Source organism: Pelophylax lessonae, assembly GCF_965119305.1.
Source record: "Pelophylax lessonae genome assembly, chromosome: 2".
Taxonomy (NCBI): Eukaryota; Metazoa; Chordata; class Amphibia; order Anura; family Ranidae; genus Pelophylax; species Pelophylax lessonae.
This window is the reverse complement of record NC_138769.1, coordinates 400,109,108-400,218,802: the sequence shown is the minus strand read 5'-3', so window position 1 is coordinate 400,218,802 and position 109,695 is coordinate 400,109,108. Positions and strand designations below refer to the sequence as shown.

Here is a 109,695-nt window from a genome sequence, read left to right as displayed (position 1 = left end):
CGCCCATACCAGTTCTAAACTAAAAGATCTAGTTGGGGTCATCTCAAATATTGAGCAGGCAATCCTTTTGAGCTTTAAATGTCTATGTCTGCATCAGGCCAGACAAGCTGATAAGCTGCAAATGTGTGTAAGTATGTATGTTGGTGTTAGGTTTCCTCTATGTGTAATTTGATAAGAATAAAAGAATATGTAATAGACTATATAGAAAAAAAATGATTTATGTATTTTATGTTGGTGCATAGCTAAGAATGGTGAGTACTGCTGCTTTCTAATTCCAAATTAATTACGGAACTTACTCTTAGTTAAAAGAGAAGTATGGGTATCCATTTTTTTTCTTTTTATCATATTTACCTAGCTGTATGCATCGGTCCAATGCTGCATCTGTACCCTGCTGGCTCTAGCACTGAGAACTGAGCAATCTAACATCGGTAATCGCTCAGTTCTCACAGGAGCACTGGGCTGTGGAGGGGGTGGGAGTGCCTGACTCAGGCTCTCAGCGGCTTGCTGAGAGGCTGAGCCGGTGTCCTGCCGAAAACTCCAACCTGCCGAAATCTCCAGGCACGTTATTTCCGGTGAGTGTACACTGGAAATAATAGGAGATTTCGAGCACTTGGTGTTTTCACACAACACCGGCAGCCTATACATCCGAGTACATGGTATAATTAGTGCAGATTCTTACACCACCCGGTAGTTGTCACCACCTTGGAGGCGGCCGTGTTTTTGGTTACTACCGGGCAGTGTAAGAATCTGCACTAATTATACCATATACTCGGGTGTATAGCCTGCCGGTGTTGTGTGAAAACAACAAGTTCGGCAGGTTGGAGTTTTCGGCAGTACACCGGGTGCAAGTCCAGGCATGTGGGCGGATCCCAACTTCATTGTCGCAATCTTGCCTGAGCCTGGACCGGCTCTGTGACATGAGCAGACAACAGACTTAAGCCTGTTGTCTGCTGAAAACAGGTCACTGGAGTGATCCACAGGAGAAGTACAGTCACATGAGCTTTGACTGTACTTCTCCTTTAAAACCTTATATTCCATGTGAAACTGTTAATTTTTCCAGAATGTCTACGAGAAAGGTAGCGGTGCTTTGGATTAGACAGCATTGGCATTAAAACCATTCTCAGGTTTGGCCTTGCACACAAACAAAAAGTGCTGAAGTACACGTCAAGCGACTAAAAGGGTTGGACAATTTTTCAACCTTTTTTATGGATTCAACTTGTCTAACACATTCTGAATCTTTCTTCGTAAAAAAAAAAAAAAAAAAAAAAAAACATTATTAGGCTATACCAACTACCACAATTCTCTGTGGTTTGCCAAATGTAAGAATTCTGACAATTCCTTTTTGTGAACATACTACCTTATTTAATAGTTTAAAGTGCAATTTGTGCTAAATCCAGTAATCCATCATGTTTTTTTCATCCAACTATAGTAGACTGTCAGTCATTATTGCACTTAGCACATACTGTAATCACTGCAGTTTACTGCACATGTAATTTTTTTTTTCTTAAATTGTAGAAATTTAATTGACATGTCTGGTGCTTTATATATATGTCATGACGCACAAGGTCCTATCCAACTCTGTAAATGGTATATTTTCTAATCTGTGGGTATTGAATGCACCTTTTCATCTGAATTGGTTTCCATTTGTATTAATATACCTGTAGAAATAAAGCATTCTTACACACTGGTTGTGATTTTCTGCTACAGATCTATGCTATTCACGTTATGAATTAAATTTTAGCTGAATATTGTCACCGCAATAAACAATAGAAAAGGTCCCATCTTGCCTACTTTTAATCTATGGAAACAAGCCTATTAGGTTATCATTCAATAAGAAAACCCCACATTTCAACATAGAGGGTGCTCAGAAAAATGTATGAACTATTGGTGAAATAGCTGGATACCCTAGGCCTGGCTCCTCTACAGTTAAATGATACGTCCGCCCACTAAACCTTTTTTGAAGCTGCTCTGGTCCGATCCTAAGGTGAGCTGTCAGCGGCGGCTTCACTGCGGAGGCGGGTGCAGAGGACACATCCGACAACAGACGCCCCATAGTAAGTCAATAGGTGACGTCACTTCCCATTCATTTCACAGCGGTTGTCGACTGTGTCCTCTGCAGAGCTTCCACTGCTGGAGACCGGATCAGATTGGCTTAAAAAAAAGTATGTATACCGATTTCTTCTTTACAGGGTTAGATAGGTTAGTGTTAAATTGTGGATGTCTGTAGATGTAGAGATGTTAGTTTTAGGGTGGACTTATTCTTTAACAATTTAGATAAATACTTGGGTTACATAACCTTGATGATATCTTGCATATTTCTAGATCAAAATTAAATAATTAATAATTAAACACAAAAAAGTATGGAGTGAAGATACCTTATTCTAGAAACCACAACAGTTGTTTTAATTATACAGGATTTATATAGCACCAACAGCTTTACAAAATAAAGGGAGACAATACAGTTACAATACAAGAGGGTTAGGAGGGTCCCACTCATGAGAGCTTACAATCTATATGATATATGTATGTTTTACAGGTCACACTTGTTACAGTGCATACAATAAATGGTTTAACACAGTACACATTTCTTTTTATATGGCAAAATGTCATTGACAAAACTGCCATGCTGTTATTCCTACTATATGTAAAGTCAAACAGGACTGTTTATGAATAATTTTTTGGTTTGTTAGGCTAGGTTTACACTATTGTGGGTGCAGGAATGCAGGTAAATTGTACATATTCATGCACCCGCAGACACCCACAGCCAAAATACCCTACTCTGAAGCAGACTTGAGGGGTGCCATTAGTTTCTAACTCTTAATGGCACCCCTACACATCAGAAAACGCAGCACGTTTTGAGGTGAATGAAACTGCAAGGTGCTTTGGGTTCCATGTGGCTGTATTTTCAAAAAAGGGTAAGGGACTTTTTCCCTGCATTTCCCACTGGTACTCCCACACCACCTGCAATAGTGTGTGAACCTAGCCTAATATAGTATCTGAAGGGGAGTAGAAGAGGGGTACTGTATGTCTGTACCTTATACAATTTGTAAAACTTCAATTAAAACAATCTGATCAAAAACAATAGGCAAAAAGTCCAGCCCTGTGAGAGGGTACTGAAAACCTGTCTGACAACATGGTGGAATGTCCAAGCTACTCCTTTAAAGTGTTTTAAAGGAAACACAAAATTACTGGCAGCACTTCTTTTGTGACTCAGCAGTGAAGTTGTATTTCTGGTTATACCATCTCAAAACATATTGAGACTTTTCCAAAGTTTCCTGATGACGTCATATAGCCCCTTTTAATTTGGTTTATCGGTAGTATATAGCTCTAAAAACTTACATCAGTATTTTAACATACTGTAAGCAGTCCTCCTTCAAAATGACGGTGTGAGGTGTCATGCCTAAAGTGTGCCAGCAATGACCGCTAGAGTCATTGTGCCTTGCATGTGCCATGAGACATATTATGACCACCAAGACAGTTCATTTAAATACCTAAGTGTCTCTGTGAACCTTATCCTACTCTTCCTGCTTCCGTCTCCTCTACCTGACTTTATACTGTATTTCCCTTCCATCATTTATACCCTATTTACCTTTTTTCTCCAACTCTCCTTTTATGTCACCAACCCGTTGAACGCAATACTGTGTCACATTCAAATAAGTAGTGTGCTACTGCTATGCTTAGCTCACAAGGTAAGTCCACTAACCTTCAAAATAGGAGATCTCATTAGGATGTAGTACTTGTGTACTGTAAACTATAAACAATGCTGCGCTAAAGATAAAAATTGGGAAAAGTTAAGTTCAGCATGTGTTATAACACATAATATGTAGTAAAATTGCAAAATCCAGTACAAATATGTAAACTGTGTGCAATCAAAATAACAAAAGTGCATATGTGCAAAAGAGTGCAAAAAGTCTTTCAATGAAGTCCAATGATACTTTCACTTTTTCAATGAAAAAAGTTCATTAGTGCAAATAAAGTCGCAGAGACTGAATAAATCAAAGTGTCCAAATCAAACAATAAGATCAATAGATGAGGAAAGGAGTTCTGTGATCCAAAACAGGAAAAAGGAAAACCACCGCCAGTGCTTCAATCACCAAACGAAGAAAAATTGGGAGCGCTTACCAGAAATAATGGACTCTACTGTCAATGACAGAGAGTCGCATGAGCATTTAGGCATAGAAGCCTTGTTGAAACGACCCTGGATGTATGGTCCTTCTTCTATTAACTCAGGTGCTCAAAGAAAGAAAGAAGCTCCACATAGTGTAATAACATCCAGAAATAAGCATTTATTAAAGGTAAAACACTTACATTTTCCATATAAAAAACAAGCGTTGGATAAGATCACATGTGTCTCAAAGGGCGCAATATTGAGAGAAAAGCTCACTCCAACCCAACTGTATAAACTGTATACATCCATTTATTTCTGTAAGCGTCCAATTCCTACTATTCAGCTTTATTTCTGATGTATTGCACTCTAATTTTTGTCATCCACCCATCTTTTTCATGTGTTAGGCAGAGTATACTCCTGATCAGTGCTCACCATCGCTCAAGTTGACTTGTCCAATGCTAGAAATAGAAAAGCTTGCAACTCCGTAAATGCGGCAGGGTCAGATTTTCAGAATTAGGGGTATTTTGCTACCATAGACAGCAACTGACCAGCAGAGGCCTTTGGTAACCCTTTAATATGCTGTAATACAGCTGCACAAGTTGGTATGTATAAATGTACACAATAAAAAAAAACATGTTGCATAAAATTGCACTGCTATAAAACAGAAAAAAACAGCATTTTGGTGTGAACGTGACACATGTAAAAATGCAGGTAACTGCAAACAGTGTGTTTGCACACAGTCTCTAAGATACACATGCATGGACAGTTTCTTGTTCATAATTATATTATTCCCAGAGTTGTATATATTGGTATATACCTTTGTCACTCTCAAGTCATGCAGCAGTCTGACCTGATGTTATTGGGTGGTGTGTGGTGGAAACACATCACCCCTATGTGCTTCTCCAGTTGAGAAACCAGTTTAAAATATAAACGTTTCTCAACATTTTTGGAAATAATTATTTATTGCCCAGTGCTAAACTTATTAAGAGCCATGTATTGCTGATAAATAAATTTGAGGCTTTAGTATCACTTTAACATCAGATCCGCATAGAAGTAAACTGGTGACACTCCCAACATCTCTCCCCACCCTTGGGCTATGCTGCAGAGCATTAGTAAGGTTTCAATTACATTAAAGTATAACTAAACCCACAACAGTAAAATCAGTTTGTATATGCAGTAAAGCATGTTTGTTATACTTACTGTGGAATCTAAGGGGTTAATCCTCATTGTGTAAAAAGGCTGTTTGATCCTGTCTTCTCTGATCCTCCCCTTCTTCCACTGTCACCAATCCATCTCCTGATAAGACACATCCTTTGGAGTCACTCTGCACATGCTCAGTGTGTTGTGTATTGCTAGAGAGGTTTTTTTTTTTTCTTGGGAGAGTGCATTTGATCAGCACAGGGCCAATCAGCACTGTCCATACTGAGGGTCACGGGTCTTACAGCCTCATAGGACAATTAAAGAGAATGAAATTCCTCCTACAAGCTTTAACCAGACACTGATAGAATTCACAAGACTGCTGTATACTGCTAATTAAAAAAGGTACTTAGCAGTTTATATTTACTAAAATAATTGCATTTCCATGTTCTGTGTACTGTGGGAGACCAGATATAGTAATTGCAGGGTCCTGGGTTTAGTAACACTTTAACATTCGCATTGAATTATTTGTCAGAAGGAATTTGAAAGGTAGCTGGAAACAGGTTTGCCAACCTCCCATGGCATTTTTTACTGACAAAACATGGAAAATTTACTGACGAAGCATATTTTTTTACTAGCGACCTGAAAAATGACAGAACTCCTATTGAAATTTGAAAACTAAGACAATCAATATTTAACCACTTCCCGCCCGCCCTATAGGCAATTGACGGCGGGAAGGTGGTTGCATAATCCTGACCGGACGTCATATGACAGCGGCAGGATAATGCGCTCTGCGTGCCCACCGCATCTCCGATCTGACGTAGGCTCTTTACCATGTGACCAGCTCATAGTTGCCAACATTTGAAAAAAATTTCCAGGGACACTTTGCAGCATAGCTATCAATTACTTACCACACCCACTTCCCTGAAGCTCCGCCCACTCCACATAATTAATCTCCGCCTATTTATCAGATTATAGGGTCTACTTCATAAAGAGAGAATTACAGGAAATTGAAAAGGGAATTGAAAACTTGAGGCCAAAGTAGCAGAGTTGAAATAATTCTCCCATTCAGCTGCACTACTTCTGCCTAAAGTTTAAAATTCTCATCACAATTCCCTGCAATTCTAAAGTGTGAAATGTGCTCAGGTGTGACCGTACAAAAAATGGAATATGTAAATATAAATAAAGTACAAAGTGTAAATAAGTACGATTATACTTATACTATCTGGTATAATTAGGTTTTATTGTACTTATTTACACCTAACACTTTATTTAGATTTACATATTCCATTTTTTGTATGGTCACACCTGAGCACATTTCACACTTTATTCACCTGTCTTTGAATTCAGCCCTCTGTAGGGTGATAATTTTAATTTACATAAAAAAATGTGGCATCCTTTCCTTCCTAACACATTACCCAGTCCATACCAGTATAGATCCTAACACATTACCCAGTCCATACCAGTATAGATCCTAACACATTACCCAGTCCATACCAGTATAGATCCTAACACATTACCCAGTCCATACCAGTATAGATCCTAACACATTACCCAGTCCATATCATCCTAACACATTACCAAGTCCATACAAGTATAGATCCTAACACATTACCCAGTTCACACCAGTATAGATCCTAACACATTACCCAGTCCATACCATCCTAACACATACCAAGTCCATACCAGTATAGATATCCAGCATGAGATTTTTCCCATTGAGGAGTGAGGTCTGTTTTCATTTTTTTGAGCAATATATATATATATATATATATATATATATATGCACACACATACACGGATATGTACACACATTTATCTAGAGCTAGAAAACTATACATATATATATGTATCAATTAACAGGTGTATAAATTATATCTATAAAAAAACATTATTGATAGTAGTAATTAATGGAGTGTGAGGCCTCCAGCTTGTCGGAAGGTGCTCTGCCTTCCCCTGCTGGCGGATTTTGGAAAGTGCACCATGCTGACACCCTGCCTTCGGTGACACGTTAAATTTGCGACAGGCGAAAAGAGTGAGTGGGCACAGAGAGAGAGAGAGACAACCTGCTGCCAGAACTACAACTCCTAGCTGGGGTGAGAGCGACACTGTGTGGCACAAATTTTTTTTTTTTTTAAATGATTTATAATGTCCCTGATTAACAGGGACACTGTAAAATACCCGGGACAGGCTCCTATTTGCCGGGATTGTCCCGGGAAAAACGGGACAGTTGGCAGGTATGTCAGCTGTGTCCAATCACAGCTGGTCACATAGTACACAGGAAGAGCCGTTGATCGGCTTTAACTAGTTCATGCCTGACAGGCACGAGTAGAGGAGAGCCGATCTGCGGCTCTCCTGACAGGGTGGGGTCTGCACTGGTAATCAGAGCATTGTTAACCAGTGCAGACCCTTGGGGGGGGGGGAGGTGCCACTAGAACCACCAGGGATGCCCACCCATGACCCCAGGGATGGCCACCAGGGATGCCAATCAGGGCTCAGGGAGCCCACCAGTGCCCTCCCCATCAGTGCTGCCCACCAGTGCCCATCATTGCCATCTATCAGTGCCGCCCACCAGTGCCCATTATTGCCCACCAGTGCTGCCTATCACTGCCCATTAGTGCCCATCAGTGCCACCTATCAGTGCCCATCAGTGCCGCCTATCAGTGCCCACCAATGCTGCATATCAGTGCTACCTATCAGTGCCCATCAGTGCTGCCTATAAGTGCTGCCTATCATTGCCGCATATTAGTGCCACCCCATCGGTGCCACCCCATCAGTGCCTCCTCATCAGTGCCTGTCAGTGCGGCCTCATCAGTGCAGGAAAAAACATATCTATTTACAAAATTGTATAACATAAACAAAAATTTTTTTTTTTATTTTCAAATCTTTCGGTCTTTATTTATTTGTTTAGCAAAAAAGAAAAAACCTTGCGGTGATCAAATACCACCAAAAGAAAGCTCTATTTGTGGGGGAAAAAAATGACATAAATTTGGTTTAGGTACAGTGTTGCATGACCGCGCAATTGTCATTCAAAATGCAACAGCGCTAAAAGCTGAAAATTGGCCTGGGCAGGAATAGCGTGAAAGTGCCCGTTATTGAAGTGGTTAAACAGTATAAACACCATATAGAAACACTGACAATGCCCAAAACAAGTAATTTATCTAATTTACACTTACAAAAGTCAACGCAGACACATTATCAGCCCTTGATATTTACAGTTGTAAAAAAACAGATTTTTACAAACTGACTTTAAATTTACTGACGATTGACAACCCTGGCTGGGAGGTTTTATGTCACCTCCTCACCACCTCTTTTAACCTGTAAAAGCAAGCACCCCTACAATGGAGCAATGTGCATTGCACAGGCTGCAGGGTGGTTTTTTCGCAGCTCTATCGACTTGAATGGGATGCATTCAGCAGGCAGTACTGGAATTCAGAACATGGAATTTACAGCTCAGAATTTGGAATTCAGGACTCTGAACGCAAAGCTTAGAATTCGGAACTCAGAACTTGGAACCTCAGGATTCAGAACTTGGAATTTTAAACTCGGAAATGTGGAATTGGGAACTCTGATTTTAAAGCGTTAATAAACCCAGGGCCTTTCATTCACTATATCTGATCAACCACAGTACACAGAACATGGAAATGCAATTATTTTTGTAAATATAAACTGATAAATACATACACTATATCACCAAAATAATTGGGACTCCTGCCTTTCCACACATATGAACTTTAATGGCATCCAATTCTTAGTCCGTAGTGTTCAATATTAAGTTGGCCCACCCTTTGCATCTATAACAGCTTCAACTCTTCTGGGAAGGCTGTTCACAAGATTTAGGAGTGTGTCTATGGGAATGTTTGACCATTCTTCCAGAAGAGCATTTGTGAAGTCAGGCACTGATGTTGACTTGCAGTCTGCGCTCTAATGCCCCATACACACGTGCAGATTATCTGCAGACTTTTGTCTGCAGACTTACCTTTTCTATGTAGTGCAAGGGCCTGCCGGATTGCATACAAATTGAAAGTGTTTAGGTTTGACCTCATATTATATGGTTTCGGTAAGTCTGCAGACAAAAGTCTGCAGATAATCTGCACGTGTGTATGGGGCATAATTCATCTCTAAGATGTTCTATTGGGTTTAGGTCAGGACTCTGCAGGCCAGTCAAGTTCCTCCAGCCCAAACTCGCTCATCCATGTCTTTATGGACATTGCTTTGTGCACTAATGCGCAGTCATGTTGGAACAGGAAGGGACCATCTCCAAACTGTTTCCACAAAGTTAGAAGCATGAAATTGTCCAAAATGTCTTGGTAAGCTGACGTCTTAAGAGTTCCCTTCACTGGAAGTATGGGGCCAAGCCCAACCCCTGAAAAACAACCCCACACCATAATCCCCCCTTCACCAAATGATTTGGACCAGTGCACAAAGCAAGGTCCATAAAGGCATGGATGAACAATTTTGGGGTCGAGGAATTTGACCAGCTTGCACAGTCCTGACCTCAAGCCGACAAAACACCTTTGGGATGAATTAGAGCGGAGACTGTGAGCCAGACCTTCTCATCCAACATCAGTTCCTGACCTTACAAATGCACCTCTGGAAGAATGGTCAAACATTCCCATAGACACTCCTAAACCTTGTGGACAGCCTTCCCAGAAGAGTTGAAGCTGTTATAGCTGCAAAGGGTCTGTCAACTAAATATTGAACCCTACGGACCAAGACTGGGATGCCACTAAAGGAGAAGTCCAGCCTTATACTAAAATTGCTACATCGATAGACATCCACAATCTAACACTAACCTATCTAGCCCTGTAAAGAAGAAATCAGTTTACATACCTTTTCTGAAGCCGATCTGACCCGATCCCATGCTGAGCTGTCAGCCGCGGCTTCGCTGTATAGGTGGGTGCAGAGGAGGCAGCCAACAAATGAAGCCCCATAGTAACTCCATGGGTGATATCACTCCCTATTCATTAGACAGCCATTGTCGGCTGTGCTCTCTGCAGAGCTTCCTCCGCTGGAGACCAGAGCGGCTTCAGAAAAGATATATATACTGATTTCTTCTTTAAAGGATTAGATAGGTTATTGTTAGATAGTGGATGTCTGTTGATGTAGCGATTTTAGTGTTAGGCTGGACTTATCATTTAAGGTTCATGTGCGTGTAAAGGAAGGCATCCCAATACTTTTGGGAATATAGTGTATGTAGCAGTCTTGCGACTTTTATCAGTGTCTGGTAAAGCTTGTAGGAGGAGTTTTCATTCTTCTCTGATTGTCCTATGAAGGCTGCAAAACTCCTGACCCTCTGTCTGCACAGTGCTTGATCACACGCACCCTCCCAAGAAATAAACTCTCTAGCAATACACACCAAACTGAGAATGTGCAGAGTGTCCAAAGATTCTGTTCTATCAGCAAAAAGATTGGGAACTGTGGAAGAAAGGGATGATTAGAAAAGACAGGATCAAACAGCCATTTTACACAATTCAGAGGATTAACCCCTTAGTTTCCACAATGAGTATAACAAGCATGCTTTAGGCCCCTTTCACACTTGTACGACCTGAAAGTCGCGTGATTTTGACGCAATGCCTGTGTAATCTTGAGGTCTATGGACCTGAAGTTGCATCAAAGAAGTGCACGGACTACCTTGAATTGGCACAGATATGAATGGTACTCATTGGAAATCATTGGGGATGACTTGTCATGTCAAGGGGCCTTACTGCATATACAGACTGATTTTCCTGTTGTGGGTTTAGTAAGACTTTAACCACTTCTGGACCGGAAGGATTTGCCCCCTTAATGACCAGGCCATTTTTTGCAGTTCGGCAATGCACTTTAACAGACAATTTAATTGCTTAGTTGTGCGACACTGTACCGAATTAAAATTGATGTCCTTTTTTTCCCACAAATTGAGCTTTCTGCTGGTGGTATTTGATTACCTGTGCGATTCTTATTTTTTTGTGCTATACACAAAAAAAAAATAGCGACAACTCTGAAAAAAAAACAATATTTTTCACATTCTGCCATATAACATTCCCAAAAAAAATTATTTAAACATCAAAAATTCTCATCCTTTTAGGCCAATTTCTATTTTGCTACACGTTTATGTAATTTTTTAAGATTTTAAGATTTATGTAATTTTTATTTATTTATTTTTTACTAGTAATGGCGGCGATCAGCGATTTTTAGCGGGACTTCGACATTGCGTCGGACAGATCAGACCCCTAGCTGACATTATTGACACTTTTGGGGGGACCAGTGACATTATTACAGTAATCATTGCTAAAAATATACACTGTTACTGTATTAATGACATTGACAGGGAACGGGTTAACCTAGTGGGTGATCAAAGGGTTAAATGTGAGCCTAGGGGAGTGATTACTAACTGTGGGGGGAGGGGCTTGTGAAATGATCAGAGAGACCTGTGATCCTATATAGAAGGATCACAGGCGCTCTGTGATCATTTCAGAGAGAAGAACGGTCAGCTGTGTTTACAACAGCTGACCCTCCTCTCTTAGCGGGAGCGATCGGGGGTGCCCGGAGGCAATCGCGGCCCCCGTACATCGGCATCCCCACTGCCTAGTGGGGGCGGGAGCGTGCCGCCCCCCCAGCATCAAACGCGCGACCGACGTAGGGCTACGTGGGTTTGCGCAGGAAAGCAGGAAATGTACGGCAGGCGGTCCGGAAGCTGTTAAAAGGTTGTAAACCTTAAAAGAAAAACCCTGAAAGACAACGGCATAATAAGCTAGTATGCATTGCATACTAGCTCATTATGAAATACTTACCTTAGAACGATGTCCCTGCAGTGCTGCCCGCTCACTGGTGACACGGCCAACATGTTCAGTCGTCTTACTTCCGGGTTCGCGCCATCCGGAATGCAAACAGAAGGAGCAGTGCTACTACCCATACAGCTCACCAATAAATGAGCTCCTGGGTGCCCGATCCACAGCCATTTAATTGAGGGCATATATAGAAAGAAGATCCACACACCAGTAGTTGCTCTTAAAAATCTTCATCTTTATTCAGGAACCACAGAACACAACTGCTGATAAGATTAGTTGACGCGTTTCAGCCTGTAAGGCCTTAGGTCTAATGCCTTGTACACACGATCAGATAATCCGACGACTTATCGTTCGCATTTTGTTGCATGATACTAGTATTGAATTCACTATTGCGTACTAAACATATGATTTTTTCGTACGATTCTGGAAAAGCTTCCTGGTTGCATAGCTAGATAGTGCAAAACAAAAACAATGGCAGCCAGGCTTTTTCCGGGTTATTTTCGTGTTTCTGATAATGGGTGGTATTTGTCTATCGATTTTTAGCGGACGCATACTGTACTGATTAAACCATTTTCGTTCGCTAGGCTACGGTACGACAAAAGTTTTTGTGTTTGTCCCTTTGGATTTTGCTGGACCAAATGTCATGATCGGCTGTCAAAAGCTGTGTACTAACGATCAGATTATCGTGCGTTTAATTCGAAAGCGACTTTTTCGTACGATTATCTGATCGTGTGTACAAAGCATTAGTTGGGCTGAAACGCGTCAACTGATCTCATCAGCAGTTGTGTTCTGTGGTTCCTGAATAAAGATGAAGATTTTTTAGGAGCAACTACCGGTGTGCGGATCTTCTTTCTGCATTCGTGTCATCCGGCCATCTGATTGGCCGGAGCCGAAATGACGTCACTCCAGCGCTTGCGGGGGCGGGAATGGCCGCTCACGGCACAGGGCTCTGAAGGATTGGCACAAGCTGTCGTTCCTTCAGAGTGCATGCGCTGATGACATCTTCGGTTGCATGCAATGTATCTCCTAAACAGTGCACGTTTAGGAGATATTTACAGTATCTATAGGTTAGCCTTATTATAGGCTTACCTATGAGTACAAACACTACCTGGGGGGTTACAATTACTTTAAAGCGGAGTTCCACCTAAAACAAAAATAAAATACATTAAAATACATAAAAATACCCCCGGGACAGTCAGGGCTAGTGCATTCCACAATGGATAGCCTCTGATCTGTCCCGGGTTGCACTTACCTTTTAGAAGAAATACTTACCTTGAAAATGTATTGTCCAGCGCTGCCATCTCAGGTGTGGGCAGCTGAAGCCAGGTTGATCCTCTTCTGCATCCTCTTCCGTCTTCTTCTGTCCCACGATGCACTGCACCGGCCCCGCCGTCACTTCCGGTGCTTCAGCTTCATCCCTGCACAGCTTCTGGGCATGCCCAGAAGCTGTTTAGCAAGGTATGACGCGCCTGCACCGGAACTGACGTCGGGGCCGGTGCAGGTGCATTGATTCCTGGGAGCGATGACGTTCAGCTCCCAGGAATCATTGCAAAGCCAGGAAGTGATGACTTGCCGTGGCCGCCGAGGGGAGGAAGAGGAAGTAAGGTAAGTATATTATCTTCTAAACAAGGTAAGTAAAAAATAAAAGAAAATTGGGATTATCCATTTGTTTTTCAGGTGACCCAGAGCAAGAAGATGGACCGAAGATACATTTTAGGGTGGAACTCCACTTTAAGACTCAGGGAGGCAGTAAAAACATTTTACAGGTCCCCCAACTGCAATGGCAAACAGCCTAAAAAGTCTTGCATGCTAACTTTAAGTTTACCATTCAAATCACATAGAAAAACTGTGAACACAACCATCACTTCGGGTGCATGAGCCCTTTATTCTAAAATTAATCTTTGTAAAACAGTCACACTTGTTGTATCTTCTCTGCCCACACTTGCCTCAGGCAAGATGGCGCCACAATGCGGACACTCCGTCCTCCTCCAAGATGGCGGGCCCGGTAACTACTTCCGGGTGTATGTAGGAAGCGGAGCGGAGTGTTCGCGGAGGATGAGGAGCTCGGAGCGGGTGGTGGTGCTTCTGTGTGTACTGGGGCTGTCACAGGGTGAGAAGGAGGGGCAGCACAGGGAGAATACCATAGATGTGCCGTGCTGCACAAGTCATAGAACATCTTCCTGCAAACACCGTTCCATTGGAGCAGTCTTTTTCTATACCGTTCCATTGGAGTTATTTTAGTGTTTGGAAAGACAAATATTATTGTGTGGAGATAACGGCCAGCCATCATTACCTGCACTGTGCTGAATACAAACGTTCTTTTCCCAGGAGCTCTATGATTGGTTATTCTATGGTGGGAAGGGGGAGGAGAAAAAACTCACCCATACAAATAGGGTAATGTTATATGCCAGCTTTGTAAGTGTTTCTGTGATACATTAATAAAAAGTAGGTAGTTAGCTAGTCACCTGTTGGTTCCAGAGCCGTTGGCACGTGCCAAAATGTTAGTGCAAATCTTTGTCATCATGTTACACGTCGCAACCTTTCAATGGGGATTTCACCATTACCAATAAGGCCCCTTTCACACTTGTGCGACTTGTTCTGCGATTTGGGACTGCAAAGTCACATGACAAGTTGTAGGCCATGATTTCCAATAATTACCATTCATATCTGTGCGACTTCAAGTCGCAATGACTTCAAAGTAGTCCCTTCACTACTTAGGGCCGATTTGAATGCGTTTTGAGGTCCAAAGACATAGGCATTGCTTCAAGTCCAGTCAAAATCATGCGACTCTTTGGTTGCACGAGTGTGAAAGGGGTGTCGGCTATTTACGTACAGGCTGAATGAAAAACTCACAGATATGGCATCATCCCTTGTTGCTAGATCGCTCCCGGCCAATTCAGACCCCCTCATATGCGTTCTCTCCCCTGTCACAGTAGCTGTAGGCTAATGCCCCATACACACGTGCAGATTATCTGCAGACTTTTGTCTGCAGACTTACCTTTTCTATGTAGTGCAAGGGCCTGCCGGATTGCAATACAAATTGAAAGTGTTTAGGTTTGACCTCATATTATATGGTTTTGGTAAGTCTGCAGACAAAAGTCTGCAGATAATCTGCACGTGTGTATGGGGCATAAGAGATGCTGCAGCAGAGGGGATAGTCAACCATACATATCTCGCTCCTCTGAGGGTGGGGATTTGTAGTAACTGCTGAGAATCTTAGCAACAAGACAGGATGGGATGATGCCATCTCTGGGAGATTTTTGGCCAGGCTTCAGGAGGACCTGAAATGGCCTACACTTCTAGCAAGAGTATTCTTTCATTTTGGTCCGAGCTGCACAATTTTTTTATATCTACAGGTACCCCTCACCTGCATAAGCAGTTTTCCTTGGCAATTAAGCCTTTGCCCACTTTCCGACCACACTATAGCCGAATGGCGGCTACAGTGCGGTCCTCCAGTTCTGGGAGGGCATCTATTGGTGTCCTCTCAGAGCCGCGTGTGCTATGGCATGCACCTGGCGCACACTGGGATCATTGCGTCCTTCGTGTACAGTTGATCACAGATCAGGGTAAAGAGCCAATCACACGATCAACTGTGTCCAATCACAGCTGATCACGATGTAAACACACATTTCGGTTATCGGCATTTCCTGACAGCCTGAGGAGAGGAGAGGCGAGCTGGTAACCAGCAAGTGTGAAAGGGGACATCTACACTGATAATTAGGGCACTAATCATCAGTGTCCTGATTATCAGTGCTGCCTATCAGTGTCACATATAAGTACCCACCAGTGTCACCTAATTAATGCTGCCAATCAGTGCCTCCTTATCAGTGCCCTTCAGTGCTGCTTATTAATGCGCGTCAGTTCAGCCTTATCAGTACTCGCCAGTGTCGCCTCATCAGTGCTGCCTAATAATGCCGCCTATCAGTGTCGCATATCATTGCAGCTTTATCAGTACCCACCAGTATCACCTCAGTGCTGCCAATCAGTGCCTCCTTATTAGTGCCCTTCAGTGCTGCTTATTAATGCGCGTCAGTTCAGCCTTATCAGTACTCGCCAGTGTCGCCTCATCAGTGCTGCCTATTAGTGCCATCTATCAGTGCCACATATCAGTGTCACCTCATCAGTACCCACCAGTGTCACCTCATCAGTGCAACCTCATCAGCGCACATCAGGGAAGGAGAAAAATTACCCGTTTACAAAAAATTTTATAACAAACTAAAAAAAACTTTTTTTTTCTTTTCAAAATATTTGGTCTTTTTTCTTTTGTTTAGCAAATAAAAACCCAATGGTGATTAAATACCACCAAAAGTGTGAAAAAATAAGTGTTTCATATGGGTGTTGCATGACAGCGCAATTGTCATTCGAAGTGCAACAGTGCTGAAAATTGGCCTGGGGGGGGGGGGGGGGGAGTTGCAAGTGGGTTAAGCAGACCCAGCCACATAGTAAAAGTCCTTCAGGAAAGCACATATCTGTTAAAGACTGAAAACCTGACTCCTTTGCTGCCTGCAATGCTCAACGCTGCTCTGTTGCAGGGAAATGGTCCCTCAAAGTTCGAAAGAAGACCAACACATCCAAGAGTGCCTATGTCTGGGTCTTCCCTGGCTCTCCCTAGTTCTTCACTTTGACATCCATGTCACTACTGTATCCTGCAGTAATGTGAGGAACCTATGAGCAGCAGGGGACCACAGAGATCAGCACTCCAAAAGTTTCTCTGCAACTGAGCAGCATTGGGCAGCAGAATAGACAAGTATTCGGCCTCTTTCTTACAGGCATGTGCTTTCCTGAGGATCTTTTATATTGCATTGCCACCCCCTTCCTAGTCTTCTACTCACCTGTATACATTGCTGCCAGATCCAACATGGTGCAGCCTATGGAGTGCCACACAGACTGCAATCTCCTTTTCTATGAATGTGAGAAGAAAATGCCCTTCAATCCTGTGGAGATCGCTCTGACTTAGGAATGAATAAGATTTAATCCCACATATGGGAAAAATACTTGAGGTACTGTTTGGAGTTTGCTGTAGCACCCTATGGGTCACACAGCGAGGATATGGTAGGAATGTTAAGTAAGTATAAATTATTTTTGGGGGCATGATTTGACTTGGTATTATTTCCCTGTACAGTGGTGGTAAGAATAGGAGAGGAAGAAGCAGCAAAAGGAGACAATTCGTTTATGTGCTGGCAAGAAGCATGTTAAAGTGATCCTAATGGTACAAATATACATATATATTTTTTTCTTTTTAAATAACATGTTATATTTACCTGCTCTGTACAATGGTTTTGCAGAGAGCAGCCTCTATCCTCTTCTTTTTTCAGTCCCCTGCCGGCGCTGTTGTCCCCCTCCCTCCCAAGTGCCTCCATTAGCAAGCCTCTTGCTATGAGGGCACTCAAGCAGGCTCACTCTTGTGAATGGACATTGTTCATTCACACATGGAGCATGGTCCCCCCCCGTCTTCATTCACACATGGAGCATGGTCCCCCCGTCTTTCAGTGACTCACTGGCTGTCACTGACAGCAGCAGGAGCCATTGGCTTACGCTGCTGTGTGAGCCGATGAGGAGAGAGACCAAAGAGAGCCACTGCTCCTCATGCACTTTGTTGGATGTGTTTAGGGGGGGGCGGAGGAGCTGCGCCCAGGATTTTTACCTTATTGCGGAGAATGCATTAAGGTAAAAACATTCTGCCTTTAGAATCACTTTAATAGGAGAGAAAAGCTGATCATTTTGTAGCTTCTCCTTCATCATCCAGTCATAGTTAGGGAGCTGGGACATGACAGCCTGGGCTCAGAGGAAGTGTGTTGAATGATACTGGCTGTCTTTTAACCCAAAAGGCTGAGGATATCTAGTGATGGCAAAAAAGAACTACCACAAGGCTTCGCTCCAGAGTAAAGGTGAATATTGCAGCAAAAATAGATTTTTATTTGATTTTTAATGGCTTTTTTTACTCAAGTTCCGCTTTTATCGTTTCATATCCATAGCTAGATTTATTATAGTGACTTGATTGCTGGCAGACTCAAAGGAACCTGTACATGACCGGTACTAACATCCTGAGGATCTTAATTTTTTTATCTGTCAATATGTTGTTGAACTTTGAAGAGTTGTTGCTTTTTGTGGCTGTTTATATGATTTGCCATTGCAGGACAGGAACAACATGATTCAATGGTTAAACTTGATGGAGGAAAGTTCAAGATGGGAACAAACGCTCCTGATGGTAAAGATGGAGAGGGTCCAGCTAAGCAAGTCACGGTGAATCCATTTGCTATTGACAAATATCCAGTCACCAACAAGGATTTTAGGTTAGTTTTATCAATTTTTTTTTGTTTTCAGGTTTGCATATATTATTTAAAGAGCAATACACTAGCAATTAACAGTTTTTAAGGTGTTGCTTGGGTTAAAGGCTTGTCAAAAACTCTATGTGGATTATGGATCATGAATGCAACACAGTAGGCTTATAAGGTAGGCATACAATGAATTTATTAATTGAAATGTTTCCTACACACTCATGTAGCAGTCTGACTGTGTTTGGACAGAAAAAAGTCACAGCACACTGCTGTACCATACCATTATAGGGTTGGATTGGAAAGTCTTTGGATGATTCCTGATAAAACATGTTAAAGGATAAGTTTACTTGTGGAACATGTTGCACGTTCCACCTGTTATTAGGGTAGAACATTTCCCAGCATCTGCAACCTCTCCCCCCGCTCGTCCCCTTCACCCCGTAACAGCATGCCAGGATCTTCTCCCCATACCCGCTGTCAGTATTTAAAAACAGCGCTACCAGTTTCCTGTGAATAAATGCCTACAATTACTGCCAGCCATTGTGGCTGATGGCTTGTAGTTTTCAATGAGCTGCGAGGGCGCTGGCGATCGTCTGCGCAGTCTATTGATCTTTCTGCTCTCAGGTCACTGCATGCCCAAAGGAGCAGGCAGCTATCCTAAGAGTCTGCAGGAGCTGGACATTGCACCTGTAATCTGCTGATATGGGGTGGAATGCTCTACAGGCTCCTTAGAAAAAAAAATAATAAATGCACGTTTTTTTTTTACCTGCAAAAAATGTTTTTTTTTTTTAAAGGTGAACATATCCTTTATGCACTCAATTTGTCTGACATGTATTATCTTGTGAAAATATATGTTGGATGAAAAAGAGGTATTTGAGGGTCTGCCTGTTACAGATGGGATGGTCATGAGAAGCCCTTATGTATGGATTAAGATTCATGATAACATTTTATTATCCCTTTGTTTTTCCTAAGCCTTCTAGTAGACGTAGTAGAGCCTCCAGGTAGACGTAGTAGAGCTCTGACAGCCATAGTCACTTTTCTGAACAGTCTCTGTTTTATTTTAATATATTATAAAAATTTTTTAATGTAAAAACCATCCTGGCTAATGTTTGAAGTGCCACTCTTCCATCTTGTGTGCAAAAATGACACTTACACTCTTTCTCCATTTGGGTATGTTGTACATGTATGACAGTGCGACTTTTACATCAGCCTCAACACTTCAGGAAAAGGCCAGTCAACACTTGTGTTCTATTGTGAAGTTTAATCTAAAGATCAGCTGTATTGCAACTAATTTCTTGTTATAATATATTTAAATCCGCTATTTTAAGAAAAAGTCCCATCTGAGGCCCCATTTACATGTGTGATTAGGGCTAGGCAGTAGATTCTTCGGAATGGAATAACGGGTGTGCGCAAACAGTTGCGGCAATTCAATCTGTACAAATGAATAACAAGATGAAGGAAAACACATCTGTTTGTCTATTACCTGTGGGTAGGGACAAATGATTGCTTGTGGATACAAACTGTGTCCAGGGGTGATCATCTGTCGCTAGCAGCAGGTAATCTCTCCCACTGCAGTTACGTGTGGACAGATGTGGCTGCTGTCAGTCTGTCATTCATTTCCACAAGTTGAATGACAACAGTTGTGTAATTCCAGCCACAGGCATCTGCTGATTCTTGCCACATTGCATGTGTGAATAAAAAACCCTACTTTGTACACTCTTCTTCAATTGGTTTGTTATTATTATTATACAGGATTTTTTTTTTTTTAATTCTTTATTTATTCAATAAAACAGTCAAACACGAAAGCATACAACAAGGCAATAGTGGTCATGAGTGGAAAGAGTACATTCACAGAAAAAAAAAAAAAGAAAATATAACAGTGGTCCATTTTTACAGCAGAAACAGTATATCCAATATCGAGCAATGGTGTATACAGGATTTATATAGCGCCAACAGTTTGCGCATCGCTTTACAATGTGGGGGAAGACATTACAGTTACAGTACATTTCAATACAGGAGGAATCAGAGGGCCCTGCTCGTTAGGGCTTACAATCTAGAAGGGAATTAAACTTTCCCTGACTTTGGAGATAAGCTTCACCCAACTACCATCCCCATATGCTTTGAAAATGCCCTTGTTGCCGGTCACTTTCCTTGTTTCTTTAGTATACCCAAGCAATAACTGTTATAGGCTCCAGTGGAAGGGTGAATGTAACTATTCTTTAAATATGTAATGTTACCATATTAGTACATGGTACTAGTAAGTGTTTTCTTTTTTCCAGGGAATATGTACGAGCAACAAAATATAAGTCAGAAGCAGAATCATTTGGATGGAGTTTTGTCTTCGAAGATTTTGTGACAGAGGAACTAAAGAAAAAAGTTACTCAGAAGTTGCAGGTATTTTTTTGCATGTTTTGGACCAATCAGTATATTTAAATTTTTTGAAAACAAGAATAAAATCTAATTGCAGTCTCGTGAACCCTTTATTATAAATAACCAATCCAATTTTCACACAATTATAGTAAAAAAAAAAACGCATATATACCACCACTATTAAAAACAACCAATCTGTTAATAAAATATTAGTCAACTCAGGGCACGTCCAAATACAACTGCACACAATTGACAATATCAATATTAATCTTTTAATCAGCCAAAACTATTACAAAGTTAAATAGAGAATAATCCTTCTTTACAAAATTACAAGATGGATAATACCATTACTTCTGATCTCAATAGGACACCAAAGCAGGTATTTTAAACATCACTGTTTCTCACAATTAAAATTCCAGAAAGTACATCAATCAGATATAAATGCTGAGCTCAGACTGTGTGATACTTAAAGCCGAACTCCACCCAAAAGGGGAAGTTCCGCTTTAAGGACTCGCCCCCCGCTCCTCTTGCACAATTGGCACTTTTAAGGAGCGAGGGGGGGGGAGCAGGTACCTGTCAAAAAAATCGGCTCGGCAACGGGAGTTCTCCTCCCTCTCTGCCCCTGCAGTCTTCTGGGACACTAACAGGTCCCAGAGGACTGCATCCATCATTCAGGATATGCAGCGTGACTCATGCGTGCGCAGTGGGCACCTGGCTGTGAAGCCACAAGCTGTCACAGCCAAGTGCCCATAGTGAAGATGCCGCCGAGGGAGGACAGAGGGTGAAGACGGCTGGGGTGAGCTCACCGTTGAACCGTGGGACAGTTGAGTTGCTGTTTTTTAAAAGCAGCTACACTTTTTGTAGCTGCTGAATTTTATTTTTTTGATAGGTGCCTGGAGCTCCTCTTTAATGTTAAACATAGATTTTGTTGAAACATGCTGAAAGCCAATCTTAGATATGCCAAAATACTTTGAATACTGAAGTTGGGAGGCTAAATCAGTAGAAGTGGTCACTAAATGCTAAGGCTGTCCAAAAAAACTTGGAGGAGTAGGAAATCTAGAAGATACTCTCCATAAACTAGCAAGGTTGGCTTTGCAAAGCTAGCACATGAATGTGAATTTAAAGGGGGTACAAAAGCAGGTTTGACAAGACAACCATTTTCTGCCATAACAGCTTATGGCTCCTTGAACCCATAGGCATGATATCTTCACCTGATCTAGCTGAAAATGTCTGGATAGGATGACTTTCATTTCAAGCCTATAAGTGGTTAAGTTAATAGTTTAATCTTTTGACTGACAGTAGTTTTTCCAGTATATCATGGCTATTCTAGGTAGACGATAAAAAAAATGTTTTAGCAAGGGTCAAAGCAAGGTAATGGATATTTGTGAAAGTAATTCCTTAGGGCTCTTTCACACAGAGCGGACCGCATTGCGATCCGCTCCGGCACTTTTTTTTTTTTTTCACAGAGCAGATGACACTTGTGTCATCCGCTCCGTATGTCCGCATATCATCCCATCCGTTTGCGGATGATATACGGACATAATGTATGTCTATGGGCATTGCGGATGTCAGTGGATGACACCGCTGACATCCGATTTTGCATCCGTTCTGTTTTTTAAATGGAAAAAAAATAGGGTTCTGTTCCGCTCCAAAAAACGGAACAGAACTGAAAGGATGAAAATCGGATGTCAGTGGATGGTCATCCGATGACATCCGCAATGCCGTTGACATACATTATGTCCGTATATCATCCGCAAAAAATTGGATGATTTACGGACATGCGGAACGCCCGTGTGAGAGGGCCCTTAGAACTACAGAAAGAAAAGTGACACCCCTGTTCCTGATTCCCTCTTCCTTGTTCTCTACACTGGCCCTCGTGCTATTGACTGGCTAAAACCCTGATGTTGTCATGCTTGCTAGATCAATCAGAGAGGCCTTTCCCGGATTTCTATGTTTGAAAGCATGATTGCACCTAGAAGCATAGTTCTGGATTCAGGATGGAGGACATAAAAGAGAAGCAAAGTGTACAAAAATGGCCTTGTGTGTTGCAAGCATTAGTCTCATCCAGTGTTTCTATGTCAGCTGCAGAATATAGTGCTGTAAACCTAAATTTTACATGATACTGTTCATTTCGTAAGCTCCTGATATCTATTGAATTTTAGTTTAAAATGTTGGTGCTTTTTCATTATAAAAAGCTTAAATTATTTATCATTATCCAGCATATAGTCTATACATGTAGGAGAAATAATTACATGGTGAATGGTCTGTCTCTGTTAGTTTCTCTCGCTAATGGGGGGTTTTAACTTTTAGTTATAAGAGGGATAAAAACCAATTGGTGAGGTGCAATAATAACTGGTTTGGTGTCCTGGAGTGCTCAGTACTTGCTGAACCTTCCTCACACCTCACAAATGGAGAGAAAGCACATCTCACGTCTCTGGAACCCAGTGACTAAAATACCGTTTACTGTCTACGCATATATACAGTAAGTTAAACCTGTCATTAAAAGGAATACTGGAGAAACATTGTAAAGGCTGAAGAATTCTGTGTTTGTTTTGCTTTGTTACTACAGTCAGGTGTTGTTAAAGGCTAAGTTCACCTAAGTTCGGCTTTCTGCCTGTTCCTCTATGGGATCTCTGTTTAAAATCTGCTCACTAGTGCCCTCGCACTTCATTGAAAACTACAAGCTGTCTGCACGGAGGAACATGGAACTTATAGTTCCAATATTCACAGAGTTCTGTGAATGAATGACACAGCTGCGCAGAGCCCCATACAGCTGTGCTGGTGTTAAATTGTGACAGCAGTTGCAGGGAGAAGATTCTCCACCTGCTGTCATGGGAAAGGAAAGGGATTTGGAGGTTCGGAGACTAGTATACAGTACATGTGAAATATGTTACTTAACATGAACTTAGCCTTTTAAGTAGAACTATAGACCAAACATTTTTTTTTTCATTTTGGATAGAGTAAGGGAGGGTTATATCCCCCTGTTATTTTTTTTTTCGCCATCTGTGCCCATTGCGGCAATTTGTCTTCACTTCTGTCCCATAGCCATACAGGAAGTGAGAGGAAACCCCTGCTAATTAAGGGAGTTCCTTGGGGACCCTCAGGTCACCGGAACTAGTGACCCCTTGGGAAGATCTCCCCTCTATTACTTTTCTGATAACAACCCAAAATTCAGTATTTTCTTTTGTTTTAACTGTCAATGCTAATGGTAAACAGACCAAATAGAGAGGGTGAATCTCCCTTATGGAGCACAGACAGCAATAAAGACTGGCAAGTAGTGTTGAGCGAACACGGACTGTATTATTCGTGTTCGTACCGAATAATTGGATTTTTTGTACCCGAACACGGACACGGACACTTTACTGTATGTTCGGGTAAAAATCCGTGTTCGGTCGTTTTATTTCCGGGTTTTGCATGCTTTGGCGCTCTTTTCATGGCGGGCTTTCAACAGCCAATCAACAATCGTTTAACTGGTGTGCCTTAAGCCATCCCAGCCATGCCTGCAAATGTCTCAGTAGCTGTGATTGGCCGTCTGAAGCATGTGACCAAGTCTTTATAAGTTCGAGGCAGCCGCAGCGGCGTCATTATGCTGCTTAGATTCAGGGACAGAGCACACATCAACGTGCTGGCTGCTGATTAGGGAAAGATAGGCAGGAAAAAACCATTTGTGTCCGGATAGAATTGAGGGACAGGTCGGAGTGTTTAGGCAGGGCGAGTTGTAGGCATTTTAGGGATAGAGTCTGCTGAATTATATAGGGTCAGTGTCTTCTACAAACTACAATCGATATTGCTGTGTGGGGGGTGGGGTGAATCTGCACTCAATCCTGATCTACGATCTCTTCTCAATCCTGTTAGGGACAGAGTCTGCTGAATTTTAGGGAAACTGTGTTCTACAAACTACAATCGATATTGCTGTGTGGGGGGTGGGGTGAATCTGCACTCAATCCTGATCTACGATCTCTTCTCAATCCTGTTAGGGACAGAGTCTGCTGAATTTTAGGGAAACTGTGTTCTACAAACTACAATCGATATTGCTGTGTGGGGGGTGGGGTGAATCTGCACTCAATCCTGATCTACGATCTCTTCTCAATCCTGTTAGGGACAGAGTCTGCTGAATTTTAGGGAAACTGTGTTCTACAAACTACAATCGATATTGCTGTGTGGTGTGGGATTGGAGATAGGCAGGTGTCAGTGATCCACATCCATTTTTCTGTGTGTGAGCTGCAGTGAACACAATCTTTTTGGGCTGCAGTGAACACAATCTTTTTGGGCTGCAGTGAACACAATCTTTTTGGGCTGCAGTGAACACAATCTTTTTGGGCTGCAGTGAACACAATCTTTTTGGGCTGCAGTGAACACAATCTTTTTGGGGTGCAGTGAACAAAATCTTTTTGGGGTGCAGTGAACACAATCCTTTTTGGTGTGCAGTGAACACAATCTTTGTGGGGTGCAGTGAACAAAATCCTTTGTGGGGTGCAGTGAACACAATCTTTTTGGGGTGCAGTGAACAAAATCCTTTTTGGGGTGCAGTGAACAACATCCTTTTTGGGGTGCAGTGAACACAATCTTTTTGGGGTGCAGTGAACAAAATCCTTTGTGGGGTGCAGTGAACACAATCTTTTTGGGGTGCAGTGAACACAATCTTTTTGGGGTGGAGTGAACAACATCCTTTTTGGGGTGCAGTGAACAAAATCCTTTTTGGGGTGCAGTGAACAAAATCATTTTTGGGGTGCAGTGAACACAATCTTTTTGGGGTGCAGTGAACACAATCTTTGTGGGGTGCAGTGAACACAATCTTTTTGGGGTGGAGTGAACAACATCCTTTTTGGGGTGCAGTGAACAACATCCTTTTTGGGGTGCAGTGAACACAATCTTTTTGGGGTGCAGTGAACACAATCTTTGTGGGGTACAGTGAACAGAATCTTTGTGGGGTGCAGTGAACACAATCTTTGGGGGGTACAGTGAACACAATCTTTGTGAGGTGCAGTGAACACAATCTTTGTGGGGTGCAGTGAACACAATCATTGTGGGGTGCAGTGAACTCAATCTTTGTGGGGTACAGTGAACACAATCTCATACTGAAGGTTTGAGGGTGCTGCCTGTTCCATACTCCCCCTACTCCTCATCTAGCCTTTTAGGGGTACAAACAATAGTAATTGGGGCCTAGTGTGGTTGTGTACGTGTGATATACATACACTTTTTTGGGATCATATTTTCTATTCCGCTATTTAATCAAAAACCTTTGGGGATCAGTTAAATTGGGGGATAGTCTGTGTTGGTACGTGTGAGAGAGATCCACCTTTCCAAGTTGTTGGGGTTCATCTCATACTTCTGAAGGTTTGAGGGTGCTGCCTGTTCCATACTCCCCCCTACTCCTAGCCTTTTAGGGGTACAAACAATAGTAATTGGGGCCTAGTGTGGTTGTGTACGTGTGATATACATACACTTTTTTGGGATCATATTTTCTATTCCGCTATTTAATCAAAAACCTCTGGGGATCAGTTAAATTGGGGGATAGTCTGTGTTGGTACGTGTGAGAGAGATCCACCTTTCCAAGTTGTTGGGGTTCATCTCATACTTCTGAAGGTTTGAGGGTGCTGCCTGTTCCATACTCCCCCTACTCCTAGCCTTTTAGGGGTACAAACAATAGTAATTGGGGCCTAGTGTGGTTGTGTACGTGTGATATACATACACTTTTTTGGGATCATATTTTCTATTCCGCTATTTAATCAAAAACCTCTGGGGATCAGTTAAATTGGGGGATAGTCTGTGTTGGTACGTGTGAGAGAGATCCACCTTTCCAAGTTGTTGGGGTTCATCTCATACTTCTGAAGGTTTGAGGGTGCTGCCTGTTCCATACTCCCCCTACTCCTAGCCTTTTAGGGGTACAAACAATAGTAATTGGGGCCTAGTGTGGTTGTGTACGTGTGATATACATACACTTTTTTGGGATCATATTTTCTATTCCGCTATTTAATCAAAAACCTTTGGGGATCAGTTAAATTGGGGGATAGTCTGTGTTGGTACGTGTGAGAGAGATCCACCTTTCCAAGTTGTTGGGGTTCATCTCATACTTCTGAAGGTTTGAGGGTGCTGCCTGTTCCATACTCCCCCTACTCCTAGCCTTTTAGGGGTACAAACAATAGTAATTGGGGCCTAGTGTGGTTGTGTACGTGTGATATACATACACTTTTTTGGGATCATATTTTCTATTCCGCTATTTAATCAAAAACCTCTGGGGATCAGTTAAATTGGGGGATAGTCTGTGTTGGTACGTGTGAGAGAGATCCACCTTTCCAAGTTGTTGGGGTTCATCTCATACTTCTGAAGGTTTGAGGGTGCTGCCTGTTCCATACTCCCCCTACTCCTAGCCTTTTAGGGGTACAAACAATAGTAATTGGGGCCTAGTGTGGTTGTGTACGTGTGATATACATACACTTTTTTGGGATCATATTTTCTATTCCGCTATTTAATCAAAAACCTCTGGGGATCAGTTAAATTGGGGGATAGTCTGTGTTGGTACGTGTGAGAGAGATCCACCTTTCCAAGTTGTTGGGGTTCATCTCATACTTCTGAAGGTTTGAGGGTGCTGCCTGTTCCATACTCCCCCCTACTCCTAGCCTTTTAGGGGTACAAACAATAGTAATTGGGGCCTAGTGTGGTTGTGTACGTGTGATATACATACACTTTTTTGGGATCATATTTTCTATTCCGCTATTTAATCAAAAACCTCTGGGGATCAGTTAAATTGGGGGATAGTCTGTGTTGGTACGTGTGAGAGAGATCCACCTTTCCAAGTTGTTGGGGTTCATCTCATACTTCTGAAGGTTTGAGGGTGCTGCCTGTTCCATACTCCCCCCTACTCCTAGCCTTTTAGGGGTACAAACAATAGTAATTGGGGCCTAGTGTGGTTGTGTACGTGTGATATACATACACTTTTTTGGGATCATATTTTCTATTCCGCTATTTAATCAAAAACCTCTGGGGATCAGTTAAATTGGGGGATAGTCTGTGTTGGTACGTGTGAGAGAGATCCACCTTTCCAAGTTGTTGGGGTTCATCTCATACTTCTGAAGGTTTGAGGGTGCTGCCTGTTCCATACTCCCCCTACTCCTAGCCTTTTAGGGGTACAAACAATAGTAATTGGGGCCTAGTGTGGTTGTGTACGTGTGATATACATACACTTTTTTGGGATCATATTTTCTATTCCGCTATTTAATCAAAAACCTCTGGGGATCAGTTAAATTGGGGGATAGTCTGTGTTGGTACGTGTGAGAGAGATCCACCTTTCCAAGTTGTTGGGGTTCATCTCATACTTCTGAAGGTTTGAGGGTGCTGCCTGTTCCATACTCCCCCTACTCCTAGCCTTTTAGGGGTACAAACAATAGTAATTGGGGCCTAGTGTGGTTGTGTACGTGTGATATACATACACTTTTTTGGGATCATATTTTCTATTCCGCTATTTAATCAAAAACCTCTGGGGATCAGTTAAATTGGGGGATAGTCTGTGTTGGTACGTGTGAGAGAGATCCACCTTTCCAAGTTGTTGGGGTTCATCTCATACTTCTGAAGGTTTGAGGGTGCTGCCTGTTCCATACTCCCCCCTACTCCTAGCCTTTTAGGGGTACAAACAATAGTAATTGGGGCCTAGTGTGGTTGTGTACGTGTGATATACATACACTTTTTTGGGATCATATTTTCTATTCCGCTATTTAATCAAAAACCTCTGGGGATCAGTTAAATTGGGGGATAGTCTGTGTTGGTACGTGTGAGAGAGATCCACCTTTCCAAGTTGTTGGGGTTCATCTCATACTTCTGAAGGTTTGAGGGTGCTGCCTGTTCCATACTCCCCCCTACTCCTAGCCTTTTAGGGGTACAAACAATAGTAATTGGGGCCTAGTGTGGTTGTGTACGTGTGATATACATACACTTTTTTGGGATCATATTTTCTATTCCGCTATTTAATCAAAAACCTCTGGGGATCAGTTAAATTGGGGGATAGTCTGTGTTGGTACGTGTGAGAGAGATCCACCTTTCCAAGTTGTTGGGGTTCATCTCATACTTCTGAAGGTTTGAGGGTGCTGCCTGTTCCATACTCCCCCTACTCCTAGCCTTTTAGGGGTACAAACAATAGTAATTGGGGCCTAGTGTGGTTGTGTACGTGTGATATACATACACTTTTTTGGGATCATATTTTCTATTCCGCTATTTAATCAAAAACCTCTGGGGATCAGTTAAATTGGGGGATAGTCTGTGTTGGTACGTGTGAGAGAGATCCACCTTTCCAAGTTGTTGGGGTTCATCTCATACTTCTGAAGGTTTGAGGGTGCTGCCTGTTCCATACTCCCCCTACTCCTAGCCTTTTAGGGGTACAAACAATAGTAATTGGGGCCTAGTGTGGTTGTGTACGTGTGATATACATACACTTTTTTGGGATCATATTTTCTATTCCGCTATTTAATCAAAAACCTCTGGGGATCAGTTAAATTGGGGGATAGTCTGTGTTGGTACGTGTGAGAGAGATCCACCTTTCCAAGTTGTTGGGGTTCATCTCATACTTCTGAAGGTTTGAGGGTGCTGCCTGTTCCATACTCCCCCTACTCCTAGCCTTTTAGGGGTACAAACAATAGTAATTGGGGCCTAGTGTGGTTGTGTACGTGTGATATACATACACTTTTTTGGGATCATATTTTCTATTCCGCTATTTAATCAAAAACCTTTGGGGATCAGTTAAATTGGGGGATAGTCTGTGTTGGTACGTGTGAGAGAGATCCACCTTTCCAAGTTGTTGGGGTTCATCTCATACTTCTGAAGGTTTGAGGGTGCTGCCTGTTCCATACTCCCCCTACTCCTAGCCTTTTAGGGGTACAAACAATAGTAATTGGGGCCTAGTGTGGTTGTGTACGTGTGATATACATACACTTTTTTGGGATCATATTTTCTATTCCGCTATTTAATCAAAAACCTCTGGGGATCAGTTAAATTGGGGGATAGTCTGTGTTGGTACGTGTGAGAGAGATCCACCTTTCCAAGTTGTTGGGGTTCATCTCATACTTCTGAAGGTTTGAGGGTGCTGCCTGTTCCATACTCCCCCCTACTCCTAGCCTTTTAGGGGTACAAACAATAGTAATTGGGGCCTAGTGTGGTTGTGTACGTGTGATATACATACACTTTTTTGGGATCATATTTTCTATTCCGCTATTTAATCAAAAACCTTTGGGGATCAGTTAAATTGGGGGATAGTCTGTGTTGGTACGTGTGAGAGAGATCCACCTTTCCAAGTTGTTGGGGTTCATCTCATACTTCTGAAGGTTTGAGGGTGCTGCCTGTTCCATACTCCCCCTACTCCTCATCTAGCCTTTTAGGGGTACAAACAATAGTAATTGGGGCCTAGTGTGGTTGTGTACGTGCGAGATACATACACTTTTTTTGATCATATTTCCTATTCCGCTATTCAATAAAAACCTTTGAGGATCAATTGAATTGCGGGATAGTCTGTGTCGGTACGTGTGAGAGAGATCCACCTTTCCAAGTTGTTGGGGTTCATCTCATACTTCTGAAGGTTTGAGGGTGCTGCCTGTTCCATACCCCCCCTACTCCTCATCTAGCCTTTTAGGGGTACAAACAATAGTAATTGGGGCCTAGTGTGGTTGTGTACGTGCGAGATACATACACTTTTTTTGATCATATTTCCTATTCCGCTATTCAATAAAAACCTTTGGGGATCAATTAAATTGCGGGATAGTCTGTGTCGGTACGTGTGAGATCCACCTTTCCAAGTTTTTGGGGTTCATCTCATACTTCTGAAGCTTTGAGGGTGCTGCCTGTTCCATACTCCTCCTCCTCCTCATCCATCCTTTTAGGTGTACAAACAATAGTAATTGGGGCCTAGTGTGCTTCTGTACGTGTGAGATACATACACATTTTTTGATCATATTTCCTATTCCGCTATTCAATAAAAACCTTTGGGGATCAATTAAATTGCGGAATAGTCTGTGTCGGTACGTGTGAGATCCACCTTTCCAAGTTTTTGGGGTTCATCTCATACTTCTGAAGCTTTGAGGGTGCTGCCTGTTCCATACTCCTCCTCCTCCTCATCCATCCTTTTAGGTGTACAAACAATAGTAATTGGGGCCTAGTGTGTTTCTGTACGTGCGAGATACATACACTTTTTTTGATCATATTTCCTATTCCGCTATTCAATAAAAACCTTTGGGGATCAATTAAATTGCGGGATAGTCTGTGTCGGTACGTGTGAGATCCACCTTTCCAAGTTTTTGGGGTTCATCTCATACTTCTGAAGCTTTGAGGGTGCTGCCTGTTCCATACTCCTCCTCCTCCTCATCCATCCTTTTAGGTGTACAAACAATAGTAATTGGGGCCTAGTGTGCTTCTGTACGTGTGAGATACATACACATTTTTTGATCATATTTCCTATTCCGCTATTCAATAAAAACCTTTGGGGATCAATTAAATTGCGGGATAGTCTGTGTCGGTACGTGTGAGATCCACCTTTCCAAGTTTTTGGGGTTCATCTCATACTTCTGAAGCTTTGAGGGTGCTGCCTGTTCCATACTCCTCCTCCTCCTCATCCATCCTTTTAGGTGTACAAACAATAGTAATTGGGGCCTAGTGTGCTTCTGTACGTGTGAGATACATACACATTTTTTGATCATATTTCCTATTCCGCTATTCAATAAAAACCTTTGGGGATCAATTAAATTGCGGGATAGTCTGTGTCGGTACGTGTGAGATCCACCTTTCCAAGTTTTTGGGGTTCATCTCATACTTCTGAAGCTTTGAGGGTGCTGCCTGTTCCATACTCCTCCTCCTCCTCATCCATCCTTTTAGGTGTACAAACAATAGTAATTGGGGCCTAGTGTGCTTCTGTACGTGTGAGATACATACACATTTTTTGATCATATTTCCTATTCCGCTATTCAATAAAAACCTTTGGGGATCAATTAAATTGCGGAATAGTCTGTGTCGGTACGTGTGAGATCCACCTTTCCAAGTTTTTGGGGTTCATCTCATACTTCTGAAGCTTTGAGGGTGCTGCCTGTTCCATACTCCTCCTCCTCCTCATCCATCCTTTTAGGTGTACAAACAATAGTAATTGGGGCCTAGTGTGTTTCTGTACGTGTGAGATACATACACTTTTTTTGATCATATTTCCTATTCCGCTATTCAATAAAAACCTTTGGGGATCAATAGAATTGCGGGATAGTCTGTGTCGGTACGTGTGAGAGAGATCCACCTTTCCAAGTTGTTGGGGTTCATCTCATACTTCTGAAGGTTTGAGGGTGCTGCCTGTTCCATACCCCCCCTACTCCTCATCTAGCCTTTTAGGGGTACAAACAATAGTAATTGGGGCCTAGTGTGGTTGTGTACGTGCGAGATACATACACTTTTTTTGATCATATTTCCTATTCCGCTATTCAATAAAAACCTTTGAGGATCAATTGAATTGCGGGATAGTCTGTGTCGGTACGTGTGAGAGAGATCCACCTTTCCAAGTTGTTGGGGTTCATCTCATACTTCTGAAGGTTTGAGGGTGCTGCCTGTTCCATACTCCCCCTACTCCTCATCTAGCCTTTTAGGGGTACAAACAATAGTAATTGGGGCCTAGTGTGGTTGTGTACGTGTGATATACATACACTTTTTTTGGATCATATTTTCTATTCCGCTATTCAATAAAAACCTTTCTAGGGCAAGATCTTAAATTACAGAAATATGAGGAGACCGTCAAATAAGGGCCGTGGCCTGGGTCGTGGTGCTGCTGGTAGAGCTCCTGTTGCAAGGAGAGGACATGGTCGATCTGTGCCAGCTACACGCACAAGTGAAACACCTTCCTCAAGTGTGAGTAGGCGACAGAACCTGCATCAGTATTTGGTAGGGCATCAAACGCCCCTAGAAGTGATGAGGCCAGAACAAGTTGAGGCGATAGTAGATTGGTTTGCTGCTGACAGTGCCTCCAGTTCCTTCACATTGTCTCCCACCCAGTCTACTGCAGAAAGGTCAGAGTTGGCACCTGCAGCCAATGTCCAACCGTCTTTCACCTCACCCCCTTGCAAATCAGGCCAGCAGTCTGAGCCCCAAGCCATACAGCAGTCTCTTATTCTTTTTGAGGACTCTGTCAGCAGGGTTTCCCAGGGCCATCCACCTAGCCCTGCCCCAGAAGTGGAAGAGATTGAGTGCAGCGATGCCCAACCACTTATTCCTCAAGATGAGTACATGCAAGGATCATCGCAGCACGTCTCCGATGATGACGAAACGCAGGTGCCAACTGCTGCGGCGTTCAGCATTGTGGAGACCGACAAGGAGGGCAGGGGTGAAGACTGGGTGGAAGATGATGTGGAGGACGATGAGGTCCTCGACCCCACATGGAATGAACGTCATGCAGGTGAACTGAGTAGTTTGGAGGAAGAGGCGGTGGTCGCACAGAGCCACCAGCACAGCAGAAGAGGGAGCAGGGTGCAGAAGCGGAGCGGCCGTGCCCTAGACACTACGCCCGCTACTGCCCAACGCAGCAAGGGAACGAGCGCACCAAAGTCAGCTCAAAGGAGTTCTCTAGCGTGGAAGTTCTTTAGAAAATGTGCTGATGACAGGACACGAGTGGTTTGCACCCTGTGCAATCAGAGCTTGAAGCGAGGCATGAACCTTCTCAACCTGAGCACAACCTGCATGATCAGGCATCTAAGTGCAAAGCACGAGCTGCAGTGGAGTACACACCTTCAAAACCAAGAAACGTCTCTGGCTCATCCTGCTTCCTCTTCTGCTGCAGTCTCGGCCGCTCCAGCCACATCTGTAGTGATACCGGCACCTGCCACCCCGCAAACAGACGATCTGTCAGCAACACCACCACCTGGGTCACCAACAACCATCTCCACAATGTCCCGTGGAAGCGTTCAGCTTTCCATCTCCCAAACACTTGAGAGGAAGAGGAAGTACCCCCCTACCCACCCGCGATCCCTGGCCCTGAATGCCAGCATTTCAAAATTATTGGCCTTTGAAATGCTGTCATTCCGTCTGGTGGAGACGCACAGTTTTAAAAACCTTATGTCGGTGGCTGTCCCACAGTACGTCGTGCCCAGCCGCCACTACTTTTCCAGGCAAGCCATCCCTTCCCTGCACAACCAAGTGGGGGAAAAAATCAGGTGTGCACTGCGCAACGCCATCTGTGCCAAGGTCCACCTAACTACGGATACGTGGACCAGTAAGCACGGTCAGGGGCGTTATATCTCCCTAACGGCACACTGGGTAAATGCAGTGGCGGATGGGCCTGAGGCGGATAGCAATTTGGCGCATGTCCTTCCACCACCGAGGATTGCAGGGCGCTTCAGTTTGCCTCCTGTTCCTAACTCCTCCTACTCCGCTTCCTCATCCTCTACCGCCTCCTCATCCGGACAGCGTAACACCTTCACCACCAACTTCAGCACGGCCAGGGGTAAACGACAGCAGGCAGTTTTACAACTTGCCTGTTTGGGGGACAAACCACACACCGCGCAGGAGTTGTGGAGGAGCATGGAACAGCAGACAAATGAGTGGTTGCTGCCAGCGAGCCTCAAGCCCGGCCTGGTGGTGTGCGATAACGGGCGAAATCTCATAGCAGCTCTGGGCCTAGCCGGTTTGACGCACATCCCTTGCCTGGCGCATGTGCTGAATTTGGTGGTGCAGAGGTTCCTTAAAAACTACCCCGATATGTCAGAGCTGCTGCAGAAAGTGCGGGCCGTTTGTGCGCACTTTCGGCGTTCTCACCCTGCTGCTGCTCGCCTGGCAGCGCTGCAGCGTAACTTCGGCCTTCCCGCTCACCGCCTCATATGTGACGTGCCCACAAGGTGGAACTCCACCTTGCACATGCTGGAAAGACTGTGCGAGCAGCAGCAGGCCATAGTGGAGTTTCAGCTGCAGCACGCACGCGTGAGTCGCTCTGCGGAACAGCACCACTTCACCACCAATAACTGGGCCTCCATGCGAGACCTGTGTGCCTTGTTGCGCTGTTTTGAGTACTCCACCAACATGGCCAGTGGCAATGACGCCGTTCTCAGCTTAACTATCCCACTTCTATGCCTCCTTGAAAAAACAATTCGGGCGATGATGGAAGAGGATGTGGCACAGGATGAGGAGGAGGAGGAGGATGAAGAGGTAACATTTCCAAGGCTTTCAGGGCAGTCATTCGCAAGGGGCTCCGAGGGTGGGTTCCTGCACACGCAAACGCCAGGGACGCAATTGTCCAGCAGGGGCACAGTTCTGGAGGATGAGGAGGATGAGGAGGAGGAGGAGCTGGAGGAGGAGATGGAACCATGTTCACAGCAGGGTGGCACCCAGGCCAGCTCATGGCCATCACTGGTGCGTGGCTGGGGGGATACAGAGGACACGGACCATACACCTCCCACAGAGGACAGCCTTTCGTCGCCTCTGGGCAGCCTGGCACACATGAGCGATTACATGCTGCAGTGTCTCCACAACGACCGCCGAGTTGCCCACATTCTAACTTGTGCTGATTACTGGGTGGCCACGCTGCTGGATCCCCGTTACAAGGACAACGTACCGTCCTTAATTCACTCACTGGAGCGCGATCGCAAGATGCGCGAGTACAAGCGCACGCTGGTAGACGCCATGCTGCTGGCATTCCCATCTGACAGCGGGGCCACAGTGGAAGCACAAGGCAGAGGAGGAGGAGGAGGAGGTCGCCAACGCAACCAGGGCACCGCCAGCACCTCAGAAGGCAGGGTTAGCATGGCCGAAATGTGGAAAAGCTTTGTCAGCACGCCACAACAAACAGCAGCACCAGCAGCTCAGATGGAACGTCTTAGCAGGAGGCAGCATTTTACCAACATGGTGGAGCAGTATGTGTGCACACGCCTACATGTAGTGAATGACTGGTCTGCCCCCTTCAACTTCTGGGTCTCCAAATTGGGCACATGGCCTGAGCTTGCCCTTTACGCCTTGGAGGTGCTGGCGTGCCCTGCAGCCAGTGTATTATCTGAACGGGTATTTAGCACGGCTGGGGGCGTTATAACAGACAAGCGCAGCCGCCTGTCCAGAGACAATGTGGACAAGCTCACGTTCATTAAAATGAACCAGGCATGGATCCCACGGGACTTTTCCGTACCTTATGCAGAATAGCAATGGATACCGACCTTACCCACCCATTGTTCCATTTTTGCTCTTTCTCACTCTTTTGGGGTGTACCCTCATTTAAAATTTGTGAAAAGAAGCAGTGTTGGCTACCTCGTCCTCCTCCTCAGGGCCAGATTAATGTAGGGTCTATTGGAGCTGCAGCTCCAGGCCCCTACCTTTTATATAGGCCCCGGGTTGGCCATATTCACTGTTACCGCTCTTCTGTCACTTGTAAACACAGAAGTCTGGCTTCTATGCTCGCTTCCCCAGGCAGCACCCTCAGAACCTCCCCACACAGCGTGAAGGCCGGACAAGGAGGGACAGTTGGCGATGCATGGATGTGTTTATGGGCTTCAGAGACAGCATCCCATGTTGAATTAGGCATGCATGGCTGCACCCTTCCTCCTCTGGGTGCATGGCAAGGCACGGCCCTAAGGCCCTTCAAAATCCTCAGCACCAAGCCCATGATGCTGTTAATCCGGCCCTGGTCCTCCTCCACCGCCGCTTCCACCTACACCGCCCATAGGTGTGCGCAGCCTATTGCATTAAGGTGTGCACCCCAAAGTTGAAATACACATGCATGTGTTTGCCAGCAGGGAGAGTAATGTATCGGGGCCATGTACCTGTAGGCAAGGAGAAATAGAGCAGAGCAGGTCCCAGGGAGATCTTTCCCATCTCCTCACTGGCAATGCTATGTGCCCTAGGTGATTAGGGTGTGCCCAGGCACACCCAGCACACCCTGTGCGCACGCCTATGTCACCGCCACATCCACCACCACCTCAACCTCCCTCCTACTCCATATGGGCCTCGTCCTTCAGAGATGAAGAAGAACATTGTTTTATTTTTCTGTTTTTTTTTGTTGTTTTAAGTTATTTCCCTATCCACATTTGTTTGCAGAGCACTTGCCATGCTCTTAATTACGTTTTGCTGCCATTTGCAGCACTCTAGCCCTTTCCTTTGGTGTTTTAGAGCCATTTTAGTGCCTTAAAGTTCGGGTCCCCATTGACTTCAATGGGGTTCGGTGTCCGGGAAAAGTTCGGTAAAAGTCCGGGACACGGACCCGGACTTTTTTTTAAAGTTCGGCCGAACCCGTCGAACACGGACATCTAGGTGTCCGCTCAACCCTACTGGCAAGCCTTCTAGCCTCTCTCCTCTCTATCCAAACCTAAAAAAAAAAAAAATGTTTTGCCTTTAGTTATACTTTAAGCTGACAAAAATTAAAATTGTAGGTTTCCAGCTTATTTGATTACTGACCTTTGTTTTTTTTCTTTGTTTTTTTTTTAACATAGTCTGCACCATGGTGGCTTCCTATAGAAAGGGCATTTTGGCGTCAGGTAGGAGTTTCTTCCAATTTTGTTGTTCTCTGGATTTTTTTTTCACACATAAATTCTTTATAATACCATTTACTGTATTTCTGTATAATGTTTACTCAGATTTCCTATTCCACTTCCACATAATAAGCAATGTTTTTAAGATTTAAAAAAAAAAAAAAAAGCAGAATGCTTTCTGAAAAATATGTTTGGGTCGTCTATTAACACACATATAAGTAAAAACTGTATGTTATGTACTTCATTGTCCTTTTTTCACCTATGATATGATCTACGGTATATTGCTATACTATACATTGTTTGGGACACACACTGGGGCATGTTCATAGAAAGTGGTTTGTGGGTTCCTAAAAGAGGATTTTGTTATTTGATTGGTGTGGGCAGCTTTTATAATCTTCATTAATTGATATAGTTGCTTCATTCTATAGCTGTTATATGCATCCTGTTGTAGGAGATTGTCTAATCTAACCGTATGTCATATATATATTCTCTCATGTTCATTTCCAGCCAGCAGGGCCAGGCTCTGGGATCAAGGAGAAGCTGGAATACCCAGTGCTGCAGGTCAGCTGGAATGATGCACAGGCCTTCTGTAAGTGGCGGGGGCAAAGACTGCCTACAGAAAAGGAGTGGGAGTTTGCTGCACGTGGGGGACTTAAAAGTATGTCAACATTGTTTTTTATATATATATATATATATATATATATATATATATATATATATTACTTTTAAATACATGAGCTAAATGTCTAACATTCCTTAATAATTGTTTTGTTAAAAACTGAAAAATAAGGCAATGTGTTTTACTGACAGGCAATACCTACCCATGGGGGAATCTATTTCAGGCAAACCGAAGCAATCTTTGGCAGGTAATATTCTACATTGACAGTAACCTTGTTTATTGTCAACATTTGTTCTCTTCCTGAAATTTCATTTTTTTTTTTTTTTTTTTTTTTAGAAATTGCAGATGCAAAAAAAACAAAAAAAAAAACATATTAGCACAAGATGATCCATCCCCTTTTAGACTGCAGCCAGTGGCACAGGGTAGTTGTCTTTTTCTGATCTGTCAGATATTTATATATTAGGCAAAGAAGGGTAGTGAACATGTCTCATCTTTCTTTCTTTTGCTATGCATTTAGTTGCTAAGGAGCAGGTGTCAGGAAATAGAAAGGGGTTGTTGGTCAGAGTAAGGACAGTAAGTGAGTTTAGGTCCAGGTGCTACTTCAACAAGAAACAACACTTTCTACACAGCATGAGCTGACAAATGTAAAGATAACAAAATATTTTTAGTCCCAACTGGTCTGTCCTGGTCAGCTTGGAAACTTGTGATTTGCCAAAGGAAAACCTGGCAGGCAAGATTTTTTTCCCACTCTAGTTCAAAGGTTGTTCTCTGTGAGCTTGTAAGTTATCCTGCAATATGTGCAGAAATATTAATTCTGACAGTCAGCATGTACCTGATTCATAAAATGTAGACTTCTGTCTGCTTATAATGTCTTGTTCTTGCCTTGAGGAAGAATTCATAACAGGCTCTTCCAGATGTCAGAAATGCTCATTATCACAAACAGTTGAAAGCCTCTGTGCATCAAAGTGTTGACTGGGAGTGCACCAAAGCCATCAGCTGGTTCTAATATTTGTATGAGAGGGCAGGCAATTTCTCACTGCTCAATACCATGAGTGGTGCAGGTTAGAACAGTGACGGGTGTGATCATAATTATGGGAGCAGATTTCTGTAGATGAAACAGAAAATTGAGTTTGTTGTTGTCCTAGCAACCTCTACTGCAGTAAGAAGTTTACAGAATATGTGTAAATGCTATGACTAAAGAGTTAGACTTCTTGCCTATCTATTATAGGGGGAGTTTCCCACCTCGGACTCCGCTGAGGATGGTTATCATGGGGCTTCTCCAGTAACAGCATTTCCTGCACAGAATGCTTATGGTAAGTCATCTTTTATATTTGTATATTTCTTTATTTTTTTTAGTACAGTAGATTTTGTGTTAATAGACAAATACATATTATTTGTTTGTCAAATGTAAGGGCAAGTTCACACCAGAACGTGGTGCAGGAAAGGCATGCTCTGTGCGTGGTTCCTACTTTGCAGGTGAACGCACTGTCCTTGTATTGTTAATGGCACCCCAAACACAGATTGCAGTACCTCGTACCATGCAGTTTGGTGCTGTGCGTTTTTTAAAAGTAGAGCAAGCACTACTTTTTCTGTGATCGAGTGCGTTTTGCAGCCCATTCAAATGAATAAGGGCCTCAAAACGAACTGCACGGGAATGCACGTTTTTGTGCAATCTGGATGTGAACCGGCCCATAGATCTATTTTCAGATGTCTTTACGGTAGACTTATGCCAACTTGTTATTGTTTGATTGACAGCAATTACTTTATTTAAAAAGGAGCCCTCTTTTCTCTTAGCCTCTTGTCAGCTAAAAGATAAAGCAATGTAAAAAGTCAGCTGTCAGTGCTTAAGTGGTCTAGAAAAAGCAGCATGCAATATATGTAAATATACAAACACAAAGAGTATGCAAAAAAGAAAAAAGCAGCACTGTATGAATAATAGTGATACTCTTCAACAAGTAAACAAATGTGCATAAACAAAACTGAGTTGTAAATCAAATAAAATAGGTCACAATAAAGTGAACAAAAGTCTATAAGTGTAAATGAATTAGTTCCAGTGTTATTACTCCACAATTTCAGTGAATCACCATCTGTGTGTTGCCTCCACCAAATATAGGAAATGCACACTTACCAGAACCAGTTGCTAGCTAAGTTAGACGACAGCAGAAGTGCATTCAGTATTCAATGGTTTTCCTTATGAAGATACATCTGATACTCTATGGATGTGGTAGATCTTCCAACCTCACAGGTTAAGTCATCAGGGAAACTGCTAAATATCATCAAGCCAGACAGAAGGATCACCGACACCAGAAAAAATTGCTCATAGTGTAGTATTTAGTATTTATTACAATATGTAAAAAACTAATTAAAAACACCACCAAACCACAAACAGCAGGGAAGGGTGTTTGGACTCTACAACAAACGGAGTAAGCAGTCCATATAAAGTGCATAAGAAAAAATGAGGCACATAAACTTACATAGTATGCCGCTAAACTGAGCTTAGAATGGCGGCTGGACCATATAAATCCTACAGCCATTAAAGCAGAATACCAGATTGAGCCAACAATCTGTGTGCTTTTGCATAATCTTGCTGTAAATATATGCAGATTTAATAAAGTAAAAATATTTTATGGCTAAATCCTCAATATGCAAATTAATTCTTGGCAATCCTGACAGCCTGAATAATTAATTTTCCCTGGGAAGATGGAGGAAAAGGCATATGTAAATTTGATCATCCCAGCATCTCAGTAAAGTGTTTACTTTATGTTGGTGATGCAGATCATATACTTCATTATGCCACATAGAAGATGGAGTTCAATTTTGTTGGAAACAAAGTGATGCAGGTCTTAGTCATTTTTATTTTTTTTAAGATTTAGACCTGCCTGCACTAATATGCTAAAGAGCATGGGAAAACATATAGACAGAAGAGGAGATCTGTAATATTCTAGTTAGAAAATAAAAAATGTGACCTTTTCATTAAGTCCAACTCATTAGAGAGGACAGAGAAACCTGTACTGTGTTATTCTGCAACCAGTGAGGCTTCTTCCTCTGGTTGGTAAGGAAAGTTCTGCATTGTTTCTGACTAGTGTGATATATTTCTCTGCCCCCTCTAGGGAACTTGCCACTGGCAAATTGCGTCTGTTTACATGATTGCAAGTGTAACATAACTTTGTTTAAACCTATTTATGATTGCCCAATTGTCTAGCAACAAAGGTCAAAATGGATAATATGGATAGAGATAAAAGTGCTTTGGGGTAACACAGTTGTTGACCTTCAGAGGCTTTTAACACTGTTTGTTGCTACCATGAAGCATTTAGCTGTTTTTATCATGCTATATTTTACTTTGTCAGGTTTGTATGACATGCTGGGGAACACCTGGGAATGGACATCTACAGAATACAAAGTACCTAAAGGGTCTGCTACACAGCGTGGACAGAAGATGTATGTTTTACGTGGGGCTTCTTGGATTGATACCCAAGATGGTTCAGCCAATCATAAAGCACGTGTTACCACTAGGTAAGAATTGCATATTCCTCAATATAAAAAAAAAAACTCATCACTTAGTTCTACACCTATAAAAAAAAGGATAATTCTAGTGTGATGCTAGATCATAAATACAAAAGACTAAAAAATAGGGGTAACTGTGCACTCCTGAACTACTGAAAAAAACTGCAAATCTTTATTATTGTAAAAACCACAGAACATTAATTTACTTTCCACTGTTAAAAAGAATGACAGATCTGTAATTAAAAGCAACCCATGGGGACCTCCACGCCCTCATCTTGCAAAAAATGCTACCTGCCAATAGTACTGCTCAAAATTATACAACCCAAAAAAAATGGATACATTGTCTGTCTCTTCTTTGTTGATACAACTATGGGATTAGACACATTGAGCATTCCTAACATCAAAAGGGCACATTTATTACTTCCTTCATCTTTACACCTCATCTCCTAAAGTGATATTAAGTGTTTTTTTTTCAAATAACAAACATGTTATACGTACCTGCTCTGTGCAATGGTTTTGCACCAGGAAGTAACTGAAGAAATGTTTAAAACAAGTAAATATGATATACTTTTCTATCTATTTACTAATGCTAGCAGCATAAGGATTAAAAATAGTCTATGTATATTGAGAAAGTGATGTTCCCCTGTAAGGGCTTGTGGCACTGCAAAATGACTTGTAGTGTGCTGCTATTCAGTAACTCCAGGTCAGTACCCCTTGCCTTTAAAGTATAACTAAAGGCACAACTTTTTTTTTTTACTATTGGATAGAGTTGAGGGGGGATTAGAACACCTGTCAGTTTTTTTTGCTGTCTGTGTTGTTAAAGAGGCTCACTTTCTCTATTTGTCCCGTTCACTGTTATCAATGAAAGTAAAAGAAAATCCCCAATTTTGGGTTGTCCCCAGGAAAGTAATAGAGGGGAATCGAACTAGTTCTTGTGTGGTCCTGGTAACAACCATGGATTACTTCACTTTGGAGGGATTACCTCTCACTTCTAGTTGTGGTAAGGCACAGAAAGTGAAAGGAAATCCTCAAAATGGGAAAAAGATGACAAAAGAACCTGACAAGGGTTATATCCCTCCCTTACTCTATCCAAAATGGGGAGAAAAAAATTGCCTTTAGGTCTACTTTAACCAATTTGCCCCTGGAAGGTATTACCCCCTTCATGACCAGCAGGGGAAGCAGGATAGCTCCTGGAAGCCGCACATCCATGATGTTTTGCAGAGACGAGTAAAGTGGCAACCTCAACCTGGACTCTGACCGGGCCATGCCCCAACGCGATTACAGTGACTACTTCCTGGTGGGTACGATCTGAACACGCCTGAGCCCATTCCTAATGACCAGGCCATTTTTTGCTATTCAGCACTGTGCTACTTTAACTGGTAATTGCTCGTTCTTTCAACACTGTAAGCAAGTGACATTTATATCATTTTTTCACACAAATAGAGCTTTCTTTTGGTGGTATTTAAACACCACTGGGCTTTTGCTGTATATAACATTTTCTACTTTCTGTAACATAACATATCTAATAAAATCAAATGTATTCATAAATTTAGGCCAACATGAATTCTGCTACATGCTTTTGATAAAAATCCCAATAAGTGTATAGTAATTGGTTTGTGTGAAAGGTATAAAGTCTACAAATTATGGTATATATACAGTGCCTTGCGAAAGTATTCGGCCCCCTTGAACTTTGCGACCTTTTGCCGCATTTCAGGCTTCAAATATAAAGATATAAAACTGTATTTTTTTGTGAAGAATCAACAACAAGTGGGACAGGATCATGAAGTGGAACGAAATTTATTGGATATTTCAAACTTTTTTAACAAATAAAAAACTGAAAAATTTGGCGTGCAAAATTATTCAGCCCCTTTACTTTTAGTGCAGCAAACTCTCTCCAGAAGTTCAGTGAGGATCTCTGAATGATCCAATGTTGACCTAAATGACTAATGATGATAAATAGAATCCACCTGTGTGTAATCAAGTCTCCGTATAAATGCACCTGCACTGTGATAGTCTCAGAGGTCCGTTTAAAGCACAGAGAGCATCATGAAGAACAAGGAACACACCAGGCAGGTCCAAGATACTGTTGTGGAGAAGTTTAAGGCCGGATTTGGATACAGAAAGATTTCCCAAGCTTTAAACATCCCAAGGAGCACTGTGCAATCGATAATATTGAAATGGAAGGCAAAAGGTCGCAAAGTTCAAGGGGGCCGAATACTTTCGCAAGGCACTGTATATATATATATATATATATATATATATATTTGAAAATTGATCAGTACTGATGGCCTATCTCATTTCTTGAGGCTCTAAAATGTCAGGATAGAACAAATCCCCCCCCCCCCCCATGGCATGGCAAGTTTTTTTTTTTTTTTTTATACATACTGTCACCAGTGCAGTACAGTGCTGTCCGCATACATAATTTTAATGTATTTTTAAAAGACACTCTTCTTTTAAAGCTTATGGCATGCCCCCAAGTTTAGTTGTGATTTATGTTGCGTATTACTTTAACCTTTTGTCGCCCCTAGGCCATTTTAAAATGTCCTAATTGGAGGAAAGAACAAAGGTGTCTCTGTACATGACTTTTTATATTATACTAGGAAGCATTTTTATCATCGTTACCCATTTTAATTTGTGTAATGTAGCTGCTTTTCTGTGTGTTTTTCTTGGTAATATTGTGGATTTTGCACCTGTGGGCAGCAGAGTGAAGCCTAAATTGTCCTGTGGAGTTTTCTGTACTTGGAGGTCCTGCCCTTAAAAGTGAAAGTACCTCTAATCGGCCTCCCACTTCCATATTTTCACCTAGGCGAGAACTACGGAACTTTGGCCTGTATGCTAGTAGTAGACAATAGTAGTAAAACTACTGCTTTCTAACTGGGACCCTAAAGGTGTGTAGATTATGCACGTGAATCACTAACTATTGATCACTACTAGTATTTGATAGTGCTGTTCATTTAACTGTATTTACTAACTTTAAATGTTCTCCTTTATTCTGTTGTTTATTAGGATGGGCAACACACCAGATTCTGCTTCAGATAACCTGGGTTTCCGCTGTGTCAAAGATGTCCCCACACCAGCAGAAAATGGAAAAGAGGACCTTTAAGTAAATATTGTGAATAATACTTGATTTCTCTGCTTGATGCCATAGAAATTAAGTCTCTTCCTAAGGAAGAAGAAAATATTATTTTATCGCTTTGATCACCTATGGGTGGAAATAGAGGAGGTCCAGAAGGAATGATGCTCTTCTATCTGCAATATGAAGATCCAAAGCCTCCCTTCTTTTACTGGGTCTTTTTTTGAATAAATATATACAGATGTGGATCATGTTATGTATTTATACAGGGTATCTGGCATTGGTACATCCTTTTGCCAGCTTTATGGTACACAGTTTAAAGGTGAACTTAAGGTTTGCCTTTAGTCTTGCACAGTTGTACAATCTCCTCTTCTGTACTGAAATTGCTTATTCTGATTTCACTAAAACTGTGAGTGTCTCATGGTGTGCATTAGAAGCATTAACACAGTAGTCTTTGTTCTTTCTGCACCCCCACCCCTTGCAGCATAGCTATTGCCTGCTGATCCTGCCAGTAAGTCTGTTGTTTTTCAACTTCCTTTAACAGCCTGAGTTATTCAGCAAAAGTAGCAGTTAGAGGGTAGAAAAAACCCATTTACCACTGACGGGTGCTTACAATGTCAGCTATTTGTTTATGTAAAAACTTTTTCCCGAACAAAAGAAAAACTGGTGCTGTAACTACTAAAAAAAAAAAGTTAGCTGGAGTTGGGCTTTACATTGTAGTCACTAAAGTCTAGCTAAATCTACTAGTCCATTCAACACCAGCCATTCCACTGATTGCCAATTCTTGTATCCAAGTTTGGCTACGTTGGTCCTATATTGATCCAGTAGATCAGGTGTCTTCAAACTATGGCCCTCCAGTTGTTCAAGAACTACAATTCCCATCATGCCTAGTCATGTCTGTGAATGTCAGAGTTTTACAATGCCTCATGGGATGTGTAGTTCTGCAACAGCTGGAGGGCCGTAGTTTGAGGATCTCTGCAGTAGATGATTGAATGTAGCCACTCTAAGACAAAGAGGTGGGTTACTGGCCAATCACCTGGGTGAAAATAAAGGTATAAAAGCTTGCAAAAAGAACACTAATGCACCCACCACATCCAATGATTGATAAACTACAGTTCACTAAAATACATTTTTATCTTTGAGTTTAGTGATGCTTTAAAGCAAAACTAAATTCTAGCTGTTAGCAGAAATCAGCATTTTTTAAAGCATGTTGAAAGCACCTTTAAATCACTAACAACTTAAAGTGAACCTGTGCTTTACCCATACAGGGCAAAGCAAGAAGTTAATGTATAATATCACACTCTCTAGTAGCAAGTACTTACCTTTCATACCCTTGCCTCTTGGTTTAATTGCTGGAATCTGAGATCCTTATGTAAGATTAGAGACAAGGAGCTTTTATAGTTGAGAACTCCCTATATGGCCAATCACCTAGTACCAGCACTTTCACATTTGGAAATGAAGAAATGGAATGAGCCACATGTGCCTTTATACCTGGAAGTACGAAAGGTTTTCTTTACTAACAAAACAGTGGCCGGGCAAGGAAGCATTAAAACCATCTGCTGCTTTGAGTGAAATATAGAATTGCTACGTTCTGCTGCTCATATTACCAATATAGTTGATAATAATTGGTTTGCGCAAGTAATTTGTAACTGTATAGATATTTGTAGCCAACTATAACCACATAAGATCCTCAGAGAGATTTGCAGCTGTTACAGATTCCGGCTACAAAGTTGTTAGTGTAATGGGGTACTTAAAAAAAAAAAAAAAAAAGACTGCAGGTATAAGGTGCAAGTTCCTAAAAGGCCTCAAGGTGCTTGTAAACTATACCTGTAGCATTTTTTTTTTTTTTTCAATTTCAGGTCCTGCTTAAAGCGGAGTTCCACCCTGGATTTTTTTTTTTTTAATACCCCCGGGACAGTCAGGGCTAGTGCATTCCACAATGGCTAGCCTCTGATCTGTCCCGGGTTGCACTTACCTGTTAGGACAAATACTTACCTTGCAAACGTCTTGTCCAGCGTTGCCATCTCAGATGTGGGCAGCTTGAAGCCAGCGCGTCCTCTTCGGCGTCTTCTTCCGCCTTCTTTGGTCCCACGATGCTCTGCGCCGGCCCCGACGTCACTTCCGGGTCGCGCGCGTCATCCCTCCACAGCTTCTGGGCATGCCCAGAAGCTGTTTAGAAGGGGATGACGCGCGCGACCCGGAACTGACGTCGGGGCCGGTGCAGGCGCAATGATTCCTGGGAGCTATGACGTCCAGCTCCCAGGAATCATTGCAGAGCCAGGAAGTGACGACGGGCCGCGGCCGAGGAAGGAGGAAGAAGGAAGTAAGGTAAGTATATTTTCTTCGCTACGAGGTAAGTAAAAAAAAAAAAAAATATGCGATTATCCATTTCTTTTTCAGGTGACCCGGAGCGAGAAGATGGAGGTAAGTATAAAAATAGGGTGGAACTCCACTTTAATAAATAAGCACCAGTAGTAATGATCAGATGAGTTTTTGTCAGTCATGATTATAAGGAAATAATTTTTGATACCCTGAGCCACAAAGGAAGAACAGAATCAATGCTAGGGCATCACTGACATATACGGCCCAGTTACAGTTCTCAAAAGCATGTGTCAACCATCAAACTGGTTTCCTAGGTATTTTTGGAGTGTAAACTATGTGGATTACTTCTAAAGGGCATGTCAGTCAGCAGACAAGGGTATTTTTTGATGTCCCAAAATAATGCTGTGCCTTTACTGTAGCTGCAGCTTTGATGTCCTTTGTAGACCAGCTACATATAAGAAAATCATGAACATGCTGCTGTTATTGTATAACATATTATGTTATTGTATAACTATGCCTGCAGTACTATTGACTTTAGTGGAACAAACTGGTCCCATCACACTCTTCCCACAGCCGAATTTCTAGTACATGAATGGAGGCCTTTGGTATGAGATATGCATTTTCTTTTATCTCTTTCAGGTATATACAGCACTTGTAGTCATATTGTAATAAAGGAAAGAAGATACATGGGTATTCCATTAAAATATGCAGGCACATTATTTTGATTAACATATAAAAATTACATAGTTATTTTAAATTGTTTTAGCAAATGTAATGTGATGCTTTCGAGACAGCGCATGAGGAAATGAATGCTGATAATCGGCAAGTGTGTTTTTATTGTGATCAGTTGTGATTTGACACAGCTAATCACATGATAAAGGGCCGCTGTGATTTCCCTTTACTTCCGATCTGTATTTAGCTGTGCCCAAAGGACACAGACATCACAGAGCCTGTAACCGCGCTGTAGCCTCCTTTTAGCAATAGCGCAGGCAGAAATAGGGTAAAGAACTGTAATCTAAGGAATGTAAGGGGTGAAGCAGGGACAGCCAGGCTGAGGAGGAAATGGCTAGATGATGCTCAATGTCCTCCACTCAGGAAATTAGAAACTTGCTACAGCTTCTAATGCACATTGAGCTGCTCAGAGTATGCAGTGAAATGAGACTGTAATTTCAGTACAGGTGATGAGCCTGTACAACTGTGCAAGACTGAAAGTAAGGTTGGAGTTCGGTTTTAAGAAAACAAAGCTACAAAAACCCAATGTAGCTTTAAACTCAAATCTTTCCCACTATGTTCAAAGCCACAAAAAGAAACAAAAAGTTTGGGCTGGAGTTCAGAGTTCTAAATGATTAACTGTTTCCTATGATACTTTTATTGTTCTTGTATATATACACACTTATATCATAAAATAGACTGTTTTAATACCTATTTTAAATCTATTATATTTATTATAAATTTGATTACTTGTTTCATAAATATATTTACATACACACACATTCCATAGGGACACAGATTGATGTAATGTTTTGTTTATGTGACGAAAGGCAGAATGTTATAATTAACTGGACTCTGCCGCCAGTGATAATAGAATGGCTTTTGCTGTATTTTCAAAGAGTGCAGCTCGGTTCTGCTGCTCCCCTTTCTTCACCCAGTGTCCATAGATCCTGAATGCGCAAGCATCGATCATCTTCCGTATGGGCTTAATTGCATATGGATCCCTTGTTACAATTTCTTTAGTAACAGGTTTCACTTTACGATAGTAGTGGTAAATCCGCACAGAGGCCAAAACTGTTAGGCAGACCACCTACAAAGACAAATGTATAAATTATTGTGCATTTTTTGTATGCATTAATGTGTGTATATCTTTTATATAATTTGAAAGCCCTACATAGGTAATATTTCAAGATATGTATAGGCTGAAAAACCACTGTCCAGAAATTACTTCAGACACTACAGTTTCTCCTATATTTGTTTTATCTGAGCTAAAAATATTTGAGATAAAGCGGTTTTAGAAGGTAACCTACTTTTCAATGCCCAGTTGCCCACCTCTGCAGCACTGCGGAAATACACAACAGATACTTAAGAAAAAGGAAAGTTAATGCTCCTGCGCTTGAGAGATGGTAATGTGATGGAAGGAAACTGTATGTCGACTATAGCAAGTGCCACGTCAGCTGTACTGCCACTCTCAACAGGTCAGGGAAAACCCGAATAGAACTCTAAAAAGAAAAAATACAGAGGGCACAACCGCCTAGCCGCATTACCTTTGCAAAAATGGTTTTATTAAAAATATATACACATCATACTCACAAAATAAGAGGCCAATTCAAGCAAATATAAGTGTAAAATCACCCAGATTTCCACTTGGCATAGCCTGCTGGTCAGCGACAGTTGTGGAATTGATATCTCCAAAAGAAGTAGACACGTTTCTGGGGTGTACCCTCTTCCTCAGAGCTGGATTTGGAGTATGGCCAGCTGATCTTTAAATAGTCATACCTCCTTTACTATTTAAAGATCAGCTGCCCATACTCCAAATCCAGCTCAGAGGAAGAGGGGACACCCATCAAAACGCATCAGGTTCTTTGGAGATATCCATTCCACGTCTGTCGCTGACCAGCAGGCCATGGCAAATGGAAATCTGGGTGATTTTTACACCTATATTTGCTTGAATTGTCATCTTATTTTGTTAGTATGATGTGTATATATTTTTAAATAAACTATTTTTGCAAAGGTAATGCGCTACGCGGGTGCGCCCTCTGTATTTTTTCTTTTGGGGATACACAACAGTCAGGTGTTTTTAATTTTTTAGGTTTTCATTTATTTTTTTTTTTTTGCAATAAAAAGCTTTATTGAGAAAATAAAAGCAAACATTAGCAACAGTGAAATAACATGTCGAATTCAACAAAAAGCGGTGAGTTACATAGATTTTTCAGTAAGAGCAAAGTGATAAGCCAACAAGTAGGAACCACATACTGAAATTCTAAGTACAATTAATATTCAATAAATGAAACATGAGTGAGGTATGGTCCCAGGGGAGGACTGATACCTAGAGGCCAAGTAGGCCTTGGTGAAGGAAGAAAAGGTAGAATGAAGAGAAAGTCAGAAAGAGAGAAGATCAGGTGAGGTAGAGGGAAGGGTGGGGGGGAAAGGGATGTAAGTTCCCGTTCATCCGTAATAGGGTCATCAACGAGAACAAACAGTACGTCTATCAGGAAGGTACCATATTTTCAACGGGATCATCTAGTGCGTAATTAGATTTGGAAATTCATCAGAAAGTACAAAAACTGTCCAATGTCTCCAAATTTTATGAAAGGCAACATAATTTTCTTTTTTAATGACTACAATTTCTTCCATTTCATAGAGTAGTTTTACTTTATCAGCCCATTCTTTTGTAGAAGGAGTGATTTGGGAGTTCCAGTGAAGTGGTATGACGGCCTTTTGCCACATTAAGCAGGTGTCTGGACAAAGATTGCTTATATTTCTTATAGGAGAAATTGTTTACATGTAATAGGCAACAAGCAGCGTCTAGGTTAAGAGCGGTGCCTGTGATGATTTTTATAAGGTGAATAATCTTATTCCAGAACGGTTGTATATGATCACAAGACCACCAAATGTGAGTGAAGGTCCCTCTTTCTTTCAGGCACCTCCAACAGCTGTCAGAATTCCGCGGGGACCAAACCTTTAATTTTACCGGTGTAAGATACCATTGCGTTTGAATTTTAAACGCGGTTTCCTGGATTTTTGTGCTAAGGGAACATTTATGTGTAAATACACAAGCTTTTTCCCAATTTTTATCTGAAATGGTGCAATCCAGGTCCCGTTCCCAAATTTTTTTGTATCTGTCCGGCGTTTGTGTGGAGGAGTGAGATAACCCTATTATACGCCTGGGAAGTAGTCTTATAGCAATTGGTCCCCGCAGATTTTCTCAAAAGCTGTCACCGATTCGGTCAGGAGAGATTTATGCTTATGGTTCCGGATAAAATTGTGTAATTGCATGTAATTTCAATAAGTAATTGTGTAATCTTTGGGTTGCACCTTATTCAAATCTTTAAAGGATAATAGGCATGACTTCGTAAAGCAATCTTTGACTCGTAATGGAGAGTCTATTTGGTATGGATTCGAGTTCAATGTTTTGAGATCTAAGCAAGCAAGGAAATCAGGGTTGTTTGTAATTGGTGTCATGGGGCCAGGGTTCGTAACTAGTTGATAATCAGCTGCTAATCGGTTGAAAATTGATAGCGTGGTAGAGACCAACGGATGTTGCCTAATATCAGAGGGATATTAGAGGGGTCTGTCCAGATCAAGTGGTGAGATGGAAATCTCGAGCAACGTCTCTCAAAATCCACCCAGAGGTTTTTATTTAAATTAGCTTCTTTCTGTGAAGCAAGTTTGATTTAGGATACTTGAGGCCCCCCCTGTCAATGAAGATGTGCCATGTTTTATGGAAGAGCTAGAAAGATTCATGGCTGTATATTTGTAGAATGAGGTAATCTAAGGCACTGCTGCCTCTTTCTGCTCATCCAAGATTTGAATACGGAAAATTGTTATCTATACTTACTGTATGTTTCCTTTCTTGGAGGCTCATCATGTCAGCCTACTCATGGGTCAGCTCAAACCATCTGATCCCAAGAACAACCCCCTGCCAAAAAAAATAAAAAAAGGAGGGACACTCCTCAGCCTAATTTTCCTATAAACCTTGCATTGAAACTCCAGGGAGCGGAATCCTAGTCTGACTAGATTAAAAATAAAGACACCAGAGCTAAACGCATGCAAAAGAATCTATTAAAGAACTAAACAACGTGAGCAGAAGAAAGCACAGATGAGCCCAAAGACCAGAATGGTCCATAGGCCACCTCAAGGCAGTAATGGTGAATAAAGGTTTTAAGGGTCTTCCAGCTGGCGACATTACAGACCACATCCGGTGGCACCTTGGCATAACTTGCCCCCAAAGCTGCTGTTGCCCTTGTAGAGCGTGCCGAAATCTCCACTGGAGGGGAAAGACCCAAAGCCACATACGTATTCAATAATGTCTTGGAATATCCATAGGGAAATTATCCTTGGCAAGACTGCCTGACACCTTTTTGGACTGTTAAGAAAGACAAAAGGATTATCCGACAACCTGGGACTCTACGTTCAGCACAGATATGCAGTAAATAACCTGTAGCAAGTCAACTCTAGCCCAAACCTCCTGGGCCACACTCTCCATTATTGGAGGAAGTTAAGGAAGTACAACTTCCCAATTGAGATTAAATTGTAGAGACCTTTGGAAGAAAAGAAGGGGGTGAACGTAAAACAACCTTATCCTCAAAAATTACGCAAAGAGTAGGCCTGTCCAAAAATGCATGAATTTCCAAGATGTGTCTGGCTAAAGTTTCTGCCATTAACAATACCATCTTTAGGGCTAGTTCACACAACAATTTCTGCATTCCAGATGTTACATAGTTGGTAAGGCTGAATAAAGACGCCAGTCCATCTAGTTCAACCTGTGCTGTGTGAGTTTGTCAATAGTAAATCCCATATTCCTGTATGTTGTGATTGTTGCTCATCTAATAATCTTTTAAATGATCAAAGCTCCCTACTGATACCACTGCTTGTGGAAGGGAATTCCACATCCTTACCATTCCGACAGGCCAAAACACGTCAGTGGTGTGTCCTGAGAGAAGTGGAGCTGAAGCCGCTTTAACCTTTTCTTACCTGTGCTGTTCCTCTGAAGTGCAGCATTTCATTTTTCCTTCTTCACATGTGTATACAGAGCCATGACAGGCTCCCTTAACGCTGGCACCTGCCTTCAGTGAAACTCGCCAAAGTATAATGGGACGACTGCTTGGAGTGACACCCAAAGCTTGTATATTTCTTTGTTACCCCGCCAGGGATGTCGCAAATCCTGCCTGCCAGGTCAGTAGGATCTTGACTCCCGGAACTCCTCTCTGGATCTTGCTGTTGGATGAAAGGACCATTGCTGTCTCCTCCTCTACTGTGGAATCAAGTCTGATTTTACCTCCAGTTACTCGGTGAATAGCATCTTCCATGCTTTACTGAAAAAGATCTTTCCCACCTATGGCATAGAACATAGTCCTTGCTTAGATGCACTGTCAACAGTCCAGTGTTTGAGTCACAGAGGCCTCTTTGCCACTAACAAATGAACCATCACTCTAGCTGACAACTGGACTAGGTCCACTGCTTCTTCCACTACAAAATCTGCTGCGGATTTGAGCTCCCACCATTGTGGAATGGAATGAGCCCTGCCAATCCTCCATCTCCTCTCTTGATAACACCCATGCCCTGATAGCTCTGGCTATTAATGTTATAGCATCCACAGGCTTACAAGCTGCCCCTGCTCTGAGGTAGATCTTCTTTCATTCTGCATCTAATCTTCAGCCAATTCCATCTCAGAAGGCCATCAAATTGTCCAAGGGCAGTGTGACATGTCATGTTAACCTGTGAAGAGATGCATTCACCCTTGACACACTTTCCCATGTGTCTGAATTCTCTGACTGAAAAGGATAGCTTTTGACATCCTGTTCTAGAAGCTCCCTTTCTTGTGAGGTCTTGACCATCTCTCCTTGATCAATGCCTACATTTTAAACATAAGAGGAAAGGTAGGCAAAACCTATTTTAAATTAGGAAAGTACTTTTTCACCTTTTGCAGAGGTTCTGATGGAACCTCCTCCTAGGCCTGTTTTACTGCTGTTATGAAAGAGGGCACCAAGAAATAGGCATCCGTCTGATCCTCCGACGATGACCCCGCCTTATCACAGCCCTACTCTGGGGAAAAAGAAAAATCTTGCACCTGTGCCGCAGTACCTGACCTTCTGGAACATCCCAACTTTGCAGAGACCTTCTTCAAATTCTCTGCCAATGGCTAGCTAATATACTCTAACCTGCTGAGATAACGACTGCTTTTCCCTGGCTGTTTCTTTAAAGCATCTCTCTTGCAAACCAATTTTGCTGACATGGTGGTTGCTTCACATGCTCAGCAGGTGCCTGCAGCCGGCTTTGGGGAAGAATGGCTGGAAGACTTTGAATGACCCCATAAGGGAGAATGGGAACCAGAATACTCACTTCTGAAGAAATCAGAACGGTGTCTTCCATCTTTCTGCAAGGTAGAACGATAGCCAGAAGAAGCTGGAGAGGAATGCTTTGTTTTAACTTTATGCTTTCCTCTTTTATGATCTTTCCCTTTGCAGGCATGCTTACAGCTATCAAATGAGTCTTCTATGTGGAGAAGCTGAACCAGGCAGGAAGGTAGGGAATCTTCAATTCACAGGATCCAAAGCAGAAAAGTTTTTCCCAAGAAAGGATAAAAAAAAGGAACATTAGGCTGAGGAAAGCCCCACCTTTTATTTTGGCAGAAGGTTATCCTTTTGGGTAGAAGAGTGGAGCTGACCCATGAGTAGGCTGAGATGATTAACCCCAGGAAATTTTATATTAACACTGTGCTGCTCACTGTTCTACTTGCTCTGACATGAGTAAGCAAAACCCTGCTTCTAAGATTCCCTGAGCTGCACTTGGTGTCTCTGCCCCAAGAGCTGCAATGCTTTTTCATCCTTGCGGTCCCCGCCCGCCCATCCTGATAGGCGGGTGTCACGTGGGGTGACTCAGCGTAGGACGCCGGTGTTCCCACCGTGATGTGCGCTCAGTGCTGTCCTCCCCACACGTTGGCGGCCATTACTGGGGATCTTTCTTCCCCAGCCAGCCACACCCATCTGACGTTGGGTGGGGTCCAAGGGGGCTCGTTACAGGTACAGATAAGAGAGCCCAGCCCTGCACTTGCCTTCAGTGGCTCCACAGTGTTCAGTGATGACTCATGCAACCTCTTGCCAGAGTATTACTTCAATATGGTAGGTCAAATTCATCCACTTTTTTTGTCTTTCAGACTGGTGATTTGGTGGCTGTGTATCCTCCTTTTTTCTTTCTTCTTTATCACATGCACCAGGATTTCATTTTCATCCTCACTCTCTCTCCAACTCTCCTTTACCCTTGCATCATATGTTATATCCAATGCTCTTAGGGAGTCGTGTTTATTTCATTTTGATTGCACAATATAGTACATTGTTGCTACATATTCCCACTTAGGTAGGCCACTTCACTTCACTATCCTTTCTTTTTTGAGGCCTCTGGGCCCTGGGGCAATTTGGTTTACTTCTTGTTTTGTCATTTAATTCAATTTTAATCACAGATCATTGATACTCTTTTGCTTTATTGCTCACTTTTAGCATTTAATCTGAGCATCAGATACATACTTTTTGAACTCAGGCTCACTCCTAGTGTCACCAGTTGATACCCCTACTTACTGCACAGTATTATACTCCTTGTATTGATTGCTGATATTACTACTCATATACACTTTAGATTTGAGTCTTATACATAGATATGTCTCCTCTAGCCATCACCGTGGATGCCACACTATGTTGGTCTCTGCTTGCTTTTGGTCCTGTTTGTCTTGCCGGGCTCTCGTGGATCCCAGGCCCACAGCTCCTGGGATAGACATTCCCAGTGGCAGCCAATGAATCATGAGCATGCGATTTCTTTTAACAGATTTGTAAGTATGGGCCCCTTGGTGGCCCCTTAGTGTTTTGCATCAGCATAACATTATCTACTATCTTTATTACATGCTACAAACTGTTTATTTCTTAGAAACCATGTATCACATCAACCCCTGAGGAAGTGAATGGTTGTTCACGAAACGCGTTGGGTTACCAGGATGCACTTTCATACCTACCATGGATTACTCTATGGAATACTGAACTTGACTATGAATATATAATATACTATGTATAACATCACAAATCTGTTTTCTAATATTGTACCAAGTCCCAAGGGCAAATCTTTGCAACTTTCTATGTTATTGAGGGATGGATACAGTGGTGGGATTCAGCCGGTTCGCACCGGTTCCATAGAACCGGTTGCTAACTTTCTGCAAGTTCGCAGAACCGGCTGAATCCCTCTGCGCGTCTGAGGACGCGCAGGACAATTGAATGTCCCGCGCTCGGGCAGACGTGGCGCCACGGCCCGCCCATTCTGTGACAATAGCGAATGAGAATTCGCTATTGTCACATGATCCTCCTCCTGGCCAATCAGGGAGCAGGTCCTCCCGCTTCCTGATTGGCCGAAAGGCAAACACTGTGCCGTTTGACGAGAAGGAGGCTCCGCTGGAGGACTCGGAGACGCGGGGAGCCGACTGCGAGACCTTCCGTGAGGTAAGTGCATGGGTCTCGCGGGGGGGGATCGCTGGCACTCTGCAATTGGGGGCAATGTTGTGGCTGGCACTCTGCAATTGGGGGCAATGTTGTGGCTGGCGCTCTGCAATTGGGGGCAATGTTGTGGCTGGCGCTCTGCAATTGGGGGCAATGTTGTGGCTGGCGCTCTGCAATTGGGGGCAATGTTGTGGCTGGCACTCTGCAATTGGGGGCAATGTTGTGGCTGGCTTTATGCAATTGGGGGCAATGTTGTGGCTGGCACTCTGCAATTGGGGGCAGTGTTGTGGCTGGCGCTCTGCAATTGGGGGCAATGTTGTGGCTGGCGCTCTGCAATTGGGGGCAATGTTGTGGCTGGCGTTATGCAATTGGGGGCAATGTTGTGGCTGGCACTCTGCAATTGGGGGCAATGTTGTGGCTGGCGCTCTGCAATTGGGGGCAATGTTGTGGCTGGCGCTCTGCAATTGGGGGCAATGTTGTGGCTGGCTCTCTGCAATTGGGGGCAATGTTGTTGCTGGCGCTCTGCAATTGGGGGCAATGTTGTGGCTGGCGCTCTGCAATTGGGGGCAATGTTGTGGCTGGCGCTCTGCAATTGGGGGCAATGTTGTGGCTGGCGCTCTGCAATTGGGGGCAATGTGTTGGCTGGCGTTATGCAATTGGGGGCAATGTTGTGGCTGGCACTCTGCAATTGGGGGCAATGTTGTGGCTGGCGTTATGCAATTGGGGGCAATGTTGTGGCTGGCGCTCTGCAATTGGGGGCAATGTTGTGGCTGGCGCTCTGCAATTGGGGGCAATGTTGTGGCTGGCGCTCTGCAATTGGGGGCAATGTTGTGGCTGGCGCTCTGCAATTGGGGGCAATGTTGTGGCTGGCGTTCTGCAATTGGGGGCAATGTTGTGGCTGGCGCTCTGCAATTGGGGGCAATGTTGTGGCTGGCGCTCTGCAATTGGGGGCAATGTTGTGGCTGGCGCTCTGCAATTGGGGGCAATGTTGTGGCTGGCGCTCTGCAATTGGGGGCAATGTGTTGCCTGGCGTTATGCAATTGGGGGCAATGTTGTGGCTGGCGCTCTGCAATTGGGGGCAATGTTGTGGCTGGCACTCTGCAATTGGGGGCAATGCTGTGGCTGGCACTCTGCTATTGGGGGCAATGCTGTGGCTGGCACTCTGAAATTGGGGGCAATGCTGTGGCTGGCACTCTGCAATCATTAGGGGCAATGCTGTGGCTGGCACTCTGCAATCATTGGGGGCAATGTTGTGGCTGGCACTATGCAATTGGGGGCAATGTTGTGGCTGGCACTCTGCAATTGGGGGCAATGTTGTGGCTGGCACTCTGCAATTGGGGGCAATGTTGTGGCTGGCACTCTGCAATTGGGGGCAATGCTGTGGCTGGCACTCTGCAATCATTAGGGGCAATGCTGTGGCTGGCACTCTGCAATCATTAGGGGCAATGCTGTGGCTGGCACTCTGCAATCATTGGGGGCAATGCTGTGGCTGGCACTCTGCAATCATTGGGGGCAATGCTGTGGCTGGCACTCTGCAATCATTGGGGGCAATGCTGTGGCTGGCACTCTGCAATCATTGGGGGCAATGCTGTGGCTGGCACTCTGCAATCATTGGGGGCAATGCTGTGGTCACTGTGCATTGAAAGGGGGGCACGCTGGTCTCTCTGCATTGAAAGGGGGGCACGCTGGTCACTGTGCATTGAAAGGGGGGCACGCAGCGCTGGTCACTGTGCATTGAAAGGGGGGCACGCAGTGCTGGTCACTGTGCATTGAAAGGGGGGCACGCAGCGCTGGTCACTGTGCATTGAAAGGGGGCATGCTGGTCACTGTGCATTGAAAGGGGGGCACGCTGGTCACTGTGCATTGAAAGGGGGGCACGCTGGTCACTGTGCATTGAAAGGGGGCACGCTGGTCTCTCTGCATTGAAAGGGGGGCACGCTGGTCACTGTGCATTGAAAGGGGGGCACGCAGCGCTGGTCACTGTGCATTGAAAGGGGGGCACGCAGTGCTGGTCACTGTGCATTGAAAGGGGGGCACGCAGCGCTGGTCACTGTGCATTGAAAGGGGGCATGCTGGTCACTGTGCATTGAAAGGGGGGCACGCTGGTCACTGTGCATTGAAAGGGGGGCACGCTGGTCACTGTGCATTGAAAGGGGGCACGCTGGTCTCTCTGCATTGAAAGGGGGGCACGCTGGTCACTGTGCATTAAAGGGGGCATGTACACTGGTCACTGTAGCATAAGGTTATTGTAAGGAGCATAGGTTTCACAATTGTTATTATTGAAGGTTCCTGTATTTAGATACAGGCATACCCCACTTTTAAGTACACAATGGGACCAGAGCATGTATGTAAAACGAAAATGTACTTAAAGTGAAGCAATACCTTTTTTCACTTCTCAATGCATGTAAATACAGCAGCTCTATAGGAAATCTTGGTCAGCTTGACATGGCACTGCTCCCAAACCATATGTGACAAGGACACCAAACTTGGGGAGCATGATAAGGGGAACCAGGACTATGACATGGTAGATTACCTAGGCAAGCTGGCCGACCACAAAATAGGATATGTTGTAGTCCTGGGTCCCCTCTAGATGCTCCCCAAGTTGGGTATCCCTGTCACTTATGGTTTGGAAATAGTGCCATGTCAAGCTGACCAAGGTTTCCCATAGACACCAATGTTAAAAATCGGGAGTAGTGCAATGCTAAGCTGACCAGGCTGTGTCCGTACTCGCGAGTGTATGTAAAGTGAGTGTATGTAAAACGGGGTATGCCTGTAATACATTTTCGACCTAACCTAAACATGCATATAAAAAGGTGTTCTGTGCAGCGGTCAGAACTAAAGTTGGTTAAATGGTCAAAACAAATATAGGGACACGGGTATTCTATATTTTAAATAATAACAAGTTTATTAATGAAAATTTGGACTTATAATCATAACCGTACAGTATATAATTCTTTATGTACCAGTATATTCATGAGGAACAAGACATACAACATAAAACGATAAACATATAACAAAGTACCGGCCGGTGCATATTAATTCAATCACAGGGCTAATTTACACTATTTTGGTTAAATACCGGGAGTATATCTTCCTGTGATTTGTGTCTATGGATAAACGGAGTGTAGTACAAAAAAAGTGGGGGTGTTTTCAAAATTAAGATGTTCTGAAAAAATTGGCAGTTTTGGAAGGTAGGTCTGATAGGATGGCTATTTTCCATTTAGCATCTTTGGAAAGTAAATTCTGGGGTGCCGGTGTGCAGTCCGGAGTCTGTCCTAATACTTTTGACTCCTGTGGTAATTACCATTGCTTCACCTTTTCACATTTCCTCCCTTTTACTTTTCCAGATACTGGTTGGGTAAGTGATTTCTCAGCGGTTTGTAGATAGAGAGAAATGGGGATTTCCTGTGATTCGTTGTCACATATGGTTCCCTTTTATGGCGGGTGTATAGAGTGGTGTCAGGGGTATTTGCTGGTGGTTGATAATACCGTATGTCTTTTGGGGACTATGCAGAGTGTTTTTTGTAGGGCGGATAGGTGTTGGGTTTAACTTTCAAAGTTATTCCTTATAGGGTGTCTTTAATTCCTTCTCCCCACTCTGTCAGCTGTTTTGGCCGATGTTTCACCCCTCTACTGATGTGTATCAGTGCGTTTGGGGACTATGCAGAGTGTGCTTATACAGGGCGGGTAGGTAATGGTTTTACAATATAACTCCTCCGGTACCCGTCTATTCCAATGCACCGCTCACCTATTGTTTTTCCCCACTCTGTCAGCCATTGGCTGATTCTTCACCCCTTCTTCCGTTGTGTTTCCAGTAAAGTCTTGCACTTACCTGACCTTCACTCTATAGCCGCTCGTTCCGTTTTCTACCTTCCGCTGACGTCATCACCACCGCCGGCACGCCCACCAGTGTCTCAGACGCGGACAACGGAGAAAGCGGACGGAAGCGAAAGGTCGAGGATCGGCGACCGCAACAAGGAAACAGCGGAAGGTAGAAAACGGAACGAGCGGCTATAGAGTGAAGGTCAGGTAAGTGCAAGACTTTACTGGAAACACAACGGAAGAAGGGGTGAAGAATCAGCCAATGGCTGACAGAGTGGGGAAAAACAATAGGTGAGCGGTGCATTGTAATAGACGGGTACCGGAGGAGTTATATTGTAAAACCATTACCTACCCGCCCTGTATAAGCACACTCTGCATAGTCCCCAAACGCACTGATACACATCAGTAGAGGGGTGAAACATCGGCCAAAACAGCTGACAGAGTGGGGAGAAGGAATTAAAGACACCCTATAAGGAATAACTTTGAAAGTTAAACCCAACACCTATCCGCCCTACAAAAAACACTCTGCATAGTCCCCAAAAGACATACGGTATTATCAACCACCAGCAAATACCCCTGACACCACTCTATACACCCGCCATAAAAGGGAACCATATGTGACAACGAATCACAGGAAATCCCCATTTCTCTCTATCTACAAACCGCTGAGAAATCACTTACCCAACCAGTATCTGGAAAAGTAAAAGGGAGGAAATGTGAAAAGGTGAAGCAATGGTAATTACCACAGGAGTCAAAAGTATTAGGACAGACTCCGGACTGCACACCGGCACCCCAGAATTTACTTTCCAAAGATGCTAAATGGAAAATAGCCATCCTATCAGACCTACCTTCCAAAACCGCCAATTTTTTCAGAACATCTTAATTTTGAAAACACCCCCACTTTTTTTGTACTACACTCCGTTTATCCATAGACACAAATCACAGGAAGATATACTCCCGGTATTTAACCAAAATAGTGAAAATTAGCCCTGTGATTGAATTAATATGCACCGGCCGGTACTTTGTTATATGTTTATCGTTTTATGTTGTATGTCTTGTTCCTCATGAATATACTGGTACATAAAGAATTATATACTGTACGGTTATGATTATAAGTCCAAATTTTCATTAATAAACTTGTTATTATTTAAAATATAGAATACCCGTGTCCCTATATTTGTTTTGACCATTTAACCAACTTTAGTTCTGACCGCTGCACAGAACACCTTTTTATATACACTGGTCACTGTGCATTGAAAGGGGGCACGCTGGTCACTGTGCATTGAAAGGGGGCACGCTGGTCTCTCTGCATTGAAAGGGGGCACGCTGTTCACTGTGCATTAAAGGGGGCATGTACACTGGTCACTGTGCATTGAAAGGGGGCACGCTGGTCACTGTGCATTGAAAGGGGGCACGCTGGTCACTGTGCATTGAAAGGGGGCACGCTGGTCACTGTGCATTGAAAGGGGGCACGCTGGTCACTGTGCATTGAAAGGGGGCACGCTGGTCATTCTGCTGGGAAAGTCGGAACTGGTTACTAAAATTTTTGAATCCCACCACTGGATGGATATGAGTCACTGGGTGCATCAGGGCATATTTTATTATTGTATTGCTTCTAAGATGGCTGCCTCCACATCTAGTGCAGGACAAAGCACTGCAAGTCAGTAATGAGGGAAAGCTCAGCTGCAGAGAGACCACAAGTAATACTGGCTACTAATCATTTTTCCTCTGCCTGCCCTTTTTCAGGCACAGCTTCCACAGTTAATTTCCCCTTTAATGTACCATTAGCAAAATACCATCTGTCACTGTGTTATGTAAAAAAGGAAATTTGTCTTTTGGTATCCAGACTAATGATAATACAAACTCTGGGGTCAATAATTGAGAGCTACTGGCTTTTTTCAGGTGTAAGAAAATTTTCACAAAATGTCAGAAAATATAAGTAAAATGCATGAACTTTTGGGAATAGCTGATTATGACTTTTAAAACCGAACTTCTGTCTGCTCTACAAAAGTGTGATTTCAAGTCACATATAACTGATTATAATAAATGCCAAACAATGCATATCTTTTACCTTAAATTTCCTGTATGGGCTAAAATGGCGAACCTCTTCTACTACATATTTCTGGAAGAAGGGATGGACTAGAGCCTCATCTGCAGTAAGACGTCTCTCTGGATTCACAACTAATAGTCGGGCAATCTAAAGAGAAAAATCTTTTGTTCACAAATTTATTTGTTCACAAATTAGGCCTGCACTGACATTTGAGGGTTATCATTTTAGCTCCATGAAAAGAAAGTAAGCATATTCTATACCAAGTCTTTAACTGTGTCTGACCGATCATCCCATTCTGGAGAACCAAACTGGTAGTCCCCATTCATTATCATTCGTAGCATTAGCATTTGTTTTCTGTGCCAAAATGGTGGAGAGCCAGCCAGTAGTGTGTACATTATAACTCCGCTACTCCACCTGCAGGGCAAGAAAGGGGACTGTCATTATCCTGCTAGTGAACATGCACATTTCTGAGAAGAAGATTCAGAAAAATGCTACACTCATTGCAACCTAAACAGCAACATACATGTCCACCTCTTTACCATATCCAGGGTGGTATTCATCCATAGAGCTTTGAATTATTTCTGGTGCCAAATATCCAGGTGTGCCACAAATTTCTGAAATAAAGTCAGCAACAAAGAGTATTATGGGTAATACAGTATATAATTATTTAAATTATTACATAGAAAAGAATGGACTGGCACAAATGGATCTGTTTGATTAATAGGAAATTACTTTGACTGTATGTTGGATACTTTTGGGAAACTACACAGCCATTCGATCTATCAATGTACTGTGTCTTAAAGATGGCCATAAACAGAGAAACAAGCTCATCCAAGCATAATAAATATAATTGATGCTTTTGAAGCCACACTGCTCAACTGTTGATTATCTCTATTCACATTTCACAAAGAAACAAAAAACAGGTAAGTTCTTGTGCTTGAACAGCTGCAGTGCCATACTCAAGCATGCATGATTTGACATCCTTTATATGGCAAATTCTGATTAGGAATATCCCCAAATGCACCGTCAGGAGTGTGTAGGCATAGCTGCTGGTTCCAGCATCCTGGTTTTGGCTACGATGCATTCTCCCTGTCTGACTGTCAACTTGCAAGATGACTGGTGTAGCCAGTTTACTCTTCGTGTGCCCCTGGATAAGGGGTGTACAGGCAGGTACCTCGGCATCTGCTGCTGAGAGTGCCGGCAGGGGATGAAACCCATCCCGTCTCCTGCAGTGACTCAAAAAGGAAAGGGGTGATTCCTGATGCCGCATATCTGAGGAATCCTATGGAGGTGTATAGAGTGGCAATCTCAGCCTGGACTTCGACCAGGCCACACCCTCAACGTGTTTGGCTCCGTCCCCTGGAGCTTAGTCATGGGGATAGAGATCACATGCATGTGGGGAGTATTTTTTTTTTTTGAAAATCTTTTTATTGAGCATGTGGGGAGTATTTAAGCATCATCACAGTAAGTCACTCAACTGGTGTGAAGGGCTGGCAGGTGTATGTGATTTCTCAATTCTTGCTATTTACTTGGAGAATGAATCGTGTAGAGGAAGATCACCTTCAAGAATTCTCTTTTGCACACATGCTCCTCAAACCATTAAAGCATAACCTCAAGGGCAATTCGTCCGCATAAGACGAAACTGCTCAAATCTAATGGACTATAATAAAGAAGCACACTTACTGGAACAAAGGCTTTGCGAGCGAGGGTATTGCAAATCACTGGTCAAAAAGTTAGTTTCCAAGTTAGGAGTCTGGATATAACAAATCTCTCGATCGATGCCCCCCCCCCTCTTCCCACAAGTTACTAGACCGTCGGATCAACCAGTGTTCTCTACTAACTACAGCTGACTATTTCAGGATATAAAAAAATATAATTTCAAGACATCTTCCTGTTTTACATAGCGATGACAGTTATAAGGCCATTCTAAGATGTGGGATTAGGTATGTTGCCAGATAAGCACGGACTATAGGCATCATGATTTCCCCCAGCATGTATGTATACTTCAAGTGCAATGACTCACACATGGTTAAACACCACTGGATTGTTTAGATGTGGAGCCATTAGGTGCTCCACTTGTAACCACCTAGGAGATCCTCACACTATAACCTCAAGTTCCAATGGCCTTTCTATAACTATCAAACAACTAGTTAACTGTCACACTAAATACGTAATTTATATGGTCACTTGTACTGCATGCAACATTCAGTACATAGGCAAAACTACCAGACACCTTACCGATAGGATAACAGACCATCTATCATATATCAGAACAAACAAAAACACAAACCTAGCGAGACACTTCAATCAATTTCACCAACGGAACACACAAATTCTTAAAGTTCAAAAAATTCAAAGAGTAAATTACAAGGTCCATGGTGGAGATCGCTTTTCCCTTTTCTGCAAAAGGGAGGTCCATTGGATTTTCAGGGTGGACACCAGCATTCCCAAGTGCTTAAATCATAAGTGGGATATTACCCACTACTAGGAATAATCAATCAATATGTCAGTACAATGAACACTAATGCATCAATAGACTTACTTGCTTCTTCTACATTCACATATTTACACATGTTTAGAACTATTATAATAACAATTGTGACCTATTCCTGAATAACTATGAGTACATTTTGGAATTCTCTAGGGAAAACATTTCTTTGTAACCTAGTGAAGACAAAAACCTTTTGCGACTGAGGTTTCAGTCACATATACAACCAAAAACCCCCTTTTTAAATAACATATTAATAAAGTTTTTGTTTTAAATAGGTTTAATTGGGAGTATAAGTGCTTCTTTTTGCACTTATAACTTTTCATTGTACAGGGAGAGGCATAATTGTTCTCATCACGCTAACTGATTCATTTTTCAAGTAAATAGCAAGACATGAGAAATCACACACACCTGCCAGCCCTTCACAACAGTTGAGTGACTACCGATGATGCTTAGATACTCCCCACGTGCATGTGATCTCCATGACTAAGCACCAGGGGGCAGAGCGAAATACATTTGAGGACATTGCCTGGTCGGAGTTCATGCTGAGGTTGCCACTCTATGCACCTCCATAGGATGTGCGGCATCAGGGATCAGCCCTTTCCTTTTTGGGTGACTAATGTAGTCAGTCTCTGGGGGGAGACCAAACCTGATTTAGGCCAGACAAGCCTGCAGTCTAATGCTTGTGATAGCGCTGGTTACCCATACTCAAGCTCCCTGTTTGTTTGTCCTGCTCTGCTCTCTGTATTCCCTCATGACCTTGAATCGGATATTGACTACTCTCTGAACTCTGCCTGTCTTTTGACTATGGATTTAAGTTTTAACCCTGACTATTCTGAACTTTGCTTACCTTGTACCTGGACTGTCAGTGAACTACTCTGTCTGTCTGCCAATTGCAAGTAATTGTTTGCTGTGCTCAGTTCCCACCTGTTCCGGTGTGGTGGCCAGGCATTAAAGCATTGTGTAAAAGACCTGGGGGCAACTGAGTACCTGTAGGCCTTCTTGCTTTTTTAGGAAAAGGGGCTGCTATAGGTGAAGAACACAAAAGCCAGCCATAGTACCTGACCATCTATAAGTGTGACATGCACCAGCTATTATGTGATGAATGGTCTGAAGTGGGTGTCTGGTTTGAGGCATAGAATGCGCGCAATGTGTTAATGAGGAGTAACAACACTATAACATAAGATAGGAAGGTGTGGATCTATTGCATGTTGGTAAAGTGTCAATAGCAAAGAATACAGGTTTTGAAGACTAACAGAAGTTTTGGGTACATGGACCTCAAGCCTGGAAGCAGTGTGCTTACATCTTCTCTTCCTACAGTAGCTACCCCTGGTCTTCACAAGACAGAGCTATAGGGAATGCAAGAGAGGAATTTGTTTTTGATCCCAATATAGAGTTTGTTTTCCCTGCAGATTACTTTAGAGGTGGCCAGGAGCAGCTGCAGGAAGAGAATATGTAAAGGCACTGCTTTCAGGCTTTAAAGATAATGTGTCTTAACCACTTAAGGACAGGAAGGTTTTACCCCCTTAATGACCAGGCCATTTTTTTTGCAATAGGGCACTGCGTTATCTTAATTGACAATTGCGCAGTCGTTTGATGCCGTAGCCAAATAAAATTGATGTTCTTTTTTTCCCACAAATAGAGCTTCCTTTTGGTGGTATTTGATCACCTCCGCAATTTTTCTTTTTTTGCGCTATAAACAAAAAAGCGACAAATTTTGAAAAAAAAAAAAACAATATTTTTTTACTTTCTGCTTTAACCACTTAAGCCCCGGAGGATTTGGCTGCTAAACGACCAGAGGATATTTTGCGATTCGGCACTGCGTGACTTTAACGGACAATTGCGCGGTCGTGCGACGCTGTACCTAAACGAATTTGGCGTCCTTTTTTTCCCACAAACAGAGCTTTCTTTTGGCGGTATTTGATCACCTGTGCGATTTTTTGATCACGAGCTATAAACAAAAAAAGAGCGTAAATTTTGCAAAAATAGCAATATTTTTCCCTTTTTTTTATATGAAATTCCCCCCAAAAAAAATGTAAAAATCAAAATTTTTTAATATTTTCGGCCAATTTGTTTTATGCTACCTATGTTTGGTAAAAAAAATCGCAAAAAGCGTATTTTGATTGGTTTGCGCAAAAGTTATTGCGTTTACTAACAAAGGGAAAGATTTTTGTCATTTTTGTTGTTTTTTTTTTTAACGCGTAATGGCGGCGATCTGCGATTTTTTTTGCGGTACTGCGACATTGCGGCGGACAGATCGGACCCTTGACTAACATTTTTGACACTTTTGGGGTTACCAGTGACATTTCTACAGTAATCAGTGCTATATATATGCACTGTTACTGTAAAAATACACTGGTAGTGAAGGGGTTAACTTTATTTGAGAGGGAGGGGCTGTGTGTGTCCCTAGGGGCGTGATTCTAACTGTGATTGGCTGTGGCTTCAACTGTATGCAGAGTGATCAATGGATCTACATAGTAGATCCATGTGATCATCTCTCATACAGAGAGGAGAATGACAGGCAGCTTGTTTACACAAGCTGCCTGACTTTCTCCCTCTCCCCCGCCGATCGCAGAGTGGCCGGCGGCGATCGGGTCCGCCGGTCACACGCGCGGGGGGGTCCGTGACCACGCGGGAGCGGGAGCGCGCCTCCGGCGGCGCGCGCTCGCTCCCTAAACCCTCACAGGCTAGCGACGTAGACCTACGTCACTTTGCCTGTGAGGGGCTGACCGCCGCCGTAGATAGTCGTGCGGCGGTCGGCAAGTGGTTAAAACATTCCCAATAAAAAAATATATATATATTTTTTTTAAATAATTTTAGGCCAATATGTATTCTGCTACACATTTTTGGCAAAAAAAAAAAAACAATAAGTGTATATTGATTGGTTTGCGCAAAAGTTATCGTGTCTACAACTAGGGAAAGATTTATGTCATTTTTATATTTTTATTTTTATTTTTTACTAGTAATGGCGGCGATCAGCAATGTTTAGCGTGACTGCGACATTGTGGCAGACAGATCGGACACCTAACTGACATTTTTGAGACTTTTGGGGGGACCAGTGACATTACTACAGTAATCAGTGCTAAAAATATGCACTGTTACTGTACAAATGACACTGGCACGGAAGGGGTTAACACCAGGGCCGATCAAAGGGTTAAATGTGAGCCTAGGGGTGCTTCCCAAATAGGGGGAACACAGGATACCTGTGCTCATAACTGACAGAACAGCGGTCTGCTGTGTTTATATTGGCAGACCGCCATTCTGTCTCCATGGGGAGTGATCGTGGGTGCCCTTCTCTAGCCAATCGGCACACACGCACCCACACTAACTGCTTTATTGGACTAATGACAAACACTGGTACTCTCTTCAACACTGTTGTTACCCTAGAAACATTTTAGCCATTTAAGGCCTTATACCTATGAACAGTGATGTGGATCACCTGGTTTCAATTTAAATGATTAAAAAAAGAAAAGGCACCAAAAGGTGCATGCATATGGTTACTTGTGGTCAGGGCCGCTGATAAGGCAGTACAGCCAGCCTTCCAGTACCAGGACTATGGCCCATTAGTTCAAAAGGGAGGGCCTCAGGCCCTGCCGAGCAAGTGGGCCTGCTGTCCTGCCTTTTTGCTAACTCTTGTGGCTCCCCCTTCAGCTCTGCCGGCTTCTCCTCTTTTTCTTCCTCTAGCTGCACTGCAGGGGGATTGGTATCTGCCTTCCCACCCCCCTGCTGTCTGGACCTCCCTGTGCCCCTCTCCCCTGCAGCATTGCCAGCTTCCCTCCTCTCCTCTCCCACCAGCAGCTGCTGAGAGCACACAGGGGGATGTTTTAGGATGGAGAGGGGGGAAGGTGTGCAGTAAATATGTCCTATTTGCCACCCTCATTTCCTGAATGAACACAGTGAATGATTGGCACCAATCACTCACTGTGTCCATTCATCATGGATGCATAGTAAATTGTGTTTACTATGATTCAGTTTGTGAATGAACAGGAGGCCTCAGAGTTCTTCCCATCCATTCACTGTCCAGTGCAGCTGAGGCTGCAGAGAAAGGGACTGGAAAGGGTCTGTCCTCAGTCCCTTTCTCTGTCTCAAATGTGAGACATCAGAGGCCTGTTTAGACCTGATATTTCACTAAAGACCCCCCCAACAAGGCTGTTAAAAGACGTAAAAAAAAAAAAAAAAAAGAAGGGGGCTGTCAGGTAGGCTTTGCTGGGCCCCATGATTTCTAACAGCAGCCCTGCTTGTGGTGAATAATTAAAAGGGAAGCATATTGATCCATTTTATCCTGAAGGAAGGATGTCTATACCTTTGCAAGAAAAAACAAATTCAAAGAGTGAAATAAAAAACAAGTCAGCGTGCTCACAGTTTCCCTGGTGTGCTTACCCAGTAATAAATACAATTACATTTAACAGGAGGAAATCCACCTTTTTTAGTGCTAGCAGGAAAACTATACTTATCTCTCTTGTGTATTTTAAAAGGTGCGTACTGTACATTTTACTGCTTTTCTTTTTACATATCCATGCTACTTACAACAGTACAATAAATAAATAAACTGCAGTTTATCTTTAATTGGATTACGCATAATCATTTTTTGCTTTACACACTGTATTATGAAAAAATATGATTTTTGACTTTGAAAATGCTTTACTCAGTGTAAGGTCACTGAAATGAAATCTCTCTAAATGAAAATAAACTGTTTTTACCAAACCCTTGCTAATGCAGATAATCAGATAATCGTACAAAAAAAATAGCTTTTGAATTGATCACACAATAAATATGATCGTTAGTACACAGCTTTCGACAGCCAATCACGACATTTTGTCCAACAAAATCTGAAGGGAAAAACATGAAAACATTTGTCGTACGATAGCCTAGTGAACGACAATCGTGTAATCAGTACAGTATGCGTCCGCTAAAAATCGATAGACAAAGTCCACGCATGATCAGAAACACTAAAATAACCCGGAAAAAGCCTGGCTGCCATTGTTTGTGTTTTTCACTATCCGATACATAGCTACGCAACCAGGAAGCTTTTCCAGAATCGTACGAAAAACAATCATACGTTTAGTACGCATTGTTGAATTCCATATTAATATCATGCAACAAAATACGAACGATAAGTCGTCCGATTATCTGATCGTGTGTACGAGGCATAAATCATGCACTGCTGAAAAGGTTTCCTTAGCCCAGCACTTGGCAAAACACAGCTGTTCATCTTCATCCTCTTTGTCACTGTAGGCTAAAGGATTCAGCAGAGGGTAATTCATGAGATTGCTAGGAATAGTACATAGCCTACCTTTCAGTTTCTGTCCTTCAGGTATTTGACAGGAGAATCCGAAGTCTGTCAGCTTTATGTTCATGTTGTCATCCAGGAGGATGTTCTCTGGTTTTAGGTCCCTGTGAACAATGTTCTGGGAATGCAGGTATGAGACAACTTCCAATAAGGCCCTCATTATCTTTCTGCCAAAAATGACAATAAATGAAAATGATGTTAGAATTTTACCAGCTTTCATATCTGCTTGCATTTTTTTCTTGATTCAAAGAGAACCAGTCAGATAAAAGCATTTGTAAGAGTGTTAGCCTCCACTCTGGAACTACTATAATAATTCAGTCTTACCTTTTAGCTGTGTATTCTGTCATTTACTTGTATTCTTAAGTGGGGTACACACTATAAGAAAATCGGGCAAATGATCATCCAGTTTTCCTCGTTGTTTCACAGCAAAACGGAACCGATGAATGAAAATTTGTGCGAAAATTCTCATAGGACAAAGGCTTTTTTTTGTTGTTTATTGTTTCTGATCATGCGCAGTCTTTCTTCTGCTTTTTTGCTTTTTTGCGCAGTCTTTCTTTTCTTATTTTTCTTGTGCAAAAATCTTATGAAAACAGTACGAATTAAACGAAAATTTTCCCGTGCAAGAAAAATTTTTGAGTTTGTCCCTTCGAGAATTTTCGTACGAACCTGTAGAAAGTTGTGTACACACTATACGAAAATCGTACGAAAATTCTTTGGACGAAAATGTTCACCTGATTTTCTTATAGTGTGTACGAGTCTTTACCCTAGCAGTGGAAAAGAGTTGAGCTGCCAATATACTGTTTGAATTTTGAAATTCGAACCATGGGTTGCCCTATGGGCACTCTGGTGCTCCAGAAAAGTTGATTATTTATTTGGAGCTGATCTATAAATTTTTGCCAGAACCAGGACAGCACTTTAGGTATTCAGCAAATGCTGGAGCTATAGCTGCCTAATATTAGCTGGCAGCTGACAGTTCCCTATCAATGCTGCTTAGCCTGGATTGAAGACATGGATTTCTCTTGTTCAGTCCATGGGAAAGAGTTTTTGTTAAGACGGAGCTGAGCTAAAACAGAATACACTATGTTGCCATAAAGACATGGATGAGGGAGTTTGGGGTGGAGGAACTTGACTGGCCTGCTGAGTCCTGACCTCAACCCGATAGAACACCTTTGGGATGAATTAGAGTGCAGACTGTGAGCCAGGCCTTCTCATTCACATGAGTGCCTATCCTCACAAATGCGCTTCTGGAAGAATGGTCAAACATTCCCATAGACACACTCCTAAAACTTGTGGACAGCCTTCCCAGAAGAGTTGAAGCTGTTATAGCTGCAAAGGGCGGGCCAACCCAATATTGAACCCTACAGACAAGAGTGGGATGGCATTTAAGTTCATTTGCGTGTAAAGGCAGGCGTCCCAATACTTTTAGTAATATAGTGTATGTATTTATCAGTTTATATTTACTAAAATGTTTGCATTTTTATGTTCTGTGTACTGTGGGTGATCAGATACAGTGAATGCAGGAACCTAGGTTTAGTAACGCTTTAAAATTGACAATATAGTGTATATACCAGCCTCTGTTCAGGAGTCACATCTTGACACTATGCTGACTCTTCTCCAAAAAAAAAAAAAAAGAATATGACCTAAAAACATGGCACACAGTTATTCCTGAGAGCTGAGGCTGCAATATTACAACAATTTAAGAACGGTGATTAAGGTTATTAAAAAGTTCCCACACTAGACAGGTTCTTTTTTTATCTCTATACTTTAATTGCAACCATTCAATTTCTCCCTTTACACTTCCTATTTCTCCTCATTGCTCAACTGGCTGAAATATTATTTAAACTGAAAGCACAACAATGTTTTCTTCAGAATTGTTTTACCCCCCCCCCCCCAAATAAAAAAGCTTTCTTGGTTCCACCAAGCAATTAGAGCCCCACTTTAATTTTTCCAGTAAAGTTAGAAAATAAAAGACAGAATATAGCTTGCAACATGCGTGTTTAAAGACATAGCTCACCTTTACAAAAAAACAAACTGCCTTCTGGGCCTTGACGACCTCTATGGTAAGCTGGTGGAACCGTCAGCTTCAGTCCAGGCTTGCCAGTGGGACGGTAGAGCCCGGAGAGGCACCTGCTGGTGGCGGGAGGGGAAGGGCGACCCCTCCTTCCACCTGTAAAAGCTATCCAGCTGCTAATTAGCTTCTAGGATGACTTTTACATACATGCCTCCTGAAAAAAACAATACAGAGATGATGCTTGTAGCTGCAGGCATCAGCCAGGTATAACCATTGGAAGTCAATCATGTACATGTACGTGATTTGAGTGCAAGTGGTTAAAACAAACTGTGTGGCTTTGACCAAAGTTGTTATCGGTGTAGGCCATTTACATACCTCAAAAAGCCTGACTGAAAAACCCCAAGAGATTGCATCCTCCCGGCTTGCCCTGTTGCTGGGTGGGGAGATGCAATCTCTGGTAGTTTTTCAATCAGGCTTTATGAGGTATGTAAATGGCCTACACCTATAGCAAGGACAATATTCATCTTTGGACAAAGATGCACAGTTTGTTTTATCTACAGGCGCATCTTACCTGCATAAGCAGTTTTTTTGTAAAGGTGAACAAACCCTTTAGGCCCAGTGTAATTCAACATAAATTCCAGCATTCATGCTATATTCTGTGTAACTGTTGTAATATATGAGGATAAAATAGGACTGACAGACATCATAGCTTCTCAATAAGATGGTATTTGGTCACCACTGGGTTTTTTATTTTTTGCACTATAAATAAAAAAGACCCAAAATTTTGGGTAAAAAATACATTTTTGCCAAAATGTATGAAGAAATTTGTATTTTATTTTTCTATTGGATATGTTTTGTAGCAGAAAGTAAAAAACATTTTTTTTTTTTCAAAAAGTATTTTTTTTATTTATATTGCAAAAGATAAAAAAGCTAATGGGGATCCAATTCCACCAAAAGAAAGCTCTATTTGTGTGAAACAATTTTTATATAAATTTAGTAAACATTGTAACATGTAAACATTCCTTGTGACAGTAATAGGCAGTTCCAGGCATTCTTTATAGAGGGATCTGGTGTCTAAAAGAGCCCAAACCCCTCCTCTGCACTTGAAAGTATTCAAAATGCCAAGATCATCGTATTTGAATACTTTTGGATTTTTTAAAACTGGCGTCATTGGCTGCTGAGTAAACCAGAAGTGACATTGTGACGTTGCTTCCAGGTTTCTACAGCCGAGGCACAATCAAAGCCGAATCCAGCTTTGTTCGGGTTTCCGGGCAGCTGGCAAACGTGCTAGCTGGTGGCTTGGGTCTCCTGGTGGGACGGGAGAGCCCCGGGTGAGCCGCAGAAGACAGCGGGAGGGGAGGACATTGCTTGTAATAACAGCCAAGCGGCTGCTTAGCCGCATCGGTTGTTATTACAAGAAAGCCGACTGTTCGCTGTAAAAAAACGGTACAACCACTATAAGCCAATGACATACAGGTACATGCTTTGGCGGCAAGTGGTTATTGAATGACAATGATGTCAGTGTTACCACACCAGTATAGTTGTGGCATGGAAATTTTGGTAAAAGGAGTTTGGGATTTATCACAACGTGCTTTTTTTTTTTTTGGTAAATAGACATACCTCCCAACTTTTTGAGATGGGAATGAGAGACACCTATTAGCAAACGTATGTAGGCATAGGACACACCCCCGCCACACCCTCTTAACCACTTGCCGACCGCCGCACGACTATTAACTGCGGCGGTCAGCCCCGTACAGGCAAAATGACGTAGGACTACGTCGCTAGCCTGTGAGCCTCTAGGAGGCGCGCTCCCGCCCCTGCTCATAGCCCTAAGAAGTCCACGCGTGTGACTGGCGGACCCGGTGGAGAGGGAGAAAGACAGGCGGCTGATGTAAACAAAGCCACCTGTCATTCTCCCTGATGTAAGAACAGAGATCATACGATCCTGCTATGTAGGATCATATGTCTCTGTGCTTACATCATTAGCCACACCCCTTTACAGTTAGAAGCACGCCCCTAGGGACACACTTAACCCCTGCATCACCAATAAAGTTAACCCCTTCTCTGCCAGTGTCATTTTTACAGTAACAGTGCATATGTATAGCACTGATTACTGTAGTAATGTCACTGGTAACCCCAAAAGTGTCAAAAATGTCAGTCAAGGGTCCGATCTGTCCGCCACAATGTCGCAGTCCCGCAAAAAAAAAAATCACAGCTAGCCGCCATTACTTGTTAAAAAAAAACACCAAAAATGACAGAAATCTTTCCCTTAGTTAGTAAACGCAATAACTTTTGCTCAAACCAATCAAAATGCGCTTATTGCGATTTTTGTTTTACCAAACATATGTAGCAGAAAACAAATTGGCCTAAAATGTTAAAAAAATTTTACATTTTTTTGGGGGGGAATTTCATATTAAAAAAATGTGAAAAATATTGTTATTTTTTTCAAAATTGTCGCTCTTTTTTTGTTTATAGCGCAAAAAGTAAAAATCGCACAGGTGATCAAATACCAGCAAAAGAAAGCTCTGTTTGTGGGGAAAAAAGGATGTCAATTTCATTTGGGTACAGCGTCACACGAACGCGCAATTGTCCGTTAAATACACGCAGTGCCGAATCGCAAAATAGGGCCTGGTCAGAAAGGGGGTAAAATCTTCCGGGGCTTAAGTGGTTAAAGAAGAATTATTTAAAAAAAAATAGTTAAACCCAAAAGTGCTTTTTTTTTACCACTACTATTCCTTTATACTGGCTTTTGAAATTTGCAAATGCAGCAATCGCGAGATTGGATGAAAAGTTTAGTACTGAGAGACACTTTTTGAAACAAAAATAGTGCATTTTATATACAACTATACAGATCAGACCAAAATAGGGGACAAATGAGGAGGAGAGAGGGACAGAGGGACTTTATTCCAAATCAGGGACGGTCCCTCAAAATCAGGGACAGTCCCTCAAAATCAGGGACAGTTGGGAGCTATGAATAGATACATGGATCATTTTAAACACAGACAGTTACCTTGTTTCCTTCTCACTTAATGTAACTTGTTCTGTGAGGTAGTCAAATAGTTCACCTCTCTTCATTCTGAAACAATAATACATATATGAAATACATAGAATATATATATATATATATATATATATATATATATATATATATATATATATATATATATATATATATATATATAAGAAACAAAAATACATATGTGAAATACATAGAATATATATATATATATATATATATATATATACATATTAGGAAACAATAATAAACATTTTTTTCTACCAGAAGAACTCCTATCAAGTGAAGTGGAGAGGAGCTAAATGTAGGCAAAGCACAGTGACTGCTATGAAGGCGCTGTTTACAGAGACACAGCATGGGTAAAGAAAATTATATAAGCTCCATATAGTCCACAGTTTTCATGTATAGCAAGTGTGAATAATTATGTTACAAACGAGCTCCAAGAATTTATATTTTAATACAAAATTCAAGACAATGAAAGATATTGGATTTTAGAATTTATTGTAGCTATTGCATTGATCCTTGTAAATTTACTATCACAGACCGGTCTCTGGTGTTATTTAATAGAGGCCCATCTAAAATGTCAGGATCTAAATGTGCTTGGACCTTCTTGGAAGTTCTCAGTTGCATCCTAGCTGTCTGGCTGAACGGAAAGTAAAAATAAACATCTCGTGATAATTTTAACTGATCACAGCAAAGGGTACAAGGACATCCGAGCTGAAATGTCTGTCACTCGGACATCTGTGAGGGCAACTGTTACATAAGTAAGATGGCAGGTACTGTACCCAACAATGCTTAGAATGACTTGCAGAGAATCATAAAGAGCAATCTGGCAACAGACCAATATTGTAAGCTCATTAGAATCACATTCATAAACTTCTCATTCATCTGCTGATGTGTAAAGTCCCAAAGATCCACTACGTTCCTCAAGGACATCATGCTAGATGAATGTCTGAATGGTGCGATCTAAACACATCAGATGTAACAGGGCAAAAAGCCATTGTAATACCCAAAGGAACACAAATGACAGTTCTTATCTTTATTTATGTTATACTTGCACACATTGCTAGAGACCAAGCATTTCCTGGCCCTGATCTTTGAACTAATGATTTGGTGAAGGTCTTGAGGACTTACTTGCTTCTCCATCTGCGTAGAGTTTTAGTTTAAAGCAAATATTAAAGTTTAAACATTTTTTTTCTTTTTGGGTCGGATAGCGGGGAGAAGGAATAGGATGTCTCAGATATTTATTGCTATTTGTGTTGCCAATGAAGGGCATGTCCCTCCCTTTCTGTCCTAGTGACAGTGGTATCTTAAAGAGGGTATCTCTTTTATTGGGGACATATACAGTAATGAAAGTGCAATTTTTGTAACCAAGTGCAGAAGGGTTGGAATCAATGTCATGTTTTTCCTAGTAAGCCTTTGCAACCCAGCCCAATGCTCCATGGGGCCCCCCTGTACACCTGAATAGGAAGGCGGCGGCATGTAGAGGAATCAATCCCGCCATGTAGCCGCTGAATGCCCGTTTCTACTCCATTCCCTCCCGCAGACATTCAGCAGCTGCAGGAGGGAAATGGAGGGCATCAGTTCCTCTACAAGCCACTGCCATCACCTCCCTATCTCTGTCCTGCCGCCCCTCGCTGCCGGGTTTCCCCCTCCCACCTCCCACTGGCTGCTATGGAGGATCTGTCAAGATGGAGAGCAGGGAAGGTCCCAGTAAATGTGCAATTTACTGGCCCCTTCCTTGTCTTAATAGATCCGTACTGATCTTTTTTTTTTTTTTTTTTTTTTTTTTATTCATTCATGCTGGAGCATAGTAAACTGTGTTTACTATGCTTCAGTATATGAATGAATAGGAAGCCCTGTACAGAGCTTTTCCTGTTCATTTATTCTGTGTAGCTGGGGCTGCAGAGAAAAGGACTGATGCATCTGTCCTTAATCTCTTTTTGATCTCAAAAGTGAGACATCGGGGGTCTGTTTAGACCCCTGATATTTCAACAAAGCCCCCCCAATGGGGGTGCAAACTACTGACACCAGTGGCAGAAATCCCAGGGTCACAAAGGTCACACTTGCGACTGGGCTCTGGTGTTCTGCCACAATGGGGGGGCCCCAAGATGACAGGAAGGTGGCCCGCTGCGGGACCATAATAAAGGGTCCCATGATGGGATTAAAGGGCCCCGGGATCAGTGGGAAGGGACACGGTCGGGGGCAAGGGCGGGCCTTCATGGTTTCTTGCACCAGGGCCCTGAAGGTTCTAGTTACGCCTCTGCTATTAAGGCATACATACCGTTGTCATTATGGAAACCAGCCAACCTCTACCTTATTATGTGTTACAGAGTGGCAATTCATACAGGGCATACCATATGCTCTGTGTAGGGCCATATTTACCTGCATGGGGATGACGTGTTCTGGCAGTGCAGGCAGTCCTAGTCATGTCAATTGGCACGCAGCGGCTGCACGGACACAGCCACTGTTACCAATCTGACATTCGTGCGGGTGCTGATGCAGACAATGTGACTTTGGGGCCACACACTCGCACTGCTGTCTAATTGGGAACAGCAGATGTGTCCATGCAGCCGCTGCATCCCAATTGAATAAGGCTGCCTGCATGGGGATGCATGGAACACCTGTGCATCCCCGTGTGGGCAAATATGGCCCTGGCAAAGGTGTCTGCTTAAGTATGCCCGAGTGAACAAGGCCGGAAACAAATAGGTAATTTAAAGAAAGCAAATGCTGTGCAAGTAAAACCTATTTTATTAACAAATTATTATTATTATTATTATTATTAAATTTTAATTAATAATAAATATTTATTACTATAAAAAAATTGTTGGCAGTGTAAATTGTTTTTATTTTGGGGGAGCTGGCTAGCTTGTGGGCATGCTGGCAAAATTTCTTCTGTGCAAAGCCCTTTCCCTAATAGCTAGTTAAAGAAATTGGGCAGTTGCTGTTTTTACTTAGCTGTTTGAAGGCATTATGTGATAATTGCTGATGCATGCTAACTGCCTATTCTCTACTGTGCAGATCTAAGTTTTGATTGCATGCCTGTTATGAAAATTCCACCCTGTATACAGTACCCGGTAGAGGTTCTAACCTTGCCAACTCTATCCAAAATTCAAGAAGAAACTTTAGGCTGAAGTTACACTTATTTATAGTTCATAAACTCTGTTGTAGGACTGTCTTTTTAATTCACGTAACTAGTAGAATAGTTTTAATTATGCAGCACCGAACGTATAATGGGGTCAGTGGATATAAATTCCACTTATAAGCTACAGACATGGATAAGTGGATAACCCCTAATCATTTTCACATTTAGGCTGCCGACTTTCCAGGCAAAACAAAAGCAATATACAGTATTTGGAATGATAATCAATGCACAATGCAAATCACAAACTATCGTACTTACAAATCAAACACCAAAAAGAAGAAAGTGCTGGATTCATAGCTGTCCTTCAGCTGGACTGAGAGAAAAAAAAAAACAATTCCATCATTATAATGTGTTTAATATTCCTACATTCCTTGGAATAGCTATTCTGTGAAGGCTTAACTGCCAGAGAATTTTAATCAAAAATAGGTTAGGGCTCAAATTTCACATGCATGAGGAAAAACCAAAATTAAAATATTAAATCACATAGGTAAGTGTTTGTCAAATCACCTGTAAATTCTACCCAAAACTGAAAGTGCATTTCATACACTGAATGACAGTCAGCCATTAAGTTGCTTGATTTGCTTAATAGCTAATTTACTAATCAACACATATATGGCACAAACCCAGTCATGGAATCTACTTGTGAAATAGCCAAAATTTGTCATAGGATAACCTCTTCTGTCTGTGTATATGATGCTGAAATCCCCTGCATGATTGCTTGTAGGCATACTGCAAATATTACCAAATACATGGTGAACAAGTCTATAAAAAGATTAGCCCTCGTTGGTTCTAATCTTGGTTTTTGCAAGCATAAGCAGAAAGTCATTATCTCAAGGTTCTGGAACTTAAAGTATAACTAAAAGCAATTTTTTTTTTTTATAGTTTTGGATAGAGTGGAGAGGGATTAAAACCCCTGTCAGTTTTTATTGCTGTCTGTGTCCCCGTTAAGAAGATACAACCCTTCCTATTTGTCCTGTTTACCATTATCATTGAAAGTGAAAGTAAAAGAAAATCCCAAATTTTGGCTTGTCCCCAGAAAAGTAATAGAGGGGAAATCTTCCAATGGGGACACTAGTTCTAGTGAGCTGGGTGTCCCAGAGGAATTCCCTTGATTTGCAGGGATTTTTGCTTACTTACTGTTTGGCTTTGGGACAGGAAGTGAGGGAAATCTCTAGAACAGGACACAGATTTTGAAAAAAAAACCTGACAGGAGTTATAATTAGGGATAGGCCGATATATCGGTGGCTGATATGCACTTTCCCCGATATATCGGTATCGGCCCCGGAACTAGCCGATATTTTTGTGACATCATTCTGCCTTCTTAGGCCGCTTCCCTCGCCTTGGACAGCCTCGTCTGGAGTCGGGACTAGTCTTGCGGGAGTGTATCACAGCCATACACCCACCCATAGCAGCCCTGTACCAGCCAGCCACCCACATCCACAGGCCCTGTACCAGCCAGCCACAGGCAATGTACCAGCAAGCCAGCCACCCACTGGCTCTGTACCAGCCACCCACAGGCTCTGTACCAGCCAGCCACCTACAGGCCCTGTACCAGCCAGCCACCCACCCACCACAGGGTGCCAGACAGCCAGCCACCCACCATAGGATGACAGCCAGCCAGCCACCCACAGACAGGGTGCCAGACAGCCAGCCCCCCATAGGCCCTGTACCAGCCAGCCACAGGCACTGTACCAGCCAGCCGCCCACTGGCCCTGTACCAGCCAGCCACCCATAGCCCCTGTGCCAGCCAACCACCTACCACAGGGTGCTAACCAGCCACCCACCACAGGGTACCAGCCAGCCACCCACCACAGGGTACCAGCCAGCCAGCCACCCACCACAATGTGCCAGACAGCCAGCCATCCAGCCACCCACCACAGGGTGCCAGCCAGCCAGCCATCCACCACATGGTGCCAGCCAGCCAGCTAGCCACCACAGGGTGCCAGCAAGCCAGCCATTAACCATTAAACAACAATTAACATGTTTACTACAGGATTTATGTCAAAAATTGTCTTTATTTTTCGAAACTTTAAATGTACAAAATATCAGCCCATATCGGCCGGTACCGATACGTTGTGACCAAAATATCGGTATCGGTATTGGTATCGGCCCTGAAAAAACCTTATCAGTCTATCCCTAGTTATAATAACCCTCCCTTACTCTATCCAAAATGAAGAAAACGTTTGCCTTGCCTTGGACAGCCTCGTCTGGAGTCGGGACTAGTCTCGTGGGAGTGTATCACAGCCATACACCCACCCACAGCAGCCCAGAACCAGCCAGCCACCTACACCCACAGGCCCTGTACCAGCCAGCCACAGACACTGTACCAGCAAGCCAGCCAGTCACCCACAGGCTCTGTGCCAGCCAGCCACAGGCACTGTACCAGCCAGCCGCCCACCGCCCCTGTACCAGCCAGCCACCCACAGCCCCTGTGCCAGCCACCCACCTACCACAGGGTGCTAGCCAGCCACCCACCACAGGGTGCCAGCCAGCTTTTCAGCCACCCACCACAGGGTGCCAGCCAGCCATCCACCACATGGTGCCAGCCAGCCACCCAGCCACCCACCCACCACAGGGTGCCAGCCAGCCCGCCACCCACCACAGGGTGCCAGCAAGCCAGCCATTAAGCATTAAACAAAAATTAACATGTTTAGTATCAGATTTGTGTCAAAAATTGTCTGTATTTTTCAAAACTTCAAAAATATCTGCCCATTTCAGCCGGTACCGATACGTTGTGACCAAAATATCGGTATCGGTATTGGTATCGGCCCTGAAAAAACCTTATCAGTCCCTAGTTATCCCTATTATAATAGTCCCTTAATCCTTATCCCTAGTTATAATAACCCTCCCTTACTCTATCCAAAATGAAAAAAAAACGGAAAATTGTTTCATACTTACCGTAATTTTCCTTTCCTGGTGCCTATCCATGACAGCATACTAGTGATAGAGCTCCGCCTCTACTCCTCCCTCAGGACTAGTGAGTAGCATAAAAGAAAGGCCCAGCCCCCTGTCCCATCATTCTCTGTCATATAGAATACCAGGGGTGGGAGCATATGCTGCCATGGATAGGCACCAGGAAAGGAAAATTACGGTAAGTATGAAACAATTTTCTGTTTTCCTGGTGCCTCCATGGCAGCATACTAGTGATAAATAACTAGCAAGACAAATGGGTGGATAATGCTAAATATGCAAATCTTTAATTGGACAAAGACATGGCCGACTGAATAGTCCTTCTGCCGAACTCCACAGTTGTAAGCGACCTTGGGTCGATACGATAATGTTTGAAGAATGTATGACGTGATGACCATGAGGCGGCCCTGCAAACTGTCTCTAAGGAAACGTTGGCCCTTGCCGCCCAGGAAGCCGAGACTGCCCTAGTAGAATGAGCTCTTACTTGTGAAGGTGGAGATAGCCCCTTGACTTTATAGGTTTTCTGGATGAGCTTGATGATCCATGATGATAGAGTCCTCTTGGTGGACTCTTTGCCCCTGTTTTTCCCAAAGGGGATGACAAACAGACTGTCAGACTGTCTGAATGAGCTTGTGATTTCCAGATAGGCTCGAAGAACTCTAGAGATGTCTAGGTCGTGCTGAGTTGCATCTGTGTTTTGGAAAACTGGAAGGGCCCAAGGTTCTAGAAGATGAGAAGAGGAGGAGACCTTGGGGATGAACCCCTGCCTAGGGCGAAATTCGACCCTGTCCGGAAAAAAGGTGATGTGATCCTCACTTATTCCTAGGGCATGTAGCTCGGAGACTCGTCTGCCGGAGGTGATGGCCAAGAGGAAGGCAGTTTGTAATGACAAGTTCCAAAGAGAGGCCTGTTCCACTGGAGAAAATGGGGGGTTTCAAAGAACCTCCAAGACCAGGGAAAGATCCCACTGTGGAAAAGAGCGTCTAACGGGAGGACGAATTTTCAACACTCCTCTTAAAAAGGTAACCACTAGAGGATCTTCGGCCCATCTCTTGTTGGTCGCAGCCGAGATTGCTGCTACCTGTACTTTGAGGGAGCTTAGTCCCAATCCTAAGTCCAATCCTGTCTGTAAAAAGGCTAAAACTTGAGAGGTAGAGGGGAGGACGGGGTTGAAGTCCTGCCCCGCGGCAAACGCTAGGAATTTGTTCCACACCTTTGAATAGACCGCGTTGGTAGAGGGCTTCCTGGCCTTCAAAAGTGTCGAGATGACTTCAGGAGTACATCCTAAGGCCTGAAACCTTTGCCTTTCAGTTTCCAAACCCGCAGATCTAATCTCTGCGGGTTCGGATGATATAGTCCCTGCTGGGACAGTAGGTAGGGAAAATGCGGAATCCTGATGGGGGGTTCCACACTGAGATGGATGGCTAGAGGGAACCACGGTCTCTTCGGCCAAAAAGGGAGTATCGTCAGGACTTGTACTGATTCTGTGAGAAGTCTCCGGAGAAACTTCAGAATCAGTGGGCGGGGAGGAAAGGCATAAGCCGTCGAGAAATTCCATGGGCATGTCAGGGCATCGACTGCTTCCAACTGAGAGTAGGGGAGGCGAGAGTAGAATCTGTGGAGTTTCGAGTTGTCCGGAGTGGCAAACATGTCCACTTGAGGAGGGTACCAGAGGTTGGTGATTTGGAGAAAAACTTGTGGATGTAGCGACCACTCATTGTTGTCTGCGAACCTCCTGGATAAAGCGTCTGCCACTGTGTTCAGCCGGTCTGGAATGTAAACGGCCCTGAGATCTCGTAGGTTCCTTTCTGCCCACAGCATAATGGGTTCGACCTCCCGGAGGAGGGTCCTGCTGTGAGTACCTCCTTGTCTCAGCAGGTATGCCACTGCTGTCTTGTTGTCTAATCTCAGGAGGACTCTGTGGCCTTGGAGGAGGGGTGCCAAGGAAATCAGAGCTAGAAATGCCGCTCTTAGTTCCAGCACGTTGGATACCACTCCTTTGGTTGAGTGGGACCATCTTCCCTGAAGCTTGACCTCCCCGCAATGGGCGCCCCATCCGTGCCCACTCGCATCGGACGTAAGGATGGTCCAGTTGAATGAGCCTAGGTGACGGGGGTTGGCAAGATTTTCCTTCTTCGTCCACCAAAACAAGCTTCTGCGCATTAAGGCGGTCACTCGGATTTTCTGGGAGAGGTGTTGTTTCCTCCATTGTGACAGAAAACCTGTTTGGAAGAACCTCAGGTGCCAGTGGGACCATGGCACCATGGGAATACAAGAGGACATTGTTCCGACTAGACTCAGACACTGAGAGGCCGTCAGATGAGTACTCCGAATTACAGTGAACATCCTCCGTATGATAATATCCATCTTCTGGCTGGGTAAGGACACTGTCCCCACTTGGGTGTTGAACATGGCTCCCAGGTAAACCATCTGTTGTGTCGGGGACAAGTTGCTTTTTTGAAAATTTATGAGCCAGCCGAACTCCTGCAAAGTCTGAAGGAGAATTTCCCTGTGGGATCTGAGTTGATCTGGATTGCTTGCCAACAGGAGAATGTCGTCCAGATAGTGGTACACTCTCAACCCCCTCTCCCTGAGGGGGGCTAGGACAGTTATCAAGGTCTTGGTGAACACTCGCGGAGACGTGCAGAGCCCGAATGGAAGGGCCTTGAACTGAAGGTGTATCTCGCCTACAGCGAACCTCAGAAATCTCTGATAAGTTGGGAAGATTGGGATGTGCAGGTAAGCATCTTGTAGATCGAGAGATATCAACCAATCTCCTGGCTGAATGACCTGGATAGTTTGCAAGGATTCCATTTTGAAGCTCTCGAGCTCTATATATCGGTTGAGCCTCTTGAGGTCTATCACCGGTCTCCAACCTCCCGTCCTTTTTTGCACTAGGAAGAGTGGAGAATAGAAACCGGTATAACGCTCCGCCAATGGAACCGGTATGGCTGCACCTTGAAGCTGAAGATCTGTCAGGAATTGGGATAATACCAATGCTTTTGATGGCGAGGCTGGTATTCTTGACTCCTGAAACGATGCATGAGGAGGAGGATGAGCAAACACCCACCGGTGACCCTGATGGATTGTTGACAGAACCCAGGGGTCCTGACAACGCAAAGCCCAAATTGGGAAAAAGGCCTCTAGCCTGGCTCCAACTGGGAGGGATTGCGATCTTCTGGCGTCAAAAAGGCTTCGTTGCCTCCTGGGGAGTGGTGAAAGCCTTGGTTTTGCGTGTGTTCAAAAAAGAGGCCTGGGTGCCTCTCCAGGGTCTTCTGTTATCCCTGTTCTGTCTGGCTTGCCTATAATCCCTGGAATTTGAGGGCCGGAATCTAGACGAATAGACTCTTGTCCTCTTGACTTTCCTGTCTTGTGGCAGGAGACCAGACTTGCCTCCAGTTACCCTGGAAATTGCCTTGTCAATCTTTTCTCCGAAGAGGGATTTGCCGTCGAACGGAATCTTGCACCAACTCTGTTTGGACGCAAGGCCCGCTGTCCATGGTTTTAGCCAGAGGGCCCTTTTGGCCATTACTGTGTGGAGCATTGATTGCGCAGAACAGCATATGGTATCAATGGCGGCCTCTCCGATGAAATCGGACGATATTTTCAGTTCCTCCAGTGCCTTGACAATGTCTTCTCTAGGGACATTTTGGCGTAGCGCTGTCTCAACATTTTCCGTCCATGCCCTGATGGCATTGGAGACAGATGTAAGGGCAATAGCCGGTTTACAGGCTGCGCCCGAGGCCAGGTAGCTCCTTTTTAGGTCCAGATCTATTTTCCGATCTAGCGGATCTTTGAAAGAAGCTGCATCTTCCATAGGTAGTGTCACGTTTTTGGCGAGCCATAATTATAAAAGCATGCGCAGAACGTTCCTCGTGTACGGCCCTACTCCCCGCCCTGCGAGGCGGTCCGCAGAGACGCCGAGACTCTGTGGAGTAAGGGGCGGCCTCGATTTTACATGGCGCTGCAGGGGGAATCCCAGGGCTGGGAGCCATTCACACGGAATCTGATGTTTTTACAGAAAACTTAAAGGGACAGGCTGTAAAAGGTAAGATAAAGGCAAGAAGGGAAAAGAAAAAGAGGGAAAGAGAAGGGGAAGATAACAATTAAAACGAACACACACAAACAAATGAGTACTGGAAAACCTAAAGGGGAATCCAAGCTGCAAAGAGGGGGGAAGAAAAAAAAAAAAAAGACGGTCTTTGTGCAAAATCCTGCAAAACCAAACATTTTAAGATTTTTTAAAGAGACAGTGGCAGTATGCGTTCCTATGAGGAAACACTGCAAATTGTACCCCAAAGATCCACAGAAGGGGTTCCCGGCCTTATTAGTGCTTTGAGCGACCCAAGAACCGAGACTGCGCACAGGAGAGGCTGAACCCGGCGGAAAGCTGCCTGGAGGCAGAGGTATGGACATACTGCTTATTCTTCACCAGTCAGGAAGGTATGAGGAAAAAAAGAAGAATGATGGGACAGGGGGCTGGGCCTTTCTTTTATGCTACTCACTAGTCCTGAGGGAGGAGTAGAGGCGGAGCTCTATCACTAGTATGCTGCCATGGAGGCACCAGGAAAAACTTTTGCCTATAGTTCTACTTTAAGGCAATTATAAAACATTAATGTCAAGGGTTAATTCTGCCATGGGGCAAGCCTGGAGGCCTAAGGCCCTGTTCACACCTGAGCATTTTTCAGCTCGTAAAACGCTCATCTCTGAAGTTTCAAACCACCAACAAGCAAAATCCTATTCATTTCAATGGCCCCTGTTCACAAATTAGCGTTTTGTCCCCTGAAGCAAAACACCTGAAACTCAAGTACATGAGCTTCTTTCTTGGCAGATTACAAGCGATTTGAGTCAGATGTCAATGCTTGCTTCCAAACACCTGCAAAGAATGCTGTAAAAATGCCTGAAAAATGCCCAAAAAAATGCCTGAAAAAAGGTACGCTCAGATGTGAATGGAGCCTAAGGGTTCTTTCACATGAACATTACACCCGGCGGACTCTGCTTTGCTCAGTGGGGGGATCGATCCGCTGAGTAGGCGGATATCAGGTCTGTCTCCGCTCACTGTGCAGAGACAAACCTGTCAGAGCCCCACCCTCCTCTATGCGGATATTGGATGAAAACGGCCCGCTTGTCCGTTTTCATCTGATCCCATTGGATCCGATCCTCCAGAAAGATTTCAGGAACAGGATCAGATCAGATAGCAGCGGGTGTCAGTGGGCATGTCACCGCTCCATAGGGTGCATGGAGGGTCCGATCAGGTCCATCTGAAAAACTGAGAGGCGGACCTGATCGGAAAGCCCGTGTGAAAGGGGCCTAACAGCCATGTACACAGGCTCTAGCACAGTACATTTGTGAACATTCAGTAATTGGATTTAAATAAAGTGATTTTTTCCTAGCTTGTAGACATTTTTATCATGCACTCAATGTAACTGCGTCTATTCAGTATATGCTCTGCAAATTCAGGGCCTAGAGTAATTTTAGGCTCTACACAAGCATTAAGGTGTATCTAAACCCAATAACAAAAATGTAACGTATTGCAGCTTATTATTCTTTAGATGTGGTAGCTACATTCGTTTTCTTCTTTCATTATTTCTTTATTTTCTCTTGGTGATCCAGCCAATAACACATTTCCTGGCTTAGACTGACAACTCTCACACACTGTACTGAATCAATGGAAAAATAGTGTTGTCCCCCTAGCACAGGATGTGTGTTAGAACTACAGAAATCTTCTTCCTCTCCTCATCTGTAGTTTACAGAGATGAATTGAGCTGGGTTGATACCAGTACTTGAGGTTACACCGCAGAGTGCACAGAACACAGGACAGCTCTTGGCAGGATCAACAAGTATTTGTTTGCACATATTTAATAGATATAACAAAACACTTTTAGCGATGCAGCAGTGTTTACTGACAAAAAGTGAACAAATGAGAAGTAAATTGTTAGGGTTTACATGTAACATTACCATTACTTTCTGTAGCTTTGCCTCTACATACATATTTCAAAGCAGAAAATGGGGAAGGATCTGTATTATATAGAAGAACGTTTGGATTTTGAAACAATAAATGAGGTAGTCAGCAGTTTTGTTTTCACTAAAGCTGGCAGTGTGTAATTTAATGCTACAGTAAAATCTTGCTTAGGGTGCAACGATGAAGAATAATACTCTGCAGTATCCCAGAGCATTGTTGATCAGTCCTACTTCTAAAAACCTCCAAGCATCTGATATGTACAGCAAATGTTCCAGATATTTTAATAAAAGGAACCATATTAACAGTTTTTCTGCCGTTTACCATCCAGTAATAACAGCATGTATTTAAAAAAAAAAAAAGCAATTCCTTTAGAGTCTCCTCTTGCTCTGTAAGCAGCTTGAAAAATAAAACTTCAAGGGAGAATCCATGAAACTGCATTTATTGTGTGGATTTGCCTTTTCTCACTTCACTAGGGAATATTAGTCATGCAAAAAGAAATTCTTCATCTCTTGCAACTCTTCTCAAAAAAAATAGGCCGTACTTCTCTCTTTCAGCCACTAGATGGTGCTGTACATATGGCAAGAATATGCTCATAAAGACCAATAGAAGATATTGAAACAGGAATACTGAGGATGCTAGAGTTTACTTTAAGAGCAAGTAAACTCTATGGTATAATTTGTACCTATAGGTAAGCCTATAATAAGGCTTACCTATAGGTACTGTAAATATCTACTAAACGTGTATCGTTTAGGGGATATTTACATTACATGCAGCCCATGAGGTCATTGGCGCATGCACTCTGAAGGAACACCACCCGTGCCGTTGCTTCAGATACCTGTGCCGTGAATGATGGCTCCCCATGCATGCGCATTGCTGGAGGGCTTTGTTTGAATTTTTTCAGATAAGTTTTACATATTGTGTTAGTATGCGATGCATACTTACACATTATGCCTTTACCTTGCAGGTCCAAAAAAAAAAAACAGTGGTTTACAACCGCTTTAAAGTGGAACTACAGGCAAAACTTTTTTTAATTTTGGATACAGTAATAAATGCTTAGAACCTCTGTCAGATTTTTCTTTTTTTTTTTGCCATCTGTGTCCCATTGCAGAGATATTTCTTCACTTCCTGCCCCATAGCCAAACAGGAAGTGGGAGGAAATCCCTGCTATTCAAGGGAATTCCTTGGGGATCCCCAGGTAACCAGAACTGTTGTCCACAATGAAAGATTTCCCCTCTATTACTTTTCTGGGGACAACCCAAACTTTGGGATTTTGTTTTGCTTTCACTTTTAATGATAATAGCAAACAGGACAAATAGAGAGAGTGAATCTCCTTAATGTGGGCACAGATAGCAGTAATAACTGACAAGCATTCTAATCGCTCTACATTCTATCCAATAATAGTTTTTTCTTTAGTTATGCTTTACCTCCCTCCTTCGCTCTCCTTGTTATAGTATATGGACAACCAGATATTATGGCTGAGTTGATTCATTTGCATATTAGACTTAGGTTTAGTTAATTTTGTAAAAATCAGCACAAGGGATGATTCATACATTGAATGAGAAGTGTTTCTTTGTGCTGGTGGCTGCTTTTTTGATTTAGATCTTAATTCCTCCATGCCACTGCAGGGATAATCTTTCTGTGCTGCACGGATTAATATGAGCCCCTGCATATGTCATAAGCAATTGTTAAGAGTGATGACTATACCCGGCCTTTCCACCCCTGCTCCACCAATTATAGAAGCCATACTATAGCTTTCAGCAATGACAAGTTGAATGGAGGACGGAATGGAAAGAATGAAAGGTCCACCTCCTCCTTTCATAAAGCACCTTTCACTGTGGGAGCAGATAGTATATCTTTTATGAATAAAGGGGGGGGGGGGGTGGAAAGGGCCTAAGTCCAGCAGCTGTATTAACCACTGCAGTACCAGAAGACTCCTGCTATGGTGGGGGGTCAGGGGAATTAAGTTTCACACAAGGAAATTAGCAATCAGCACAAGGAACATTACTCATTCAATGTGATTGCCATCCCTTGTGCTGATTAAGAAAAAAAAATAACTAAACCTAAGGTTTATTTATTTTTTAATAATTAATTTGGTTGATATCAAAGTGCCCATAACAGAACGAGGATTCCTTTATTTGAAATATGGAACCTGTTGGATTGTAATCAGCAGCTGATCTACTTTTGCTCTAAGATTAGGTTTATTAGTTCCAAATAATAATTTCACTTGAATTGCTTATATAATAATAATGCATTTTTACTGCCCCTCACTAATAAATTATATACAGTATCTCACAAAAGTGAGTACACCCTTCACATTTTTGTAAATATTTTATTATATCTTTTCATGTGAAAACACTGAAGAAATTGCACTTTGCTACAATGTAAAGTAGTGAACAGCTTGTATAACAGTGTTAATTTGCTGTCCCCTCAAAATAACACAACACACAGCCATTAATGTCTAAACCGCTGGAAACAAAAGTGAGTACACCCCTAAGTGAAAATGTCCAAATTGGGCCCAAAGTGTCAATATTTTGTGTGGCCACCATTATTTTCCAGCACTGCTTTAACCCTCTTGGGCATGGAGTTCACCAGAGCTTCACAGGTTGCCACTGGAGTCCTCTTCCACTCCTCCATGATGACATCACAGAGCTGGTGGATGTTAGAGACCTTGCGCTCCTTCACCTTCTGTTTGAGGATGTCCCACAGATGCGTAATAGGGTTTATGTCTGGAGACATGCTTGGCCAGTCCATCACCTTTACCCTCAGCTTCTTTAGCAAGGCAGTGGTCATCTTGGAGGTGTGTTTGGGGTCATTATTATGTTGGAATACTGCCCTGCAGTCCAGTCTCCGAAGGGAGGAGATCATGCTCTGCTTCGGTATGTCACAGTACATGTTGGCATTCATGGTTTCCTCAATGAATTGTAGCTCCCCAGTGCTGGCAGCACTCATGCAGCCCCAGACCATGACACTCCTACCACCATGCTTGACTGTAGGCAAGACACACTTGTCTTTGTACTCCTCACTTGGTTGCCACCACACACGCTTGACACCATCTGAACCAAATAAGTTTATCTTGGTCTCATCAGACCACAGGATATGGTTCCAGTAATCCATGTCCTTAGTCTGCTTGTCTTTAGCAAACTGTTAGGGGCTTTCTTGTGCATCATCTTTAGAAGAGGCTTCCTTCTGGAACCACAGCCATGCAGACCAATTTGATGCAGTGTGCGGTGTATGGTCTAAACACTGACAGGCTGACCCCCCCATCCCTTCAACCTCTGCAGAAATGCTGCCAGCACTCATACATCTATTTCCCAAAGACAACCTCTGGATATGACGCTGAGCACATGCACTCAACTTCTTTGGTCGACCATGGCAAGGCATGTTCTGATTGGAACCTGTACTGTTAAACCGCTGTATGGTCTTTGCCACCGTGCTGCAGCTCAGTTTCAGGGTCTTGGCAAACTTCTAATAGCCTAGGCCATCTTTATGTAGGGCAACAATTCTTTTTTTCAGATCCTCAGAGAGTTCTTTGCCATGAGGTGCCATGTTGAACTTCCAGTGACCAGTATGACAGAGTGAGAGCGATAACACCAAATTTAACACACCTGCTCCCCATTCACACCTGAGACTTTGTAACACGAAGGAGTCACATGACACCGGGGAGGGCAAATGGCTAATTGGGCCCAATTTGGACATTTTCACTTAGGGGTGTACTCACTTTTGTTGCCAGCAGTTTAGACATTAATGTGTGTTGAGTTATTTTGAGGGGACAGCTAATTTACACTGTTAGGCTCCTTTCACACGGCCGCTCCGTGTGTCCGCAAATCATCCAATCCGTTTGCGGATGATTTGCGGACATAATGTAAGTGAATGGCACTGCGGGTGTCAGCGGAATACCACCCGCTGACACCCGATTTTCCTCCATTCAGTTCTGTTCCGTTTTTACAAATGGAACAGAACCCATTTTTTCTTCCGTGTAAAACACGGAAAGGAAGGAAAATCGGATGTCAGCGGTGTCATCCGCTGACATCCGCAGTGCCATAGACATACATTATGTCCGCATATCATCCGCAAACGGATAGGATGATATGCGGGCACACGGAGCGGATGACAGAAATGTCATCCGCTCCGTGGTAAAAAAAAAAAAAAAGTCCCGCAGCGAACCTTTCACACGGAGCGGCCGTGTGAAAGGAGCCTTATACAACCTGAACACTCACTACTTTACATTGTAGCAAAGCATCTTTAGAAAAAAGAAAGAAAAAAAAAACTGTTTCCATGGCATTTGTTAATATAATAGCAGGAGACAAGTTTTCAAAATGATTGTGAAATGATTCGGTCACAGAGATCTCCATTGATCTCTATGACAACTGCTGTCAGTTCAGACTTTACGAGGAAAAGACGCTAATAAAAGAATTATACATTTCTTTGTAATTTGTTCTCAGAAAGCAGCAACCTTAACATAAAATGTAAAAGTGTATTGCTGTGCTGGAGTTTCAATTCTGACCTCTCCTGTAGTAGGTATTAGCCTGCCACCCCCCCCCCCCCCCCATTTTCCATGCTTTACTGTTGGTTAGTGAGACCTCCCATCACATGGACAGGCCAAAAAGGAGATGGGAGAAGCAGGTGGGAGGGACAGCGCCTACATCAAAGCAGAACTAAAGTGCAAACATAAAAAAAAATTGAGTTGGAAGAGAAGCTCTTAATTGCAAAGGAGACATTGCTACTGTATATTTCTTCGGCAATAAAACAAACTTAGGGCTCTTTCACACGGGTGGTCCGATCAGATCCGCCTGTCAGTTTTTTAAAGCGGATCTGATCGGATGTCCCATTCAGCCCTATGGAGCAGCGGATGTCAGCGGTGACATGTCCGCTGACACCCGCTGCCATCCGCATTCGATCCTGTCCATGAAATCCGGACGGACGGAAACCCTATTTTCCATCCGTCCTGGGGATCGGATCGGATGGGATCGGATAAGAGCGGACAGGCGGTCCGCTCTCATCCGATTCCCCATAGAGAGCAGCGGGGGCTGTGACACCTCCCTCTCCGCACTGCAAGCAGAGACGGAGCTGTCATCCGACGGCTCAGCGGGGATCGCGGATCGATCCCCGCTGAGCAGCACGGATCCGCCTACGGAGGCGGACCGCGTGAAAGAGCCCTTACTTGCCTGTTTGCAATTTTCTTTAGAATGTATGAGTTGCACCTGCTTTCTCGGCACACTTTGGTATTGCAATGAATGTGTGGGAGTTACATCATTCCCTAGCTAGCCCAGCCAATCAAAAGGCCTGAAGACCTGGGACTTGGAAGATGCAAAGAAGAAGATGCTGGCGAGGGACCTCAGGGTCATTGCATTGTTGGAAGGGAGGTAAGTATTTGCACAGTTTTATTCTGCTTTAAAGGGGTTGTAAAGGCAGAAGGTTTTTTTTTTTTTCATCTCAATACATTCTATGCATTAAGATAAAATGCCTTGTGTGTGCAGCAGCCCCTCTCAGTCCTCCTTATACTAACCTGAGCCCCCTCTACATCCAGTGATGTCCACAAGTGCCTCAGCCATCCACAAATCTCTCTCTCCTGATTGGCTGAGACAAAGCAGTTATGCCATTGGCTCACGTTGCTGTCAATTAAACTCAGTTAGCCAATCAGGAGAAGGGGGTGGGGCCGAACAGCAGCTCTGAAGCAGTATCTGAATGGATACACGGAGCTGCAGCTCGGCTCGGGTGCCCCCATAGCAAGCTGCTTGCTGTGGGGGCACTCAACAGGAGGGAGGGGCCAGCAGCTCCAGCGAGGGACCCGAGAAGAGGAAGATCCGGGCTGCCCTGTGCAAAACCACTGCACAGAGGAGGTAAGTATAACATGTTTGGGTTTTTAATATAAAAAAAAACAAAACGAGACATTGCAATCACTTTAACTTCATCAAGAGGTGTCAAATTTGTGCATTAGAGCTCTCAAATCCATATTTTATTAACATCTTTTTTTCTGACAAACACATATACCATAGAAAAGCATCTCAACACGAAACAAAAAAATAGAAAACAAAAATACCAAACTAAACTCTACATAGTAAAACATTATACATTCAAAACTATCCCATCCATCTGACCCGGAAAAAAAAAGATTAAAAAAACATTTCACTGACAAAATATTACAACTTTCCCAAAATTGTAATATCTTTAATTTCTCACTAATTCAGTGCAAAACTAGATACCTGATGCCATTCTATCCATCTTTTAAAATCGATTTAACCACTTGCCAACTAGCCACCATAGTTTTACGGCGGCAGGTCGGCTCGTCGGCGGCAGGTCGGCATACCTGTACGTCGCTTTGCGCCCATTCGCCACAGGGGAAGCTGATTAGTGGGTCTGGCGGCCGCAATTGCCGCCAGGCACCTGCGATCACTCCCTGTGGAGCCAGAACGGCGGTCTGCTGTTGTAAACACGGCAGACCGGTGTTCTGTCAGTAATGAACACAAGGATCCTGTGTTCCTCTTATTTTGGAACACAGGTCTCTGTGTTCTTGCAGCAAGCCCATCTCCCCCACAGTTAGAAAGTACCCCCTAGGGACACATTTAACCCTTTAATCGCCCCTGGTGTTAACCCCTTTCCTGCCAGTGTCATTAGTACAGTAACAGTGCGTATTTTTAGCACTGATTACTGTAGTAATGTCACTGGTCCCCCTAAAGTGTCAAAAATGTAAGTTAGGTGTCTGATCTGTCCGCCGCAATGTCGCAGTCCCACTAAAAATCGTGGATTGCCACCATTACTAGTAAAAAATAAAAATGACATAAATCTTTCCCATAGTTTGTAGATGCAATAACTTTTGCGCAAACCAATCAATACACACTTATTCTGATTTTTTACCAAAAATATGTAGCAGAATACAAATTGACCTAAAATTATGAAAAAAATTGATTTTTAATTTTCTTTTTATTGGGAATGTTATATAGCAGAATGTAAAAAATATTGTTTTCTTTTTTTCAGAATTGTCGCTCTTTTTTTGTTTATAGCGCAAAAATAAAAAAATTGCACAGGATTATTTCGGTATAGCGTTGCACGACTGCACAATTGTCAGTAACAGTAACGCAGTGCTGTGTTGCAAAAAATGGCCTGGTCATTAAGGGGGTAAATCTTTCTGGTCCAGAAGTGGTTAAAACTTACTTTATGCTGAAAACTCAACTGCTCTAAATTTAAATTCCAATTGTCTGCCAATAGCCATTTCTCCACTGACAATGGATGTGCCGAAATCTACTTTTGTGCAATCAATTTTCCATCAAGTAATAGTATTCCACCAAACCCCAATTTCAGATTAGCTTGATTTTCTGGAACCTCTAGATGTCCCAGCATGCATGTATATTGATTACATACTACACTACAAACATTTTTAAAAATATCATTAATATTGAATTACATCTTTCTAATATCTTGACAATTTGGGACATCTTTAGATAAAATAAAGTATATGAAATCTCCTGGGACCTCTCCACATCTAATACCATTAGGACTATTTCAAAGGCTTGCTCTATAAAGTGAATTAGGTGTTATATGCGTCCTATACACATTAAATTACACTCTGCAAGGCTGATAATGAGAAAGAGGGAATTCAAACAAGAACTGTGGGTAGTTTTTCTACATGTTCGGAACAGCCAAACTGTTAATTTTTTAAAATAAACTATGTGCAAGTGTACCTAAGAGAATCGGTGCTGTTTTAAAGGCAAAGGGTCTATTTAGGCACTTTGTGGGCTTTAAATCGATAAATAAAAACTATGCTTTTATTCTTTTTTAAAGCTTCTTTACTTACAGCAGTTTTTCACAAGTGCCTAAAACTCTTTCACAGTTCTGTGTATTTATTTATTTATTACAGGTACTTATATAGTGCCGTCAGTTTACAGCGCTTTACAGCACTTTACATTTATATTATACATTCACATCAGTCTCTGCCCTCTAAGAGCTTACAATCTAAGGTCCCTAACTTACATTCATACACACATACTAGGACCAATTTAGACCAGAGCCAATTAACCTACCAGCATATCTTTATATAAAACCAATTACACAGTCCCTTAAGGTATGCAGTGACATAGGTGCTTTTATTTTATTCATGCAACTACGTTTTAGTGGGTTAACTCTAAGGCTCCATGTACACGGGACGTTGTTAAAAGTCCCTTTGAATGCTGGAATTTTTAGGACGTTAGAAACGTCCATTCGGTCGCGTTTGTAACCGCGTTTAGCGGGCGTTTAGCGGCGTTTGCGGGCGTTTGCGTTTAGAAGCGTTCCTAGAGGTCAAAAAAATTATTCCCCTTTAAAATGGAAAAACGCGAACGCTAAACGCGGGTCATCGCGTTCAGACTCATTCAGACGCGTTCGGACGCGTTCAGACGCGTTCGGACGCGTTTGTGCGTTTGAAACGCCGGGAAGCACACGTTCGAACGCAAATAATTGCGTTCTAAAAACAGTCCCTGAACGCAACTGCCTGCAAATGACTGTAAACGACCTGGTGTACATGGACAGATAAGATAAAATGTAGATGGGTTCAGGGGCTTCTGAAAAAAACGCCCAACTGCTCCTAAACGGCCATTTCCAGCGTCCCGTGTACATGGAGCCTAAGAAAGGGACCACTTTAACATCTTGTAATATACAAGGGTTTAGAAACACTTGAAAAAGGCTACCATTGTAGCTGAGCTATGAGTTACCTGAAGAGATCTCCACCAAATCAAATAATCAAATGCAATTAGTCATGTCCTAGTAGGTAACATTTACAACTTCAATATTTGCATTGCAAGCTCATGTTTGCAATATCAAGTTAATCCTTAAGAATACTAACTGATTCATTCGGGAATCAACAGTTCCTTATATCTCTTAGACACATTTTTACAATGAAATATTACTCACTGACATTAGGGTGGTCTGAAACTTTTTGCAGAATTTCAATTTCCTTAATAGTGGCTTCTCGAAGTTCTTCAATTTCTTGCTGTGTTAAGTGGTCTCCAGTGATGTCTATAATCTTTACAGCAAAATCCTCTCTGGTCGGCTTATATATGCATCGCCGCACCACACTGCTAACTCCTCTGTAGGAAGTATAGAAATGTGGTTAAAAAAAAAAGCATTGCATCTAATATACAGTATAATGAAACAAGAATATACAGTATAATGAAACAAGAATATCAGTATAATGAAACAAGAATATATATATATATATATATATATATATATATTTATATAACAGACGTGTCTGTTAATTATTTTCAATTATATACCTCCGATACCCAGTTTTACTGCACACACAGATATGTTACACTTATAGCCTCTTACTCAATATAAAAAAAAATTATACATTTATATATTACTGAAACATACCTGAACACTTTACAAAGTGCATAGATCGTTGACATGAAATATAAGAGTAATACCCCTAAAATGAAATGTCATATTAATATTGTTTTATTGCTATTAATTTGCATAATAAAGAAATCCAGTAAGGTTATGAAATTTAAGAAGCCCATCACCCTTTGAAATTTTGGCTTTGTGTACCATGACCTCGGTGGTCTTCTTAACAAGCCACACTGATTTATTTACAGGGAACTGGCTCTGACCCCTGCATCAGGCTCCAGAAAGTGCTTCATCATGCATTAGTCTTTTGTCTCTCTAAATAGTTGCAGTGCGCAATGTCCCTTCTTTATTATAGGCTACAAGTGAAATCATTCAGTGAGCTGCTAATACTATACATGAAATACAGCATTTATGTTGAAGCATAAGTGCAATTTACCTTAAAGTGTATCTAAAGCCAAAACTTTTTTTTTTCATCCTGGCTAGAGTAGGAAATGCATAAAACATTTTAGATATACAGTAGCTAGTCAATATTTAAAACCATTAACTTTACCTCCCCAAAATCTCCTTGGGCTCATATTTCTCATAAAACTCTTGAGAAGTCTGCCAATCTGGTAATTCCTCTTCACGCGTCATCTTATATTATCTTTGAAAGCGGCTTCAGGGACCTGCAACAGATAAAAGTGTAATTATTGCAGTTATATTTACTATTCAAAATTTCAGCTGCTTATGGCTTTAAATATACCTGCATTTTTCATTGCTTTATTCAGACCTTCTAAGGAAAGTGTGCACCGTTATAGGAGTGACAGACACTGAATAGAACTAGGATAAACTAGTATGAGTTCACCATTCAATATAAGACAAAATTAAGACAGGAAAGACTATCCTGTGGTTGAGTCACCCCCCCCCCCCCCAGGATCAGAGTGACAGCTAAGTACTATCTTTATGACCTTTCTATCAGATGTTTAGTAAAGAGCTTATTTAGTCTGTCTGTTACAAGGTTAGTGAGTTAATCACTAATGCAAAGTGTGACAAGTTATGGGAAGAAGACAAGACACTTGGTTCATTATTTGTTTAGCGCACTTTGGTAATGTTTTCTATATTGCCATCCTCTCACGTTTAATTCAAATTTCAGTGCTGCTTTCACTTCACTTCTCATCACTTCAGGACCGCGCACCTATTTTCTTTCACAATTTATTCACACTTTCACAGGTAGCTGCGTCCTTTTTTAGGGAATGGACATCTTTGAATATCACAGTTCCCGCAAACTAGCAGTGGATGATGTGTTTACTAGAACCAAACCAGAATCCACTGATCTCAGGGGAATATTCATGCGACTCAAAAATGTAATGGTGGCAGAGTTACATGCCGCATGGGATATAGTCTTCCTAGAGAGATATATAGCAGAAAAAATGGTTCCCCTTAGCCTCAGGTGGAACTTAAACCCTGACCAAGGGGATACAGAACTTCTAGAATCGAGTCAGTTCTTTAATGGTGCAGGCATCAGCCTGCTAAACTTCCTTGTTGACAAAAAGAGGAGGAAGACCATTAGACTCAATAAGGAGATGTTAGAAACTGACTCCATTTAAAGAAGAAGAGGCCTACAAAATGTATACACAAGAGCTAAGAGAGATCCTCACCATGGAGGAAGAGGAACAGAAAATAAAAAAACGGAAAAAATATTTCCGAGATTTGGAAGACTACAACTCTACCCGTGTGTTCAAGTGGCAATTGAACACTGGGGAGGGTTCTAGTGCAACCACCAGTACTTTAGTCAATACTGAAGTTGGAAATCCAAATTCAATAGAAATGCAGGAAAACTCACATCCTGACAACCGGAAACTCCCCCCTGCGGGAAATCCGGTACCTTCTACATCTGGAGCTTACCACTCCAAATTTAAACCCTTGAAGGAGAAATCCCTCTCCCAATCTACCAAAGGGAAAGGAAAAAGTGGAAAAGGGGTTACCCATTCTCAAACTAAAAATTTGAGATGGGAGGAGGAAGATCATAGATCTGCTTATAAACACCGTACCTCACCCTCTCCTAAAAAATCTAGAAGATTGTCTTTGGATTATGAGGGAAACTATCTTGGTCCTTCTTATCAAGACCCAAGAAAGTTAGTGTCCAATAACAGATATGAATCTTTACAAGAGGACACAGACGAGAGTGAGGATGATGAATATGAACCTCAACATAATTATTCTACCAACACCCCCATTAGCCAAAAACCGAGGGGTTTTTTAGGGAAGGGCCACAACAAAGGCAAAAGAAAAAAACAAGGGGGTGCAGGGGAGGTGACTCCAGGAAAAAGGAAAAGATGAAAGGGCAGGGCATCTTCAACCTAAGTGGAGTCACCCTGACAGATTCAGAACAACGGACCCTAGACAAAGGCCTGAAATACGCACCAAAGAAAGGCATCAACAAATTTGACACATTCATAGATGTGCACAAATATGTCAGAAAATTAAATGTGAAGAGACATTTTTTGTCAAATGCTAAGGAAAGAAATTATACCAGCTATCAAGTTTCTCCTTACAGTCACACTAATTTAAAAAATGCCTCACTCTTTAATCCCCAAGGTGTCAAAAGTAGTAACATCACGGTATTCAAAGATTTGGTTTTGAAGGACCTTGATGAAGCTAAATTCTCTCACCATATGCAGAAAGATTTGATGGAAGGAGTTAAATCACTTTGTGAGCGTAAAGATTTAATTATACGCCCAGCTGACAAGGGAGGTGGGGTTGTGCTGCTGAAAAAAGATGATTATGTGGAGGAGATGGACCGCTTATTGTCTGACGGTGAGACTTACCGGATCCTCCCAAATGATCCGACTTACCTATACAAGAGGAAGCTTGAATGCTTAATTTTGAGAGGTTATGAAGAGGGCATTCTCAATGAAAAAGAAAAAGAACATTTAGTTCCTTTAGCCCCCAGAATCCCACTTATTTATTATCTACCCAAGGTCCACAAAAGCTTAATAAAGCCCCCAGGTAGACCAATAATAAGTGGGATAGATTCAGTCACCTCACGTATAGGTAAATATGTGGATCATTTCCTCCAGCCTCTTGTGCAGCAAACCCCCGCATTCTTAAAAGACACCTCCCAGTGTATCCAGGAACTCACCAACCTGGAGACAGATGGTGAGGTATTGATGGTTACAGCGGATGTTTCATCCCTGTACACCATCATACCTCACCAAATGGGATATGAAGCTGTCAGCACCTTCCTTGACAACCATTTTGACCTTCCATTCAAACAAAAAGTGTTCATTCTGGAGCTTTTACAGTTCGGAATGGAGCACAATTATTTCTATTATGGTGGGAATTTCTACTTGCAACAGACTGGAGTGGCGATGGGAGCAAAATTTGCTCCCAGCCTTGCAAATTTGTTTATGGCACTATGGGAGGACCGTAACATCTATGATAACCGTGAGCCTAACATCTTCCTATGGAGGAGATATATAGATGATGTCCTACTGCTGTGGAAGGGTGACACCCCTTCCCTCAAACTTTTTATGGAACGACTGAACTGCAACGATTGGGGCATTCGCCTCACCTACCAGTTCAGTGAGGTTTCCATCAACTTCCTAGACCTTACCATCTATAGGATAGGATGTAAGTTTGGCACTAGGACATTTTTTAAACCCACGGATAAGAACGGGTTCATCCCCCTTGATAGCTGCCACCATCCAAATTGGCTATCTTCGGTCCCCACCAGTCAGTTTAGGAGGATCCGCCGTAATTGTACGGACTCTCACGACTTCAAGGTTCAGAGCGACATATTGAAGGATAGATTCCTGGAAAAAGGTTTCAAAAAAGAAGCTTTGGAACAAAGCATCCTCCAAGTTAAAGATGTACCACAAAGAGAACTAGTGGTCCCTAAACCTAAACAAACTGGCGCCTTTTCTAAATTCGAATATGCCTTTGTTACCTCCTTCTCCACTGGATATAGATGGGTTAACAAGACTTTCCGGAAGTATTGGCATATCCTTAAGGGAGATAGAATCCTAGGACCAAATCTTCCCGAAAGACCCCCCATCATATATAAGAGAACCAGGAATTTGAAAGACCTGATTGCTCCTACTCCAGTTGAGAAGCCTGCCATCCCTAGAATGTTTTCTAATATGAAAGGCTTTTTTCCTTGTAAAAAATGCCGGGTATGTAAAGAGTTAAAAACACAGAGAACTAAAACCTTCAACTCTACAGTAACCAAGAAAAAGTACGATATCCAAAACTTTGTTACATGCCAAAGTAGGGGAGCTATATATCTCCTTACTTGTGGATGTGGGTTGCAGTATGTTGGAAGAACGATTAGAACCCCTAGTATAAGAATTGGGGAGCATCTTACCAACATACAAATCGGATTCCCTGGACACAGCCTTTCAGCCCATCACGACAGATGTCATAATCAAAGCTATGCACAACTGAAAGCCGTCGTGATTGAAGGCTACTCCCCCCATTGGAGAGGGAGTGATATGAAAAGGACTATCTCCAGGCGCGAAACGTTTTGGATTCATGAATTAAAGTGTTACCAGCCCTGGGGCATGAATGTAGAGTGGGACATTAATGCCCATATAAACAATGACTAGTCCTTCCTACAATTGATACACACTTTCTTTCATAGTCTGTTCTCTTTCAGCCAATCTTTTCCTCCTTCATTATTATTCTCCTTCTTCAAATCTGGTGTTTAATAAATTTTTTAAAAATTTTTTAGACAATTTTTATATTTTTATATATGGAAAATTTGGTATTTTATACATGCATTGTTATTAAATATACCAGTTGGCGGATGGAGATTTCCATTGCGATCCACCCTAACCAACAATTTTGTTTTACACATAAAAGTTTTTTAATAATTTTAAAATAAATCTATTTTATGTTTTTTAACATCGATTAAAATATGTCCATCTATTGGATTTTTAGTTTTTAGTCCAAATTGTGGCCATTTATGATTTATCCTCCAAAATTGCTTACTCTCACCAATAGACAATTTTTTTTTCACCGTGAAGATTAGCACCTTTTAACCATATTTTTTTGCCTTTTAATCAAATTATTTTCTTCTTAGCCGTTAAGAAAGGTAAACATGGCCACACTGCTTGCCTTCTTACATTGCACCACTAGTCCATGCATTGTTAGGTAAAGTGCGTTTCCTTTTCTGGACACTTTAGTACCACCTATCAATTGCTTTGTTGACATCCGCTGTAATTGGCCCAGCAAGAATCCGGAAAGATATCGTAACATTTCCGGGTCTTTGAAGTATTACGATCATGATAGGTCGACTCCGGAACCGGAAGTGCGTCATTGCACGTCCGGGTCTTCGGAGGAATACGCTATGATTGGCCAACTCCGCAACCGGAAGTGCGTCATTGCACTTCCGAGTCCCCGCCGAGTCCGCACCGGAAGTCTCCACTTGCCAACACTTAAATGAGAGATGTGGACAGCGCGGCTGTAGCTCCAATCCCAGAAGCCGACTTGTTAGTGGAAACGCGTCGGGGGGAGCCAGCCGTGCTGTCATAGGTCCAGGTTTGTACTGCAGACACCCGCGACCGCCCTGTATTTGCTGTCTGTTCGTCCGGAATGTGTAAGTGTACCCTCATTCGTTTTATCATTAAAGTCGAAGGTAATGCACTATAGTCCTCTTCTTTTCTCTGGGTTGCTCTGTCTTGGCATCTCCCCCTGCTTGGAAGCCTACAGATCCCTCCCCACTTCGGAAGCAGCTGATTGTTCCAGTCCATTCCGAGAGCCATCCCTGCCAGCTTGATCAGTTGGGGACTTCTAGACACAACAAAGTACATGCTCACATCTCTCCACATTGTGGTAAGAGTCCACTCCTAACACTGGGTGTCCACATGTGTATATCAGGCCACTGAGAATCACTTTGGATCATTTTTTGGGACGAGGCCCCACCCACCTCCCAACACTCCCTCACCTTCACTCCAATTTGAAAAGAAAGACTTTTTCACAGTTTTTGCACTTTTGTTTTGGACTGAATGCATATGATTTTGGTATAAATCCGGATACCATCCATGTACCTTTGAACACTTGGTTCATTATTTGTTTAGCGCACTTTGGTAATGTTTTCTATATTGCCATCCTCTCACGTTTAATTCAAATTTCAGTGCTGCTTTCACTTCACTTCTCATCACTTCAGGACCGCGCACCTATTTTCTTTCACAAGTATTTAAAGCACTGTTGCTTTTTGAGCTTGTGCCACCCCTTTCACTCCTCATTTGCAACCCTTAGCTGGATTAAGTATTTTAAATGACTCAATATTCAAAGCTAAAACGCCAATATACGTATTAGTATTTTTCAAATAATTGACGAATATTTAAGCTGTCATTCAGAGTCCAATAAGATTTGAAAAGTACAGGCACATACAGTAAGGTCCATAAATATTGGGACATCTACGCAATAATCTTTTTGGCTCTATACACCACCACAATGGATTTGAAATGAAACATACAAGATGTGCTTTAACTGCATACTTTCAGATTTAATTTGAGGGTATTTACATCCAAATCAGGGGAACGGCGTAGGAATTACAACAGTTTGTATATGTGCCTCCCACTTTTTAAGGGACCAAAAGTAATGGGACAGATTAACAATCATAAATCAAACTTTCACTTTTTAATACTTGGTTGCAAATCCTTTGCAGTCAATTACAGCATGAAGTCTGGAACGCATAGACATCACCAGAAGCTGGGTTTCATCCCTGGTGATGCTCTGCCAGGCCTCTACTGCAACTGTCTTCAGTTCCTGCTTGTTCTTGGGGCGTTTTAACTTCAGTTTTGTCTTCAGCAAGTGAAATGCATGCTCAATCGGATTCAGGTCAGGTGATTTGCTTGGCCATTGCATAACATTCCACTTCTTTCCCTTAAAAAACGCTTTGGTTGCTTTTGCAGTATGCTTCGGATCATTGTCCACCTGCACTGTGAAGCGCCATCCAATGAGTTCTGAAGCAATTGGCTAAATATGAGCAGATAATATTGCCCAAAACACTTCAGAATTCATCTTGCTGCTTTTGTCAGCAGTCACATCATCAATAAATACAAAATAAATAAAAAGAGAACCAGTTCCACTGGCAGCCATACATGCCCACGCCATGACACTACCACCACCATTCTTCAATGATGAGGTGGTATGCTTTGGATCATGAGCAGTTCCTTTCCTTCTCCATACTCTTCTCTTCCCATCACTCTGGTACAAGTTGATCTTGGTCTCATCTGTCCAAAGGATGTTGTTCCAGAACTGTGAAGGCTTTTTTAGATGTTGTTTGGCAAACTCTAATCTGGCCTTCCTGTTTTTGAGGCTCACCAATGGTTTACATCTTGTGGTGAACCCTCTGTATTCACTCTGGTGAAGTCTTCTCTTGATTGTTGACTTTGACACACATACACCTACCTCCTGGAGAGTGTTCTTCATCTGGCCAACTGTTGTGAAGGGTGTTTTCTTCACCAGGGAAAGAATTCTTCGATCATCCATCACACTTGTTTTCCGTGGTCTTCCGGTCTTTTGCTGTTGCTGAGCTCACCGATGCGTTCTTTCTTTTTAAGGATGTTCCAAACAGTTGATTTGGCCACACCTCATGTTTTTGCTATCTCTCTGATGGGTTTGTTTTGTTTTTTTCAGCCTAATGATGGCTTGCTTCACTGATAGTGACAGCTCTTTGGATCTCATATTGAGAGTTGACAGCAAAAGATTCCAAATGCAAATAGCACACTTGAAATTAACTCTGGACCTTTTATCTGCTTCTTGTAAATGGAATAATGAGGGAATAACACACACCTGGCCATGAAACAGCTGAGCAGTCAATTGTCCCATTACTTTTGGTCCCTTAAAAAGTGGGAGGCACATATACAAACTGTTGTAATTCCTACACCTTTCACTAGATTTGGATGTAAATACCCTCAAATTAAAGCTGAAAGTCTGCAGTTAAAGCATATCGTGTTTGTTTCATTCCAAATCCATTGTGGTGGTGTATACAGACAAAAAGATTAGAATTGTGTCGATGTCCCAATATTTATGGACCTGACTGTAGCTAAAAGGAAGATCCTTGCCCTTGTGTTAAAGCGTTGTTAACTGAGCCTTCTGACATTATAAAAAAAAAAGGCGTCTGACAGGTATAAAGGTGTATGTGCATATCTGCAGCAGCTTTCAGTCCTCCAGCAATATTTAAATGTCAGGCACGACAGGCAGTTATAACTGGGCATAGATCCAACACTTCATGGTAACATCAGAGCTTCCTTGCACTCCCATATATTCCCCAGTAGAGATAAGTTTCAGTGTGTTCAGATGCTCTTCCAAACCTATGTGGTTGTGCCCACCAGGGAGCTGTCACCTGTAATGGGCCAATAATCTGTAGTGGGGGCATTCCTTGTATGCAGCCACATTTATACATGCTCCTTGGGCTTGGGGCAGGGAATGTCCCAGCTTCAGATGATTGGCCCATTACAGGTGACAGCTTCCTGGAGGGCTCAGTTTGGAAGAGCATCTGAACACGCTCAAGTTCATCTCTATTCCAGTTTATAACTTGTGCATTTACATAATCTGCAGCTGAAAATTTAAGGAAGATTTTATGGACCTTTTCTGAATAAATTAAATATATTGAATTATCATTAGCAGTGATCATTAGTATGGTATTAACCCAAGCCTTGTCATCTTTTAGACATGGCCATTAGTAAAATTAATATGGCTCTGTGCTTATTTATTCAGCTCAGTTGGACACACTGTAGCATTTGAGCATGTCATTCTGGATTTAAAAAATACTTAATTTACTTTTTTTTAGATAAACATGTAAAAGAGGTCAGTTTGATAAGAAAAAATAATCATATTAATATGTACATGGGGCAGCCATAATGACTTACCACATTTGCAGGCTATGCTTTGTTCTATGATGTGCTACACAACAGTTGTGCTTTACAGCTCTTTCTCACAATACATGTCTGAATCAGCAGATTTATTGCCTGGAATTTATAAAGAATGACGTAGATGCTCTTTAGAATTCATATGTGCCTCCACACAACAAATGTTGATACCTGTGACAAACTCTTGTACATGTCAAAGAAGAATGAAAGGGACACACACTGATGACATCACAATATTTAAAAGCGATTTATTTCAGTAACACAACTCCACAGCAATCTCAAGGGTGGAAAACAGGGGGAATGTCATACCCTGGATTTGTTTTACTGAAATGTATTTATTTGTTTATTACAGGTACTTCAGTAGTGCCATCCATTTATGCAGCACCTTACATATTTAATAAATATTCACATAAGTCCCTGCCCTCAAGGAGCTTACAATCTAAGGTCCCTAAGTCACATTCATACATACAAATACTATGAAATGCAAAGCATTCTCTGAACGGCGCCCATGCCAAGTGGCCAACCACCACTGTTCAGAATGCAGTAGGGCAGCCATTCAGCACAGGACCCAGAAGCAAGTGCAGATCACTGGAGCAGTGGTTTCTTCTTGGTGGTTTCCAGCTCCCAGGGGCATTGGCCAGTTTTGTTATATACATACAGTAGTTACATTGGCCCAAAAACAAAACAAATAATTATCAGAGCTCATGATAACAATGTATAATAAAATAATCAAAATAAAACATGCATCTAATGTGTGCTAGGTAATGCCTTTGATGAAGTCCAAGTGATAAAGCGCATCAGGTGGGGTTTGGAGATCGGGATCAATGCTGTAATCTGCTACTAGCTTACTGAAGCTGTGTATGCACATGCAGTTATCCAATGCTGGGTGTGCTTATGTGAGTGTTTCCTGTTTTTAATCTATTTATTTTTTTATTTTTTTTTTTATAACAAACCTATTTTGGACTTTAAACAGGTGGCTATTCTGATGCAGTGAGCTCTAGTTTTGTAGGTTGTGGGATTGCACCTCGAGTACCACACATTGGTGAATTTATTGATTATTCAAGATTACACACAGAAATACAGACTATTGTATCATATTTTATTTTGCTTTATGTGCACATTTTATTTTTTATACATTGTTATTAACTTTAAAAAGTTGAACTCCAGAAACAATCTTTTTTTTTTTTTTTTACTTTATTTACATTTACTTTACTTACATTGGTCCAGCTTGGTTGCATCTATTTTTTCATCCAGAGGGCTGATGGGGGATACAGAAATTCACTGCAGTAACCTGTCCTACATACATTAATGCTGGTCTCTTCTGGGTACTCCTGGAGCAACTTGCCATCTGTATACTGAGCACCTCCACCATTGAGAGAATGGCTTGTATGTTTTGCAGTGAATACAAGGTATTCTGATTGGATAAGGCAGAGAGGAGAGGGGCGGATAACATCACGATAGCACTCGCAAGAGACTTTGTACATATCCTCAGCATCCCTTCAGATGCAAGATATAAAGAATTAGATGTAATTAAGCTGGATCAATGTAAGTTTAAAAAAAGATAATTCCATGAAGTTCTGCTTTAAGAGGTGCAGCATATATTTAGGGATTTTATGTAAACTAAATAGTTACATAGTAGTGCAGTGTTAATATATACTGTATATTAGTGATTAAAATGAATTACATCTGCCTGTGAATGATAAAGTCTAAGAAGAGAAGTTCTGGAGCTGCCATTGTTGACTTGTGTATTGTGTCTCTGGGCTGCCATCCTTTACTACTTGGTAAGTCACTGACCTAAGTGTGTAGCCAGTCATTTTTATGGAAATCTTGTATGTTGGAGGTCAGAGACTTTCTAAGTAGTAAAGAAAGAATAAGGGTGAACCCAGATGCTGCACCTTAAAAAACAGCAGTAACGACTCTGATATTACTATTAGAAATAAAGCCTTTGCATCATTTCCCCCATCTAAAACAGCATCAAGAATGGATATAGAGTATACAGTATTTACACAGCGAAGGCTAGATCAGAAGCCTCTATCAGTGACTTACCTTTTTGGATTTGTTGCCTTTTGCTTGACAGTGAACACAATTTCTGCCAGTGCAGTTCTATATTTATTTTCGTGAAATTACTAAAATTATTAATGAAAAAAAAAGCTAAAATAATGATGTCGATTTTCTGCTCTAAAGGATGACTAAGCTTGTTTATGCATCTCTGTCATATTACATAAATCGTTTCCTGGAAGGATGTTACATCATTCTCGTCTCTATGAGAATACACTAAGGGAAATACAGCCATAAAGAAAGACTGTCTAATTGCTGCTCATAACAACGTACAGCACCATTATACAGCATCATCTGACTTGGATAAAGCTAAACCGTGCCCACCTTTTAGTTCTTTTGCAGGGCAAATATTACAAGCAAACGTCATTGAATTTTACTTTTTCTTTGAATGGACATTGGAAAGGACTTTGGCTGAGTGCACAATTTCTTTTTGAGAGCTATGCATAAATGTATAGACCTTGCTAATAATAAACTACCACGAGCCATGAAATTATACCCAAACACCTCTGCCTCTATCGACATGATTGAGATCACAAATAGCACTTGGCAGGCATGCCAACCACGATTGTTATTCTAACACCTCATGTCACTTCTCAGACATGTATGTGTTACTGGCAGTGTCATAGGCCCCCCAAAATCTATCATCCATAATAAGGTTACAATTTATGCCACAATCTGCTCTACTTCATCACACCGGCCACAGCCAGTAGTCACTTTTCCTGGTATGCTTAGTGAACTTCTTAAAGTGGAATTCCAGCTTACACCTAGCTAGCCTTAAAAATGACCCCTCCTCTTACTAACAATTTACTAACAGACTTATCAGCCTGGATGTCACAGCACTTCCTTAAACTCAATCTATCCAAAACCGAGCTCATGATTTTTCCTTCCCAACGGGCCCCTTCCCTGATCTCTCTGTCAAGATCGATGGCACAACTATCAGCCCATCCCCACATGCCAAGGTTCTAGGTGTAATGCGGGACTCTGAGCTATCATTTTCAGGCCCCCCATGTCCAATCACTGTCCAAATCTTGCCGCTTCAACCTCTGCAACATTTCCAAAACATGTCCCTTTCTAAACAATAACAACACAAAGTTTCTAATTCACTCCCTGGTCATCTCTTGCCTCGACTACTGCAACTTCCTTTTTATTGGCTTACCTTTACATAGGCCAGCCTTTCTCAACCTTTTCAACACAAGGTAACCCTTGAAATAAATTTCTGGTCTCGGGGACCCCTGCTAAAAATTAAAAATCTACAACTCATGACACATTAGTGTGACAGTCAGTGGGAAGAATGCTCCTTACTCTGGTCATCATTGGTATGAATTACCCCCTTACAGATAGATAAAAGGAACAATGGTGTCATTAGAAATGTATCTGAGAGGCAGAAACTGCCAATTGCTTAAGGAACCCCTAGCAATCTCAGGAGGATCCCTAGTTGAGAAAGACCATCATGACCATTATGAATGCTGCTGCCAGGCTCATCCACCTTACCAACAATTCAGTGTCTGCTACTCCTCTGTGTCAATCCATCCATTGGCTCCCACTCTCCCAACAAATTAAATTCGAAATTCTAACAACACCTTACAAAGCCATTCACAACTCTGCCCCCAGCTACTGTACATCACTAAAATCTCAAAATACCAACCAAACTGCTCCCTTCGTTTTTCCCAAGACCTCCTGCTCTCTAGTACCCTTGTCACCTCCTCCCATGCTCGCCTCTAGGACTTTTCCTGAGCCTCTTCCATCCTATGGAACTCCCTACCCCAATCTGTCCGATTATCTCCTACTCTGTTTGCTTTTAGACGATCCCTGAAAACCTATCTCTTCAGAGAAGCCTATCCTGCCTTCACCTAACAACTGTACTTTACTGTTCTCCATCACCACCTCCCCCACAGCTATTACCTTTTGTATCACTTTACCCTAGGATTGCCACCTCATCCCTTCAAACCCAAAGACATATGAATTACACATGTTCTAAGGCTAGTTTAATACAGATAAGGCACCAAGTGAGTTTAATTACCACCTTAATCAGCCACAGAACTTAGGTAATAAATATGTGGTCAGTTTTAAAGGGATGGGGTGGCAAACTCTACTTGACCCTTCGTCCTAGATTGTAAGCTCTAACAAGCAGGGCCCTCTGATTCCTCCAGTATTGAATTGTATTGTACCTGTACTGTCTGCCCTCATGTTGCAAAGCGATGTGCAGACTGCTGGCGCTGTACAAATCCGGTATCATAATAACACCTATGCTAACTAACCTGTGTAAGAAAGATGTATATCAGTAGCAGCCTGGAAATAGGTAAGTATATGAACCTTTCTTACACAAGTTAGTTAGCATAGATGTTAGGGGGAGGTGCATATTCAAGGCTAGTTAAGTGTAAACAGGAATTCCACTTATCTTATCCTCAAATCCTATTGAACTAAAAGGTTAGCTTGCAGCTTTCTTCTCACCCTTTCGGCTCCACTGCTACCCCATAAGTGTCAAAAAGCAATTGGGGGTGTAGGGAAGAAAAGGCATCTCTTGTTTCCCCTCCCTTTGGCCGCCCACCATTTTTTTTTCATCTTGGGAACACTCAGTAAAATATCATACGAGGGCCAATTTACACAGGAGCAAATTAACCTACAAGCATATCTTTGGAGTGTGGGATAAAAACCCACGCAAGCACAGGGAGAACATTGAGCAAACTCCATTCAAATAGTGTCCTGGCCGGGATTCAAATTGAGGATCCCATTGCTGCATGACAAAAGTGCTAAACACTAAGCCACTGTGCTGCCCCACTCCTAGTGCTGGCCCTTTCCTCCCAGTCTGTGTGCTACAGTCCAGAGTATTACAGGAGAATTATAAAGCCATATTGAGGTACTGGTTCTATAAAAATATGTTGATTTTTGAAAATAAATACATAACTGCGTTACATTGTGTGATTTCTATATATATATATAT

General features: G+C 42.6%; 2 protein-coding genes across 2 annotated transcripts; one reads left to right on the top strand and one right to left on the bottom strand.

Annotated features, from left to right (window-relative positions):
• The first annotated feature begins 14,043 nt into the window (after window positions 1–14,043).
• Window positions 14,044–44,566, top strand: SUMF2 (sulfatase modifying factor 2). Its single transcript, XM_082247108.1, has 9 exons — window positions 14,044–14,125; window positions 18,152–18,308; window positions 20,570–20,684; window positions 37,073–37,117; window positions 37,619–37,769; window positions 37,922–37,977; window positions 38,959–39,043; window positions 41,078–41,243; window positions 44,241–44,566. Exons 1-9 carry the CDS (start codon window positions 14,071–14,073, stop codon window positions 44,335–44,337), a joined length of 927 nt encoding a protein of 308 aa, XP_082103234.1. The 5' UTR covers window positions 14,044–14,070; the 3' UTR covers window positions 44,338–44,566.
• A 3,486-nt stretch (window positions 44,567–48,052) lies between these two features.
• Window positions 48,053–96,508, bottom strand: PHKG1 (phosphorylase kinase catalytic subunit gamma 1). The gene is made up of 9 exons (XM_082246752.1): window positions 96,386–96,508; window positions 95,398–95,573; window positions 77,901–77,955; window positions 74,492–74,557; window positions 69,474–69,637; window positions 62,216–62,306; window positions 61,953–62,106; window positions 61,714–61,839; window positions 48,053–48,430 (listed from the first exon to the last, which is right to left on the bottom strand). The coding sequence occupies exons 1-9, from the start codon at window positions 96,466–96,468 to the stop codon at window positions 48,185–48,187; spliced, it is 1,161 nt and encodes a 386-aa protein (XP_082102878.1). The 5' UTR covers window positions 96,469–96,508; the 3' UTR covers window positions 48,053–48,184.
• Between the last annotated feature and the right edge of the window lie 13,187 nt (window positions 96,509–109,695).

What these genes read in the sequence shown, in the direction of transcription:
- SUMF2 (XM_082247108.1), top strand. Translation starts at nt 14,071, where the DNA reads ATGAGGAGCTCGGAGCGGGTGGTGGTGCTTCTGTGTGTACTGGGGCTG. An exon ending in GTCACCAACAAGGATTTTAG is followed by an intron (nt 18,309 to 20,569) that starts GTTAGTTTTATC and finishes TCTTTTTTCCAG; the next exon opens with GGAATATGTACGAGCAACAA. An exon ending in AAAGCACGTGTTACCACTAG is followed by an intron (nt 41,244 to 44,240) that starts GTAAGAATTGCA and finishes GTTGTTTATTAG; the next exon opens with GATGGGCAACACACCAGATT.
- PHKG1 (XM_082246752.1), bottom strand. Translation starts at nt 96,468, where the DNA reads ATGACGCGTGAAGAGGAATTACCAGATTGGCAGACTTCTCAAGAGTTT. An exon ending in TATGGTAAAGAGGTGGACAT is followed by an intron (nt 62,107 to 62,215) that starts GTATGTTGCTGT and finishes CTTGCCCTGCAG; the next exon opens with GTGGAGTAGCGGAGTTATAA. An exon ending in CAGACACAGTTAAAGACTTG is followed by an intron (nt 61,840 to 61,952) that starts GTATAGAATATG and finishes TTTTCTCTTTAG; the next exon opens with ATTGCCCGACTATTAGTTGT.